This window comes from Bactrocera neohumeralis, chromosome 5 (assembly GCF_024586455.1).
Source record: "Bactrocera neohumeralis isolate Rockhampton chromosome 5, APGP_CSIRO_Bneo_wtdbg2-racon-allhic-juicebox.fasta_v2, whole genome shotgun sequence".
Lineage (NCBI taxonomy): Eukaryota > Metazoa > Arthropoda > Insecta > Diptera > Tephritidae > Bactrocera > Bactrocera neohumeralis.
In genome coordinates, this window is record NC_065922.1 from 5123450 (window position 1) to 5238297 (window position 114848).

The 114848-nt window shown below is 35.7% G+C and overlaps 8 protein-coding genes across 17 annotated transcripts; 2 read left to right on the top strand and 6 right to left on the bottom strand.

Moving 5' to 3' along the window:
• Window positions 1–3012: 3012 nt before the first annotated feature.
• Window positions 3013–4456, bottom strand: LOC126759029 (protein THEM6). The gene is made up of 3 exons (XM_050473568.1): window positions 4347–4456; window positions 3665–3804; window positions 3013–3603 (listed from the first exon to the last, which is right to left on the bottom strand). Exons 2-3 carry the CDS (start codon window positions 3798–3800, stop codon window positions 3158–3160), a joined length of 582 nt encoding a protein of 193 aa, XP_050329525.1. The 5' UTR covers window positions 3801–3804; window positions 4347–4456; the 3' UTR covers window positions 3013–3157.
• A 2172-nt stretch (window positions 4457–6628) lies between these two features.
• LOC126760432 (protein THEM6) lies at window positions 6629–13747 on the bottom strand. The gene is made up of 3 exons (XM_050476054.1): window positions 12150–13747; window positions 7398–7612; window positions 6629–7303 (listed from the first exon to the last, which is right to left on the bottom strand). Exons 1-3 carry the CDS (start codon window positions 12298–12300, stop codon window positions 6959–6961), a joined length of 711 nt encoding a protein of 236 aa, XP_050332011.1. The 5' UTR covers window positions 12301–13747; the 3' UTR covers window positions 6629–6958.
• A 521-nt stretch (window positions 13748–14268) lies between these two features.
• Window positions 14269–23389, bottom strand: LOC126760431 (regulatory-associated protein of mTOR-like). Of its 2 annotated transcripts, XM_050476053.1 has the most exons (5): window positions 23039–23389; window positions 22538–22965; window positions 16756–17117; window positions 16323–16511; window positions 14269–16254 (listed from the first exon to the last, which is right to left on the bottom strand). In XM_050476053.1, the coding sequence occupies exons 1-5, from the start codon at window positions 23256–23258 to the stop codon at window positions 16071–16073; spliced, it is 1383 nt and encodes a 460-aa protein (XP_050332010.1). In that variant the 5' UTR covers window positions 23259–23389; the 3' UTR covers window positions 14269–16070. The 2 variants fall into 2 exon arrangements, with proteins under 2 accessions (XP_050332010.1, XP_050332009.1); XM_050476052.1 differs by lacking the exons at window positions 14269–16254; window positions 16323–16511; window positions 22538–22965; window positions 23039–23389 and adding exons at window positions 17329–19755; window positions 19941–22501 and having other exon boundaries at window positions 17024–17117.
• Window positions 23390–24397: 1008 nt separating this feature from the next.
• On the top strand, window positions 24398–60156 carry LOC126760705 (neprilysin-1). Of its 5 annotated transcripts, none has more exons than XM_050476540.1 (10): window positions 24398–24733; window positions 37975–38835; window positions 50483–50536; window positions 56773–56900; window positions 57042–57159; window positions 57226–58229; window positions 58372–58534; window positions 58592–58711; window positions 58884–59080; window positions 59152–60156. In XM_050476540.1, exons 2-10 carry the CDS (start codon window positions 38217–38219, stop codon window positions 59422–59424), a joined length of 2676 nt encoding a protein of 891 aa, XP_050332497.1. In that variant the 5' UTR covers window positions 24398–24733; window positions 37975–38216; the 3' UTR covers window positions 59425–60156. The 5 variants fall into 5 exon arrangements, with proteins under 5 accessions (XP_050332497.1, XP_050332498.1, XP_050332502.1 ...); XM_050476541.1 differs by having other exon boundaries at window positions 24398–24609; XM_050476545.1 differs by having other exon boundaries at window positions 24402–24508.
• LOC126760706 (sialin) lies at window positions 59639–63476 on the bottom strand. The gene is made up of 2 exons (XM_050476546.1): window positions 62705–63476; window positions 59639–62590 (listed from the first exon to the last, which is right to left on the bottom strand). The coding sequence occupies exons 1-2, from the start codon at window positions 62928–62930 to the stop codon at window positions 61116–61118; spliced, it is 1701 nt and encodes a 566-aa protein (XP_050332503.1). The 5' UTR covers window positions 62931–63476; the 3' UTR covers window positions 59639–61115.
• A 103-nt stretch (window positions 63477–63579) lies between these two features.
• LOC126760707 (uncharacterized) lies at window positions 63580–64697 on the bottom strand. Its single transcript, XM_050476547.1, has 2 exons — window positions 64599–64697; window positions 63580–64511 (listed from the first exon to the last, which is right to left on the bottom strand). Exon 2 carries the CDS (start codon window positions 64487–64489, stop codon window positions 63734–63736), a length of 756 nt encoding a protein of 251 aa, XP_050332504.1. The 5' UTR covers window positions 64490–64511; window positions 64599–64697; the 3' UTR covers window positions 63580–63733.
• A 304-nt stretch (window positions 64698–65001) lies between these two features.
• On the top strand, window positions 65002–70418 carry LOC126758521 (uncharacterized). Its single transcript, XM_050472812.1, has 4 exons — window positions 65002–65449; window positions 66260–66406; window positions 68670–68739; window positions 68824–70418. The coding sequence occupies exons 1-4, from the start codon at window positions 65402–65404 to the stop codon at window positions 69036–69038; spliced, it is 480 nt and encodes a 159-aa protein (XP_050328769.1). The 5' UTR covers window positions 65002–65401; the 3' UTR covers window positions 69039–70418.
• A 1532-nt stretch (window positions 70419–71950) lies between these two features.
• Window positions 71951–90346, bottom strand: LOC126758526 (uncharacterized). 5 transcript variants are annotated; one of them, XM_050472822.1, is made up of 6 exons: window positions 90236–90346; window positions 78765–79182; window positions 77892–78008; window positions 72837–73093; window positions 72485–72644; window positions 71951–72368 (listed from the first exon to the last, which is right to left on the bottom strand). In XM_050472822.1, the coding sequence occupies exons 2-6, from the start codon at window positions 78962–78964 to the stop codon at window positions 72206–72208; spliced, it is 897 nt and encodes a 298-aa protein (XP_050328779.1). In that variant the 5' UTR covers window positions 78965–79182; window positions 90236–90346; the 3' UTR covers window positions 71951–72205. The 5 variants fall into 5 exon arrangements, with proteins under 5 accessions (XP_050328779.1, XP_050328778.1, XP_050328777.1 ...); XM_050472821.1 differs by having other exon boundaries at window positions 90227–90346; XM_050472820.1 differs by having other exon boundaries at window positions 90221–90346.
• Between the last annotated feature and the right edge of the window lie 24502 nt (window positions 90347–114848).

Below are 114848 nucleotides of genomic sequence, written 5' to 3' on the forward strand. Positions count from 1 at the left end.
CTCAACAACAACTGAATATATTAAAAGTTCTTTGATAGCGTCAAAAGTCAACTGCGGCCAGCGTGCACGGTCGACCAGATAAATAGATACTCGTTTCGCGAGATACTCCACTCGCCGCAGCCGCTATACGCCTAGGTGTGCATTATGCCCACCGTGAGCCCGCCAAAGGGGGACGCGCATCACTGCTGCTGGCGCTGTTGTTATAGTCGCCACTGCGACTGCTGCGTTACTTCAGTTTTGCTTGCTTGCTTGCTGCTCTCTTTTGCCTCTGATAACGCTGACATTGTGGGTACTTGCATTGGCAGAGCGCTCGCATTGTTGTCTGTAACGTGTTATTTGTTTTTGCACCGCTTAGTTGTTGCTTTTTCTTTTGCTGCTTGATTGACAGTGTTGACGTTGGCGTTGATGACTCGCATCCAAATCAAGCCCCAAATGTTAGCGCGCTAAAATTGCTGGAGCGAACATTTTAAACGTTAGTTGTTTTGTTGTTTTTGGTGTTTATCAGACATGTTTGATCAAACCATCGAACTTGCTTTAAGTAAGCAATATTTTTTCTGTAGCATAAAAGTATAGCTTCAACAACATGACTTTCCAGCAACTGCTAAGGAATTTTCTTTTCAGTGAGAGTGTAACAATTTATCACTTAAATCTTTAAGGTCTCAGAAGAAAAAATCCCTTGCAATATTTTAAACTGGTAAGTCTGCTTAAGCCTGATAACTAATAATCAAAACATTGTTAATAATCCAAACAAAGGAAAGAAAAATAATATATCTCTTAAGGTCTCTATCAGTTACAGATCCGTTGGAGACATATTAAGCCTTATGATAACCTGACTCTTATTAAATGGACCACTCTTCCATATTAACAGTGCATTAGACAACTAATTTCTGCGCAAACAAACTAAATTCCTCCAAATAATTTCACAGAACTTAATAACTGACAATATTGGAATTCCAAAAAAGTGTCCAAAGGTGCTGAGGAAGATTTTTCTGCTTCAAATATTTCTAAAAAAAAAAATATTTTATGCTTATAACCAGTACAGGTAATGGTCGAAGAAATAGACAAAAGTTGTGATTTTTGACAAAAAGTTGACAACTTTTCTTTTTAGTGGAAAATTTTACACTTCACAGTAGCTTCAAAAATCAAAATTATTATCAACAAGTAAGGAAGGGCTAAGTTCGGGCTCGAACATTTTATACTCTTACAACAAGAAATCAAAGCCAGGGAAATACTTTAAGGTGTAAAACCAATCATATAGAGTAAAGTCAGCCGGATGTTCGAAAATCCTGATATTAGTTATATAGGGGCTAGGCCAAGTTTCCACTCAAATTTATCTATTTTAAGCACAAAGATACACTGTTATGAGTAAAACACGCTCTCTTATTTTCATTGGCATAACTCACATATTGGCCGATATATACGGTACAAAGTCACCCGGAAGATCGAAAATCTTTATATTAAGTATATGTGGGCTAAGGGAAGTATTGGACCGGATCCTTCTTGACATACAGATATACCATTATAAAAGAAGGTCTCTTAATTTCAGTTATATATATCACACATTGACCGAAATTTTCGATCAAAAGTCAACTATAGCTACCGGGGTCCAAATTTTCGGTATCTAGGTGTTTGAACAGTTTTCTTTGGACTTAAACAATTTTTGGTCATAAAGTGACAAACACTAAAAACATTGTTCGTGTAATGTTTTATCCCGTTATATTATTATTTTTTTTTTTTTGATTTGTGTACTGGAAACTGAACGAATCAAATGGAACTTAAAATTTTGCTATATGAAAAGTGGGCCTGGTTGTTGTCCGATTTCGTCTATTTTGGTACCCTGACATAAGAACATGAGAAGAATGTAAAGTACTAAATTTTGTCAAATCGGTTGTCCCGAGATATGGGATTTCACCAAAAAGTAGAAAGTCTATTACTTTGACTGAGTCGATTTAAAACAATGTATTTAACCAATCGTTACAATTCTTAAAAAATTTCAGAATAAGTTCCTTCTGCGTCGATGCAGTGCTGACATCGTAATTTCCAAGCATTGAAGGCGTCACGGAAGGCATTCTCCGGAATAGCCTTGAGAGCCGAGGTGCATGCTGCTTGGATCCACTCTGTCGTCTCAAAATGCTTGCCTTTCATCGGCCTTTTCAGACAAGGAAACAAAAAGGATGAAGCGTTGGGATGCCGGCCTTAGTTAGGTAGCTGTTCACAAGAAAGGCGGTGTGAGCCGGGCGTTGTTGTGGTGTTCCGGCACAATGTCATGAAAAACATATTTTGATAAATTTAACATCTGATCAATGAAACGAATACTTAGTCGACGGTCTTAGTTCAAAACTTTGCCTACACGCATCACATTGTCGGTGTTTGTCGAAGTCGCAGGCCTTCCAGCACGGTCTTCAACAGGGACTTCTTCGCGGCCCTCCAAAAAGGCTTGGCACCACCGAAACACACCACTTCTTGCTAAAGCAACATCTGGGTAAGCCTACTTGATCATATCAAACGTCTCTGTTGCAGATTTACCGAGTTTTACGCAGCGGAAGATATAGATGCAAGTTCTCATAAAAGATGCCAGGCTATAATAGACAACAAGCAAGTATTGAATAAGCGGCAGATTTATCAAAAAATGTATGTTCTATAATTAAAACGTCCTTTAGCACATATTTTTAGTTCTTTCCATTTACAAATAGTTCCTGATCTTAGTAATAGTCATGTGTGCTTGCATTTGCAATGCCCTTTTGAATATTCGTCCCTCATTACAGAATAATTGAAGCATTAATGGGCTATTTACATATCGCCAATTACATATTTGTACAAACACTTATAGTATAAAATGCATGCGCATACATAATATATGGTAAATACCTGTAAAGACGCATGCACATTTCCTCATAATTGCTCGAAGTCAAAGGTGTTTGTTAATTCAGCCGTACTTAACAAATTTTGGAACTTAAAAGCTTTATAAGCTCCGACTCTGAACTTTGCATGCCATTAAAAATATAAGGGAAATTGTTTTTATAATTAAAAACTTTATTTCGATATCACTGTCCACATTGTAAGTAATGGATCGTTAAAAAAGGTACAAAAATAAGCCTAAACACCCAAATAGTGAGTTTAAAAAACTAAGAAAGAGAGCACACTCTCCGCCTCACGCTCATTTATCCTTGCGCAGCTTCTGACTCGACAGCTCAATCGAGTCCAACCACAGTTTCAGCTCCGCCGGCATTTCCGGACGTGTTGCCGCTTCAGGGAAGGTCTTCATTATTTCGGTGACGTCACAATTGGTGATGCACTGCTTGGATAACGCCACAGCGCGCACAAAACCATCCGAGAGCGTGACAAATGATTGCTCCAAGTAAATAGCCTTCTCATCCCACCAAATCAGCTTTGTTTGAATCTTGTACGGATGGAAAATGGGTATGGTGCGGCGATAGCGCACACTCGAAGCGCCTTGGACGGCGCCACCTTTGCGCTCGCGCACTTGCTCATAGAGCCCGGTCAGCGCATAGAAGTGGAAACGTGCAAAGTCCAGCTCGCGCAGATAGCGCGCGTTGTTCATGTGCCGTATGAAGATGTCCACATCCTGTGAGGTGCAGAGGCCTATTTTTGCAAGTTTAACAAATATTGAATATGAAATATAAATATGTGTACTTGAACTTACCATAGATGGTTGTGGTATCAGTGACCTTGCGTTTACTCTGGAACAGGCGCCCGGCCAGCACAGTGAAAACGCAGCGAATGAAGTAGTTAACATCCCAGATGATGTAGAGTATGAGCAGTATAACTAGGAAAGACATCTCGCTGAAGAGAGATAAAATAGATGCAGCAATTATGAGCAAGCGAAAACACACAACTACAAACTTAGATGTGTTATGTGTGCACACAACAGTTGGAGTATGTCGCAATACATAACAACAGATAACCGTAAATAATGCACGCCTTAAATGGTGGCCACAACTCTTATGAAACGCAACAAAATTGCTTACTTTTCACATAGTAACTTGAAAAATTAAAAATTGTGTTTATTTTTTAATAAAATCAGCGGAAAATACAACCAAAATATTGTGTATATTCCGGCGCACTTTACTCTCAACATGCTTGCTCTTTGTTGTAATCACCTGTCTGAACTCCCAACTCAGCTGTTTGCATAAACATGCCGATTGCAGCAATACTTAATTAATCGATTTGACATTTGCCCCAAATTTATATTAATATTCGAAATTTATACGAATTCAATTCAAAAAGCTCGAATGAATGGATTGCAACACACGTCTAGTTCGCGTTGAAAAAAAGACATAAACACCTATACCTGCCAGTCTCTAAACTCATGAATACTGAATTACCTGATTTTTATGGTTCGTTGTTTTCTTCTTCACACGTCCGCTTTCCACAACACGCCAAAGCTAAGTGAATCGCTGAAAGTCTATAACAACAGCACTATATAGCACCAAGTAAGTCGAAAAGAAAAGTAAAAGTCCAGAGAGCGTGTAGTGAGTGTGCTCATCAGCTGTGTGCCCAACCGCCGGCTGCCATATGTACAAGTATGTACATATGTTTACTCGTTTTCTCTCATACAATACGAGCCAGTAAAGACTATTTTGTTGTAGCATTTTTGATGCAACCGGTTTCTTCATCAGCCCTTTAACTTTTTGATGAGTATGAATGGCGAGAAAGAGCATTTTTTACCATTCTCTACGTTGATGACTACCCTACTATCAGTATTGCAAATACTTAAAATATAAAAGTAGGCTTCGATCTAACTGAAGAAATGTAGTGAGTGAGTGATTCTCTACACCGTTAGGTTGCTGAAAATATAAGATAATATTACAACTATTTTATCTGTCATAAGCTTATAAATTGGAAAACGTACCAGTATTGAGCTGCCTCCAAAGGACGACAAAAGTTTTAATAAGCGTCTTCATGTTTCAGAGATATACTCAACAGTTGCTGGTTGAACTATTTCTGTTCAAAAATGTCTGTAATATACGAAATATCCTAGTCAGAATCTGGAGAAACCCACGGAATTGTAGGAAAGCAGGCGCTCAATCGATATTCAATCAGTTACATAGAACTATGTGCCATGAAATGAGTAGAGTATATATTTAGATGAGGATTTGTCTATGTACGAGTTTTGTCTTAAGATGCTTTTTCTTTTGCCAATGTTCACCTAAACAGCACTAAGTTTGTATTTGCTAAAATTAAAGATTGCCTAAGATATATTTTTATACTCTTGCAACCAGTTGCTACAGAGGAAATAGTTTTGTTCACCTAGCGATTGTACGTATCGCCTAAAACTAAGCGAGATAGATATAGGGTTATACTTGTATATAAGTTGAAATCCGGTTGACTGTCTGTCTGTCCGTGCGTCCGAGCAAGCTGTAACTTGAAAATTGATATTTCTTCATGAAACAAAAAAAAAAATTACGAGTTCGCAGATGGGCATAATCGGACCACTGCCACGCCCACAAATCGCTATCAGCCGAAAACATATAAAGTGCCATAACTAAGCACTGTTTTTAGATATAAAACTGTTATTTGATACAGGGGATCGCAGTTGCAAGGATCACCTGTAAACAAATAAAGCTACAATAACCAAATTCGCCACACATAAATATTTTTAGAACTTCTACCGACAGTGTGAAAATGGATTTAATCGGAAGATAACCCCGCTCACTCACCATGCAACAAAACTTCTAAAAACGCGATAAATCAATAACTAACCAGAGACAATACATTTTGCCTCTGAGATGGTATGAGTTGGTTTTATGGGAGCCGATGTAAAAATTGGACGATGGGTGTGGTACCACCCACTTTTTGGTGAAATCCATATCTTGGGACTTGACCGAGCGATTTCGACAATGCACGTTGCATTATTTTCATATTCTTATGTTACAATGCGAAAATTTGCGAAATCGGACTATAATCACGCCTACTTTCCATATAGCACAATTTTAAATTCCACTAGATTCTTCCACTTTCCAGAACACAAATAAAGAAGAAATTAATATAACGTGATGAAACTTTGCCCGAATAATGCCTTTAGTGTATGCCACTTAATGGCAAAAATTGTTCTAATCCAACAGAAAATGTTCAAGGCCCTAGGTACCGCATATTCGGAGCCTAGTCCCTATAGTTGACTTTTGATCCGAAATATGGGTCAATGTGTGAGATATATAATTAAAATTCAGGGATAAAATATTTCTGACAATGTTGTGTCTTTACGTTAGAAATAGGTTGAATCGAACAAATACTTCCTTTACTGCCCTATATACTTAATATGAAGATTTTCGAACTTCCGGGTGACTTTGCACCGCATATTTTGGCAATATGTGAGTTATCCCAATGAAAATAAGAGAGCGTGTTTTACTCATAACAGTGTATCTTTGTGCTTAAAATAGATAAATTTTAGTGAAAACTTGGCCTTTCCAATACATAAAAAATATAGTTTTTTAATAATAAGTATCCCATGTTCTTTTTAATACTATTATGAGTATGTAAAAAAAATTGTAGATGATAGGTTAAGGGATTTCAACATGAAAGCGTAACAAACAAACTCACATATTTATAACCTTAGTAAGTAAATAAGGACCCATCCCTTTTATCTTTCAAAATAAAACGCTCAGCATTATGTTCTACAAATTTACTTGTATTATTTTGCATACATTTACACATACAAGTAGTAAAGGTAGATTATATTAGAGATTGGCATACACAGCTACTTCGCTTTAGCGCTTCACATATAATTCGGCTATAAAAAAATAATTAACTAAAACTTAATTAAATATATTTCTTAATGAGCTCAAAAAATAAATAATTCTTTCATCTAGGCATATTCTTGCTATATAATAAGTGCAGTTACATATGTATCTATGTATGTATGTATGGGGTTTTACTCGAGTATTTAGACATTCATAATCATAAGCAAAGAGCTCGGTATTTCGTTCAACCGCAACTATCAGCAATTCGAGCGTAAATTTTTGCTTGACAAATCATTGTACTCAATCCACTTCTGTATCTCTGGCGGCACATCGGGTTTCAACTTGACGCGCGTCTGCCCGTTCTCGGCCACATCCAGATTTGTTGTGGTCACCGCACTATTGTCCAGGCTCACTGTGGAGCTCACCGTGTTGTGCGACGCTTGCAGTTGCATACTTTTGGGTGCCAGCAGGTCATTCATCACCTCCTCCGCGGAGCAATCGACAATGCGTTGCCGGCAAATTGCAATGGCGTGCACAAATTGATCGGAGGGCCGCACGAAACGATGCTCCATGTAAACGGATTGATCGTCCCAGTAGATGATCTGCAAAAAAGAAGTGAGAGGATAAGCAGCGTTACAAAAAAGTTTGAATTTTAGGGTAATATTATTATTTTTTTGCTCTATAGGTTGTACTCACGCGCGATTGTATGTGAAAACGGTGATATGGTCTGATAAATCGCCGATAACGTATGGTGGCTGCCCCCTGAAAAACGGACCCACCCTTCCGTTTTATGGTGCGGTACAAATCTGTGCGCTCGTAGAAATCCACGCGGGCAAAATCCAGTTCGCGCAAATAGCGCGCATTGTTCATGTGATAGAGCAGCCAATCGATGTCGTTGGTGAGGCAGAGACCTACGTAAAAATTAAAAATTATTTTCTGTTAATAAGATAATATCGAATACATGGTGAAAATAAATGCGTCAGTTGACATTTTAGTGGCTCGGTGTTTCGAAAATAGTTATAGACTTTAAAAATTTAGATGTTAAACTTTTTTTATCTTAAATTTTATTTCTCAGAATTTCTTCTAAAGGGGTTTTCAATAACAAGAGTTTTAAATAAAACAAAAACGGTTTGGAATATCAATGAAACTCTTTATTCCTGTAATAGTACATTACCATATACCATACTATATGAAACTCGATTTCTTTCGCATGTCCACCACGGGAACTCAATTTTCGACGATTTTCAATCATAAATCAGCCGATATTGTTGCAATTTGAGGTTCGATATTCGTACGAAGTTCATCAGTCGCTTCTTGGCATAGACCATAGACTTGACGTAGCTCCACAGGAAATAATCTAAAGGTGCCAAATCGCACGACCGAGGCAGCCAATTGACTGGGCCATTTCGTGAGATAATACGTTCACCAAACTTGGTTCGATTGTGACATTCGCTGTGTGGGTTGTAGCGCCGTCCTGTTGAAACCACATGTTGTCCAAGTCCATATCATTCAATTCGAGCCAACAATAATCGGTTATCATTGAGCGGTAGCGATTCCCCTTCACAGTAACGTGGCAGTCATGATCATCACGGAAGAAGTACGGCACAATGACGCGGACGGCCCATAAGCCGCGCCAAACCGTAATTTTATCGAAGTAGATGTGGATTGTTGCCTGACCAATAACGCATATTTTGCTTATTAACGAAGCCAGAAATGAGCCTCATTGCTGAAGATGATTTTTAGATGAAATTTTCAAGTTGTTGCTCAGTCCAATTCACGAACATACGACGATTCTGATGGTCAAGCGGCTTCAGGTTTTGCGTCAACTTGATCTTATAAGAATGTAGGTCAAGATCTTTTCACAAAATTCGCCACAACGACGTAACAGAGATGCCCAAAGCTTGAGAACCAATATTCTCGACACTACGCGTACTTCTTTGTCTACTTTTGTAGCGTCCTTATTGAAAACCCCGTTATTTTATTAAAAACAATAAAAAACGTTGACTTCGGTAGCACCAAAGGTGAAATATCAGATATTGTAGCGTTGTCTTAGAAAGTCATATTTGCCAAATTTTATAAGGATACCTTGTCAAATAAAAAAGTTTTCCAACCAAGGCATTCCATCGACCAGTTTATATAGCAGCTATATGCTATAGTAGTCTGATATAAAAAATTTCTTCATATATTATAGCGTTGTCTCCGAAATTAATATATGCAAAATTTGGTAAAGATATCTCATCAAATACAAAAGATTTTCACACAAACTTGATTCCGATTGTTCAGTTTGTGTGGCAGCAATATGCTATAGTGATCGGATCTAAACAATTTCTTCGGACATCGCATTTTTGCCTTAGACAATACAAATTTTTGGAGAGAAATGCACATGTGCAAGATTTCAGATCGGTTTCTCAACAATTATTATATTAAGTGAATCCCTAATATTACGTATACGCATAGTAGTCTCGAACAAATCATCATTTCAGCAAGTGAAGAGTTACGTATACGCAGTGTAAGCACCAAGTCCCTACAGACATTTTTGCACAATTTCTATGCCTTCCTAGCTCTTAAAAGTAACAGTCGTGCATACAAATGTATTGTACTTGAATACTAATGCAACGCGATTGGTGTCAATAATAACATTTATTCATAAATTTACATTCCTTCAACGGCATTACCTTGAACTTGGCTAAACTAATCACTTAAATGAGTAATAGGATGCCTCATTCGCAGGGTTACGACTCGCGCGGTGCGCTGCTCGCCACCAAAGCTTATTGCGATAATAAATGTCAACGTCGAAGTGGCTGAGAAATATTCACTCCAAGGCACACAGACACACACACGCACAAAGCATACATAGATTAATGTAGATATGGTTTTGATGGAGAAATGGCGAACACTTTCGTTTATTACACAAACATAGAAAATGAAAAGTGAAACCTCCGAAAGTATAGAATGTTTTTGCTATTGCTTAGCAAACGCAAATGGAAGTCGAGTAGAGAATAGCGCCATGCAAGAAACGCATACGAATGTGATATTCTCACCCTGCTGAAAAGTTTTTTAGAAATATGTATTTACCAAATATAATGGCTGTTGATACTCACTAGAAGATTCATTAATCTTTATACTCAGTTATTTTCTAATGTAATATTAAACACTAGAATATTTATTATTTGCAATTTTATAGATATTATAGACCAGTAACAGTCATGCATAATATTTCCAAATTAAAATTTGCCTATAGGCCCCTTTGAGAATGCAAACAATGGCAAATAATGCTCGTAATGGCGCTTACGTAAGCGCAAGTGCACGTGTCAATCACATGTGGCAACCGCAGCTGAAATACCGAAAGTGTCTAGTATACATTCTTTAACGGCACTTTGCAACAAATGTGCCTAGTGCATAGCTTCCATCAGAACATTTTCATTTCCATGTTTTCTACGCTAATTCCACTAGTTTTGAGAACAAAAATGTATCGTTAAATATGTATGTTTGTTCCGTTGTTTAAGCGCAAATAAGTCAAGAATTTCAACGGCAACAATGAAAGTATCTTATAACAAGTTCTAGGGTGTTCGAGGTCAGATTTATGGCATATCTTCAGTTATTCTAACTTTTAAATAATACGCTTTTGTAATACTTTATACTTATATATTCAAAGCAAAATTTTCGTACTCCAAACGAAGAATCAGAAGATTTCCGACCAATTCAGGTCTCCATGATACTAATATACTTCTTTAAACTTCAGTTCTGGTCCACAGGTTTTATAATAATTTTCAACTTTTCAATTGAATTCTTTATTGGCGTAGACCGCGCTTACGTGATCAGTCATTCTTCCTTTTCACTGTTTGGCGCCACTTGAGAGATTCCAAGTGTAGCCAGGTCCTTCTCTGCCTAGTCTTTCCTACATAGTGGGTACTGCATCGAATACTCTCAGAGCTGGAGTGTTTTCATCCTTTCGGACGACATGACTTAGCCGCCGTTGTACATCTCATACTGCTCATCGCTCCATCGACTGCGGTATTCATAAATCATCATAAATCTACGGCAGAAGCTTTATAAGAATAGACTGACTTAGAGTTTGGTCTTTGTTCGTCCAGAAAGGAATTTACTTCTCAATTGCCTACTCAGTCAGGAATAGCAACTGCTGGCAAGAGTTATTCTGCGTTGGATTTCGAGGCGGACATTGTTTTTGGTGTTAATTAATGCTGATTCCAAGTTAGGTGAAATTTTCTACGGCTTCGAGAAGTTATGACTGTCAACAGTGACGTGGAAGCCAAGTCGCGAGTGCGACGGCTGTTTGTTTGATAACAGGAGACCCATTTGCTTCGCTTCCTTATCCAGTCTAACAGAACTAACAGCGTACGCCACAGCTGTACACTTTTATAAAAGATTGTACCTGCACGATTAAACCCTACAGCTCGAATTATTTCCTCCAAGAGTAGGTTGAAGTAGTCGCACGACAAGGAGTCGCCTTGTATAAAAACTCGTTTGGTATCGATCAGTTCGGAAAGGTCCTACCCGATCTTGACTAACCTTTTGGTATTGCTCAACGCCAGTTACACAGGATACCAAATTCAGACATAGCAGCATAAAGGCTGCTCCCTTTCTTATTGTCAAAAGCTGCTTTGAAATCGACGAAGTGGTGGTGTGTGTCGATCCTTTTGGGATAGAGTTATGTGTAGAAGTTCGCGCTAGTGAGAAAGGTTCTCTGAGCGCCATTCACTTGGGCCATACATATGGCTCAAGCAGCTCACGACTTCCAGTCTTAGACCAAGTTTAGAATAAACTCACTATCGTGCAGTACGTGGATCCTTGTACGAGAACTATGATAGTAAGGTCGGTCTTCCTACATTTTTTCCGGCAGCAGAAGCGAACCTCGCTTTTTCTTCTTTCGTCCGGTTGGCATTGCAGTTTAGTCTGTCATTGACTTTGACCGCCGCTTTATATATAGCTTTCGCGTTCAACTCCTCCTTGCTGGGTTTTGTCCTGGGTCTGGTCTTCAATGCCGAACCAGCACCCTTAGCGCCCCCACCAGGTACCAAATTACATTCTACTCCCCCAGTCTCGTAAGCAAGACCAAGTTATATAGGGATATATACCTCTGCTTTAGCTAGACGCCGCCTGCCTTCATCGCCCAGACCTGATCTAAGAAGTAAACCAGTTGCCAAGCCGAAACGGTGATGGCAGCGATGTCCATTGCCCAGTCTGCACCCCCGTGGAGGAGATTTTCCGGTGTAAAAATCTCGGACCAAAACTTAGTCAACACCTAGTCGTAATATATAACTATACTATCTTATGTTCTGCTCCTCTTTTCGGTATATACTTGCAAATTAAGTAAATGAACGGCTTCCCAAATTCTTTTTATAATAAATATTCGGCTGACCACGAACATAGCCCTAACTTGCTTGACATTTTTACAATAAATATTTGGTGTTTTTCAGCAAAACTCACCGCCAACTGTGGTCGTCTCCAAAATATGGCACTTTCGCTTGACGAAGCGCGCCAGAATCACACAAAGGCACATTCGCAGGAAGTAATGAAGTTCGAAGAGGGCATAGAGCACCAGCCCAGTAATCAGCAAGCAACACCACCAAGGCAGCATAATCGGAAGCGTATAAGTTTACCACCAATATATAACTATATATATGTATATGCACTTATATATGAGTGGATGTGTGTGTGTGTTTAAATAAGCCGAACTTGCGTGCTAAAACCGGCACCGGAACCAACTCGAAGGAGCAACAAATTTTATTTGATCGGCTGCCTTTCCATGTGCTAGCGTGACAAGCGAGCAGTTGCACTACAGCATTTTATGTTGTTATTGTTGTTACTTTTAATTGCGGTTGGCTTATGTATAATTAGCTGCACTAATATGGATTCGAAACTGTAATTACTCTATGCATTGCAGTGGCTTCGTTGCACAATCAAAAAGGATTCACGGCTCCACCAAAGGGTGACTCTGACGGTGTAGGTTTAATTTAGTTTTTTTTTTTTTTGTTTTTTGTTTTTTCGAGTGTGTTTTGTACTTTGTGTAAGTTTTGCCGTATAATTTCAATTAATTAAAATAATTATTTGCTAAAATATTTTCTTTTATAATTTCGTTTGTTTTTGCTTTTTGGCATTTGGTGGGAGATTAACAAGTGTAAGTTCAATTTACCGTTAGTGAAATCTACATTTTAATTATTTTTTTTCACTACTGTTGTGCCACTTTACCAGGACTTTGAATTTTCCACTTTCTTATTCTTTAGACTTCAAAATATCATTTGATTGTTTTTGTTTTTTTATTCTCTTTACTGTCAATTTGTTTGCCTTTTCTTTCGCGCTTATCAAAAGTGGGTCATGATCCTTTTCATTTCAGTGTCATCTTGACGCTTAGTGGAAGCGGAAGAGCGCACACTTACAACACACGCTTATGTAAACATAACTGTATATATGTAAGTAAGTGTAAGCACACTTAGTCACTCAGTTTACTACAATTGCTCTATATTACTTGTTTCTGCTAGTTGCCACTGCCACTTCCTCGAAGCCTTATTCACACCCGACAGGTCAGGTGATGTTGCAAGCAATGTTATGCATATGTGTGTGAAATTGTTAGTGTAGAAGTTGTACGAATTCAAATTTAATAATTGTTGCCGTTTTTGTGCATCACACTGCCATAGTTCTTGCTTTATTTTGTGTACACAATGAAATTCTTCTACTCACATACCTACGTATGTATGCATTTTTGTGTGTATACACTTTTAAGGAGTGCTAATAATTGATATATTGACCGAAAAACTTTGTATACAATAATTTGCGGAAGTGCTTGCTCGCTTTTGCATATTTCTTATTTGCAGAAAGTTTCTCACTTTACACGCCTAAAAGCACACAACGAAATGTGACAAACAAAAAACTTTCGTCGACGTCAATTTCACCACCACTAAATACCAATTTGGGGGTCTGCATATGCATAATAAGTACTAAGTATTTAATTCTAGAAATTCTCTACGATTTTCACTTATTTCTGAAGCGCAGCATTTCGTGGCAACAACTAAATAACTACTAAGCAATTTGAGGCCGAAAAAATGTTGGGCCCTCAGGATTATTATTGTGAAAATTTTGACATTTTCTCTGCTCTTTGTAAGCGTCTGCGCATTAGTGAGACGAAAGAGCGTGCAACACGTGGGAGACTTGTACTGTAGCAACAATAACAATAACAAAATACAAACGTTTTTTTTATTGTGAAAGGAAAAGGCGGAACTAACCGAGAAAGCTGATAATAAAAGATGTTGTGATTTCTTAGCCGAGTGGAGACGCAGTGAACGACAAAAGTGCTGAATGACTAACCTACCACAAGGCTGCGTATACAAACATGTATATAGTTTGTAGATATGTTCGCACTACATTACGTCGCTTCTAAAACATCATCAGAGGTGGCTCAGCATGCGACTAAAGATTTCATCAATTTTTGATAAAGCATTTTTGGCGCTTGGCCACATGAGTTGCGAGCCTAGAGTTGTGCTTAAGAAGCCTCCATAACCTCATTTCCTTCATTTTTCATGTTTTATCTAACAGAAATATAAACACCTGCTTCCATATTTGTTTCTTAATTTATTTTTCAAAAATGTTAGTTAAGTAGTTTATACATTGCAAGTAATTACCACAAGTAAATAATATTTATCTTATTAATATTTATGTGTGTATATGTATTTATAAATCAATAAAAGGCGCACTTTACACGGAATTTAAATTATTACAGGTTTATTATTGAACACTTTATTTATGCTTTAGGCGGTAAGCTTAGAGGGGCGTTTGATGGGCAGGCAAATTTACAAGGGAATTGCAAACAATAATCGTCTGTTAACAGTTATAAAATATTTGTATAACTCTGACGGCGGAAACTAATTCTTTATAATGTAACGGTTTGTGTATATTATGCTTTTGTTCGATTTGTTCCAGTTTAACTGAAAATCAACAGTAAGATCGATGAAAATAGGTAAAAGAAAAAATTATAACCAACAAAATTTATTTTGACTCTCACTCGACCGCAACAAATACTCAATAACATTTAATGCGAGTTAAGTGGATTCCTCAGCAATGCATTTCAAGTAAATTTGCAATTATTTTTTTTTCAATTGCTTTTGCACAACGTTCACTCACTAACTGTTGTCCTTATGGTTTCTGTATGCGTTAAGTTATGAGTATGTTGGCTTAGTCAGCAATTTTATGTCATTTTTTATGATTATATTTTGCTTCTTTAAATCAGGCGATTGTTGCTTAAATGCGCACTTCACGCATATAATTTCAAATTTCTGTTAAACGAAAATGCGCCTTACTACTTTTGGCTGACAATAGGCATTTTATCAATTAATATATATTGTTCATAAATATTAAATTTAGAGTTATATTTCACGTCCCATATTTTATGCTATTTGCGCAAATTATGTCTAATTGTTATATAAAAATTTACAACTCCAATTGTAAGCTTTTCACTGTATGCAATTTTGAGGTTATATTTTCAATTTGGCTGCTTTTTTATTAAGTTACCACACACTTGCAACTAAGGGACTTCTTGCACTAATCTTGAGAAGCATGAATTACAGTTATCAAGAAATATATTAAATCACTGTTATTCAACACTGTTGCGATTAGTTTTGCTAAATTTCGGTTGCTATATATACTGGCTAATTTTTATAAAAAAAATTATACGAAGAAACTCTTGTGATATGTATAAGAAACAAAAACTCGATGTGGCTTTGTGTGTTCAAGAATATATAACGCACTTTAATTTACAAATTATCAAATATTAATTAAACAAATGTTTCACTTTGCGGTAACTTAAACATAAAGTTACAATAAAGCTGCTGTTGTCGTTTTTTCTTGCATAAGATAATCACTACAATCACTATTTAACTTAATTGCACTCCATAAATGTACGTGTGTAAGTGTACATTAGCCGTCGTATATTTACATATGAGCCGAAATATTTATGCATTTGTATATGTTAGCTTAATATTAAATTTTTTTTGTTTCGTTATACATGTGTTTCTTACTTTTTTTTATATAAACCATTCCTATATAACTATGTAAATATGTTTGTAAACTTATTTGTGTGTATATGCATTTCAGCGTCGTTATCAATTTATTATGTGTATGTGTATAAGCTAAATTAGTTGCGTCGCTGTTTTAGTTCCTTATTCATTTGTGTTTTTGCACATTTGTTAATCCAAGACATTTGACAGTTTCCAAGCACACAACACAAATTACAGTTAATTCACAATTCGTAGCCGATTACTCAAGGACAACAACTTAATTTAATTACTGGTATATTAAGGAGTATACGTAGATAACCTCTGTCATTGGAGTTTCTTTATATTCATTATAATAAACTGCTTAGTTCTCGTCATGCTGATGAATATGACAAAGCTCATCAAAATCACAACTTGACACATGTTGTTCATATTGTTCTTTTAGCGTTTTTAAGCTGCAGAGATCTTGATCTTGTGGACAGCCGGGCAAGCGAATCGGACGTTCTTGATGCAACGTTAATACCATGGGACCATTTTCATTATTACACCTAAGAAGCGGGCGGATTATCATTGGGTGTCAGACAAATATTAAATTTTAATGTTTCGATTCACTTACTCATACAGCACAAAAGCTAAATTCGTGGCGAATGCGTCGATCAGGCTAGTACGCCAGGCGCGTTCACGCCCAAAATCACGATATGTCAAAGGCTCGGCATCTTTATAGAGACCAAGATGAGCTAAAACCTTCAACAAAGTGCCAGAGTGAGTAAAGTAAAATGTAGCATTCGATTTGTTGGAATTTGGACTAAAAAGAACAAAAAATTAATTATTTAAATATAAATTCTGAGGACAGAAATTTATTAAAGTGACTACAAAAGGAATTTTTAGCAAATTTAGTTAGAAAATGTTTATAACTAACTTATAAACTAATAAAAGAGTCGAAAGTTTTGAGAATGTATTCGAAATAAAGAAAATATAATGCATTATTTATTAATTTCGTAATATTTTCCCTCGCCTTACACTACATTACTCCTACTACGAGTACTCACTCAATATGTTCAAACATATTTTTAATCGCTGCACAGGCCATGCGATGGGTGATTTCATAACCATAGCCGTCATTCCAAAAATACTCTAGATCTTCGAAAAATTCGAAAGCTTTAATTGTGTCCCGATTGAATAGACTACACCACACAGAAGGTTCTTGACCCCGATACCAAGCTGTCTCAAAACCGCATATCGTATACATGAGCTTTGCGTCTTCGGCCGTAATATTTTGAATTTGTGTGCGACGACGAATGTAGTTAACGGCATCAATTATTTCGGGTTCGTGCAGGAAACGCTCTGAATTGTCAAATGTCTTTGGATTTTTATCAACATCGATTTTCCATTTGTTGCAAAGTTTATAAAACTGCAAGGAAACAAAGAGATTAGAGTAAAAACTAACAAAAAAAAAAAAAAGCAACATAATCAAATAACTAAGAAAGGTATCCATGCATACATACACCAAACTAGTACAACATCATCATAATAAAACATTTTGTTATGAAACTTTTATTTTCACAAGTCTGTTCAAAACCACTGTCAAATTGACAGATCATCATTTCTCCCGATTCATGTACCTGCAGCAGGTTCGTAAACGACGACTGTGTTGTCGACACAACCCACCGCCAGCGCGGCCTTGTGCGAGTGGAACGACAAGCAGGTCGGATAGCCTATTTTCGTGCCCATAAAGCCCTCATTGCCGCGCAATGTGTTGAGCGCTCGCCCGTTCTCCTGATGCAGCGCAATGCCCTGGGCACTGCCGCACGCCAAGAGGTCTGCTGACGGATGACTAGCAATCACGGCCACATCAACGTTCGCCTCCCAGCTCTGCACTGCAGCTGCTTGCCGCAAATCGAAGACACGCATTCGACCTTGTGAACAACCGGTGACCAGCATTGGTTGATTCTCCTTCATGCAAGCAGATAATATGGCACCGGTGTGCTCGCGAAAGACACAAATCCGCGACTCTTGCGGCGACTGACGTTTATCGAACAGGCGCACACTCCCATCAGCACAACCCGCCACCACAATGCTGCTGTTTAGATTATATGAGAATGGCGCCAGCACTTGTACACTCGTCTCACTGCCGATCGGTATGTCACAGTACTTCAGCTCACGTTCAACGTCCCAAATCCGTAGGTAACGCGAAATTCCACCACCCACCACCAAGTGCTGTCGACATTGCTGCCAAGCAGTGACTATGCCCGTGCGCATCATATCACGACGGTGCTTCAGGGAGGACGAACCAGAGCCACTGCCACTGCCGCTGCCGCCACTTCCATAGGAACTAGTGTAGGCGGCGTTCATTGCGGGTATGCCCTCGAAGGCAGTGATTAGCTGCGACTCTGGATGATCGTCTGTGCCGGGTTGCCAAACTCGCACCACACCGTCCTCGTGACCGACCAGTATCAAACCGATGTCCTGGGCATTCAAGAATTCAATGGCACTAACGCGAGATGTTAAGCTTTGCTGTTGTTGTTGTAAATATTGCTGCTGATGATGCTGCAAGTGTGCAGATGGCGACGAGGACGCTCCACCGGATTCACCCACATGGTTACGCGTCGCCGCACTGCTGCCCGCCTGTGGTATATAGGATCGCACCGAATTCCGAGCCCAATCGTAAACGAGCACCTTTTCTTTATAGGCTACAGCTAGTTGCGGCTCGTATGGCAGTAATTTAACAATGGCAGGCGTGTGCTGGGTCTTCAGCATGCATATTTGGGTATCAATGCGGCTTCCGCGTATGTGTTGCTCTTTCGCTTGCCGACGTATCAGCTCGTTACGATGAAAACGAAAGTGGCGAGAGCGTAACTCAGGCGAATTCGTGTCGGCGGGGAACACCTGCTGTCCTTCTGTACCTTCTGCGGAGGCATAGCGATTCTTTCCAGGTCGCATGAAGTACGAATTGGCCCATGATATGAACTCAGTTTGCAGAATTGGCTTAAGCACGAATTTCGGTTCGTAGTTGTTTTCGCTCGTGCTACTATGTGCTGAACGTGAACCCTCGCCGCTACCACTGCCGCCTACTGCATTGATACTTAAGCCAGCCACTCCACCGACGGCATTGCCAACGCCCAACATGCCCGTACTGCGACTACCATTTAGTTGTGCGCAACTGTCCGTTTCATCGCCCATCGAGGTCGTCCGCATCTTGCGTTCGCCACTGTTTATTACATTGGCAGGTAGCAACTTTGAATTGCGGAACTTGTTTGCCCAGTTGCTGATATTTGGGTGTCCCACTTGTGTACCGCCGCCGCATACTGGCGGTGACTCTCCACTCAAAAAATTGCCACGCGTTGACGGACTCGGTGGCAAACTGACACTTGAATTGCACTTGTCACTTGTAGCTTCTTTGGCGGTAATCAAATCAACCGACTTGTCACGAACGTAAGCAATGATTTTCTGCGCCGTTTCCGCCACCTCCGGAAAAGGATCATGACCTAGATTGTAAATACCTTGCCACAGACGCAAAAATATCGACTGAAATGGTATGGCACTGGAGACCATGTTTGATATGGAACTGGAGCTAGCGCCTCGACGCATAGACACATGGCGTTCCAAACTGTGCGTCGAGTGGTGTACAATCGATGGGCTGGGTGTATTTGTCATGCCATGACTTATGCTGGCGCTGCGCTCACTACCGCTCACGGATGTGGTTAGTGCCAAAGCGGGATTCGAACTACTCATTTGCTCTTGCATGTAAACAGTGACGAACTGCGACTCAAATAACAGCACCATCCATTGTAGAGCTGCCGCCAACTCTAAGCGCACCAAAGGTGACATATCTTCACCCACTGTATCCAGGAGAGTAATGGCGATTATGCGATCAATATTATTGGCGTGCTCCTCTCGATCCGTGACTGAACTAATGAAAGTGCCCAGCGCAAAGACAGCAGCCGCACGTACTTCCGGTATGGGATCCTTAAGTAGCGGATACAGTTTTTCGTGCGCCAAGTCGCGCACACCAGACCATCGGGCTTTCTCAAAATTCTGCCAAAGCATTCCTGAGTGTAACAGTAAAAAAAATGGTTGAGAAATTGGTAAGTGTATGTATATTTTATTTGCTACAGCTTTTGATGAGCTTAGTTAAACAGTATGTGACGTAAAATTTTATACATCAAAAGGAAACTCCAAGTCATCAAAATAGAAGCAAATCATTAACAAAACTAAATACATTTCATTGTCGTACCTAAGCATATGGCCAGCCATTGACGTAGCAGCCAACTTTCGTCGTTCAGTTGTTCCAAACAAATAGACACCAATGAACCTTGCAAAGCACTCGTTTTGCCCAGCAAGAAGTCATTAACTATGCAAGCCAACACAAATGCGGAGAGCGTGCGATGTTCCTTGGAAACTGATGTATCTTGTAGTACTGATAGAAAGTATTTATGCTCCTTGACCAAATCCACCTGACAATTTGGGTCGACTGCAAGTATTTTGGCCCATATAAATACCAGTACTGGACGCAACTCTTTCGCGGAGCTTTGTAGTAGTTTAAGTACGTAAGGGAAGATGCCTACACCCAGAGCTAAATTCACCGCCCATGGACCCAGGTCGAGGAAGCGTGCTAGTAGTTCTAGTGCACGTAGACGGTGCACTTGCGACAGCAGAACTTGTAAAACTATGGGTAACTGCTCTGGAGGAGATCTTGATTCGGATTCACGATCGAGCCAAACTTGGAAAGCCGTTAGTTGTTGTTCGAAAAATGGTAATTGACGATATGGTGCACCTTTCTCCAGTATTTCAGGCAATTGCTGTAAAGCGTAATCGACAACTAAATCCCAAGCAGACCACATGTGATGCCGAAAGCAGGGAGGTAATGCTGGATGCGAAACAGGTGTGCAATCATGTGAACGTAAAATTCTTTCAGCAAGTAGAAAGTTGCGAAATAGACTGGCAACTAGCAAGTCTTGCCTAAATAAGCGCTGAAATAGTTCGCGTGGTAGCGTGTTCCAAGCAATGGTGTCGGTTATTGCGGTGAATATCCAATTCAACTCGCCCATCATTGTCCGTCGATCATTTACTTTTCCGGGTATTTTATCGACCTGCTCACTTTGAATGAGCGGTACTAATTCGAATTTCTCCTGCATTGTATACCATTTTAATGCGATATTGATGGGCGTCGTTAGGCAGGAAGTAAAGAGATCTGCAGGAAGATTGGCATTCATCGGCAATATCTCATTGACCGAACAGGCGGCCAAATGTATGCAGTTTTTATAGCTTACAAATGGCGTCAGCAGAGAAGATGCCTGCCCAGATCCAATGCGTTGACTAGATCTCTCTAAGTCTCTTTCATGTTGTTCTGCAAATTGCTGGAACGAATTTATAATTATGCCGGCGTTTGAACAATCGTATACGTAAATTGATGGTGCACCCATCCAGCTTTGTAACTCAAATATGCTTAAAGGTATGTATTGTGTGAACGTTTTATTGAACACCCAAATTTCACCATTTGCCGTGGGCTTTGGCACGCCATGCCCATTGTAATGGAATAGTATGCGCTCACCTTTCGCATTGCGGCGCAATGAAGTGCACAACTTCTTTACATCTTCTGATGTTGGATCATGACATTTCTTATAACGCGCACGAGGCTGCCATCGTTCATATTGCATTTGGAGATTATTACCTATCAGTTCCATAGCTTTTGGTGCTGATACAGAAGACGGGTCAACCCAACACTCCAAGCGTGCACATGGTTGTATTTTAACAACGTCCGGTGGATCAACGCCTATGTTAAGGCAGAGCACTAACACCACACTAGCGGTTTTCATACGTTCTCGTATGCGCCATGCCACCGCTTTGCATTTTATGCCCTCTATTCTCTCTTGATGCCGTTTAGCTTGAAAACAGAGTGGACAATGTTTGTCAGGCACTATAATACCAAAGGAGCCATTTGTCAACTGTTGCAGAATCGGTAACATTTGTGGATTATCAGACATCGACGTTTTCCTGCTGCTAACCATTGAGGTAGAAAGACGTCCATAATTGCGAACACTATCCATTTATATACAAAATTTCGGGATCAGCTTACTCCTTTTGATATACTGCAAATATCAATAACAGTCTGTCAAAAGGTCGATTATAAATGACCCTGACCGACTTTAGGCCGACTTTGCCTGTGACACTTATTTTCCCAATTAGCTGGCTGAACTTCCAAATTTGAGTTGCTTATAAAACTTCTGCACTATGTAAAAATATAGCTGCGTCCAAAAGTTTTTGTCGATCGGTATATAATGCTCAACACTTTGAAGCCGCTTTTTAGATATCTCGGACCCACCTAAGCCCGATATCCCGTAACTGTTCAATACATAGAGCAATACAATTTGTCGATGGAGACTAATAACAAAGCACAATTTTTGTTACATTCGCTTTATAACACATCACTTTTGCGCATTTTGTATGCACTTAACGACTTTAATGCGTTTCTAACTTTTAATTACCACAATTTTTTTACTTTTAATTGAAAACCACGTTAGACTGAAAAATACGCAGCATTCTTTTAATTCCTTACCGCATTTGACGTTTGTATTAAGTTTTATTGGTTATTCTGCTTTAGTTGGCAGTTCGCGTCTTTTGTGTTTGCTTGCCCCTTTCGTCAATAACATTTGAGTTCAGCCGATAGAGTTGCCGTTGTTTATCACAGCATACAAATTTTAACCCTAACACTACTCGAAGAAATATTTCCATACTACTATTAATTAACATGTGGTATAGAATTTAAGACTTTCCAAAATAAAACTTATCACATTCAACAAGATTAGGTGGTAGGAAAATATATTCACTCACCCTTAAAACTGGGTCCTTATGTACAGCCTCTGGGTATTCTATCGGTGCAATGTTTTCTCTTCCAAAAAGGCCAGAGGTAAAACTCTCTGCGCTCTTTAGTGTGCGCTGCGTCTTCGTATATTTAAAATAATATAGGTTAGGATCATACTTGTCAACTAAAAGGCTTGGAAAACGTTTTTGCATTCGTTCTGCCAATTCCTCCAACTCTTGCTCCCCTTCACTGGTAAGATATTTCTCTTCTTCGCTGTTAACATCAAAACGCCAACGACGTAATCGAGCCAATTCTTCAGGGCATAACCTAGTTTGAGGGTTCGTTACAATCTCCTCCTTCAATCGACCTAGCTTTGATTTTGCTCCCTCAATGTGCTCTTTGCTGGGATTGCGCGTACCATGCCTTATCACTGACCAAATGCGAGTTGGTCGACATTCTATTTAAGATGATGAAATTAAATATTAATTCTATTATAGTAGCTTTAAGTTTCCATATTGTATTCATCGTACCACTATACGTGATGGGTTTATCGTCCAAGTTTGCCACAACGCGATAAGGAGTTTTCGTAGATAGGTGAGACTCGATATCTTGTCGTTTTAGTTGTGAACATTGTGGCTCCAATAACAGCTCTACAGAATCCGACGCAACTTGCTCTGTTTTAGCAACAGCGTGTAGCACAAGACACCCAATGTCAATCAACAAAAACAAATGGACTAGGCACTTTATCATTTCTGAAGTATTCCACGTGAATAGTTGCAAAAATTTGTCAATTAAATAAAACAGGAAATTTAGTTAAATTATAAAATAGGAGAGGACACACAAATTATAAAAATTACACACGACAGAAGAAACAAGAAACAGTGAATAAAAAGAAATGTCAAATATGTAAACAAATCTTAACAAATATATACATATGAAAGCAGCACAAGAGACAAACTCCCACAAAATCCAAAACAATGATGTGCTGGCAAATACCGGCTTTAAAAATAATGAGTAATTACGGAGCGAATTCTGGTAAGACTTGACATTTTTAAATGATGTTTTAAAGTTTATATGCAAAATAAATGAAAGTGCACAAATTGTAGTTACTTTTTGATGTTCACAAAAAGTCATAAAATTAGAAAAGTATGTATAATTTATTACAGGCTAATCCAATAATTTTTATTTGACTTAAACAGTTTTCTTAAAACAGTAATGATGTATGGTTGTTGTATATAACTATTGGAAACAGTCCTAAAAATGTAGATACGATTGTCGTCTGTAAAAGAAGTCTTAGGATTCAATTAATATATACATATGTAGTATTTTAAGTTATAATAAGCGGTAATATAGTAGATACATGGTTAAATACAAATCCAATTTAAAAAATATTCGGGATTGACATCGAATTAGGCCAGTGTGTTTTTGTGGGAGTCTACAGTTTCACTGCAAGTGATAGAACTGAAAACTAAAAAATGCCAATTAAAGAGTTATAATAAAATACTTTGATGATTTCATTATTTACCTGTCTATATATTCTAATAACGATAACTTCGACTCCCGACCCCACGAATTCCATATATACATTGATAATTATTTAAATATTTGCATAGATAGCATATGGGCGCTCTAAATATGTACACACGCTCACACAAACACAGAAAGCAAGTGTAATCATCTGGCGCGCAACGACCAACCCCACTATTATCGTTTATAAAGCTTGCATATACTCGTATGTACTTGCCTACATATGTACAGGTGTGTGTATGTCATGGCCAAGTGCGTGGCCAACTCAGAACAGCGACAGCCGCAGCAAAAGCAACAACAGCACGAGCATTAAAAACGGCAGCAGTGATGGCTGTATGCTTTTGAGCCAAATCGAGATGCGCTGCCGTGGAATCAGTCGTTTGCGGGTAATCGAGCGAAATGGTTGAACGATTCGGCTTGGCTTCACGAACGCAACAAAAGCCAATAGCAATAAAAACACACTAAATATACTTGTAAATATTGCTAAAATTATAGTCTATGGAAAGTTGTATGAATTCTTAAACGCAAAAATAGTGAAACGCGAAAACAAAGTAAAACGCATAATCAAAATTAAGTGAGTGCATGTAAAAACCGAAAGCAGAGGCTTGTGTATGCATATTGCTTGAATATGGTTGCGAATTCATAAGCCAACACGAAGGATAACAGCCATATAGTACGAAGTACTGTTATATACATATGTACGTATAATTCGGATTCGGTGGCGAATTGAGCGGCACACTTACATTTATATGCATGTATCAACATGTCTACGAACATATAATATGAAATTGAGTGAAATGTGTATTAGGTGCAAAACAAAAAAAAATAGCAAAGTGAAAAAATAAATAATAAATTTGTATATATGTACATATGTATGTATGAATGAGTGCGCATATGTTTGTACGCCTAAAATGTATCTATTAATACCGCTTCGCGTAAGATTCTGTGTGTGTATGTATGTATATACATTTGGTGGCTGGCTAGCAGCCTATGCATAGAATATGTCTGTATGGCCATAAGTGGTACACAACTGATTAGTAACTGAGAAGCCACCGCCCCCACCACCACCCTCGAAGCGATTTTTATTGACCGCAAAAACTTGTGTTAAATGCACGTTAAATAGAACTGTGAATTGAAAGCCGCAATAGATTAGGGTGCTTGTGCTTTTAAGCCACGTTCAGCGCGCTGGGGCACGTAGCGCGTGCCAACAAAAGCAAACATATGTCGACGATAAATCATGGACAAACAGCTGCGAAAAATGCGCAACAACTCAAACCAGTTTCGCAAATTAGGCAATCGCCTGTTGCGCATTATTGGCCGAGCGGCGTACGCTGTCTGCTGCCGCCGCAAGGGTGTCCCAAGGGACACGACCTACCAAGGCCCATTGACTTGTTGTTGTTGTTGTTGTGCGTTTTATTTACGTTGCTTTGCGCCAAAAACGATTCAGTGAAGTTTCGGGTTCATTGTTGTGATTAAATGTTGTTAATACTCAACACACATATCATAGCATGCAAATAACAGTATATAATCAGGCACATATGCCAGAAGTATGTACGGGTTTGCATAGCTTTGTATATAAATCAACTTTGACAGCTTGACAATGCACAGTGTAATGAATTCTCTGAACTGAGTAATTCTTGCAACAAAAAAGGCTCGCAAAAATATCGAAGAGCATAGCCGTACCATGTTATGTTTATGTTTATGTCAATGTTAAATTAAAGAAGGAAAAATGTTAACTTCATAGGTATCAAAGCTATAATAACACCATATACTTAAATATGTAGGTGCATTTCTTATATCAACAATACATACTACTAGGATCAAATTGAAAGGTGAATTTTGTCCATTTCATCTCCTTCAAAGTAATCCCCTCCCGCTGCAGTACACTTATGCCAACGAATTTTTCAGTCATCATAGCACTTGGAAAAATTCTCCGTCGTTGTGGCCATCAGAGCCTTTTTCGATTCATATTTTATATACTCAATTGAGTCAAAACGGTGTCATGTGAATTTGCTGAATAGCCAGAGTTATACGAAGGTAGTAAATCAGGCGAATGCGCTGGTCGCGGCACAATATTAGTTGAAAATGTGGCGAAATGATCACGAATAACCAATGCGGTATGAGATGGTGCATTATCGCACTTCTTCGTTGATAAATTCAGACATAGTAAGAATAGAAGAATTCACTTTTAGAGCCTCACAAAACGACGCTTAGCTCAAATACTCGTTAATATTTTGCGTGAAATTTAGCATAGATGTCACTAACAGTACTACCAACTTACAGAAAACAAATTTACCAATTCGAAAAAACACGCGAAGTATAAATTAACACATTAGTATCCTGTTTAGGATATAAAAATTTTCCAAGCTTAACTTTCAGCCTTGGAAAGTGACACGTAGGACAGGCCATTTTTATTTCTAGGTTTTGTATGTCCTTTGTCCATGTTCAATTGTTCATCCTTAATTCAATTGTGTACAATAGACGCGTGTATGAGGATAACTTTTATAGTGGTGTGACTTCCTTCTATTCTATTCGTATTTTCATTTGATATCAGCCTAATTATCAAATTTTGGCATTAAAAATTATCAAAATTTGACATTTTTTGGCAAAATTTCGAAATATGTACATATATGTATATGTAAGTACATATGCTTAGCTGTAACATTTAAGCAATTTAGTTCCACAGGTTTGCCATTAAATTAGCCGATGGCAGAAGTTTGTTATAATTGTGTAAAGAACAAAGGAATGGGAATATTTTTTTTACAAAATCATAAATAATCATCATTGGTAAAATGTTTATTAATAATTTCTGCAAACTTGTGTCACGGTTCTATGGTTAGTCCACATTTGCTTCAGCATATTGATTTCACACTCGCACTCATACAAACATATGTATGCCCAGCTCACACACGCCAGTAATAAATTAATTTGTTGCCACCAGGGGGTTAAGAACAGCATCAGACACGGTATAAGCATATAACGGAGCTTAATCTAAAACACATGTTTGTGGGTGTCAGACGGGTGTCCTCACTGCGCCATGTAGCGCCAAGCAGGCAAAGCCATCACCACCAAAAAGCGAAAAAGCGAGCGCCGCAGAGCTTAAATTTAAAAATATTTATTTATGTCACAAAGAAATAGAGAGTAAACGCACTTGCGACGAAAATAGCCGCGGCGTCTACAAACAAAACAAACAAAATAAATCACCATTGACGCGAAAGCTAAGAAAATCTTGTTGAAAAAAATCTGAGAAAATAAAAGAATTAAAGATAAAAATATGTATATAAACAAAGACAAATAAATTATGTACAGATTAAATACATGGCGGCAAAAAGTGACAGTATAACAAATTGTTGATGACGACTTTCCTCATTTTATTGCAAATACATTTGTTCTTATTTGAATCCACTCAAGCATACCACATTTCGCTTTTAACGGCAGCCTGCAATGATTTGATAACAAAATGCAAAGCCTATAATTTGGCATTAGTGCGGCGGCTTACAGCAGCAGCGCGGCGTCGCCGCATGCGGCGAATTTGTCGGCAAAAAGTGATGTGCCGTAAGTGACGATTGTTGAATGTTCATGATGCCATGAAAAAGTCACTCATACGCCGTGCAGACTGCTGTGGGCGCGCCGACCAGCCGCAACAATCCCGCCCACAGGTTGTTGCCTTATCGGCCGAGCCTTAGCACTAACACAAGCGCAACGAAATACATGCTTACTGGCTCTCAAGCGCAAAAGTATATGTATGCTATATATAAGAGGCTGTACCCTTAGGCAGTCAAGTGTCGGTGGCAGCGGCTACATGAAGTAACGTTTGTAAACACTGCCTTAAGGCTTGTATATATGTACATTTATATTATTATAAAGTATATACGTTCATAATGTGCCGCTATAAAAATATAAAAGGCAATAATGCAAGAGTGGAAATAATAATAAAATACGCTGTCGTCAACTACAATGTTTAAATATACACATACAACTTTTTTACATAGGTACATATGTATGTATGTGAATATAGACATTTCAGTAGATAGAATTTGTGCGGTTTCGCATTTTCACACCCATTATTTTCGTATTGGCTTCTACAAGTACTTACGGTTAAGTCTTTGCAGTAAATCAAATTTACGATGCGGCTTTGCAATATCCATCACCAGTCGTGCTGCGTATTTGTTTGTAAGCATATGCAACATGCTAAAGTGTTTAAGTCGACTTAAGTCATTGAAGACTATTTTAGCGATTCCGACACAGTTATTCGAAATTTGACATTTTGCTTCAACTTAAACGGTACTTTTAAACTGTAAACCTCAAATATCGGTGCAAAAGTGTTCAAAGAAAAGCTTTCGTAGTTTTGCTTGATATCAAATAACTGTCGTAGTCGAAGTCGACTTAAGCTATTTTAACTAATAGCCACAGTTGTATCGTTATCAGTTATCGATACACTTTTTTATTGTAATCAAAATTGTTATATACATATGTACATATACTTGCACCTGGTGGGAGTGATCACTTTTTTAAATGTCTGCCAATCAGTTCTATAAATTAATCCCTAAAGCATGCGTATACACGAGACAGAATCGATAAGATTTTTCTATCGGCAGTCAGCATGTAGTCAAAAATATACATATATATAGTGCATATGTCGGTATATATTTATATATGTAAGTATGTATGTATGTATATAAAAGTCGTGAGTAATAGACGGCATTTGTATATAAACATGTTCCCGCCGTCAAAATAAATGCGCGGACATACGTAAATATTCGCCAGAAGTGCGATAAAATATTGTACAGATTCTATATTCAAGACTCAAGAATGTGTATTTAGACATTACGTTATAAACTATGTAGTATATTAGAATAAACAATAAGTCTATCTAGCATTGGCAACAAACTTGCTGCATTAAGTCAAACGTAATTAAATGTTGGTATTTTTGTTTCCAAAATTTTTATGGAATTACTCGGAGTACAAACAGTACACATCTTCTTGTCATTCAGAATGTTTATATAAGTACTACCGAAAACAAGACATATTCTTAACACACACAGTCGAAATTCACACAATTTACGATTAATTTAATAAATATTTTGAAATTTTGCAAATAAATGTACATTTATTACAACAGTATATCCTTTCATTTTCCGACAACACGTTTTCTCTTCGAATATATTGCTAATTCCTTAAATAATTCAGCTACACTCTTCATCAAGCTTATTTTTCTTGGCGCAGGAATGTAGGCAACAGTTTGGAAACAATAAGTTTAAAAAAATTGCCTACAATTAGGCGCCAATAAGTTAAAATCAATTCAAAGGACAATCCACATAATAGGGTTAATAGAGTAGTTTTCATTAAAACGTTTATAAACATTTCGAGAAGTTTGCTACCAAAGCAGCGTTGAAGAATACTTTTGAAACAGTTTCCAAAACCCGATTCACACACTTATTAGTTGCAAATAGAAACGATAGATAGATAGTAGTAGATAGTAGTAGATAAAAATATAATTCCGTTGATCACGTATGATATTCTTCACCAAAGCATCAAATGATGTGGATGGAAAGGTAAAAGTTCTTAATAAGAAAAAACAACATTTGAGCAAGTACTTTGAAATGGAAAATAGGAAAGAGTAATTTAAAGTTAAGTAAATAAACTTTTAAAATAATTATTTCTCTATAGTTAATTAAATTCATACACCAGAATATTTTTTCATTTAGATTGTGACAAAAAACGGAAAACTCTCCATAAGCACTTTGTGGGATGACCTTCAACTGCTGCAGCGAATTATGCTTTATCTCTTCGATCAGTTTGGTTTTCAGAATTTCCAAACTAAGAAAACAACACAGCCAAATCTGGTGAATACAGTGGTTGATCGATAGTATTCCTTGCGTTTTTGGCTTTAAATTCGGTCACAATCGTACTCTTTAACAAGTAAGGAAGGGCTAAGTTCGGGTGTCACCGAACATTTTATACTCTCGCATGATAAAGTGATAATCGAGATTTCATTATCCGTCATTTACATATTTTTCAAATACCGTATTTGTGTAAAGTTTTATTCCGCTATCATCATTGGTTCCTAATGTTTATACTCGTATTATACAAAGAAGGCATCAGATGGAATTCAAAATAGCTTTATATTGGAAGAAGGCGTGGTTGTGAACCGATTTCAGCCATATTTCGTACATGTCATCAGGGTGTTAAGAAAACATTATATACCGAATTTCATTGAAATCGGTCTAGTAGCTCCTGAGATATGCTTCTTGGTCCATAAGTGGGCGGCGCCACGCCCATTTTCAATTTTTAAAAAAAGCCTGGGGCAGCTTCCTTCTGCCACTTCTTCCGTAAAATTTAGTGTTTCTGACGTTTTTTGTTAGTCGGTTAACGCACTTTTAGTGATTTTGAACATAACCTTTGTATGGGAGGTGGGCGTGGTTATTATCCGATTTCTTCCATTTTTGAACTGTATATGGAAATACCTGAAGAAAACGACTCTGTAGAGTTTGGTTGACATAGCTATAATAGTTTCCGAGATATGTACAAAAAACTTAGTAGGGGGCGGGGCCACGCCCACTTTTCCAAAAAATTACTTCCAAATATGTCCCTCCCTAATGCGATCCTTTGTGCCAAATTTCACTTTAATATCTTTATTTATGGCTTAGTTATGACACTTTATAGGTTTTCGGTTTCCGCCATTTTGTGGGCGTGGCAGTGGCCCGATTTTGCCCATCTTCGAACTTAACCTTCTTATGGAGCCAAGGAATACGTGTACCAAGTTTCATCATGATATCTCAATTTTTACTCAAGTTACAGCTTGCACGGACGGACGGACAGACGGACGGACAGACAGACATCCGGATTTCGACTCTACTCGTCGCCCTGATCACTTTGGTATATATAACCCTATATCTGACTCTTTTAGTTTTAGGACTTACAAACAACCGTTATGTGAACAAAACTATAATACTCTCGTTAGCAACATTGTTGCGAGAGTATAAAAAAAAAATTGAGCTTTATCGGGACGAGTCGAGCAACCTTCATCTTTTTAATATTTTCATCAGTTGAATAGGATAAAGGTCGTCCAGAATGAGGCATGTTTTCAACGATATCTCTACCGTCTTAGTTGATGGATCGTGCTCATATTTGGCATAGCAACCAAGGACAGTTCTATCAACTTAGCAAAATACATTTTTTTGAAATATCATTTACCCGTGAATTTTATTACAATTTCCTCACAGAGTAAATTCCTCCTCTTCTATTTCGAAACATTAACAAGCTTTTGGTGCTCGCGTACTATTGCTGATATTCTTTTTAGTTTGCTGATTTTACAACCCAAATTTATTTACTTTATGCATAATTCAAGGTTGATCTCTAAAATAAGATAGCAAATAACTCCAAATTCATACACAACACTTAATAAACAACTCACCAAAGGAACTAATGCACAACAAATATAAATGTGTCTAAATATGAAACACTTGTAAATACATGGACTTAGATGAAACCACACTTTAAGCACTTGAACGTCAGCACAAAAACTCAAGCAGAATTGAATAATCGAAAACTGGCTTTGTTCTGAGTTTGTCTCAACAATTCATTAAACACTTGCTACATATAATTCAAGTTAAAGTTGAAAGTGATGTGATGGTGTAGAAGATAGCTGTACGTATGTATCTATAAGTTTGTAGTTTAAATATGGGGTAGTCGAAAAAGTCTGTTCGTATTGTGTCAATAGATGTCGGTGCAGTCGTATATCTCCAGTGCTATCAATCACATTGCCATTCCATATAGTGTTGGAAAAGTGAGACTTTAAGCTTCATTTAACCAAAAAAGAATTAAATTCGAGGAAGTTGAAAAAAGTTACAACTGTTCAAAAATGAGTGAAAATAATAAAGATATTCGCTGAATTTAGAAATTTTTAATTAAAAATGGGAAGAATGCCAAGCACGCCAGCAATAAAATGTGTGAAGTTTACGAAGACGGTGCTGTATTAGTTCCTGTAGCACAACAATGGTTCGCTTGCTTCCGTTCTGGAAATTTCGATGTGAAAGATGCACCTCGCTCTGGTGACCTATCGTTGAAAAAGTCGATTGACTAGGACCGTCACATAAGCAGCCATGACATCGCTAAAGAGCTTAACATTCATCATCAAATGGTTCTGAACCATTTAAAAAGTCTGACTACAAAAAAAGATGGATGTTTGGGTACCACATGAATTATCTGTGAAAAATTCAATGAACGCTATTAACATCTGCGATTCTTTGCTGAAACGAAATGAAATCGAACCATTTCTGAAGCGAATGGTAACAGGAGACGAAAAGTAGACCAAATACGAAAATAATGTGTGAAAAAAATCATGGTCCAAGCGTGATGAAGCTCCACAAATGGTCGCAAAGCCAGGATTGACGCCTCGAAAGCTTATGCTGGGTGTTTGGTGGGATTGGAAAGGAATCATCTACTATGAGCTGCTCCAGCCTAGTCGAACGAAAAGAAAAGGCTAGAACTGATCAACAGAAAAGGCTTCGTCTTCCATCAGGACAACGCCAGACCACACACATATTTGATGACTCGGCAAAAACTGGGAGAGCTTGGCTAGGAAGTTGTGATGCATCCAGCATATAGTCCTGACCTGGCACCTTCAGACCATCATTTGTTTTGGTCAATGCAGAACTCCCTTAATGGAGTAAAGTTGGCTTCAAGAGAAGCCTGTGAAAATTATGAGTCGCAGTTCTTCACCGAGAAACCAGAAAAGTTTTACACTGATGAAATAATGTCTCTAGCGGAAAATTGGCAAAAAGTGATCGACCAAAATGGTACATTTTTGGTTCAATAAAGTTAATTATAAATATAAAAAAATAAGTTAAAGTTTGATTAGAAATACGAAGAGACTTTTTCGATGACCCCATATATAATCTTAATAATGTCCTATTATGACTTCTTGTTTCTAAGCCAAATCTATAAATTATTCGAACATTTTTACATTACTCTGGGTCATCTCCGCATTATTGTGGAAGCAAAGATTATACAGAATTAATCATTTTGTAGAAAGCAACTAATACTTCACTTTCAAACATAGACCAAGAAGGCTCAACATTGTTTCGTCTCTGGCTATGTAAATATTGCCTGTTGATATTTATAAAAACGCCAAACCAATGTTATATTCAAATGCGTTTCTTTTCAGTTGAATAAATAAATGAAATAATAAAAAAAGTTCGATATTCTCAAATAAAAAAAATTAAAACTTTAATTAAAGCGAATTTGTTGCTTTAGCTTCGTATAATTTGCCAATTACATGTGCATATTATTAATTGGCTACAAATAGTATCAGCCGCAAAGCATGCGCAAACAAACTCTTTATTACAACTCGATTACAGCACTATGCACAGAGGCACCACACTGGACCCCCCCTCTTCTGTCCAGCACATAAATGAGCAAGGATAACATAATGGCTTACTCGGCTTGCTGAGACTTCGTTCCGCCCCGCACTGCTGTCACTGACAGTTCGACTTGTTTACTTTTTCTTCTACACAGTGTGCGCTGTGTTTATCCAAGCATACATACATACCCACATACATCCATACACATGTAAATATGTTTGTGTGAACATTATCACTGTGCTGTTACTGTCGCTGCTGCTTCTTCTGCCACTTTGCTGTTTTTATGCTCCTACTGCTCCTACTGCTGCGGCGAGTGCGGTGCTGTGCAGTTTTAATGGCTCCATATGGCTTACACGCGACTCAGAAAAGCTCTCAGCACTTTTAATTTAAAAGCTAAGGATGTGCCATGCCAGCACTCAGTCGCAACGCAGCGCCACGCGAGTGCAGTACACCGAAAGTGAAGCAAAGCAAAGCAAAGGAGAACACCAAACTCAAGCAGTCTTTCATTTTGGTGACTAGCAGCGGCATCGAGTTGCAACAGTATTGCAGTTTTCAAGTGAATGAGTGCAGTGGTGATTTTGTGTGAGTGGAGCTAGCTCTCTTAATTAGCAACTTAGTAGCCAACGAAGTTGCTTAACAATTGCAGCGCATAATTTCTACGAATACAAACGGATTCGCGAGTCAATAGCCGCTACCGTAAAGCAAGCCGCAAACCTAGAAGTTCGCTAATTAAGGGGAAAATGAAATTTGAAGAAAACAGTGTTTCTAAATTCTAAACTCATTAAGTCCACAAAGCGTTAATGAAGAACTAGTAAATAAACAACTAATTAACATACAAAACGCTGCGGCTACAGAAAGCGGCAACAACCAAAATTTCAAAAACAAACAAATGCTATGTAACAACAAAAACGATAACAAAAACATAGCAATTGTATAATTTCGCAAATATTAATGAAGATTTATTTATTGCGCCCGCGGCTGGCTGCTGCTGCAGTAACTTTGCTTGTGTGTCCGGCAGTAATTTATGGAGCGATCGCTCCTCCATCTCGTTTCGCGTTATTCAATGAAGCCACTGCTGCTTGAATATGGATTTTTTGTTTTTACTTTCAAGCGTGCTGCTAATTGGTGGCTCTTCCGACCAGATTTACTGAAGCGGCTGATATGAAGTAACTAAAAACAAAAAGAACATGTGTGCCGGCAGCTAAGCGAAACAGCGAGTTCCAGCCGGTATTTTATATGTACGAGTATTTTGCAACTGGAAACAAGTTCTGAAATGCACACGCACACACGCGCCCACCAAATGAGCAAATGAACACAAAAACTCTTTGTGGCTTCTTTTGGCTTTTTTTAAATTTGTGACAACATATTGTTTGCATTTTGTATTTTTTGCAATTTTCGAAAATCTACTTTATATCGCTTAACGTGTTTGGCTTCTAGTATTTCAGTGGGTTTTTAAGCAATACGATTCTAATTTTGTGCCGACAAGTCGACCCTGATCGCTGCTTAAAAATCGAGCATAAAATGTTATCTTACTGTCAGTTTAACTATTAAAAGTGGAGCTTTTGAGTTGCTTTATGCATTTTTTAACCGCAAACAAATATTTTTGAGTCATAAGTGATATTTTTCAACGAAATTTTTTATTTCTTTCAATTGCTTGGTTGAAATGTTATTATGAATTGTACTAAGCTTTGCGTCAATCATCTTATGATTCATATTGGTTCGTTCAACAGTTCATATGAGCTCTGCTAGCGCTTCTTTCGTTCCGAAAATTTTACCAAAATGGATTATATAATATTTCTTTTCACTTTAATATCTTGTAAGATATTCTAATTTACTTGTTGCGATGTGTATTGCATAGAATTGCTTTAGTTTTGCTCACATCAGAGCTCAGAGAAAGAATGAAAATAACTGACGTCACAATAGCACTTTTTACCAAAAGCAATTTGTTGCCGTCACCTAGCACAAACTTACAACAATGTGTTCAATCGACATAAACTTGCAGAGCACTAAAATGGATGTGTCAACGACAGGGAAATTCATTGGAATAAGTTGAGTAAAAGGGAAGTGAATTATGTAGTAAAAAGAATAAGAAAGAGAAGATATATGGCGAGGGAATAAATAGTGAATTCCTTTATTGAGTTCCATACTTTTTTCGTGCTTGCTTGGATAAAGTGAACTACAAAATCAGTGCATTAAAATGTAAAAAATGTTCGAAACTTGGTTATACACACACATGTTAGATATGACTTCAATATCGTAATTAAGAGTCATGCCAGCAATATATATTTATTAATTGGATTTTATAAAAATATTCAACTAATCACGAATATATGTAGGTTTGAAATCAATTTATAAATTATGATTTATGATTATGTTTTTTTTTTTTTGAAATTTCAATGTCTCAAGCACCAACTTTTTACTTGTTGTACAATTATGGCCCACTGTTCTTAAAATTTGTTAATTGGGTAAAAAATAGTAAGACTTTTAGACTAAAATTTTGTAGACTGGTATGACTGTCGTTGATAATTGTGTCAAATGTCATATTAAAAATAATAATTAGTTTTTAGTATAAGCTTGTCTTTCTGAAGCACATATGTATAGTGCATTCGGCGATGAGTGAAATTATTCAACAAAGAAGAGCGGAATCAAATTTCTGGTGCCGAAACGTTTAGAATGTTGGAAAAGGCCTTCAGTGATAATTCTTTGTCGCGAGCAAGTGTTTTTGACTGGTAAAAATTTTTCACAGAGGGTCGAGAACGCGGCTAGCACGGACAACAACATCAACTGATGATCAAGACGTCAATAAAATTATTGAATTGGTGCTAGAAATCGACGATTGACAGTCTGAGATCTTACTGGCATCGTTGGAATATCGGAATGATCAGTAAAAACCATTTTAAAAGATTATTTAGGCCTAAGAAAAGTGAAAACACGATTGGTTCCAAAATTGCTTAATTTTTTCGAAAAACTGTCACTTTAACGTCTGTAAAACAACTACAAGGATGACAAGAAACGTATTATTACTGGCGATGAGTCTTGGATCTATGCTTACGCCCCTGAAATAGACGATCAATCGTTCGAATAATGTGGGAAAGGTGAGCTGACGCCGAAAAAACCACGTCAAAGCAAGTCAAAAGCCGAGGCTATGTTGACTCGACTATCGAGGTGTGGCGACTCCGAATTCCTTCCGACCGGCGAAACTGTCAAGAAGGAATACTCTTTGAGTGTTTTGCGTCGCTTACGCCAAGCTATTCGTGAAAAGAGGCCGGAATTATGGGCCGACAACTCTGGGTTTTTGCACCACGATAATGCATCCTCGCATACTGCATTAAACCTTAGCGAGTTTTTCGCCAAATTTTTAACCAACTCTAGCCAAACCTAGCTATTCGGCAAACTCAAACGACTGCTCGTTTTGAGACAATTGAAGAACGTAAGTCGCCACGCGCATTGAAGGTCATTTCGGGAATGAACCGAAACAACTGTTTCGAGGATTGGAAAAATATGTTGGCACAAGTGTATTGGGGCTAATGGAGGATTACTTTGAGTGGGACGACATAGATTTTGAATAATAAATTAAGATTTTTAAAATTATGAACAAAGTCTTACTAATTTTTGCTCATAAAAATGAAACGCTATTTCGTTATATACCTACAGAACGTCCGAACTACAGCACGGAAAGACGTGAAAATTGACACAGTTATTCGTTTATTATTTGGATCTCAAAATATTTTATTGCAAAATTATATTCGATGAAATAAATTTCAATTCAAGAAATAGTTATTCAAATTACGTTGTTGAAAAAATTTTAAAAATGGAAAAAAATATCTCTACAGTTATGATTGTTTGTCGAAAAGTTCAAAAATGTTACAAAACAAAAAAGCGTTAATTAATTGATCATCGCGGTATGGTATTAGCACTCCTACTATGTATTTAGTTATCATTGTTGATAATCTTCGATATTTATTCAAGGGATTAAATTCCTACATAGCCGCGGGAAAAGTAGTAAATTCATAAAAAACTTTAATGACTATTCTCGAAAATAATTTATTCAAAAAATCTTAAAAAAAGCAAGCGTATTATTGAGGTACTCGTATAATGAACTTTAAAATTAAAAAAAAATATTTTTATTACATGATTTGGAGTTTTTTGAATTCATAAAACAGAGTTAAAAAACACTGATTGGCTACAATCAAAATTCTTTTGTTATTTACTTAAGAAACATTAATCATAATATTATAAGACTTGGGGGTTAAAGTTGACAGCTTTCAAAGAAGCACAGTCAGCATGTGAAACGATCAATCAATCCATGTGTGCACATGTATTTGTCAATATGGTAATTTGCAAGCAAATTATAATAATTAATTACAACCTCAAAGTATTAATTACAAAAACAATCGTTCGTAATTCGAAATCATAAACATTAAAAACACGCAAACTCATCAAAACATTTACTTTCGTGTATGTCTTATGGTACATAGGTGTAGAAGTGAACAATTTAAGGCATAAACCCGAAAATATATTGTGTTTAATCATATCTGAGTTATGTCAAAAAGAGTAAATATATTTATTTGTAGAAGCGAGTGAACTAAAAAAGCGCAGTTGTAATAAATCACCCGTTCGATAAATCAAAAATAACAGCGCTCTCCTGATACCGAACAGTGATTAAGATAATTAGCAACAAATGAGCGCAGCTGTGAAAGTTCCAAATAATTAGAACCAAAACAAATCTCGCTTTGGAGTGAAATATTGTGCAAGAGACGCCGTAGGATAACTTTAGCCAACCGGCTCTGGCAGAACACAGCTACAAGACGCCGCAATGCCAGACACAAATAAATTACTGAATAACGGTTATCTGCGCACACCGCACATCTTCGGCCTAAGCACCGGCAGCAGCATGGATGACAGCGGTGCCACGGCGGCCAACTCGCCACTGTTGGAGGACAGCAGCGGCGTCGCCACAACAGCACTGTCGGACGACAAACTATTGAGCCTGCAGCAGAATAGTCGAAACCTGAACAACAGTGCCGCGAACAACGGACCGCACGTCAAATTGCCCATGGTCGTCTACTTAGGTAGTGACAGCGGTGGCGGTCGCGACGTTGGTGGTACAAATATGGGCGCAAGTTTAGGCGGCGGCATCGGCAGTGGCGCAGCACGCACAGCGCTACAGCGCAACGTACCCTCGCCCTATCAGAGCACCACAGCACCGATGCATCTCAGCCACCGCAACCATCCCCACCAGCACAGCGACTGGTTGACCAAGGAGCCAACGCAGCGGCGGCGTTTGCTTATTTTGGCTGCGGCCTTCACGGTGCTTGGCGCTGCGATCGGCGCCTTGGCGATCTACTTTGCGAGCAGTAATCGTTGTCATTCGTTGCCCATGGCAGGCACGGCGGTGAGCGTCAGTAGCAGTAGTAAGGACACGGAACCTAAAGGTAAGTGGCGTTGAGGGGCGGCTTTTGAAGATAATGCTAATCATAACAAATAAATTCATGTTGTTTATGTTTATAAATGTATAAAAACTATTTGCGTTTGCACCTGCATACACATACGTTAAATGTATGCGCACTTGTTGGGGTCTCATGTGCTTATAAATGTTGCGTATACGCCATGTATCCGCCATAGTCTTACTTTAATGTATCGAGTGTACGATATTTTTGATTAAAGCAGGAATTGCACGACCACGGGTGTCATCTAAGACACAAAAATCGAGAATTTATAACATGATAATGGATTTATAACATTTAAGCGTAGATAATACTGCAACGCGCGAAGTGAATTTTTCTTGGGAAAAATCGATTTTACTTCTGCTAGAGATGCTTGTAGTTTTTGACGGTTTTTAGTCAATAGATAACAAAGAGTTTAAGTTTTAGTGGAACTAAATATCATATCTATGTTTTATATAACCTAATTTAAAGAAATTTATGCATATTATGTAGTTCCAATTACAAATATCTGCTATTGCGCGGAATACGAATGACAATATTAGTGCAGTAGCTTCCCCTTTGCAGTTCGGTAACCAGTTTTAAGATCTTTTTTTTTTTATATTTTCGTGTACTTTTTAAAAAGAGCAATAAAGAAAAATTCAAGAATCATAGTTCAATAACCCTTATCATATAAAATTTTAATAATTAATAAAAGCTGACAGTGAACTAAACACACACGCTTATTCCTATCAAGCTATTAAGATAAGTTATCTGCAACAAAGGGGTAAACCAAATTTATCTTGTTTGTGGACTATCTCATCGGTCGACATTTCAGCCATTCTCATCAATCAATATGTGTAATCAGTGGGCTTGGACATAGATATAGACGAATCGCAAATCTATGATATACATTGTGTTTATATGTCACCAATAAATGACGGAACATTGCCTCGGTCCTCGATCATAAACCACATGTATATGTATATACTATACAGTATATATATATATACATATACTTACATATAAGTACCCAAATTAAATGTAGAATAATCAAAGTATATCAAAGCAAAGATTAATAAGCTTTTAGGTCCATATATATGTACTTATGTGTGTTTATCTACGCACATATGTTCCTATTTGTATATAACAAATGCGTAAAATGTATATGACAGACATCAAACCGATAATAAACAGCCAATTTATGGCGAACGGCATTTGCGTGTTGGATATAAACAAATTCGGCGGCTGTTAGATAATATAAACATAATTTATATATTATATAGACTTAAGTAAGTATGTATACGTATAATGCTCCTCCCGCTTCGCTTAGACCTTTAAATTTTTGAGAGTCAACTTTTTATCTTCTTCAAATTTACTAAATATTATTATTAAACGCATTACATTGAACATTATCGTAAGAATTTATTGATTTTATATAATGCACTTTTTATGTAATCATTAAAGGATTTTTTATATACAGGTGGCAACTCTTAACTTAAAAATATTCTAACTTCAAAGAAGGATCCTCTTAATTTCAATAAAGATCTAAGTCAAAATTTCATTACTTTCGTGAGTAGTTCCGTCTGATCTCGGTAGATGGCAACCCTTGTATTTTTACCGTAAATAGGATACACAAAGTTTGCCAAGAAGTTTGCAACATCCAGAAGGAAAATAGCTACAAAAATATAAACAAATAGCATAACAAGCTCAGTCGATTTAGATATATCCGTCTGTCCATTTGTCTTTCTGTATATATCCAAACTAGTCCCTTAGTTTTCGAGAGGGGAATCTAAAGTTTTATGGACACAGAGATACTCATTTGTCGGAACCGCTAATATCGAATCACTAAAACATATATGTAGCTATTAGGTCAGTTTGATAAAAACTGAGTTAATGTAAGGAAAATTTATTTTAAAATTATTTTATTATTTAACAATAAATAATAATAACAATGTAATTTATTAACAAACTCTTTTCACAACATTGTGCCGATTGAACCACTATATTATATAGCTGACATACAAATTGATCAATCAAGGTCAATATAAATATTTTCATAACAGATCTTTTTTCCTTCTTAAGTAACCCTATTTCAACTAAAAAAAACTGTTATTAACAAACAACGTAACTTGAAAGTTCTTCGCCGCCGTGTTTGAATAGCTCGGACGGCAGTCTATCGGCCCCACCGCTTTGTTGTTCTTCAGACGGGTAATTGCTATTCGAACTTCTTCATGGTCGGGCAATGGAACGTCTGCTCTATCGTCATCTTTTGAGGAATTGGACTTGACGTCTCCTGGTGTTATGCTTTTACTGCCGTTCAGCAGGCTGGAGAAGTGTTCCCTCCATAATTTTGGTATGCTCTGGGCATCAGTCACTAGATCACCTCTGCTCCGGTCTTGAAACCTTCTGTTAGTCGCCGCATTTTTCGTAGAATTTCCAAGCATTACCCCTGTCGGCCAATTTGTCAAGCTCTTCATACTCACGCATTTTGGCCTCTCTCTTTTTCTGTTTGCAAATGCGTCTCGCTTCCCTCTTCAGTTCTCGGTATCTAACCCATCCCACACGTGTTGCGGTCGGTCATAACGATTTCTTTCCACTGCGACATTTCTTGTTTTTTCTTTCAAATTTCAAAAAATTAAGTATCTAAGGCACTTGACCGGTTTAACTGATTAAAATATGTGACGATCAAAATTGTCTAGTTATATTTTTCGAAAACATTGCATTGAACAGTTTTCCGCTTTACAGCAAATGTTTTCAACTGGTCAATATCATCTAGATACATACTAAGGTCACCTTTAACTGATATTGTCACTATTTTGTTACTCTTCACACTTGAAAACATTCAAATTGCACTTCATTCATACACACATATATACCAATAAACACAGATGACAGTCGGAGAAGTAACTGGGTCAGTGCTCAATAAAATCGAAAAACATTTCAATTTGTTGTAATTGCATTCCTTTCCTTTCCATTTCATTCTATTCCATTCCATTCAACTCAATTCTATTATATGCTACAAAATCGGTTTATCACCAAACCTCAAATATACCAGCATACATACACACAGCCCCAGATATGCATAGGCAAACTGCAAGCAACTAAGCAAGCAAGCAAGGGACCGTCAGCCAGGCGACGCCTAAACATATAGACATTTGCGGTAGCCAGTGAAGCGTATACTTAATATCCGCACCTTCTTCCATTGTTATAGCCGCTTCTCATTTCGTTGGCGCTTGTGCTTAGCTGACAAGGGCTGATGACGACACATGCAACAGGCGTCGCACGCGCCCAACAGGTAGGCAAACAGCCAAGCTGTGAGCGCGTAGCAAACAAACAGTTCGCAATGGAAACACTGCCATTTTCCATTTTATAAATATGCATACATACATATATATATACATATATATGTATACATGTGTGTGTGTTTATTTTCTGACGAATATTGCTTCAAGAGAGTTCATATCGCTTAATCAATTTTAACGGAAGCGAATATATAACAGCTTTTGTACAGCCAAGAACTTTTTATAAGTAATAACTTTTATCAGAGAAGAAAGCAATAACCGAGAGGAAAGAAATTTAAAATTGTCAAAAAGATAATTAGCACCACTGAAATCAATAATTGCCTTTACTTCAAACAAATCGCTGCGCTTTTTATTTTTTCACCCATACAGTCCAGTTACCTTGACTTGACGTCTTTGGTGGTCACTTACCCTTATTAACATCACTACTTCTCTTCTCTCTTAAGACCATTGTCCCCTCATAAAGTTTGGAAGTGACAAGAGGAGAGAGTGGTGTTTCTTACTCTCTCAAAAACGGAAATTAGCAAAGTTTCTCGCGCACAGCAATTTACATAAGAAAACAATCGTAAGAACCTTTGAGTTCTTGGATTCTTTAAGTGCATTGTTCGTCACCAAGCCTTTTCTCGAGCGAATCTAAAAAAGTAAAATAACTTTTTGATCAAAGCAGCGCTGGGTACAATAAAGAGTGAACGTGACTGGCTAAGTTTGCCGGAAAATCGAGTGAAATTCCATTTCCTTTACATCTGCCTTAATGTCTTTTGCAGAGCGCTGCGAAGTAGAGACTTGCATGCAGGTGCATTTGTATGCATGTATTTAGTTCTACGTGTCAAGTGAAAGCGCTGATAATTTTATGGTAATTTTAAAGAACTAACCGTCAGCAACAACTATGACTTACAATTAATAATAATATTTGGTAGTCGAAAAAGTCTTTTCGTATTTTGTCAGAAAATGTCGTTGCAGTCGTATATCTCCAGTGCTACCCTTCACATTTTGTCATACCATATCGTATTGAAAAGGTGAGATTTTAAGTTTCATTTAACCAAAACTTAAATTCGGAGAAGTTGAAAACAAGTTACAACTGTTCAAAAATTATAGAAAATAATGAAGAAATTTGCTACTTTTTCGACTACCAACATATAAAACAAAACTTTTATGGGCAACTTTTGTTGTGGAATCCTTGGTTCACTCCTCTGGCAACATTTTGTTCCCTGATTTGTCATCTATTACATTTTTTATTACCTCAGAGATTATCGCCAATATATTTTCAACCATGGAAGGAAAATTTCAAGCTCCTTTAACATTTAATTTTATTGTTTCAGACGTTTTAACCAAGTAAATTGGTGGGGAATGATAATTGGAGATTTATATTTTTTTACCTCAACGGGGAGCTAGAAGAATACGTATATAACTAGAGGAAGACTCAAGTGGCCCAAGTGAATATCATTGACGTCACAGAACTGCGCCACTGTATTATTAATCGATTGTTTGTTGCACACTCTTTACACATTCAAAACTATTTTTTCAGACTAAAAAATTTATTTTTCAGACTAAAAAATTGATTTTTCAAACCGTTTTCTATAAACGTTCCGCAAAGTCATCAGCAAATCACTTATGCAATTGACCGTTTTCACTGTTACGCAGCAGTTGCTCGAATTCCATATGTTTACTCGTAATTAGATATACACTCAGCTAACGCTCGAGCAATTTGAACAGAGTTAATTTGATTTTAATGTACGGAACGCTCGTCGCTACCACTCAATCTGCTATCACGGCGCTCGTCATCGACACGCCAAAGCCAATCACGCGCACACATAAGCATTTACATACATAAGCTACTCATGTGTGTGTGTATGTGCGGGTGCTTATAACCAATATTCCACTTTCATATCCGGTAAGCGTTTGAGCTGAAGTGTGCCGATCAGTTTTTAATGCATATGTATATGCTATATGTATACATATATATACATATGTACACATAAGCCGTCATATGGGAGTGCGTACTTATATGTGTGCTTGGAGGAGCGTTTGTTGTCCATTAGTGCAGCGCATTGATAAATTGTTGGTGTGGTAAGGGCATGCTTTTATCGATTTTCAATGAGCAACATCGTTTAAAGCGATACTCTCGAGAGGAGTAAACATCCATATATAACGGTTTGCATGACAGGTCGTATGTGTACAACAATTCAATTAACTCACCTTCGATGAGTTATACCTTCAGTTTGCTTGTATCCCCCACCACCGCTTTACATGTATGTGTGTGTTTGTGTTTTTATACTCTAGCAACATGTTGCTACAGCATAATAGTTTTGTTCAGCTAACGGTTGTTTATATAACCTAAAATTAATGGAGATAGTTATAGGATTGTGTAAATATAAATGATCAGAATAACGAGACGATTCGAAATCCGAGTGAATGTCTGTCCATACGTCCGTCTGTCCATCCGTGTAAGCGATAACTTGAGTAAAAATGTCTATGAAACTTGGTACACTAGGTACTTGGTTTTTGGCAAAAAACAATTATGAGTTCGTAGATGGACGTAGTTGGACCACTGCCATGACCACAAAAAGTCATTAATCGAAGACCTATAAACCTATAAAATGCCAAAACTAAATTAAGATACCAAAATGTTATTTGGTACAAGGGATTGCAGTAGCAAGGAACTCCTGTGGGTTAAAAATGTAAAAAAGTTGCGTGGCCTTGACCTCTAATACATTTAATGTTCGTATCTCCTAAACCACTAAAGCACCCTTACCTAAACCAGCCCCCTTCCCCTATAACGGTTTTCTTAAAAACTTGCAAAAACGCGATAAAACAATATTACATAAATTATCATTATAATATAAAATATAAACCTTTGAGATATGGCATCTCGAGTCTAAATTTTTTCAAAATCGAACCAAACTATTCGAGCCCCCACATGCCGAATTTGTAAATCCCAGACTGACTTTTTGGCGAAAGTATCGGCCTATCTCAAGGAACTTGTATACAAATATGATATCCCCGTGTGTCAAAAGGGTTAAATCGGGTCAATACTTCTATTAGCATCCACATACCTAATACATATAAATGATGACTTATGCTACATACAAGGTGCGTTCCAAAGTAAACGAGACTTTTTGAATCTAGCGCCCCCTGGTGGCGCCATCTATATGTCGATTGGTGCGTTAGAATCTGCTATCGATTGTCCAGTGAGAATTTCATGACATTTCATCCATTAGAAATGAAGTTATTGCTGTTTAAGTGTCAGTATGTTTGTGTTATCGGTGCGAAAATGAGCTTCGAACAAAGTGCCAACATTAAATTTTGTTTTAAAATTGGTAAAACTTTTACCGAAACGTTTCAATTGATGAAACAAGTTTATGGCGATGATTGCCTATCTCGTAGCAGAGTGCACGAGTGGTTTCAATATTTTTAAAGTGGTCGTGAAGACATAAATGACGATAAACATGTGAGCCAATCAAAATCCGTCATCACCGGAAATTCCATCGAAACTGTGCGTGAATTCATCAAAAATCAGCCGAAATCATTATTGAAATTCATGGAAATGGAATTGAACATCTCCAAAACATCGATTTATCGCATTTTGACCGAAAATTTGGGCTTACGAAAGGTGTGTGCACGGTTTGCTCCGCACAAATTGACTGACGATCAAAAATTTATTCGACGCTTGTGACCGATTGTTTGACCAAAAATCACATTTTAACCATTAACCACTCCCCGTATTCACCTGATATGGCACCGTGCGACTTCTTCCTTTTCGGAAAAATGCATTTGCCCATGAAAGGAAAGCGTTGTGCAGACGTAGAGGCCATTCAAAAGGCTTGCACCGGCATACTGGCGGCTATACCGACCAACGAGCTAAAATACTCGTTCGACATGCTTTCAGACCATTCAAAATGCCGTATTGAAGCAGAAGGACTCTATTTTGAATAAAATAAATTGATTTTGCCGAAAAAAACATTTTTTCTGTTTTTTGTTTTAAAAGTCTTGTTTACTTTGGAACGCACCTTGTATGTATGTATATCGGCTAATGAGGGAGTTATTTTAATGAAATTGAGAGAGCGTATTTTCCTAATAACGTAAAGTTTTAAGTTATATTCAGATTCGTAAAGGACCAAATAAAGTTGATTTAATGAGTATTCCTCATTTTGTGATGCAATTATCGCCTCAACTATTGAAACTTGCCCTAGACCTACATATATAACTAAATAACATTTTGACCTGAAGGTTTTTCGCCGGCTTTGATTCTTACAAGTTGTGAGTGTATAAAATGTTCGGATACACTCGAATTTAGCTCTTTCTTACTTATTTAAATGTAACATTGTTATATAATACTTACAGTGACTGACACTGCTTCATATTACAAGCGTGTGTGACAGACTGCGGGTGACAGACCGACAATTTGCGAGGGCGGTTTTGTAAGTTCATACATTTCAAAGGCATTATTATTTGTTCGACTTGGATTTCCCTTTCCTGTATTTCTTCTTATTTTCAACTGTTATTTGACAACCCCGTCTTTATATTAACTACTTATACTGCAAACTTTCTAAAATCTTTGGTTTTAAGTAAAGAAGTCCGCATTGTTGTCCGCATTCTTAGTCTCTCCCATGAAAATTATCAAGAACTCTTATGAATCGTAATGAAATAGCATCAACCACAACCTAAAATGTTCAGGTTTCATGAAAAATCGTAATAGTCGTCACTAACATAACCTTATATGCGGAAATTGGAATGAACACGCTCATTTCAGAACCTTTAACTTCAAGCACGTCACTCGCTTATCAAACTACCCTTTTATACATACATATATACGATTTTGACATGCCTGTCCGACTCCATGGCGTCAAGCTGTGACTTGCCATATCTCTGTGTGTTATGAGCTTGCAGCTGATGTCCTCGCCGCCAACTGGTTGTTTTTGCTCATGTAGAGAGTATTAAAATCTCGTTTATATCCATTGGCGTCACTTGCCACATCGTCCGATCACATAATGGTGCACGTGTACGAGTGCGGGAATATAATTGCATTCGCTTGTCATTTACTCTGCCAGAAGCCTGCGTAGAGCACATTATGCCATAATATTTAAATCCTCGAGGATAGATTGGCCAGATTGCGTACATTTACTTCACTTTAACCACGGCGGGGATTATTCCGTTAGGAGTGTTCGGTCAACAAATAATTTGTATAAATTATCATAAAAGCTTGAAAAATTGCTCTCAGTATAAAAAGTAAGGTGCATGGAGAGAACGCAAATGTACTTTTATTAAGAGAGAGTTGCAAGTTAGGACCACAAAATTATAGAAAATTTTTTTAATCAGAACAAAAAACACTGATATAGTGAAAATAATATACATATATGCAGCTTAGAAAATATATGAACACTTTTAATTGAATCGCTTCGGAAAAATTCGGAGAGGTTAATAATCGTTACTACTCTTTTTATACCCTGAACACTGCATATTAAGTTTCTCGCAACACCCAGAAGGAAAAGTAGGAGATCCTATAATATATATGTACATATACATATATATTTATAAATGATCAGCTTGATGAGTTGAGTCGATTTAGGCATGTCCGTTAGTCTATCCGTCTGTATATATACGATATAATCCCTCATTTTTTGAGAAATCGATCTGTAATTTTACAACCGTCCTTTTTTCACCAAAAAACTGCTCGTTTGTCGGAACAGCCGATATCCAGTGGCGTAACTAGGGGGGGCGAAGGGGGCCGTCACCCCGGGGGCAACGTCTTGGGGGCGACAAAACGATATCCGCTGTTTTTTAATATTCAGAAAAATACTTCAACAAATTTTTTTACAAAATTTATTATAAAAGATAAAGAGTTGTACACTATATAATAATCTGAATAACAATGAAAAATATTAATTTTTACTCGAATACTCTTCAGTCTTTAAATTTGTCTTATATCTGTTGGCTTATATCTTTGTTAAAAATAGTGATAGAACTTAAAGTTGCACTTTTCTAGCTTTGTCTAGCGACGCGTCACTCTCACAGTTACCCTATGCTTTGAATGTAACAAATACTTTTATTTCTCCAAATTTTCAAAAATGGTATTTAAAAACTCCAATTCGGGCAAAAATTCCTGCAAATTGTGTCAAAAGTGTACAAGATATTGGGCGAAAATGGGTTTTTTCTATGGATTTTAATAAGATGTCTGTAAATTTACTATCAATTTCCTCAAAACCCGTATTGTGAGAATTTTGGAACCTCAGAATTTGCGTGGCTTCTAGTTCCTAAATTTTATATACATACTTTATATCGAAGATATTTTGTAAAAATTCACTTTTGTTCGAACCACCTCATGAAACATGTAGGTAGGTAGATAAAGGGGGCGGCAGAACATCCTTGGCCCCGGGCGTCCGAAGTTGTAGCTACGCCACTGCCGATATCGGTCCACTATAGCCTATAATTGCCATGCAAACTGAACAATCGCAATAAAGTTATTCTAAGGACTCCTTTGTATTTGTGAAGAATATTATAATTTATTTTTTTTATTTTCTTGTTTTTTACTTCAATTGCTTGCAAATTTCCTTTCCGAACACAATTTCCGAAATATAACTTTGTCAGTTTGAAAAATTTGACTGCTCCTGCCTGATACAATTATAAGTCATCTGATTTGCCCTGTTATTACGCATTTTTGGAACTTGTACTATCTGATCAAATTTGACCTGGACAAAAATTCTTTGTTATCACCTTCAAAATAATATCATTTTGAGCCAATGCAAGCATGCTACGCTTAATAAAATTTTAGATACATTTCCATCAGCGAATAGCTTCAGTGAACTTATGGGCCCTACCAAATTTGAGGAATTCGGTAGCTGAGCGATGAGTGTCGTTTCATGTTTGGCCAACAAGTCAGTTCAAGAATTTTATGTCCACAAATGCGGTTGTTTACGACAAATTGCTTCGCATAAATGCCTGAAAATGAACAGTATTTCTTATTAACCGCTTGATCATGTGGAACGAATTTGAACCACACCACAGTAATCAAAGAAAACGAAGAGCATCATCTCGATTTTTGAGGTTGACGTCTTTTGATTTCAACTCACTCTTCAAGCACCATTGTTGGATGTGTTCACAAACCCACGCCAGTATGATGCATTGGTTAATGTAGGGTTCTCAGCTGCGTTGCCATGCCTCTCTCTATGTCGTCGTCGTGTTTGCAAAATATTCAAGTTTAATATCCGCCAACCCAATAATATCCAAAACAATCCAATTTTTTGGGGCGAGTCTAGCATTGACACGTATCATATCCAAAACATTAACCGAAATGTGTTGAGTGGATTGATGAGAAATATTGAGATCCTCCGCTAAAAAACTTTTGTACTAACCTTGGGGAAAAAATAGGTATCGATACAGTTTATGCGCGCTGTTAATATATTCGGGTTGAATTTGATCAGATTCTTCTTCTTCTTTACTGGCGTAGAAACCGTTAACGCGGTTATAGCCGAGTTAACAACAGCGCGTCAGTCGTTTCTTTTTTCTCCCAAGTGGCGCCAATTGGAGATTCCAAGCGAAGCCAGGTCCTTCTCCACCTGCTCCTTTCAACGGAGTGAAGGCTTCCTCTTCCTTTGTTTCCCCGGCGGGTACTGCGTCGAACACTTTCAGAACTGGAGTGTTTTCATCCATTCGGACGACATGACCTAGCCAGCGTAGCCGCTGTTTCTTTATTCAGATTGCTTATAGTTTTATTCTTCAATGATATGTCTCCAAGTCCAGATGATATGAAATATTCCCATTTGTGTTACATTTTCCCCAATTATCTGATAATATTACTGGTCCGTTGAAAATCATGTGAAATTATGAGAAAAATAATGGTTCAGTTTGGGCGATGCATCATGCGCTGCGAATGTTCAGTAGGAACCTCACCTTTTCTTGAATGGGCACGTTACTAAACAAAATTGTCGCAATTACAGTGATGGTAATCCACAAGCCATTGTTGAGATCCTGTTACATCCTCAAAAGGTCACTTCATCGTCGTCTCTATGGGTCCATATTTCTTCAAAAATGAAATCGAGCAAGTGTTACAGTCAATGGGTACTATATACATACGTACCATAGAGCCATAATTAATGACTTTTTCGTACTGGAATTGGAGGATGTTGATCTAGAAGACCTTTGGTTCCAACAAAACCAAATGCATTTTATTTCTTCATGAAAACTTAAAAACTTTATTTTAAATCAATATACCCGGCAGTAAAAAATAAACATTTGAAATAATTTTTTTTTTGTAAAATTGCCTTATTAAATAAGTAATTAATTATAGTACAAGCTTCAGCTTAAATGATTAAAAAACATTAACTAGTGAAAAATTAACATATTTCATTATTCTTTTCCAGATGTGAAGTTTCCTCAACGAAATATTTGCTTAACGGAGGATTGTGTACGGACAGGTAAGGCACTAAAAAAGTAATTAATTAATTTTGATTATATGCAAGTATTTTCAAGTATACGCCTAGAAATTAAGAAAATATAATAATGACAACATATGGGGCCTAAGTCTTAAGGCTTATGGCTGCGCTTATAGCATAGATACGCCAAAAATAGTAAACTAAAAATATAGCAGGGACACGCAAAATCATGATACATATGTACACCATTGTCCAAATCTTGACAGGCATATGACATTCTACTAAACTGTTGCCAAGTGCATGTTGCAGACTTCAAAATAGGAAACATAAAAAATAGATGAAAAAAACGTTTGCTATTTACAATAATAAAATTGCCACTTGCAGCACATATGCCTCCACGCCAAATAAAAAAAAAACGGCATTCAACTCAATTCCCACAACGCAACCAGGAATTAGAGTACAACCAGCAACAAAAAAGCAACAATAATGACAAACAAATAATGTTAACGATGACAACGACGACAACCTTTGTTGTCAACAATGTTCATCACCGCCACATTGTTCATTATAACTGGCCCTCCGCTACAGCTGGCCGTACGCCGCGGCGTCAAGCGAATGAATGGATGAAGTAAGAATACGCTCACCAACGACCAACAGTCAACTGACAACTGGTAAATGCTCGTCCAATTCAAAATGCATTTCATATGCTCCAACATGACATTGCCAGCCATTTTGATTTTGATTGGTGGCACAAACATGTAATTTCCTCCTCAGCACAACTCTCCAGCGGGCTATTTGATGATTGCACACACGGACACACATATGCACGTAATTACACACTCATACACATATAGTATGTGCATGTACATATGGATGCGTGTGTGAGAATAGCTTTGAGTGGCTGCTGTTGCCGCTGCCACTGATTCGGCCCATTGTTGTCAATGTTGCCGTTGTTGTTGCTGCTGTCATAGCTGTTGTCAAAAGGTTGTTGGCATGCCGCGTTGTTTCTATTATTGTCGCCTACCTCTGTTGCTGTCATGTTAAAATGTTCCATTTGCTCATAAAAACGCCTGCAATTGTGTGAGTGTGTGTGTGTGTGGGAAATTTTCAAAGTCTTCTTTGCTCCGCTTGTATGCTCACAGATTGCCTAAATTGAAAGCGGCAACATTCATCTTTCTTGTCATGTTCATGTAGCATGTGTAGGCTTGTGACACATACATTTTTTTAATATTGTCAACTTTTGCATAGAGAGCAAAAATCGACTCCAACAACAGTTAAGGAAGACACACGTTTAATAAAATTACTTAGCGAACTTGCAACTTTAAAAATAAAACTTAACTGTGGTACCTGTCGCAAGCGTTTTGCTCTACGATGCGCAAGATAACGGCCAAACGAAATGTAGCAGTCGCAATCTGCCGGTTTCTCATGCTGACAAGTGGGCAATTACACACACATACACACAAAACTAATATAAATACTTCGCCTTTTATAAACAATTATGCACACATGCACACATTTGTTCACATATATGTATGTGTGTGCGTTGCTCATAAACTGCTGCAATTCACGCACACGTACCTTATAATGGTCTACAGCTCCACTGGGCGTATGAGTAACATAAAGAAGCGCTCTGTGTCAGCGCACTCACACTTTGGTGTGTAAATATATACTCATATAATGCTTATATGCATTTGTCTGCATGCATATACAAGGATCTGGTGCACATGCGAACTAACGCAACCCATTTACCCTGACCTCTTTCGATTAAAGACACACCGACACTTGCGTATTTCCTTGTTTTAAAACTTTAGCTCATAACAAATTTCAAAAGGCGGTGAGGGAAGCAAGCAGATGTGCGCTATTTACAAACAAATATGTACTTATGAGTACATATGTACGAGCATAAATATGAATATGCGAAGCAGGAATTGTTGTTTTATGAAAAAACTTACACAAATGCCCTCCATGCAGGGAAAGAAACTGGCCAGCCAAAGGTAGAGGCTGAGAACTAGGCTAATTTCGCCAGTAATTTACAAGTATAGCTCTGAAAGTGCTAAATGTTTCCAAAAGCCTAACAAAGTAATAGCCAAACATCAGGTTTCACTTATTAATGCCGACTAGTGTCGGTCAGAGATTAAACCTTCGTACTACAAGGCATCTAGTTTAAAGTCGGCTTAAAATGTGAGAAACGTCGTAATGTAGCAGTGAATGAATAGAGAGTTATTGTTGAAATTATAATAATCTTTAAGAGGTGGATAGATGCATTAATTTGTGCAATAGAAAAATGGAGATTAAATTAAAATAAATAAAATAAAAATAAAAAGTATATTAAAAAATTATATGATCTTCACTTTTCTACACTTAGCGAACTTTTCACTTTTTATACTCGTACTAGTGTCAAACTATAGGAAAGGTAGCAGAAAGGGTCAATTGAGATCACTAAATTTGTGCGTTTTTATTTCATAGTAAATAGTATGAGCGTGAACCAAAACCTTTTCCTACACGGCCTGTTCATACAAAACTGTTCTCCTACATCTAATATATGCGTAAATAATGCAGCACTTATTACATTAAAAGAACAAATAAAAATGAAAGAAACGCTTTTAAGAAATTTGCTCTGCAATTAATATTGAATTATTGCATTAAAACTTTGCAATATTGTTATTATTATTAGTTTCGTATTCAATTTAATTTATTAAAAGTAGAATACAAAATGAACAGAAGTAGTAGTGAATGCTTGAAGCTGTACTAAAAAGGCGCACAGAGGTCAGGTTAAGAACAAAGCGGCTGTCGTGACAAAAAAGTACCCAGAAATTGCAAATAAAACGCAAAATATTTAATTATTCAATTCAATTTTTATTTTGTCGTCTTCAAAAGTAATCCCCACCAGATGTAATGCATGAATTTTCAAGTCCTGGAAACACTTTTCATAAGGCTTTTTGGGATGGCCTTCAGCTTCTTCAGCGAATTTTGTTTTATCTCTTCGATCCACTGAAAACGATCTCCACGGGGCGGCAATTTCAGTTTGGGGAACAAGAAAAAATCACACGGGCCAAATGTGATGAATACGATGGTTGATCGATGGTATGCATTGCATTTTTGGCTTTAAATTCGGTCCCAATCATGGCTCGATGCGATGATGCATTATAATCGTATAAAATCCATAAATAGTTTTTTCATAATTCTGGCTGTTTTCGGCGGATATTCTCATGCAAACGCCTCAATACTGCCAAATAGAAATCCTTATTGACCAAATTCATGCACCAATCCACGAATATCAAAAAAAAAAAAAACAAGAAAAAAACGTTAACTTCGGCTGCATCGAAGCTAATATACCCTTCACAGGTGCATTTCTTTTAGTAACTACGTGTTCAGTAATCCATGTCAAATTTTTTTTTTTTTTATTGAAATTGAAATGAATTTTTGATGAATCATGCCCAGCTCTTGACCGATGCTACGGCTGCTACTATGCCGGTCTCTTTTGACAAATTTAGCGATTTTATCGCAATTTTCGACGACAGGCCTTCCGGAGCGTGGCGCATCTTCGACCACCTCTACACCAGAATGAAAACGTTGAAACCATCGTTGTGCGGTGGAAATGGAAACTGTATCGGGTTCATAAACTGCACAAATTTTATTGGCGGCTTGAGATGCATTTTTGCTTTTATCGTAGTAGTACTGTAAAATATACCGTATTTTCTCTTTATTTTGCTCCATGTTTGTGACGCTATAACTCACGAATGACTTAAAAGAAACGACAATCAATCAAACACGTGTTGGCGCGTGAAATGAGCTATCCAAAAATGTATAGCATGACCCGATACGACAAATAAAACTAGAACTACGCGCTTTCAGCGCCAACTAGCGAAAATACCGCAAGACTTTTTTGACGACCTATTATATTCTTTGTAAGGTCTCCGACCCTTCCTTCTGGGTGTTACAAACTTCGTGGCAAACTTAATATACCCTGCTCAGGGTATAAGAACAATGAGCATCACTTTGATTTTTGAGCAGCTTTGAAGTGTTTTTTTTTTTTGGTTTCGGCTCGTTTTTTCCGATGATTGTTGACTTATTTGCATATCAAACTCATAAACCCATATCTCACCGCCAGTTATAATTCTATCCTTAATGTGGGATCGGAATTCGCACGATCAAGTGGGATGGACTCTTTCGGAAAAAAATTCGCTTTATCGGGACAAGTCGAGTAAGAACGCGTTTCATTCCCAAAATATCCACGAAAAGCATTCGAACAGACTCGCAGGAGATGTCGGGCTCTCTTACCATCTTTCTAACACTTGCATTTCAAGCACCATATCCTTCCTTTTAATATTTTCATGTCCAGAACAAGGCATGTCTTCAAGGATTCAAGGATTCTTTGTTCGATATTTTTATCCATTGCAAAAATCGCAACACACTACGGAGGGGCACCGACTTAAGCAGCTGCTGTAAACAAACTGGTTGACAGAACGCGCTCATATTTTGCATAGTAATTAAGGACAGTCCTACCAACTTAGCAAAATACACTCGGCGAAAAAAAACCCACGCACTATACAGAGTGCTTTTATATAGTGCAAAACTTGGATTAATATTATTCTAAGTTAAACATTTTTCTTTGAGGATCAACCACTTTTATTTAGTTTATGTTTCAAGCATTTTTATATAAAAAAATTATAGTTTAACACTTGTTATAGGTAAAAATGTAAAAACACACTTATAACAAACCACAGAAGTAAATTTTGTTATGAGCAATAATGTAATTTTTGAACAAGTTATTTACATATTTTATGTTTTATATGATTTTTATTTGGCATTAGAATACATAACGAATCAAAATAACAAATTTTGTATAAAAAAAAATTCTTAGTATTTGTTAGAACACCCCCTCCTCTTAATAACCTCGGATATTTTTTTAAGCATCGATTCAAAAAAGAGTTGAAGATAATTTTTATTGATTTCTTCATTACCAGCCAATAATGTTATAACTTTTCTATCCCTGAATTTTGGGATCGGAATTGCCAGCAGTTCTCGATTGAGATCTGGACTGTATTCGTGAAGACCCTGTTCCATAAAAAGACCTTTTGTTTTGAAACCTGTAAGTGTTTGTAATAAATTATTGAAAAATCTATTTCAATATTTTTAGCGTTATCTATGACAAGGGAACAAGTCTGAGTAAATTTTTTGGGCGTGTTCGGAACTGTTCGTTTCAAAACGCCTTCTCTCAAAATTCCAAAATATCCATCTTTTTAGAAAAAGCCCAACACCAAACTTGGAACAGACACCACAGGGAGATGTCGGGTTTTCCAAGAACGCTCTTTCCTTACCATCTTTCTAACGATTCATCAGAAAAAATAACCATTCCCAATCTGATGTAGTCCGCGTTTTGTGTAACCATATCCTTCCTTTTAATATTTTCAAAATGCTGCATTGATTGTCCAGAACAAGGCATGTCTTCGAGGTTTTCTGTTTTCGGATTCTTTTTGTTCGATATTTTTATCCATTGCAAAAATGCCCATTTCACGAGCTATTTGACCTTTGGATAATTTATTTGATATAAAGCTACGATTTCTGATTTCTTTTTTGTTGACCCCACCATGGTCAACTTTACTTGTTTTCACAACTTATTCAAAAGAAAATACCACAAATTCTGTAATGAACTCGTGCGGACGCTAACGGTTTTAACAATAAAAGTAAAATAATGTAGCCACATGACAAAACAGCCAAATAAGACAAATAGTGAATTTTGAGCAAATAGTGACAGTCCTACCAATTTTCGACTGCAAAGTGTACATGTTTTTTAAACATCATTTGTCCGGGGAATTTAATTACAAGTTCCACGTGCTTTTTTGTCTCAATGAATATACTCTAGGTGTGCGGTACGTAGAAAAAGTAGTGCGAAAATATCGTAGGCACATTCCACCAACTGCACGAAGAGATGAAGTACATGAAAACAACCCGGAAGGTCTTGGACCAAACCCCAACACTTGGAGCAGTTAAAGTTATAGGAGAAGGGCGTTTACCTATTTCGAATTTCGATTTGTTTTTCGAATATGGAGAAACCCACAGCTGACAACTTCTCATAAGAGCTAAAGAAGTGTTTGAGTGAAAACTTTAATGGGAATAGTGCATTGGCTTATCTTTCTGACAATATCGATCGAAAGTAGCCATGATAGTCCTGATTGTCTTTATTGAAAAATACTAACCAAAAACTGTAGCACAATCTGTTTTAATTATACAGTAACTACCGATTTTCTTAAATAAGTTTTTTCGAATAATTTCAGCTGCTTCTTTACTTTCGGCCATGGACACGTCGGCGGACCCTTGTACGAACTTTTTTCAATACGCATGTGGTACGTGGAATAAGATACATATCATACCCGAAGATCGCAGTTCGATAAGCACATTCGAGGTGAGTAAACAGTAAGCGATCACCACATTAAAAAGAAATTTTAATATCCAAAGTAAATAAGTCTTCCAAATTTTCTATTTAGAAAAATCAGATATTCATTTATATATGTATATATGTTCATATTTTCATAAATATGTTCAGGTTTTGTCCGACGAACAGCAAGTGGTGTTGAAGGGCGTACTAGAGGAGTCCATTAAGGTCGACGACAACAAAGCCACCATCAAAGCCAAACAGTTTTATAAGAGTTGTATGGATTTACGTAAGTTGAGGACATTATTTGGCAGATGTATAAATACAAAATCCTCCATTTCTTTCGCATGTTTAGCTCAGATTCGCAAAATTGGCGAGGGTCGCTTAAAGGAGGTGCTCCAGTCGCTTGGCGGTTGGCCAGTGATCACACCGAACTGGCAGCCGCCCAATATGACCATCGAGCAATTAATGGGACTTATACGTGGTAATTATAGTGAACCGGTGCTAGTCGAGCTATACGTGGGCGCCGACGATAAGAACTCTTCCGCTAACATCTTACAAATCGATCAACTACAGCTGGCGCTGCCATCACGCGATTACTACCTGAAACCGAGCAGTGAAAATGATTTGAAGGCCTACCATAAGTATATGACGCAAACCGCAATACTACTGGGTGCTGATCCCGTGACTGCAACGCAAGAGCTAGACGACGTGTTGCAATTTGAAATTAAACTGGTGAACGCTTCACTGCCCGAAGCGGATCGACACGACACGAGCGCCATCTACACGAAACTCACTTTGCCTGAGTTGCAAGCTCAAGTGCCGCAACTGAATTGGACAGTTTTTCTAAAAACCGTACTAGGACCCGATATCGAATTGTTGCCGGATGAGGTGCTGGTCAGTTACGCCATGCCATACCTCGTGGAAATGGGTAAGATTCTAGAGAATGCCGATCGCCGCGTGGTACACAACTACGTCATTTGGCGTTTGGTGATGTCCATAATGGCACACATGATCGACGAATATCAACGCGAACGCATTGAGTTCCGCAAAATATTGCTGGGCGTACAATCGGAGCGCATGCGTTGGTCTCAGTGCGTTGAATGGACAAATAAGAAGCTAGGCTTGGCGGTGGGAGCGCTCTTCATACGGGACAACTTCAATCAGGAGAGTAAAGATACGGCGCTTGAAATGATACACACACTGAGGGAGGCATTCAATGAGTTACTAACGGAAAATCACTGGATGGACGACGAGACGCGGGCGGTGGCTAGAGAGAAGGCGAACGCTATGAACGAACGCATCGGATATCCGGAAATTCTCAACAATGCAACGGAGCTGGAGAAAGAGTACGAAAATGTGAGTTTGTGAGTATACATACATGTGGTAGTGATACAAATGATTTGAAAAAGGTGCAATTTAAGTATCAACCATTATTCTATCATAACCTCAAATTTAACTGCGGTTTTGCCTAATTTTTACGTTTTTTTTTTACCTAAAGCTCACAATCGTGCCCGATAATTTCATGGAGAATGTGCTTAACATACTGAAATGGGATTCGGACAAAAATTTACAGCTGTTGCATCAGCCCGTCGATAAAGAGAAATGGACGACGGAACCGGCTGTGGTAAATGCCTTCTACAACCCGAACAAAAACGATATCGGTAAGCTTGGTTGGAGTTTTATATTGAAGCAAGTCTATTATCGTTTTTATTTTACAGTCTTCCCGGCAGGGATATTTCAACCACTATTTTATAGCAACAATTATCCGAAATCGGTTAACTACGGCGGAATCGGTGTCGTGATCGGACATGAAATAACCCATGGCTTCGACGATAAAGGTATAGAAAATTTTACAAAATAACTTTTTTTATTATTTTAAGTTTCAATAAAAGTTTGAAGCGCAATTTTCAATACTTTGTATGGCGCAAGATCAGTACTGTTCAAATCTTCACATCTTTCTAAACTCAATGTTACCTCAATAGTATTAACACTTTTTATTTTCTCTCACAGGACGACAGTTCGACAAGGACGGCAACATGATGCAATGGTGGAACAATGCCACCATCGAAGCTTTCCGCGAACGCACGCAATGCATCATCGATCAGTACTCCCGTTATAAGATTGAGGAGGTGGGCATGTATGTGAACGGTCGCATGACGCAAGGTGAAAACATAGCGGATAATGGTGGACTTAAGCAGGCTTTTCGGGTAGGCAACACATTTTCCATGATAATTTGCAAAAAACAATAAATATAATGATTTTTATACACCACATAAAGGCCTATAAAAAGTGGGTTAAGCGGCATGGACCCGAACCGGAATTACCAGGTCTAAATCTCACGCACGACCAACTATTCTTCTTGAACTACGCACAAATCTGGTGCGGCTCTATGCGTCCCGAAGACGCCGTCACGAAGATACGCTCTTCGGTGCACTCACCCGGTTTCATACGCGTACTCGCGCCACTCTCGAACTCAAAAGACTTTGCCGAAGCGTACAAATGCAAACTCGGCTCGCCGATGAATCCTGTAGAAAAGTGTAGCGTGTGGTAGAAAGTTCGCTATGTAGTACATATACGTGCTAACAAACTAACTTTATTAAATATATATATATACATACATATATGTATATACATATGTAATTTATATAAGCATAAAAAAGCTATTAAATCAGAATGTATACAATAAATTTGATTGGGTAGCACAGTGTAATAATGCCAAGGCATATAAATATTCAAAGCAGTTTGCTTAAAGAATAGAATTAGTATCTAATGATTTTATTTTTTTATAAATGTTTTAAAGCATTATTGAACTTCGTATATATACGAGGATTAAATAAACAAAGAGAATGTTAATTTGAGTGAGTAAAATTAACATGAATTAGGTAAATATCGTACGTCAGCACACACATACGCACACACACACACACATATAACAAGCTAAGATATAAATATAACAAACCCTCATTTGCGAATTTGTATAACGCAAATACAAACACACATACATTGCTCTAACCATTCATACATACATACATTTGGTATGTGTGCCTACAAGTGTACATACATACAATTAAATACGGCACAATTCAATACAAAAATTAAGATACATATAATTATGAAGTCGTGCACAGCGCAGATAAAAAAAGGAAAAACAACAACAAACCTATACATGTATATGTGTAAAGATAAAAATGCATTCACACACACAAAAACTATGTACTTAGTATATTGATAACAAACACTGAAGAATAAAAAATGAAACAATATCGTAATTTCACAAACGTAACGGCGAGTTGTTTTCTTTGTTTCCGAAAAATTTGCAAATTAGCCTCAGCCACGTGTTGAGCAAGAGTATATGGATGAGAACATGAGCTGGAATTGTTTTAATTTTTTTCTTTTTATGTCAAATCTTTTATACTTAGGGCAAAATGCAACAGGTGGTGCCGTTGTTTTGTAATTTTTTTTCTTTTTATGTGAAATCATTTATAATTGTCAACACTTATGTAAGTACAAAATGCAACAGGTGGTGCCGTTATTTTTGTAAGTAAGCGAAATTTTAGAGTTTTTATAAATGTTTGCAATTTTATACCTGCTTTGCCACTACAAAGTGGTCAAATCACCTTGACAACAGCAAAATGACGGTAAAATTTAATACTTCAAAATTCGTTGCCCAGTTAAGTTGGCAAATTATTCTAATTTACCGATACATAAGTTGTTTCAAATTATTGAATCCAGTTTTATATGTTTTTTTACAAGAGCACAGTTTCACTTTATTAGCAGCATAAATTATTTTTTCGTTTAAAATATAAATAGAATAACTGGAATGATTTATCGTTATCAGCAGTTATAAAGGAACAAATATTCTTACATACTTTCAAAGAAAAAGTAATATAGTTTACAGTGAGTTTTCAATTCCAATTTTTCTCCTTTATGAATGATGGAAACGATTATAACGTAAAATTATACCACAGACTTTATATAAATAATTTCAATACATACAAATTTAGGACTTTAAAATTTGAGCACTCCTACTCAATTGGTAGTTATAGTTTTATGTTTGTGTAATTTTTGGTATTATATTATTATTCATACATATGTATATCTACACAGTTTGTAGAATTCCTTCGTTAAAATGAAAATATTTAATTATCACACATTTGCGTAGGTACTCAAGAAATAATAGCATCCATTCGTGTATCACGGAATTCTTGGCAATTTAACCAAATGCCGATTTGAGACATCAATTTAGGAGTGTATAGTGTGGGCTGTAGTAGGACGTGGATTGCGTGACCAACTCTGTTCAGTGGCGCTAGCGAATATTAAATAGATGAAATTTCCACCGATATTTACAGCTGCCGCCAGCCAGAATACAATGCGCCATCGTGCCAGTGTCTCATGATGATTTATGATTACGCCAATCACATACGGTGCTAAGAAGCCGCATATGTTGGCCGCCGAGTTAGTTAGGCCATACATAGTGCCCGCATAGCGTGGACTTAGCGCAATATGATTCATTTGATTGCCTGCGTATACTGCGCCACCAAAGGAACCAACACCGGCCAACATCACTGTGACCCAAACCCAACTGCAGCCCACATAAGCTGTGGCTAAAAGTCCGATCGATGGTATAATGGACGCTATTGAATTCCATAATTTGTACGAGTTGAGTAGAGAAATATAGCGTTGTTCCAACATCCAATCGGCCAAACCGGAACACAGAATGCCCACAATCCAGCTTGTGAAGTAAGGTATCGCGTTTAACATTGCATTCGATTGGATGTCAAAGTGTAGAATATTACTCATGTAGGTGGGTAGTTCTGTCAATTGTGTATAAAAGGCCCAACTTTGTCCGCATTGTGTTATTAAGATTGCCCATAACGGCAGTGATGTGAAAATGGATCTCCATGGGATCTCGTCGTTCGTTGTCTGTATTGCATCATTTTCGTTTTCGGTCAACAATTCATTATAATTGCGTGGTTGCATTGAGCGAATACTGCGCTCTATGTAATCACGCTCCTTGTAAGATATACGCGGATGTACGCTTGGCTTGTCGTACACGAGATACATCCAAAATAAAAACCATACTATGCCAAGTAAGCCAAATATATAAAATGCTGAGGGCCAACCCCCAAGAAACTCCAAAGAGCAGAGCCACCCTGCTAGTGGCATTGAGATCACTGTACCTATGTTCGAACCAGCATATACAATGGCGGCGAATTTATTCCGTTCCAGTGGCGGAATCCAGTGCGCTAACATTGCATGCATTGCTGGATAGGTGACACCTTCACCCATGCCTTCTAAAACACGAACCAGCACTAGCATTGGTAGACTCCAATATGCAGCGATAGGTGTTAGGAGTGTAAAAATTGCAGTTATCAACACACCATAGCCATAAATCAGTTTTCCACCCATAAGCTCTGCTAATCGACCGCCAGGTACTTGTGTCAGCACATAACCGTAAAAGAACGATCCTAAAACTAGACCCTGAGTGGCCTCATCCCACAAAAAATCTCCCTCCTTCGACGGTGTAGTAGTGTTAGTTGGTGTTGGTACTGGGCACGTATCATCGACGGTGCTAGAATTATCTTGAGGTATTGCTGTTTGATTCACCATAGCCACAATTGCTACAGACAAATTAACACGCATTGCATAGACTACTGCGAAACCCAGGAAACCCATTAAACCGAATATATGTCGAGTTTTAGGAAATTCGCCATCATCTATAATTGAAAAAAAAAGCAAAAAACAGTATAGATTTAACAATAGACACGATTTCAATACGTATTTTGTTCAATATATGTACGTTTTCGTAAATGTGTCTAATGAGTAATAACCTTCAACTCCACCAATGAGAGGCGTATCTACAGAGCTCCCTTCATTTGTGTCGGAAACCTCACTATCTTCATTAGTGTTCGCTGTTCTGCGATTGCTGTCTGGGTCATTATGGAAAGTGTTGTCGTCATCATCATAATCTTCCGCTGCATAATTGCGAACAAATCCAGCACTTACATCAACGTCTACGGCAGTAGCGACGCCACGCGAGTTCTTTGTGCGAAACATATTCAGCTTATCACCCCTCGACTAATTAAAACTTATCAAATTATAATTTAGAAATTAGTAAACATATTACACACAATCAGCTTACGAACGAGACTAAATTCAATGAACACGAATAAAATTTTGTTTAGAATAAAAAAATCAACAGAAAAGAGAAAGGAAAACTAGTTGAATAGCAATAACAGCTGATAATATAGAGTTGCCAACCGCCCATTAATTATTTCGATCTGTATATCGTCACCTAAAATGCAAAATAATGTATCATCAAAAAATTCGAAATTGAGTATTTTATTGTTTACAATTCACTACTTCAAATAAAAAAAATTATATTACATTTGTTCAGCATATTCAGGTTCTACGTTCAAATATAAACAAGTTTTAACTAATATTAAAATCTTTTTTCACTCTTGGGCTATTTTATTTCGTGTTTCATTCACGAAACTGTAAATTTTCGAGAATGTTGTTACGTTATTTTGCATTTTAGGTGACGATATTTACTTTCATAAGTCTATTTTTATGAAGTTAATCAAGTTGGTATAAAATAACCCCAATCTGATTTACTACGTTTTAAAAGAAATTGGAATTGGGAGTTACTATAATGAATCCATGAATAATAGAAGTAGATGTAAATAATTTTGACCACACCAATATCTGATTTCTTTTTTTATGACCATAGAATTATACAAAAATTTATTAATATTTGTGGATCGTTAAAAGTTAGTTACAAAATTACAAAAAACAGCAGCAATTACAAATACCAAATCTAAGGCAACATCAGAGCTTCCATCATATGGCTCGCATATCCTTTAGTTGGTGATAGCGGTTCCAATAGGGAATACTATATTTTTCCTCCCATCCTTTAATATTAGTGTTTCGTAGTGATAATTGTTTTCAACCAATGCACAAGATGCATTACCTGAAGCTGAAGAGGCTTTTTGCAATGGGTCCAAAGATATTTGATGGCAGTCAATAAATATATTATCGCAATCAATCTTTAATGCTATTTCGTAGGCACTTGCATGATGACTTGTCCAAATGGATGCGTTAACGGCTTTTAACGTTTCTTTTCCACACAAGCTAATTGCTTCCTGTACAGTGCGAAAAGTGTGTAACGTGGCAATACCATTGTAACCGGTTCCCAGATGCTCATGGGTCACATCGCAAACAAGCACCGGTGAATTGGCTCCCAACTCGTTGACAGAAATGGTCTCCCAACTGTGTTTGTTTATCAAAGCCAAAACTGTATTTCGTTCTACGTCCTGCGCAGCTTCAGCCGAAATCGCTTTGAGTTGCGGCTGTAAGCGCTCCAAAAATGATTTACGGATCGACTCAGCCACAAGCACCGTAACTATAACTTCAGCAGCTAAAGGGGACTGCAATGATTGTGCTAAATGATAAGCAGCAGCATTTAGATCAGCTTTATCACCAACAATTAAAATTGTTGGTGTGCATTTGCAACCAACGTCAGCCATCTTTCCAGACACTTTTTCACTATGCACAAATGAATCACGATCGTATTCGATATTATTAAGCATATGCTGGGTGATTTTAATATCTGGCATTCCTGAAGTATATTGCAAAAACCTAATAATTTATAAATATTAAAAATTATAGCAAATACCGGAACACACACGGACAAAGAACAAAACTAATTGGAATGAGATATATCACCTGTTAACTATTCTGATAAGACACAATATGCTAAATGACAAATAAACTCCACTGTTTATAATTCATTGTGAATAAATTAATATCCTAATATAAGGTCTGCACGCAACTTGACATTTATGTTATTAATGTACTATACGTAAATACTCGTACAACAAAGGGTGATTATGTTACTGCAAACATCTAAATTCAGAAAATATAAATTGTGTAAAGCATCTTTGAGTAATGTTGCGCAAAGTTTTTTTTTTCATTTATGGCCTAAGAACCGAACACAACAGCAAAACACCTCAAAATACCCAGAAAGCAAACTAATTTAAGAGTAAAATTCTTCCAGTGTATGAAAAATATTTATTATTGTGTGGCAACGCCGCATTTGCTAATGAATTCCGTGATTACGACATTTCTCAACAAGAAATTTCAGAATCTAGTTGGACTTCCTCGCGTAAAGGCTAATTTATTTCATTCTAGTGACATTTCGAGTTTTTCTATTACGTACGTGAATATATAATTTATTAGTGATAGATTCTGCGCATTGTATGTAAAGAGCGCAAATAAACGCCACATTAATAACTTTGCGAGTATACACCTGTAGCTGTTTGAGTGGCAAACAAATTGAACGGTCTCAACGCGCGCGAGAAAAAAGAAAGTGGAGCAATATCCAAATAATTGCAAAAATATAAACAGCTGTTGCTCTTTCGTGACTACTGTGCAAGCAGACAAAAAAGAACCATCATCGAGAGTGTTGCGCTGATTAAAAAGTTTGAGATAAACTAGATCAGAATTCTTTTAACTAACACGCAAGCAGAATGGCTGACATAAACGAATTATTGGGATCATCATTTGTGCGGGTTAAGGTAAGTAATAAGTGTATGTATGTATAAAGTTTCAACAACGAAATTCGCTAATAACGCCCAAATGCGCTCTTCGTAACCACAGCTCCATTTTTTCGCAAGTATTGAGCCGTTACTGCTTACTGATTTTTATTTGTTGTTACAGATACAAAGGATGTAAATTACCTCTTTGAACGTTATTTCTTTGTTGTGATAAGAAGTAACAATGTATAATTGAACTATACTAGAATTATGCATCATCGTATTGTAAATACATACATATACACGTCATCTACATATTTATAGTATATATTGTAGAGGCAATAACATTAGAAAGAGGCGTAACCTTATCAGTAGATGTCCTCTTGTTTGGGTTTATTTTTTAAATTTTGTTCATTTGAGTATGTATTTAAATCATCAACAATTAATTGTGCTTGTCCATAAGCGGTGACTCAATCGCATTCATTCAATGCAATGAATTGAATAACATTGTGGTGCAGACCACAACGACCGTTAAAGGCCCCCTGCATTGCAATCACCTACGATTATTATTTGTGTTGATGCTCTCTTGCGGCTTTGCTTGTGCATGAAATCGCAGCCACAAACATTTAATACATAGTCGTACTAGACATTCAATAGTTTTAAATGCAAATTTCTCAACCCTCACTGCACATGAAGTTTCAATTCACATAGGTATTTGCATGTGTGGAAATACATTCAACTTGCTTGAATTTGAATGGCTTCACCACGGATTTTCCTTCATACGTCGCCTCGGTTTAAATGTAACTGAAGTTTTATCTCTAAAGCTTACTGTATTTCACGTTTATTTTACAGCTGGTCGCTTTCGTGCACTTCTTCTTCATCACAAATGCTATGCTCGGTACCTGGGGCCATGGAGCTTATGAGTTTTACAATTTCCTATTTATGATTGCCATGTTCTGGACAATACATTGCAAGGAATCCATTGAAGCAGCACAAGTGGTAAGTATGAAGTAGTCCGCCTTATATGCATGTATGTATGTAAGTATGCTAGTAAGTTTTCGATTAGGCACCTTATAAAAATCTATATATGTATTATATATGTATATAATATTTCTGTATGCTTACCTAAATATCGTTGTTACTACAAATCACTTCAATATCTGACGCGTCACGCGTGTGAATTAGAACACATTATTTTCAATTTTGTTTCGATAAAGCAAATTATTTCAATTCATAAAAATCGCATCGTTTCAAACTAAAAAAAAATTAGGACTGTTCAATTTCATTACGTTTTATTTAAACTTATAAGGTATTTGCTTTCAACAAAACCAACAATTAGAATTCCTACAATTGTTCTAGTAAAGTCATTAGTCGATAACGTAAGGTTATTTCTCAGTTATTTACTTGCATATGAGTAAAGTAATTCTCAATTACTATTACACTATTCAAACTATTCGCAACGAGGCAACGTATTAGTATGTATGTAAAGCGTAGCATCTCTAGCAGCGCTTCCAATGAAACACAATGATTGAATTACATGCGTAAGTGTATATTTATAGATGTACACAATGTGTAATACATATTTAGGTAGGTTAGTGTTGCGCAGGTGATAACAACTTGGTGTTAATAAAGACTTGTTGTAACGTGAACTTCCAACTTTAAGGTTTTAGCTTCAAGATTTTGTTTAGCTAAGAATTTTTGGAAGACAATATAGACATTTACATATACAATATATGTATATACATAAGAAATGAATTGCTTTACAAGTGTCCAGTTCATATCGTATGTAAATTACGTACATACATATGTATGTGTTTTACATATAAATCGCTTTTGTTCATGCCTTTGCATATTCTCTAATAAAATTACTCGAAAATAGCTTTAATTAATGAAATAGCGAAGTATTATTCCGCTCTGGGTTACTATTGTTATCGATTTTTGTTTGTGTGGGAAATTCAGTTGATTTATGTGAAGTATTAAAGGTGCTAGAGAAATATTCAAATGGTCAACCTTTCTTCCTTCTTAAACCCCCTAGCTATTGTGATATCGCATTCTTTGGCCGTCGACTGGCTTGTGAAATGCTAATAAATTCGAAAGAAAATCGCTAACATTGCGTGTTGCACACTTTGCTTTTGGTAACCGACGCTAAAAATCCTTAGACTACTTGTACCTAGTGCGAGGAAACTACTTGTCCCTAGTAGTGTAAAGGAAGAAATTTTGCAGGGCGACCAACAAAAGTGACTTTCGTTTTCTTAAATTAATGAAGCCAGTCAAACACGCTATCGTATACAAATATATGTACATATATATATAATGTGACTGTATTTATTGCCGCCCCTCTTGAACGCACTGCTCGTTACCACTACCACTTTTGAATTTGAATATAACCAAAGTGACGAGCAAGCGTGTTTGTGGAGCATAAAATTTCACACGTAAGCACAATGACGTGGTGCTACATATGTATGTATGTATGTACGTACGGACATAAACGTAGATGTAGGTGTATCGCTTACAATATTAGCTATGACGACAACGTCACCGGCGTTTTGCACTTACACCGTAGCGTCTAAGACATGCTCATTCCAATTATAGTTTAAGTGCGGGTAATTATATATTGAAATCAATTTATATTTTATTTTTCCCGCTTATATACTTAAAATTTAAATATTCCGTTTTCTTGCTTAATTTGTAGCCAAACTGGAACGCATTTGTAGCGCTGGTTTAAACACCATGCCATGCCAAGCAAACATTAGACTCTTAATATTTGTTTAACAATAGTATTATCACATATTATCATAGTGCGCCTTCCTCTCTTTTGGATTCCACATTTTTATCTTTTGTGGTTAATCTGTTTTGTTTGTGAATAATTTGAGTCTGCCCCAAAAAACATAAATAAATATCACAGCGGTAAAAGTGAAATACTTTCTTATGTTCATAAAGTATAAAAATATATATAAATATAATAGAGTTAGTAACTAAAAGTTCTAAATTTTACTTTTGAGCTTCTAGATAGCTACCTCTGTATTGCTTGCTGCGTCTCAATAAGTACATATTTGTGGTCTATTATAAGTTAATTTTTTTGTATCGAAATAATTTTTATATATAACTTTTGATTGATGATAGCAATAATAACGAAAAGTTATTTGTATTTATCGGCACAATTCATTATAAGATTAGATTGTAGTTGGTTGCACAGTTTACAAAACTTACTTCGACAAACATTCAAAGTTTTATTGCAATTTTCACTTCCCTTTGCTTGCAGGCACTCGTCATCAATGTTTCAAGCATATTCTTCGATTTAATAAACATTATAGTCTACTTCGATTTCATGAGTAAGTTTACAAACCAATATACATATACATACATATGTGACCAACCTTTTGCAACATAAACTTAAACATCTTCTAAACTTCCAGATGGTTGGGCAGTCGCTTTCTCTATCATCAATTTAGTACTACGACCAATAACTGTCATATTACTGTATCGTGAGTTCAATTCCCGCGGCGGCAGCTTACAAACCGGTTCTGTCTTCCCCACCACACAACAGCGCACCTATCAGGACATCGATCGGCCAACACAGCCAACGCCCACAAACTCGCAGCCTGGTCCAAATGTCGCTAGTATTTTCTAAACGAATTGTTGCGTTGGAGGGTCGCTGATACATTTCAGAATAAAAGCTGAAAATCTTTGGCATAATTCAGTTAATTTGCTATTTACTATATGAAAAGTGGAAGCAGCGAAAAAGTTTGTGTAAAATTGTAAAATCTGAATACTTCCATGTAACAAAAATTCTAACATTTCCTTATACATGTGAGTGCATGCATGTTTGTATGTAGTGGTATATATGTTATGGTCGGTTATAGAAATTTTTACCTTAAAAGGGCTCGAATCCATATGACATTGAATTGAAATGGTTTGTGGAATTGAGAATATGTAAAAATACTGTTGCATAATATTTTCGTTGAACAAAAACCACTTGTGTAACCTTTTTATATTGTATACCAACAAAAACAAATCGTAAAAAATAGTAAAATAATCATTATTTAGTTTATATGTATAAGTCATGCTGTTTTACATCAAATATTAATATACAATATATGCTTTAACTGTTGCAACAAAATTATATTTCCTTAACAGCACTAAGTTAAGTTTAGCCAGTGTTATTTCCTGTAAAATTAGAAAATTAGTGCAACTAGTTTTGTTGTAATATGTATATCGAATTTTATGTATATAAAGGAGTTTTAGCAACACATAACAGAAAAGAAAATTGCATATTTTTAGGCGCACAATTATTTAGCGAGTGTTTCTGAGCCAGAGCCATCTTGCAGTCTCACTAAATTTTAACTCTTCATGTTATTACATGCACGTTTTGCGGTATTTAGATAATGTGTTAATTTCATAAACTTATTCTACTTTAATTCCTTATATCAACATCCATAAAATGCTCCACAACAATCAACTATTAACACCTATTTTAAGGTATACCCATCGTTAAAGGCGGAATTGGAAATTGATGAGTAAACAACGGTCTCGTGTTGTTGATAGCAATGTAAACTTGTACCTACTTACACATAAACAATCAATAAGCATAGTAAACATTTATTAGGGGGCTGAAGAAGTTGCGAAGTGTTCAAGCAATACTAACACCTACGAGAGTAATTATAGTGCTTTAACGGATTCATAAGCTAATTTGTCCAAAAATATTTATGGAGTCTATAATGAAAGCTAGATACGAACCATTGACCTGTAAATGTAAATTGAAGAACTAAAAATGAGGGAAAAGGATTGTAGGCGAGTTAGTCCAAAGCTAGCTAAGCTTTAGCTAATTTACAAAAATATATTTTATATTTACATACATACATATACACATGTACATACATATGTGCGTACCATTTATGAATTGTAATGGTATGAAACGCGTTGAGGCAGTTGAAATTTTTACTTATTTATCTTTAATACTAATTTGTGCAATAAAACACTAAAATGATAATAAAGAAATTAAAATTAAAAATTTGAAGTGTTTTTAATGGCCGAAAGGGCGAAAGTTAATGCGTAACGGGGACTTAAAGTCAAATGGAAAGCAAATTACAGTTTTTTGCCTTAAATAATTTATTTTGTTTCGAAATTTTATTATTAGTATGTACAAGCTATAACTGTATTTGGGCTAGCGGAACAAATTTTTTCAAATATTTAACCGTTAAGAAAACAAGAATGGTTGATCAATACAAAGAAATAATAAAAGAATAAAATGAAACACTTTTACGTTAGGTGCCCGCAGAACGTCCGAACCACAGCACGGAAAGACGTGAAAATTGTCACAGGTATTCCTTTAGTCCTTCAGAAGATAATCAAAAAAAAAAAAAAAAAACAAACAAACCGTTCATTTTGCAATAGATGTGACTATATATTTTTAACTTAAGAGAGAGCACTCGTCAACAACTCGGCATAAGGGAACTGTGGGACGTCATTTCAAGCTCCTTACGCACAGCTGCAACCGAAACCATTCGTTTTCGGAAAATGCAAAAGAACAGCTGGTACTACGAGGAGTGCTGTGTCGCAGCGGAGAGAAACAGACTGGCTACCTCGCAACGTTACGATCGACCACAACACTTGTGGGATGGAAAAGATACCGAGAGTTGAAGAGGGAACAGAGACGCATTTGGAGACAGAAAAAGAGAGAGACCGAAATGCGTGAGTATGAAAAGCTTGACAAGCTGGCCGACAAGGGTAATGTTGAAAAATTCTACGAAAAAATGCGACGAATAACAAAAGTTTTCAATACCGGAGCATACACTTGTCGAGCCTAAGGAGGTGATCTGGAAACCGATGCCCAGAGCAAACTAAAAATATAGAGATAACACTTCTCCTGCTGAATGGCAGTGAAAGCATAACGCCAGGAGAAAGCGAACCCGATTCCCCAATCGTTGACGATGGAGCAGAAGTTCGGAAGTTCAATATCTATTACCCATCTGAAGAACAAGAAAGCGACGGGATCCCATGGATTGCCGGCCGAGCTATTCAAACACGGCGGCGAAGAACTGATAAGGAGCATGCATCAGCTTCTTTGTAAAATATGGTCGGACGAAAACATGCCCAACGATTGGATTTTAAGTGTGCTCTGCCTAATCCAAAAAAGGGATAAGTCTCCTAAACATCGCATATAAGGTTCTATCGGCTCAGCTCGTCAGGCTCATCAATTAGATATACTATATTTTATACGATGTCCGGCGTTTCATCCTGAGAGTTACAAATATCGTCGCAAACTTAATGTATCTTCTTCACGGTATAAAAAAAGACTAATACAGTTGGAGAGTGTAGCCTTATAGAATATAACTAGTTGTAAGCAGTTCGGCAAGAGCTCGGGCGACTCACGTGGTGCGAGGGCGTACAATCAAGCTCGTATTTTGGCCCAGCAATACCTCTTTTTTAGCTAGTCAGTTCCTATTTTACAAGCCCAATTTAAATCGACTCTCAAAGGATCGATTTTTGATAGTGGAGATTTTCACTTTTTGTCGAAGGAACTCATTAAAACTTATGTATACATGCATGTTTTTGTTTATAAATAAATAACCATCTCTTTATTTTATGTGAAAAAGTATAAAATAAATAAAAATTTGTATTTCCGCTTTATGCTAGTCCTTAAGTGCTACCGCAAATCATACATAACAACAAATTAAGTTTTGTACAAAAATAATATAAAAATATTTTACAAAAGTTTGGCTATTCTTGCTTTGCACGTTTTTATAATTTTATTTATTATAAATAAAAGATTCCAAAGACTGACACTCAGCTCCTACTTTAGAATCCCTCTTTGGCCGCTCGAAAGCGATATTTGTCATTGCTGCCTGCCAAGCAGGGCACTTGCACCAGATTGAAGTAGATTGAGCCCATCAGTTGCGCCGCCGACGTGTTGGCACTTTTGAGACATGAGTAAAGCATATCGTCGCATATGCAGTGAGATCTGTAGGAATAATAACGATTTAGTATATATGTATGTATATATATAGAAAAAGATATATAGCATATGCTTATGAAGGTAGATATATTTACATAGGAATTTCATTTACATAAACTCACTTTGTATACAAGGAGTCATTCATCAGCTCGTATTTGTTTTGATAGGCACGTATCTTCACCGGGCACAGATCGTGAAGGCGACAGCATCGATCCATATCCATTTCAGTGCCCAAATCACTGTAGGTTTCCGCAATGTCGCCGGTGCCGCACCACTTTGTGCCTGTGGAATAATAAATTTTATTTTACTCATTGTACTCACTACGATCGGCACTCGCTTGAAATATTCAAAGTCTAGTAACAATTATGGAGATCGCGTACGCGTACGTCATACTTGGGTAGTATTTGATATGGCATGCATTAACCTCCATTAGTTGTTGTTATTGTTGTGTGTGTATGTGCTTTAATTACTTACCGGGTATGATGCCGCTCAATAATGAAAATGGACTTTTCGGAAATATATTTGCCGCCAAATTTGAAGCACCATTATTCGTGGGACTGTCATTGCTCGCACTGACATCTATGGACTTGCCGCGATTGCGCGAAGCATATGTCAGCTTGTCGACTCGCTCACACTGGTTCATGAGTTTTAGCATTTCCTCGAATGTTATTCGCAGCGGCCGATTGTATTTGGAAAGTCCTTCGAGTAAAGTTTTCCCATCGCTTTCATTGCTAGTTGGGGAGAATGACAAACGGTACAAGATTATTTACGTCAATTTTCATATATATGTATTTATTATTGAAATATATTGAGGGTTATAGAAAAAGTCATATTAGTTCAATATAAGGCAGATTGATCCAGTCACTCGCCTGCAGTATACTCGTATGCTGCAAATTCTTGTATGTAGAATCCCTGCACACCGCATTTAAAGCCAACGGGTCCCTAGTAACCCCGCAGTCAAATAAACTATTTGTAATCGAATTTACAACTATTATGAATCGCTAACTAGTCAGCCGACTGTCTTACGAGGTAATTGTTCTAACATTTGTAGTAGTACAAACTAGAACTTTCAGCATTTCCAGTATCAGTTCATAAAGCAAAATCTCTGGGCCAATAAAAGCCTCGTCAGTAAACAGTTATACTCGTATAATTGTCATAAGGTTGATATTTTTCTGTTTTGTTAGGTTTCTGACAGAAATTTTAGTTGTATAGGGTGATCGATTTCGAGGCTTCCTACATTTTTAAAGACTTCAAATTTAATGGCACTTATTTTTTGAAGTTTCTCTTTTAAATGTTGGCCGCAGACGATGATTCCACCGACCCACATACCACACCAAAACGTTGTTTTTTCTGAATGAAATGACAGCTCTTGAAATGAGCCTTACTGCTGAACTAAATTTGATTCGAAAACGTCGGATCTTCTTGGAACTTTTCATGAGTCCAAAGCGAAGCGATATCGCTTGGAAAGGTCGAGCGGCTTCTTGCACAAGCTATAATTTGTACGCTTTCAATTAAAGATCTCGACGTAAAATGCGTCAAGTCGGTCTATACGTCAGTCCGACGTCGAGACGTTTCTTTACTTAGAGACATTCTGCTAACATATCTTAATTCTGTATTTTTTCTATTAAAAAAAACATTTGGGCAGAAAAAATTTTTTAGCAAAATAAATCATAGTTTTTGTGGTTATATTCTAGAAAGTTAAGGTCAACGAGGTACATATTTGATTTTAATTAATAATAATTAATATAAATTATTGGTCGTCACGCGATTTTATTCGCTCGTTAAAGGTTTTGTGTAGTTGAGAACAAAAAGAAATGATCTCGGATTTCGATAAACTGTGTATTTAACTTAGAAAAACGGATTGCACTAAAGCATAATATCCTTCACGAATGCAAAAGATTCCGTACAAGAACTATACTATACAATATTTATATGTATATTTATATTATTACTATGTATGTATATTAACTCGATCTGCACAATGACTTCGGAGTTTGCATCATTACCTTCGGCAATAAACCACGACTATTTCGAGAAACAATCGATTTTCCGATCGTTCAGTTCTTATTTCCAATATGCTATAGTTCTCCGTATCGGCCGTTTCGACAAATGAGCAGCTTCTTGGTGAGAGAAGGACGGGTGAAATTTTTCAGATCGATTTCGATCGATCGATAGTTCGTATATACATACGACGGTCAAGGCTAAATCAACTCAGCTCGCCCCGCTGCTCATTTATATTTATATCGGGTGATTTTTTAAGAGCTTGATAACTTTTTTTAAAAAAACGCATAAAATTTGCAAAATCTCATCGGTTCTTTATTTGAAACGTTAGATTGGTTCATGACATTTACTTACATTTACTTTTTGAAGATAATTTCGCTGCTTAGGTGGTCCATTCGGAAAGTCCAATTTTCATTTATATTTATACTTTATAAAGTCTCAGACTTTTCCTTTTAGAGTGACAAACGTCGTGGCAAATTTAATATACCCTGTTCAGAGTAAAAAAATCAAAAAGTAAATGGTGAACCAATCTAACGTTTGGCGATGTGCTGCGTTTTTTTTAAAAAAAAAGTTATCAAGCTCTTAAAAAATCACCCGATACTTTATAAAGTCTCAGACTTTTCCTTTTAGAGTTACAAACATCGTGGCAAACTTAATATACCCTGTTCAGAGTAAAAAATCGGGTGGGGCTGTGCTGGGGCACACGGCCGTTGGTTTTAACGTGAAACGTCTATGTTAGCGAATCGCTTTTAAAGTAAAAGATTGAAATGAAAACAAGATTGACGCTGTTTTAAGTATTTTAATAAAAAAGAACAGGTACATATTAGAAACATAAATTACTTATTATTACGATTAATATTCGACAACAATTTTATTTAACATAGGTCAACATTAATATTTCTGGTGAATGTACAGTCTATAGTGGTATTGCCTAATGTTGTCGGTGATGTTTGTACGTAGTTGAGGCCGAATGCATTCCTCATGAACTCAACGAGATTGCTGTTCTGTTGTGGATCGCAATTGAAATCGCCGCATAGAACGATTGGAGTCTCCAAGTCTGGCCGAGAGTTCGGTATTAATTTTGTTAAGTTTGCTGAATATGGCAGGAGTGATTGATAAAGACATAGCTTAACAGCTTCAGCCAACGCCTTAGGATGTATATATACGGCACCGAGGATAAACCGCGTATGATCTTCGACTTTAACGTCCACCAGGCATATGTCACCAACATTATGTTTTCTCAAGACTGAATGACTTGTTAGCATTTACGATGATTTTGCTACAGTTCGTTGAGCTTTGTAGGTTTCTGTAGATTGCAGAACCTCCGCCTGCAGAAACTCGCACCGACAATTCAGTTGAGGTAGATGGACAATCTGTACGATGTTCAAGTGCGGTGTTATTACTTGCTCTTAGTTCGAAGCCATTGATTATCACAGTGTTCGCGCAATTCATCTAAGTCTCGCTAATTACCATATAATCGGAGTTCATCAATATGTATATTATCGCTTTCAATATCTCCTGCATGGGCAACCAAACTTTGTGCATTGAAAGCAGACACGAACAAAATTAATTGCCGTCGTCGATGTAGGAGTCACCCTGCTCTTCATTGCATTCGGCTAGGACGTCTCGCTTACAGAAGTCTCTTGCTTGCATTGACAACGTGGGAAGGCGATGATTGACCATCCGATCGTACTCGTCGCGAATATCTTTCACCTTTGTCGCGGTGCTGCCTCGCCCGTGATACAATTTAAAATCGTCTTTATCGTTGTTGAGATACAGACCGTCAATCGATGTAACTCTACTCAGCGCAACGTACACAAGCTGTTGTGACTTATCGTAGTTGAAAACGACACCGTCGAATATGCCACCTTGCGATTTATGAATGGTGATCGCGCTTGCGGACACAACCGGGAATTGGTTACGTCTACACTTGATATTCCCACCTAGCGGTTGCATTGCTTCACTTCTACTGATATGGACATCTCTCAATTCCGTGACAGATCCAATAGATATATCGATCGTCTGTTCATTCGTTACGTCCATAAGTATAGGTATTCCAGTGGTAGAGGTAGTTGCGAGGTCGGCGGCAGCAGCTTTGCGACGTTCCCGAAACCGTCTCGCTCGCTCGGAGCCGGACATTGGGGTACTTATGTGTGGCCAATAGCTCCCTCTTTGTAACGATAGCCGTAATTTATATTTCTGGCTGGCTCTTGCACGAGCTGAGGCCGACATAGCAAAAGTTTATATATTTATAATCACTTTCTGGTTATTTTAAATATAAATACTGTCCAATTTGCACTTATTTTTGTATAAATAAATCGGTTTAAATAAACTTGACAAACACACGAAAGAATCACCGCGCTATAAAGTCGGAGTCACGAGTTACACTGAATAGAAAGAAGCGAGAGCGCCGGTTTCGCGTAGTTAACGCAGTATGCCTCTCCCGCCGCCCCTCTCGACCCCGACACGAACACAATGTCATAACAGCGAGCTGACTATATAAGCGAAATATACACACCACATTTTTGTTTCTAAGACTAATAGTTTTTTAATTATTAAGGTACGTTGATATAGACCTTTTCGTTACGGTCCACTTTTTAAACCTGGTACCCGTATGTTTCGGCGCGATTTTAAAGACGTTTCACGTCAAAATTATACCATATGCAAGTATAAAGTAGTTTTTAAAATAAGAAAAGAAAATATATTCCGCTTACTGGAATAAGAATTGCACCATTTTAAATAATGGAATGAGTAGTATGTAATTTCGTATAATCTCTTCGCCTCGCCCATAAAATATTTTCAGGGGTTACATGGGTTTACGGGTTTAAAAAAGAGTCTAATGTTTTTACTGTCTTATTAAATTCTACAATACCTCTGGAATATTGTCCTAAATTTTCAAGTATACAGCCTTGAGAACTTGTGCGGTCGATGCAAGCTAGGCTAAGTGCGCTCTCTTTAAACGCTTTTTTCTCGAAATTGTTTTTGAAGTCAGTTGATAAGATTTCTCGAGAGCTACTCAATCGATCTTCATGAAATTTTACACAGGTCTTTGATACAATTCTTACTTTTCAATGAAATTTTTATTTTTTTGCAAAAATGTCTGCCAAAAATCCAATTTTCAGCTTTTTTTCCTTGGTCCAAGTTCCAAGTAAAGGTTTGAACCAAAACACGTATTTTGTCAATTTAGATGATGAAGTAAATAGGAGCAAAACATATTGGACTATCGCTGTAATCCACACTTAGCTCATTCTATTAGGTTAAAAAGATTGTCTGCTGAGTTTGCTTTGAAAAGATTCTCTAAAGGTTTGAATAATCACCGAGTAATCATCGAATCATATTTTATAAATTTTACTTATAAATTAATTGGCTTATGCACAGATTATTTTTTCATCGGTATTTTAACTAATATACGAGTACTTTGTGATATTGCAAGAACATACATACCTACAAAAATTAAAAAAATTATAAAAAATATATATGAATTAAAAAAAAAAAATTATATATGTACATATGTATATTAAAACTCACTAAATTTCAATCAGTTCACAACTCAACAACAGCTTCTCTGGTCCCAACTCGGTCACGGCAATGGTAGAGTCATGATAGTAGATCATTATTAACGAGTCATTTGTAAGCCGCTTTCCACTAAAAATAAATAATGTAAAAATAAGTAAATACGCGATAGAGGCATTTAATAAATATAAACATTAAACAAAGAAATAATTAAATGTTTTTGCGAACTCTTATCTGTGTAGGAATAATAATAGTTATTGGAAGAAAATGAAAATTCTCTTTACATATATAAATTACTTGGCATTACAATAAGCTAAACTGCGATTTAGTTGAAACTATTTATAAATTATTCTAAAGATTAATCACTACGAAAGAGTATATGAATTGAAGAAGGTTTCATTCCAAATTTTGAAGAAACATTTACTTTGGAAAATTTATAATTTATCGGGAATTTTGAAAAATATGTTTTGCCAGTCTTCGTGACCAGTATGAAGTTAGTTCCATGATGTTTTGAACAATCGCGTGTCTGTATAAATATGCTTTATAGTTTAACAATTTAATTTGTCTCCACAACACATCGAGTGATATTTGAGCTTTCAGTCACCAAATAATGACATGCAATTTGATACAATGGTATAACCTGTATGTTAATGGGCGGTAAGTGCAGCAAAGACCACAGCAGGGATAGAGAGCATGTGACATTAGCAAATGGCACACTTAAAATGCAACGCCCACTTATAATTTCGCTTTGTAATATGGGTTATTATACACCTTTTATTAGGTGAGAACATTTAACTTGTTATCTTTACCGTTCCATCTAATTGTCTAAATTGTTAATTGTCGATTACTACATGGGGCAATTTTCACTTGTTCAATACAAACACTCACCTGTATGTTTTCATCTGACGCAAATTGCGACTCTCGAAGTACTGCTGCGTGAACGAGGCGAATGAGGGAAAGCCTTGGAAGCTCTGTGGCAGGCTGAAGTTGATTGTCGGCTTCGTGGCGACATTTCCGATAAGTCCACAGATCGCACACAACAGGACACAAGACAACTGCAAATTGGTTTTCACGGCAAATTTCAACATTTTTCCGAATTAAAACGATTTTTTTTTTTTTTTTTAGAAAAAAGTAATAATCACTTTATGAAGGTACAGCGGTACTTTGGACACGTTGTTGCGTTTCACAGTCGTTACAATGGAATAAGCATTGCATTCAAATTGTTTAACACATTTCTACTCAGTTTTAGTTCAAACTCGCACTTAGGCATTCGCTTGTTCGTTTGTATGTTTGTATATTATTATTTCTGAAATTAAAACAATCGCCGAGTTAGTTGCGTGCACTCTGGTTGATAACGTCTGTGAATTATAACGAATTAACGTTTCAATGTAAATTGGTTAGTGAAAAACCATTACAACATTATTTCATTGAATAGAGCCTCACTTGGAAATATTGTGCAATACTGGTGCCAGTTATGACACTGAAGCCTTTCGCTGAAGGACAGGCATGAAAGATTTCGTATTATATCTTTAAGCGCATGTACACACATACACGCGCACATGCGCACTTATATCGTCCTATTTGTGGAAGAAGGCTCGCGTGAATATAAAAAAATAATCGCTCGGGTGTATATGCGACCATGAATACTTTATGGTGTGGCATTTGGCAGGTGACAGATGTTCTAGATTCCTTACTCGCACATACATACATACATACATAACTTACAATATAATATATGTCTACTCTCACTAGGCCATTTTTACGCGCCTGCCTATTTCCCCTTTTGCTCGAAAGCAAAACAATTGTTTAACTACACGGTGGAAACTAAGTCGAGCCTCAACTATTACAGTATTCCCCCTTTAATTGCACCTCGATCATTGCAAATTTATGGTACAATAAATCGAGGAATCTTATAACCGATATTCGTTGGTGGATTATACATACATATATATGTAGTATAACTAGCTCTGCATGTTATAACTAATTGTTTTGAAAACTTAAAATTTTTCTGATTAAACTAATTGGATTGTTACTGTTTTTATTTCCTTAAAATTCTTCATATGAAAGACACACAAAAACTATAATTTTCAAATATTATTTTTTTTCTTTTTAAACTATCGAAGTATGTAGTGTGCCATTCTAGCGTATTTTTAAACACATTTATTGCTACACAATGTGAAAATATGTATATATGTATGTGGTACATTCATATTCAAGGCAACTAATTATGCAATTTTAGCTTGGAGCACCATTCAAGTCAATGCTGTTTAGAAATCTGAAACAAAGAGGAAGCGAGAAATATCGATAGATCGAGCAAGCTACAGTAAAAAGTAATAAAAACAAAAACAAAAGCAATCATAATAAATGTTATAACCGCAAGCAAAAGTAAAATGCGAAAAGCGAGCGTCAAAATTGATCAAACGAAGTAGCGTAAAAATGTGCGCTCCATAAGAAATAATATACATAAATCTACAAGTATATACATATATATACATATATTTTATATTTAAGTAATATATAAATTCTGCTCCGACAAGTACTTATATCAGCATGAGCTGGATCATATTTCAAAAATATAACAGAGGATGCAGCCGGAAGCTATTAATTTGTGTCCTGATAACTGTGTTGTTGGTGCGAACTTTGTAATAACGGCCAATCAATTTCTAAATTGCATGTGTATACCTTTCTGATTCGAAAAGGTTGCTCATGAAAATGCATAAGTGCTCTGGGTATAAAGTTATAAGCTGCTTATAGACCTGGGTTCTCTATACTGAAAAACATTAAAAATAAAGTATTTCTATTAGTAGTGGACCTTAAGCAGATTATCTTATTTATCATAAGATGTATTAACTGTTCTGAGTCAGCTTAAGGGCTACGCGGCCAACTGTTGTTAAAGGAAATACTCTATACAAGTACGTTTATAAGGGGCCATGTCCATTTGTAAATTTAAAAAATTCAAATTTTTGTTTTAAATACATATATCGTAGATATCTTTGAATATATTATCCAAAAATTTGGAGTTGATTCGGAGTTATGTTTGTATTTGTAATAATTTTTAACTTATTGTAACCTGCTCCCAAAACTTTAACCCGTTTTTCTCGAAACACTGTTTTCAGAGTTAGTGAGGAAAAATTCTACGAAATGGCTGAACCGATTGACTTCAATTTTTGAATTTTATTGGAAGGAATAAGATTTTGAATATTTTTTTCGCGGCCATTTTGTCAAAAGTCTAAATTTTGACCAGTTCTTAGATAATTACGTGTATTCATTTATAGAAAAAAAAAATTTTTTGTGTTTTGGATTTGGGATAAATTTAAGCAAAACAAGTAAGGAAGGGCTAATTTCGAGTGCAACCGATCATTTTATAGTCTTGCAACTTAAAAGAGTAAATGGGAATATATTAAGGTGAAAAATGCCATCCAAAGGATCGGAGTCCAAGCAACTGACCAACAACATATTCGGCATGATTTGTTAGAAAAACCAAATTAGGTGAAGTATACATACAATCACCGATCATATGGAACAAAGCCACCTGGAAATTCGAAAATCTGTATATTAGGTATATGGGGGCTCAGGGAACCAACCCATTTTTGATAAAGGAATTGTTATTGTCAGGCAATAATTCTGTCTGAATTTCAATTGCATATCTCAGACATTGAACGATATTTTCGGGCAAAAGTCAACAGTCCACATATTCGCTACCTAGGGGCTTGGATTTGAACAATTTTCGGGCATAAGAAGGCATACTTTATAGGAATTATTAGTTAAATTTTTTTTTTTTAAGTTTAACTAATTTTTTATTTATGTACTTTGTGTAATATGGGAAGTAGGCGTGGTTGAGGTATACGTTTATTAGGTTTATTTAGTCGCAATTTGTCGGTCGAGTCCCGAGATATGGAATTTCACCAAAAAGTGGGTAGTGCCACGCCCATCGTCCAATTTTCACACCAGCTCCCTCAAAGCCCTCTCATACCATTTTGGAGGAAAAATTTAATATCTTTGGCGTAATTATTCATTGATTTATTGCGCTTTTTGTGGTTTTGCACAGTACCGTTATATGGTGAGTGCCCAGGGTTATCTTCCGATTTCAACCATATTTACTCTGTTTTGAGGAATTCTTATAATATTTACGCTGAGAAAATTTAGTTGTTCCAGCTTTAGTAGTTTAGGAGATACGTACATTAAACTTATAATAGAGCGGGGCCACGACCACTTTTTCAAAACTTTGCCCCTTACTACTGCAATCCCCTGCGCAAAATTACAATTTTATATCTTAATTTAGGGCATCGTGATGGCACTTTATAGGGTTTAAGTTATTGGCGTTTTGTGGGCGTGCCAGTGGTCCGATTACGCCCAGCTAAGCACTCGTAATTTTTTTCGCACTAAGAAACCCTCAAGATATCTCAATTTGTACTCAAGTTACAGCTTGCACGGACAGACAGACAGTCACTTACCCTGATTTCAACTTAAAAATCTTCATCACTTAGAACAACTTTTTTCGGAGGTCCGACTGGAGATCAGTTACGGGATGAATGGAATCCAAAATTTTTAAATGAATCGCTGATTATTAAAGTAAATTAAATTCTGAAAATGTACATTTTTTATGTGTTTAATAAAGAAAAAGTCTCTTCAAAAAAGTTTCACAAAAAGAACGCATTTTTTCTAACTTTCAAGTGGATATAAGCACTTAAGACTCCCTTCATTTATCGAATAACATCAAAGTCAATGATCTAATAGGTATATAGTAAGTCCCAATTGTTTATACCTATACTTTACAATACTACTGGCTTCCACGTTTCCAGTTACAACTTTACTGGTCGTGAGTTCAAACGCTCCAAAGATTATAGCTATTTTTACAAGAAAAAGTTTTTTCGGCTAGCGATAGCCCCTCGGTAGCTTTGCTCAAAGCTTGTTGAACATACATATAAATATTTAAGTATATCATGGAAAAGCTTCTAATATAAACCATGCCGTCGGAGGAGGTGGCTCAAAACTATAAGGATCTGCTATTTGACAAGTAAATTGTAATTAAAATGTGTACCCACTTATTGTATTAATTTCTAAGATCTGACGGTGAATCCAAACAGCCAAAGAAATCAAAAAATGTCAGTTTTCTCTAACAACACTTAACATTTCGTACTTTAGTTGAGGAAAAAACAAGTTGGATTTATAGTTAACAGATCACAGTTCGCCCAAAAACAGGCCGCAGTGGCACACGAACTCGTTGGCGCTTATCACTGACCGCCGCCATAAATCAGAGAAAAAGTACACAAATGTGAAAACTTTCAGTGAGTCTACGTTTTTCGCCCAGTCACTGTGGAGCTGCTCCATTGCTCTTAATACATATGTACATATGTAAATATATAAAGACATATGCTCGTCTGCTTGTACTTCTGTATGTTTATTTGTTTATTTTGTTTGTTTAGCTTCGTTTATGCACACGTCTTTCTTCTACACAGATTTTTCAATTTTAAGCCTTTCATGCTTTTAAGTTGTATTTCAGTTTTCGTGTTTGTTGTGCATTTGTTACGTACACTGTGAGGTGAGGCGTTTTTTTGGCGTTTATTTCATTTATTCAAACGCTTTTCACGTTGGCCCCACACTAATCAACAGCTATCTACGCATAACGCGTCAACGCCGAGCCCAAAACGTCCAAAGTGAAAGTGTAACTTGGCCCATGCGCACTGGCCATGCCGAGCGCTGTCACCGCGATAATGCGCGCTTAGCGTTGATACCAGCGACCGTCACAATCATTTGGCACTCGCGCAATGCCGCGGTTTCGCAAGTTGTGCGAATTGCAAATTGGTGAGTCCCAAATAGACACGCTTTGCACACACCCGTTAACACAATCAAATGTTTCTTTTTTATTTTTTGGTTTGCCTAAATGTACTCGCATTTGCGCATGCGCTGTCCGCTTTTCGGCACCAGCAAAAGTGTCACATTAAAGCTATAATTGCAGCATCACAATCTGAATGAAACTTGTGTGTTAATTGCTCCAAGCGCGTTCAACGAGAAAAGCCCCAAAAATTGTTGTGTGTGTATGAGTTAAGCTGTTGAGTAGCCGCCGCCGTCGCAGCCGTCGGGGTCATTTGTGTAGTGTTAAGAGGCGGACGTTAGATTTCACAGTCTGTCGGCTGCATTCAACCAAATACTCTTTGAAAACTTTATGAAAGTAATTGTTATGAAAGTTTTACTGCGCTTACTAATGAGTGTTTACATAACATTTGTGTATGCACGTACTTTTGGAGGGTTTATAATTATGTAAATGAGTAGTGGGATGATATAGTACTCTGGTAACAGCCGTTAGTAGTCGAATCACATACAACTTTTCTCGCTTTGCTTGACAATTCATACTTCGACAACGAACCGAAGAAAGCAAATGGTATGTCAGAAAGCATGATTTGCTTTCCGTGCTTCTTTCTAATAAAAATGGCAATTGTTACTTTGCAAAGCGTAAAAAGAATGCTTTGCTTTACATCGATGAACAAACTCATCCAAAAGCATACATACATCGAGCTTATCTGTCAAAGCAAAGCAAAAGTTTTACAGAGTTTGTCCATAAAGTAATAGGACTGAGTCGATTTAAAAAATTTATTGAACCAATTGTCGATGCAGCGCTGCTCGCGCGATTTCCAAGCATTGAAGGCGTTACGGAAGGCATTCTCCGTAATAGCCTTGAGAACCGAGGTGCATGCCGCTTGGATCCCCTCTGTCGTCTCAAAATGCTTGCCTTCCATCAGCCTTTGCAGACAAGGAAACAAAAATATCCGGGGGGCCACATCTGGGCTGTAGGGCGGCTGCGGAAGAGTTGGAATGTCGGCCGTGGCTAGGTAGCTGAACACAAGAAAGGCGGTGTTAGCCGTGGCGTTGTATTGGTGCAACTTCCAATCGGATTGCGCATGTTCAAGTCACAATGTCATGAACCACAGATTTTGATAAATTTAACATCTAGGCAATTAAACGAATACTTAGTCGACAGTCTGAGCTTAAAACTTTGCGCACACGAGTCACATTGTCGGTGTTTGTCGAAGTCGCAGGCCTTCCAGCACGGTCTTCAACAGGGACCTCTTCCCGGCCCTCCAAAAAGGCCTGGTGCTACCGAAACACACCGCTTCTAGCTAAAGCCACATCTTGGTAAGACTGCTTGATCATATCAAATGTCTCTGTTGCAGATTTACCGAGTTTCACATAGAATTTAATTGCGTACCTTTGCTCTAACGAACGGTGAATTTTCGGCTTGCACCACTCACAGAACACGTCGCGCGAAAATGTTTGTCCTGACTCTCCAGGTGCTTGAAAACAACCGACCAGCCACTTGTTCGTTAGCTTGGAATGCCATCTACCGAATCCTGTCGGTACGGGCACGCTCCAAAGTACAGTCGCGGCGGAAGAAAATCAGTCCTTTTACTTTTCGGACATACCGGATATATCTTGGTCGGTATGTTTTGTGTTATATCATAGTCATAGAGTGACATGTTACTCATAAGTTTCTAAAGAAGACCAAAGAGGTGAAATTTAGAACAACAGACCATCTGTACCGGAGAATTTTCTGTTTCCCATTGTTCTTAAGAAAGCATATAGAAATTTATTAAATAGTTCATAAAATACTACACCGATAGTTGCTTTGCTTTTTTTCCCGCTTATTGGAAGATAAGCCATTCATAAAATTGTCAACATTTGGATAAATAGATAAGCCTTTGATATAACCCAAAAGGTGAAATCTCTTCATTTTTACCTCAAAGGAATAAGAAATGTTCAAGCATGGTGGTTGTGGTAGTCGAAAAAGTCGTTTCGTATTTTGTCAATAGATGTCGGTGCAGTCGTATATCTCCAGTGCAACCAACCACATTGTGTCATACCATATAGTGCTGGAAAGTTGAGATTTTAAGCTTCATTTAACCAAAAAACAATTAAATTAAGGGAAATTGAAAAAAAGTTACAGCTGTTCAAAAATTATTGAAAATAATGAATAAATCCGCTTTATTTTGAAATTTTTGCATTAAAAAAGGAAGAATGCCACGGAAGTCACCAATGAAATTTATGAAGGTTACGGAGGCGATGCTGTATCAGTTCGTGTAGCTCAACAATGGTTCGCTCGGCTTCGTTCTGGAAATTTGAAAATTTCAATTTACACTAATGGAATAATGTCTCTAGCGGAAAAATGGCAAAAAGTGGTCGACCAAAATGGTACATATTTCTTTAATTATTTATTATTATAAATAAAAAAAAAAGTTGAAGTTTGATTAGAAATACGAAAAGACTTTTTTTTCGAATACCCTATATTATAGAGAGGTATATGGTATATTTAGTAATTGTCATTTCCTATTCATGTAAATAAAGCATTGGCTGCACCTTTGGGTGTGTCACTATCATTAAGAATCTACAAGAGCCTACATATTTAAGTGTATCGTTGACATAATGTAAATGAAACGTTTTGTTCGTTTTATAATGCAACAAACATATCAAATGATGTGGCATCTACAATGTGTGTAAAAAATACTTAATCGATTTTTATACCCTGAACAGGGTATATTAAGTTTGTCACGAAGTGTTTAACACCCAGAAGGAAGCGTCGGAGACCCTATAAAGTATATATATAAATGATCAGTATGTTGAGCTGAGTCGATTTAGCCATGTCCGTCTGTCTGTCTGTCCGTCTGTCCGTCCGTCTGCCTGTATATATACGAACTAGTCCCTCAGTTTTTAAGATATCGTTTTGAAATTTTGCAAACGTCATTTTCTCTTCAAGAAGCTGCTCATTTGTCGGAACGGCCGATATCGGACCACTATAACATATAGCTGCCATATAAACTGAACGATCGGAATTAAGTTCTTGTATGGAAAACTTTCACATTTGACAATGTATCTTCACCAAATTTAGTAAAGATTATTTTCTAAGGCAACAATGTAATCTCCGAAGAAATTGGTCAGATCGGTTAACTATAGCATATAGCTACCATACAAACTGAACGATCGGAATCAAGTTCTTGTATGGAAAACTTTCACATTTGACAAGATATATTTACGAAATTTGGTATAAATTATTTTCTAAGGCACCAATGTAATCTGTGAAGGGTATATTAGCTTCGGTGCAGCCGAAGTTAACGTTTTTTCTTGTTTTTTTAATTTTCTTCAAGGGGTTAGGTTAGAGTAAAAATTAAAAAAATAAATTGTTTTGGTTTTGAATTCATTTTTGGGCCCAAAAACATTAAGCAATTAGTAGAATAGTGAAAATATTAAGCTGTCTAAAAATCAGACATTGATCAGCTGATTACTATGAATTCGTTATGAAAAATCGCTTGGGGAAGATGCAAAAAAAAACAACGATCTACTACTACCTTGAATTTGAGTGCGATTCCAAAAAATGTTTGACCACGCGTTAGACATTGGTGGAAGTGTGGGCCGTATTCTTGTAGTTTTTCATCAAACATAAATTTCTTATTGCGGCAACACAACTCTTTGCTGCAACAAATTGTCACAGAAACGTTGATTGCGTGATGATCAGCAATCAAAAGAGAAAGCCTTTGACGATCTTTGGTTTCAGCATTTGCACCTTTTTATTTATTTTTAGAAAATTAACATTCAAATGAGCCGTAGTACACATACATGCAAATTAATATTTAATATAAACAAAATTAGTTGAAAGAACACTGTTTATGACCGATTTTATTATATTTTCATGAGTTTACTATATTATATGAGTCATATGCATGTAAGTATATATAACGATTTGTGAAACAAACATTAATTAAGCTTTCAAATTTCACTCGACCCTTTTAACTTCAATTAGACACAGACCCCAGGCATCTAACTAGTCCTAACAAAAGCAATTGTATGTACAAGTATGTATGAATTATATTTTTAAACAAAAGTCTTGCTATTCGTCGGTCCACGAGGATCGCTGCATTTGCTGCAATAGAAGACAAGCTATCCGATCTGCTGGCAGACAGACAGGTGTAATTGAAAATCTAGCCAACGACTGAAGCCAAGTGCCCAGCGGCATATTAACAACAGCATAAAGAGCATATTTTTTAATTAAATGTGTTTCCATGTTATTTTTTCTTATTTCCACTTCATTTTTGCTCGCATTGGAATTAATATGCGATACGCGTTTTAAAGCGAAACCAAGCAGCAACCGATTTTGTAAAAAAGCCAACGAAGTCCAACTTTGGCTTGAGTCGAACGACCGTTGGGGCTACAATGAAGGACAGCTTTATCAGCTTTGAAGCGTAAAAAAGCATGAAAATGAACAATTACTGAACTTATGACCCAAAGTACGCAAGTCTACAGGTGTCTAACGATGTGAAGTACCCAACTTATTTTTATGTTAAAAAGATAAAATTAATTAAATTATTGCACAGCGGGAGTGCAGGTTGCAAGCGGCTGATTTTCTTTGTTAGATTTCATTGCCAACTTTCACAGTCGCTAATTGTCGATTTAATTTGCTCTAAATTTTTTTCCCGCTAATCAAAGAGTTGCTTTGTTGAAAGAAGTCGAAGGTAAGGCGCAGCCGCAGCATGCAACCACAGCAAAACGAGCAAATAAAATACATACAAATATATATGAGTGTGTGTGAATGTTGATTGCAGTATTTGTGTAATGTTTTGGATCGCTTTAAGCTCGAGTTGTCATGCAACTTTTGCAAATTTAAAGAAACAACTGATACTCTTTATTGTTGGCGCTGTTAATGCGGTGCTGATGGTGCTCCACTGTCTGCAGTTTCGCAAACTCAGCTCGAAAATCGGTCAATGCAGCGAGAGCATTCGTGCGCTTACATCAAAACAAAGCGTCGCATAGACATATGGGCGTAGAAATAGTGACACTTTGGAAATTGTATACACTTTGAATACGATACAAGCGAAACGGCGAAGTACTAATATATAAAGGGTGTCTCAGAATTAACCCAATATTGGAATTAACTGGAAAACACAGTTTTTAGTCTTTCGGTTGTAATTTTTTATTTGAATCATAATGTACGTAGAATTAGGTTATTTATCGACGAACACTGCTTTCCATGCACATGCGCATTCCTTTATCGAATGTGGCTGAATTTCACTGATACAATGTTGAATATTCTCCTTTAGCTATGGCATGTGGCACCATACTCTTGACATCACATATTGGCCTCATCAATATCATTAAATTATGTAGCAATATCGAGCATCAGTAACAGTCACTGCTTGACCAACCTCATTTGCAAAAAAGCATGCTTCAATTCTCCAGCCCAAAAACGTTGAAGATTCATTTGTTTTCCGATCACATGTGGGTTCTCAGAACCCCAAAAGCGGCTATTTGGCGTTTAACAAACCAATCAAGGTGAAAATGTGCTACATAACATAGAATGGTTTTGCACGAAAAATCAGCATCCAAGTTTTCATTATTTTTAAAATATTGTTTAATAATTAAGAGGCTACATGGGTGTACGGGTTTCAGAAAATCTATTCTTTTTCCCAAAAAATCAACAATAAATAGTATTATAGTTAAATTTTATTGTAAATCGACAGGATCTCATAATTAAATTTAAAAGCCTTCTAGAGTGGATCATAGAATTTGAAATAAAAATGTTACAAAAAATTGGCTGTGCAAATCAGATTTTTTCATGATAAAACCTCAAAACAAGTCGAATTTTTTAGACAAACTTATAAAAAACATAAAATTTGAACGCTATTAGCCAACAAAATTCATATATGGAATTCTCAAAAGACGTCTTGCGCTTGGTCACTGTATAACTAACTCAAGTAACTTTTTTTCTCCATTGATAAAAGAAACAAAAATAAAAGACTTTGATCTAGATGGTTCCACATTAATGCCCGTAATCGCATACAAATATGTACAGCTGAATGTACAAGTGGGTAGATGCGTTGTGAAAGACGCCGGTTTATGTTGTAAGTCAACAACTGGCTGCTGCAGTAAGAAATCGCACTAAAAACATATTCACGCCAAACTACTTATAGGTACTACAAAATCTTTTACAACAACAAAAAATTAATCTATATACAAATAACATCGTTTAGCAACTGCAGTGCATGTTCAACGCAATTTCAGCTAGCCGTAAGCACTAAACAGCATCATGACAATTCAATGAGATCACGCACAGTCAATTAGATGTCAATATTACACGCCACAGACGCACCTCTACGACTTACAAAAATAAACACAAAACGCACTGATTAAATAGCACGCGCATGCGCAACCACTATGACAGGTTAAACGAAAAAAGAAAACCACAACAACACAAATTTGATAAGAGCAATGCAAATAGCTTTTTATGCTGATTTTTATCTTTTTCCGAGTTTACGCTATGCAATAATCGTTATAGGTCACGTTGTATGTGTTATACGTACACCAACCGTCTTAACCTTCGCTAACACGCTGAAGTAGAATAAATTTCACTAACGCGTCTCGTATTGTTTAACCGTTTGCCGTTGGTCGAAACGTTTGCTAAAAGTCGCGCTACTGCACGCAGCCATGCAGTGTTAACAACTGATTTGAACCCGGCCCAAAGCGCTTGGCCGAAGTTGTTGGCGCCCATTCGCGCGCTATAGACACTTCATCACTCTCACTGACGGCTGAAAACGCTCTCTCGTCGCATAGGCACATATGTGTATGTGTGTGTGCGCCTGTGTGCTTTTGAATGCACATTCGATGTTGGCCAACGTTCGCATGTTATTGTGGTTGACCAAGTCTTACCGATTTTATACTTGTATTTTTTGCACCAACAATAACTGATTAGCATGCAGACATACATACACACATAAATGTAATTATGCACATTGTTGCGACTTTTGAAATGGAGTTGTCATTGAATTTGAAATCAATGAAGCATAAAATTGACGTGGGATGGTTTTGTGTTCATGATAATGGTATCTGTGGACTGTTTCTATGACGTTCGGTGTGTGTATCAGATATAATATATTTGTATATACGATGCTTTAACAACAACAGTATTATTGCGGTCTATTGCATACAATTCATGGATTTACAATACCTCCTAATGAACAGAAAAAGTGTAAAAAAATTTAAACTTTAACCCCTCAGCCAAGCTCCTTCCATCTCATTATCAAATAATATTGTATAACTATTTTAAAAACCACACAGGACCGCACATGGACTGTCAAAATGAGTAACTGGTGTTCGGAGCATACATACCTTAAGTTATGGGAAATTTGCGTGGCAATGAATTAAGAGAACATGATCAACCCAAACCACGACTTCGATAATCCGTGGTGGTGTTTCTTGAAACTGTGTATACGAGTATATACTGGTAAGTATATCGTGGATTGTTGTTGATAATAGAACAGGGGTACTCACGACATAACTCTCTTGACTCCGTTTGGCTCCGAACAACATATTTTATATTACAACAAACACAGCATTTGTAAGAATAGCAACTGACCTGAGAAGCTCACCTAAAGCTAACATTACCTCGCGTTCACTCATCTTTGGCAAATATTGGTTTTGTTATATTTTTGAGTCGACATATTTTTTATCATTCCAAGAACTATCATTTTTTGTCGCGAGGATCCCGAATTATAAAAAGTGTGCGCAAAAATTTTTTACTTCGAGTTTGTGGATAACTTCTCTAAGACTTTTCTAAAGTTTTTACTTTTTTTATATAACAAATAACATATGAAATATGTGGCAACCATAACCAAAATTTTTTCAAAAACAATCCCTTCTGAACCCATTCAGTTTATTGACTATATTTTCAAAATTGCTTATATTATCAATTTTGCTCACTTAACATTTTAAAAAGGTGGCGAACCACCTATTTTCAACCGTAAGATTTCTAAAAAATTTATTTCTATTATTACAAAAGTAATTGAAATTCCTTCCCTTTATATGATATCTCCATAGGACCAATTTTTATTTCAATAAATTTCGTCACAAATAATTCTCTTTGGTTTTCACATGATTTTTTATTTCTTCCCTTCTCTGGGAATGCTGTCCTCGTACTTTTCTGCTAGGGTGGTCTGCACCCAGTCAGTTGTGAAACGCGTGTATAAACACCGGGCTTATTAGGACGCGCACAGTCAACACCGCACGACACGATCCCCACAAGTTCGTCGTCCACAATCAGCGGATCTCCCGAGTCCATTTGGCATCGATGCCACCCTCAGCATAGCCAGCACATTCTTATAAAGCAATCAACTCTTTCAAAAGCTTGAATGCCCAAAAACTATATTTTAGAGGTGCCCGTTATTTCTCGGAATTCAAAAATATGAATCGTTTCTATATGTTTAGTTTATTATACCCTGAATAGGGTATATTAAGTTTGGCACGAAGTTTGTAACACCCAGAAGGAAGCGTCGGAGACCCTATAAAGTGTAAATGATCAGAATGTTGAGCTGAGTTGATTTAGCCATGTCCGTCTGTCTGTCTGTCCGTCCGTCTGTATATATACGAACTAGTCCCTCAGTTTTTAAGATATCGTTTTGAAATTTTGTAAACGTCATTTTCTCTTCAAGAAGCTGCTCATTTGTCGGAACTGCCAATATCGGACCACTATAACATATAGCTGACATACAAACTGAACAATCGGAATCAAGGGCTTGTATGGAAAATTTTCGCATTTGACGTGGTATCTTCACGAAATTTGACATGGATTACTGCTTAAGGTAATAATATAATCTCGGAAAAAATTGTTCAGATCGGATTACTATAGCATATAGCTTCCATATAAGCTGAACACATAGTTACTAAAAGAAATGCACCTGTGAAGGGCATATCAGCTTCGGTGCAGCCGAAGTTAACGTTTTTTCTTGTTTAAAGTTCAAATGTCATGACTCATTAATATCTAAGGAAAATGTTTTGCAAAACAAAAAGTCTTATTGATAATGAGCTAATGGCGGTAAGTAAGTTTACGTCAATTTATAACAGTTCAATGTACTAAATTAATAATTGATTATAACTTGTTAAGGTCTTGAAGGCTTTACATTTGCATTTCAACTATTCTACAAAGTCGTTAACGCATATTAAGTATGAGAAAAGCCGACAAGACAATTAATGAACATATGTGGGTATTAGCTCTGTGATTCACACAATTTACAATGAATGTTAAATTCTTAAATAGTTATTACTTTATGATTCGATTAATTCACAATAAAATGTGGTAGCTATTCACTAGAACTTGAGCTCATTTCAGTAAGATTATAGCATCTGACCATAGAAACATTCAGCCCACTAGGAACTATTATACATATGTATACCATGCATCATATAACGGTGAAACATTTATTCTGAACAAAGTTGTTAATAAAACATAAGCGGAGATAAAAAGAAAACACTGAACAGAAAATATTGAAGAAAAATAAATAGCTCACCTCTGGTTACTCTGTTCTTCCAAAATATTAATATTAACCAATTTTCGCTAGCTCCCAATTGATGATCATATTGATCTAAGGGAAAATATCCATTGATTTCATTGATGTAGTCATGATATGTTCAGCTCGTTATTCTAGCCTTCCTATCGTTCACTGCCAGATCCATTTGCTTCTCTTCCTTATCCATTCGGGAGATACCAAATTCAGATAAAGCGGCATAATGGCAGCTAATTTTCGTGCTGTCAAAAGCAGCTTTGAAATCGACTAAGAGGTGATGTGTGTCGATCCACTTTTCGGGGGTCTTTCCCAAGATTTGACGCATCGTGAGGTATTTATTGTAATAAAATAAACCAAAAGAATTGAAAATGGTGTCACATTGAAAATATTATATACATATATCCAATCCATCAATAGAAGTTGTACGTTGCGCTCAATGCTCCATTCTCCTACATATGTAAGTATCTACACATGGCATGTATACTCGTACATATGTAAATATACTTATGTACCATAAGGTAGTATTTCTCTTTAATGATCTCAGCGGTACTTAAAACTTTGTTTTGGTGCTTTTAATGTTTGCTCGTTATTTTCATTAATGAAAAGTGACAGTGAAACATAATAAAACTTCCTACGAAAGTGTGTGTGCTCCAGCCACCCAACGGCAATGGTCAACAAGCAACGCTTACTGCTCAGCGCCAGTGACGACCGTTAAACGGGAGCGGATGAGTGATAAAATCACATGAGTAGTGAAAATGGTAAAACAAGACCAACAACAAATAAATTAAAAATAAATGGCCAAAAGCAGAAGGTGAAAAAGAAAAGTTTTGTCAGGAAAAGAGAAATTATTCTTGACAAGCAGGAAAGGGCTTTTATTTTTGGGAGGAGAAATTTATGTATATAACTTAAAGGGAGATAACTTTTGCATTTTCTGCTAATATATATGTAATTTAAATAAAAAACGGTTTTCAGTAACTATCTACAATTTATTTCAAAAAATATTTTATATATATGTATAACCTTAGCAAACTAGGCAAAAATTGAATAACAACTCTGATTTAAAAATTATTAAATAGTAGCATTTCTTTATTACATATACTTATTTTATACATCATAAATACACATACAATCATGATGATGATAATAATCTGTCAAACTGCTAATAACAAACTTCACACCTGTCGAATTAACATTCCCATTGTATAACGCTATTTCTCCAAATATGAACATTTACGTTAATGCCAATAATACTTTAAATCATTTTAATCAACAGATAGTAATTGATAATGGAGCAAGAATTACTGTCTTTGACACGATTTCATCTTTTAATATTTAATAAACGGTTTTTAATTGAGTATGAAAGACCAGAAAATACATATATTTAATTGGTATTTTAAAAGAAAATGTGAATCCAAAAGTAGTTACAGGAATATTTTACACACCCGAAGTGTTATATGCAATAAAAAACATTTTGAAGCAGACATTTATCACAGTAAAATTTATATATATCTAATTTACCTAATGATATAAGCAATTAAGAAGATCGAGGAGCTATAATTGAGCAAACACGTAATAGAGCGGATAGAAATTATAGGGAAAATTTGGTACAAATTAGCAGCAATATTATTGGCTTTTAATGATAGAACAGTTCAAAGAGTATGCAAAAAATTTTAGCATATAATAAAAAAAAACAATGTTTTGTTTCGAAGGTAACTTTATTAATATAATAAAGGTTTACAAAGAGCAAAATAAATATGAAAGACATCCGTAATAACTAGTCTATTACAAAGTAATAAGCTAATATGAGAGAATTCGTTGTTATTGTAATTAAAGAACTTTAACTAAAATGCAATGACAAGAATGAGTTTGGTCAATGACGTGAGAGAACAACTAAGCTTAATATATAGCAATAGTATGTGAATATATGTAATAGTAATAAATATGAAAGACATCAGAAACTAATTCCAATAGAGGAAGCACCAATACCAGAAAAAGAGTGAGAACAACTCCATATAGATATTTTTTTCGTACAAAAGCTTAAATTTCTTACATGTATAGATTCATATTAAAAATTTCGAATAGTAAAATATATAGAGGATAAATCAAATTTAAAAGTTTTGGAACAGTTACAAACATTGCCAGATGTTAAAAGTATAGTTATAGGCTTAAGTACGAAACAGTTCAAGCCGTTAATTGAGGGGATAAATGTACAAATTTATTATTGTACACCATGTCACAGTACAAGTAATGGCCAAATAGAAAGAGTTCATTCAACACTGATTGAAAATTCTAGATGTTTAAAGCAAGAGCACAGCCTAATAAGTAATTTAACAATTATGAGAGCAGTTCAACAGTATAATAAAGAATAGATATTCCCTTCTGAAACTAGAAAAAGTAAAGTTAGTTGAAAGATACGACAGAATTACATATTTTATCAATACAACAATTGTAACTGTCACTCAAAAGAGAAAATACTTGAAATGGCTAAAATTTTTATTGAAATCAGATATATGTACTCATCAATATAAATTGAGAAAAACTATTAATTAATTATATAATCAGGGACAGGTCTTAAAATATATGGTGTCATGGACAAAATTAATCTTATTTGATATGAACAATCATTACTGGAAATTGTTTCAGAATATTAACGCAGTTAGCCCAGAATTAAATAAATTAGCAAAAGAAAGGTTGACAAAAAAACTGTTGGGAAATTTAATGTATATTGAGACTAATCAAAAATATGATAGAAGTGATCGTAATGATACGAAAAACCTTATAGAGATATCGTTTCAGATGACAATAGTTTAAAAAATAAAACTTTTCAAAAATGGGTAAGTTCAAAATTGTAATTGTCTCAAAACGAAAATATTTGATTTTAAAGATTCCTAATTATCAATCAATATAAATACAAAAATTGAATATAAATTGACTTAAATATACAAGAAAATGAAATTTTATGTCGAAATAATGTCACACATAAAAAGACTTCTCTCAAAGTAGTAAAATTAAAATGAATTCTAGATATAAGTATAATAAGCAATCAAAAGTAATAGAAATGGATACATAACATTTATGTAATCAATGCAAAAATAAAACCATTTATTAACTCTAAAAACAATATTATTAAATGTATATTACAAAAATTGTAATGTTGAAATTGATAAAATATAGATATTGTTCAAATAATCACACAACATACAAACATTTCAAATATCATATGACAACATAAGTATTAACTCTAAAAATCATAAAGCAAATGTATATTATGAATAAGCGAACATAAAATATGAATTTGAAATATCACACAACATACAAACTGTTTAAATATCATTGAACATGCATACTTATCAGCAAAGCCGAAATACAATTAAAAATAAATATCTATTTTCAAACGTACATGTGGGATTGCAACCATGACCTACGTCCGCATGCAACCCTAAACATGCACCCTAAATGAACGGCCTCAACGAATAGCAATGAACGCCGACAGCGACAGTAAAAAATACAGAGACTTGATTTTGAAACTCCATACTATACGGACGCATTGGTCATTAAACTAATTTTGTACTGAGTATTTAAACCTATGTTTCCCAACCGGTGTATTAAATAAATCATTTTATATAGTAATCCAAAATAAAGCGTTTCATTTTAAAACAATCCCCCACATACATACATACATACATATGTATGTACATATGTAGATAAACATAGTCATGCATTTACATGCAATGCACATCCAATAAAAATAAAAATGCATGGGGACACAAGTCATAAATTTACACTTGAAAACAACCCCATGTCAAGCAGCAATAAACAATATGCTGCAATACATAAAAAGATACACACATACACATATATTTAGTTATTTAAGATAGTTTTAAAATTTGCATATAAGCAAGGAAAATACCAAATAAAAACCAGAATGAATAAATTTTCAGCTCATAAATGTAAGTCTTTATTTTTCCCCCACCAGCGGTAAGAAGTTAAAGATACTTATTTGAGTTTATAACACCAACGTTGAAATAGACAAGTTAATACCACCAGTGATATGTAATATGAACATAAGTATCTATTATTTGTCATAAATATGTAACATGATACTTACGACCCATATGGTCCGTCCTAAGTGGATTGGATATGTAGTTTTTAGGATGTAAGGATGTAATGACACATTGTACTTTGCCAATATGGTCCACCTTAAGTGGTCCCAAGATGTAATTCATAGATTGTTAGATGGACATTTCCACTTATAACATATGGTCGTCTATCTTAAGTGGGTTGTTTTACAAATTTAAAAATTAAATTAGAATGAAATATTTCTCACTTGAATGAGGTCTTTGTTTTCCTCCCACCAGTGGTAAGGATCTAAAGAATCTTATTTAAGTTTTTAACATTTGATCATACAAATCAAACAGTTTGATCTAAAAGTCAAACAATTGTAGATATACTTCTTAGAATGTAAGACTAATATTTGTATCTAGGCTTAAGCAAAATATTGTATTTAAGAAGACAAAATAAAGAAAACGGGCCAGTTGCCCACGAAATCTTGGCGTAGTTATTAATTGGCGATCCTACACGGAGCAACAAAAAACTCCTGTTGACCCAAAAAACATTTAAAAAACGCAAAGAAGTATCGCGAACTCGCGAGAAAAGAAAAACCAAATCCGAAATATAAATTTACAATCGAATGTGCAGTATTATATCACAATTGAAGGAAAAGTGAAATTACTTTAGCTTATCTTAGCTAAACAACCAGTGCAACAAAATTAAAAGTTAAGCGGCGAGCGATCTGTTCAAATTACTTGAACAATAATATACACTCCACTATCAGTTGACTGCATACAAAAATGCAGCAAACGAAAGAAAAATATGTGATAAGAATGTTGTGTCGAGTGTAGGATAAACACGACTATGTTATTGAACACGACTACATATGTTACTGAACACGACGAAGAGAAAAATACAACTATGGACTGGACTCAACAAAGCGTTAACGCTTGCGTTGAGTTTTAAAAAAAAACGATTCATTCGAGAACGGACAGCCAAACGAACAACAACCCATTTGTATATTCTGACATAAATTTTAAATAATTTGTAATATCTAAAATTTATAGAAATTGCACAAAACTCAAAAAGAAAAACAAAAAATTAATTGGCGTCACACACAACTTGCCATGGGAGAATCGTAAAACTTCTGTTGGACCAAAATGCAATATTAAGATTGGGCGTTAACCGTTTAAGGGGACAAAAAATTTTCGTGTTACCATCGAAAAATAAATCGAGTATCCTCAACTGAGGAGAAAAGAAAAAACAAACAGAAATTGAGTGCTGTCTATTGAACACGAACTGACTGTAGCAGAGCAACAACTATACACATACGGATAAATTGATGTCTTCAAGAACGACATATATATATATATATATAATATTAAATTAAATCTTTAAAAAATTTTAAATGAAGGCTCGACCAGGCAAATAATAAAATATTTTTAAAACCGCGATTCATACAGCAAGGGGGACCCTCCGGTTTATAATATAAACTCAATTCTGCGAATCTGAACTCCAGAGTATCTTTTCCCAGAAAAGATTCAATACAGACAGTCAACAAAATATATGCCATTTAAATATTTTTAATAGGAAGTTTTTACAATAAGTTTATGCAAAAAGAATTTTAACTATTATATATTTTTGTGAGTATTACTATACATGCTATTTTATGAAACTCACAAATATATTAAAAACAAAACCGAAAAATAAATTTAAAGGATAAAAAATATAATTATTTGGGAGCAGAGACTCCTGAAGCGCCTGCCGAAGATTTTACGGGCAATATTTTATTAAAAAAAAAAATATTTTGGACAAAAAGGTCCTAAAACGCCAGCTGAAGATTTATACCAGCAAAGTAAAAAGAATAATTATAAAAAAATATTATGGAACGAAAATGTTCTCCAACGCCAGCCGAAGTTCATACCGGCAAAATAAAACAAAAAATAATGGAAAAAATATATAAAATAAATATAAATACATATACATATCAAAATATTAAAATACAAATTTTATATTACCTGGGACAATGCATATAAACGCATTTGCTGATAAAATATACGTGTACTTTTAGATAAGACCAACGCACTTATTATGTGTTATACGTTGGTCTGATAATTAATTTAAAAACATAGGCTAAGAATTTTGTATAAAAGGAGCTGCTCAACAAAAATTAAATTAAATTTGAAATACAATCTCAACAGAAAAAATTCTTTTTATTTATATATTTTACTTCCCCCACCAGTGGTAAAGGGTAAAAGAAAACATAAAAAGAAATATTTCAAGTAAAATAGCATTGCCTAACTGTCGGTATGTACCAGAGAACTGCAACGAGTAATAAATTTTTGTGTATACTTAAGTACTGATCCGTTACTCTGTCTGATTCTGTCAGTTCAGTTCATGTACACGAAGCGAACTGTTTGTCTTCAAATCAGCGATAGAGAACAACTTTGTATCACTAGCGATCGGCTTATACCTGATTTGTTTATGACCATTCGTATCAGCAGAAAATACCCAAAGTGATGCAAACTCATGCTTCAATGATTGAAATGATCGACAGCGTTCGGGTTGTATATCATCCCCTAAACACTGATTTTCTCTAGTGCACTTCTGTTCTATTTCAACTACATATGTATGTTTGTATACACATGTATGTATGAATGTATATATGTTATATGTAAAATGGAAATTCCATTGAGTACATACATACATACAACAAATGTATGTATATATGTATGTATATACATATGTACGTATTCGATGCAATTTCCATTGTTTGCTTCGAAAATTTGTAACACGCGAACATTTTCAAAGCTGATACATTTTTTGCCACACATGATTCAAATCAGTATCATATGATACGATTGCAACCGAAGCCAAGCCATACGTTTACACGATCGTGATTGCCGAAGAACAGATTGTTCGTGTTGCATCAGGTCAGTTGACGCTGGCAGATACACGAATTGATTAACAATGTTGTATATGCTGAACTGAATTGATTTGATTGTGTTTTTGGCACGAAAAAACTGTTTGTTCTGATTTTATCATACTCGTTGCAGCTCTCTGGTATGTACAGTAGATTAGTATTAAGATATGTGTATGAGTTATAGACAGTTACACATGTATTTGGTTATACGTACATGTTTACATATACGAGTACATTGTTTACAACTTAAGTGCAGCTAAGACAACATAAATATTTATGTATAGTTATAAGTACAAGTTGTAGATAGTCACACATGTGTACAAATACTTTTCATTATCAGTAAAAATAAGAACAATAAGAATGTAAATACAAATAGTCCCAAAACCATTAATATTTCCATTCCTTTGTTAGAAGTAGATATGTACACATAAGATTTGAAAAACAACTGACCTGCGCGCAGTTATGTGTACACTATCATCCCAACCAGACACCACACAACAAAATACTATAAATTGGACAAAATAAAAGATTAAAGAAAAACAAGTAAACATTACAAAAAATATAAGATAACAAGTAGAGATAAAGAACATAATGCAAATGTATACAAACATGTTTTGGTCCTTATGTTTGACTATAATGATAACCCAAACATTATCGGGTAAACCCCACAGTCATGTTTGTTTGCATTCAATAGAAAATAAGATTACATTTTACAAATATTGTATTTCATAAGAAAATAAACAAAACAAAGAAATAGATTAAGAAAATTGTAAGCACTTTAGTAGTTATATAAGCAGAACATAACTTGAAACATCAGAGAATAAAATATAATGTCATAGAAACAACATCATTGGCATTTTTATTCCTCCGCTCGAACAAACCTAAAACTCGTCAGTATTAGCATAAGTATAAATAGAAGTAGTTTGAAAAGGAATAATGAGAATAAAATTGACAACTGAGCAAAAAGCACCACGCGTTATCCTATATATTTAATTTATGCACTCTGCATGTGATGCATACAAGTTAATACCACCAGTTCATATTACATGAACATATTGTATTTCTGTTATAAATATGTAACCCATATGTTACTTTCCTAATACTGTCCGCCTTAGGTGGTCCCAAAATATAATTCATAGATTGTAAGATGAATCTTTCCACTTGTAACATATGTCATATCTCAAGTGGATTGTAGATATACTTCCTAGAATGTAAGATAAATATTTGTATCTAGACTTAAGCAAAATACTGTATATAAGAAAACATAATAAAGAAAACGAGGCAGTTGCCCGTGGTTGCCCAAAAACAAACGACATAATTAATTTACATGAATTAGGATAAGAAAATCTATAAATAAAGGAGCCCTGGGGAACCAGAGCTGAGTACTGTTTTAATCTTCAACCCTTCGCATCGCATTTATTTTACAAGTGGATTGGATGTGTAGTTTTTAGAATGAATAAATTCTCACTCAAGCAAAGATGTTTCATTTTCCCCCACCAGTGGTAAGGAATGACAAATACTTTTTTGAGGTCAATGTTCGATGATACAAATCAAACATTTTTGGTTCTTCGAGCCGGATAAAGAGCTCAGCCAAATTAAAAAGTCCTGTATTTACAAAACAGGCAATATACAAAGAAACCCTGTACAAAATACAGGCAGTCAACATGTCGTTATATTAAATAAGATAAGATAAAAAATATCATATACATATGTGCATATCCAAATAGAGTCCACTAATTTTAAATAATCATTTCTTTCCCTCGGCAATATGTTCAAATATCCTAACATGCTTACTTATTTAATATCAGCAAAGTCGAATATAAGTATCTATTTTTAAATATATTGAACATACAGGGTGGCTGATGAAAGCCGCTACCAAAAAAAATTAAATAACTTTTTTTCTATTTAATGAATCTGGTTAATTTTTTTTTATTTTGCAGATTGACTTTTACATTTAACAAAAATGGATAACTGGGACACTGAAACAAGAATTTGGATTGTCCGCCGCTATCACGCACTGGAGTCCGTAGTTTCGGTTCAAAGAGAGTATAGGCGCACGTTTGGCGGCAATCCTCCGAGCAGACACAACATAATAAAAAAAAAAAATAAGAGAAGAAAAAGTTTAATAAAAGTAGCCGTGATTACAAAAAAAAACGAAGCTACAAAGATCCATGTAGTAAGTTAGTCTTAAGGGCATTAATAAAGAGGGCACATTTCGGTGCAGCTCAAAAATATATCTTTTGACTCATTTTTACTTCTGGTAGTTTTTCGATTGAATGGGAAAAGCGTAAGTATAAAAGAGAAAAACTGACGACTTTCAAGCTTATCGAAATATTAATATGTTAATATATATCGCAATTTTTCACGAAGAATAATTACAAACAGAAGCTGGGAAATGCGCAATAGTTTGGTTAATTTTGGCGTTTCAACAAGTAAGCTCTTATTTGATAAATATTTTAATTACGAATAATTATTTTAACTATGCCTATATATAGAAATCAAGGCGAATGTTTTTAACTAAAACTTTCTGTTCAAATATCATTGAACATGCATACTTATCAGCAAAGCCGAAATACAATTAAAAATAAATATCTATTTGCAAACGTACATACATACATATGTATGTATTGACATAAACATAGCCATGCATTTACATGCAATGCGCATCCAATAAAAATAAAAATGCATAGGGACACATGTCATAAATTTAGAGAAGAGATAAGATTATCACACACACACACATATGTATCAAAACAACCCCATGTCAAGCGGCAATAAACAATATGCTGCAATACATACAAGCATACACACATACACATACATTTAGTTATTTAAGATAGTTTTAAATTTTGTATATAAGCTAGGAAAATACTAAACCAGAATGAATAAATTCTCACTCAATGAAGGTCGTTTTATTTCCCCCCACCAGAGGTAAGGAATGAGTAAATCTTTTTTGAGTTCTAAACATATTTGGTCCTTCGAGCCGGACCAAGCCCTGTTATTAATATGCAGGCAAAATTAAATTGTAAAACGGGTGTAGATTCCCGCATATTATCAACATAAAATAAAAATAATTGTAAGAATACGAAAAGTGTTGCGGAAAAACTCTCAAAAAGGGAATAAACAGGAAGAAAATTCCTGAAGCCCAAGCGGATTTTTCCGAAAAGGTGTTGTGCACGTCCAACACTTTTCCAAGAAAGCTTTCAAGTAAAACAAAAATTGAAGAAGTTGAAGCTAAACACCAAGATTTAGATCGAAAAACTTCCATATTCATGAGGACAATTGAAAACCTCAGAAGAAAGATGGAAGATCTAAGCATGGAATTAATGATCGACAATGATCAAATAAAAGGCTTCAACCTTTTATTCAGTGACATCCAAAATCTAAACAGCAAATTAGATTTTAATGTAGAAATTGAAATCTTATTCGAAGAAATTTATGACGAATACTACGAAGAGCTTAAAAATTAAAAAAAAAAGGTTACAAAAAGAAGAGCGTAAATTTTCTTATCGCCCAAACTTTGAAGAAAGAAAAGTAATAAAAATTCCAACATTTTATGGTGATATTAAGGAATGGGCCAATTTTTACAACGTGTTTCAAGTTATGGTACATGACAACGAGCAGATGCCGAACACAGAAAAAATGCTGCGTCTTCGTCAATGCTTAAAAGGCGAAGCTGTACGAGTAATACAGCATTTTCAAATTTCGTCGAAAAATTATGAAGCTGCAGGGAGTCTACTTAAGAAAAAGTATGACAATCAGCCAATTCTGTTCATCATATCCAAATTACCTACAACTGCGACGAAACTAACTAATGCAGTGCAAAATATTGAAGACGAAAAACTAATAACAGTACAATCACTCCCTCTATCTTCTGTTGAGGAAAAAACAACAGAATAATAAAGATAGATAAAATGAAATTGAAGAAGAATTATTTGCAGAATTACATGAACCTTCAATAACTGAAGAAAAACCAACTGAATTGGTAACTTGGCACTTATCTCTTCCGGCAGGCTCACATTTTCAAGAAATGTGGGAAAGTGCAGTCCAGGATAAATCGATTGAATATGTTCAGATTTCTGAACAGTTCTTAACGGCTACAATTATAAATGAGATATTTTTGTAAATCTTGTGTAGAAACGGATATCATATTTCAAATATTTATATGTAGTATCGCTAACACATAAAAATACAGTCATAAATATAAACATGTACGTATGTACAAATATCCATTGCAATGCTACATGGTATGTGGTTGTTTTCAAGTGCACATGCACATTTGTATTCAATTGCCTAAATGAATATCTTAGGTTAATATGTTATCTTAAGTAAATATCTTTGTTTGTTAATTGTTGAGAGCATACTTACGTATTGCATATAAATGCATACGTGCCTCATATAAATGTATGTATCTCTATGCGTTTGTTTATGTATTGCTTTGTACTGCCTCAACACTGGCGAAGATAAGCCTGTTCAATATATTTGAACAGGCATATTGATTAGAGACTGCAATATTTAATGCACTCAATGTAAAGGAACGGAAATGATCCTAAACTATTAAAAGATAAGAAATAGTGTGTATGCCGTTGAGAACACTTATGTTTAAGATATGTGTACATACTTCGGTATGTACAATAGATTAGTATTAAGATTGGTGTATGTACTCTGCATGTGGTGCATACACAAATTAGGATAAGAAATTTTATAAATAAAGGAGCTCTGGGGAACCAGAGCTGAGTACATATTTACATTCCGAACCAAACGCGTCTTATTTTAAACATTGGTGACCCCGTAGTTTTTGAAACACGCGAGTGCAGAAACAGTGATAGTTAAAAAAAAAAAAAAAAAATATTTTATTTGAAAAAAAAAGTCGGTTTTAAGAAAAAAAAATATTTTCAAAAAGTGTTTAATAAAAATATATATATATATATATATATAATATATTTTTAATTATATATATTATATAATAATAAAAAAAAGAAGTGAGTGTTGTGTTCATTGGCGGCACGTATTTTTCCGGCAATAATCCACATTCAAGGTAAGAACATTTTGATTTTTTTTTAATTCATTTGTATATGTTATTTATTACTACATTATTATTTTTTATTTTTGGGAAAATGGAGAACCAAATAAAATTAGCAGAAGAACTGCAAAAACTTCATTTTAAGTCCATGAGTATGGATATAAATGAAGATTTAGAAGATTTGGAAAATTTCCTAGACAGTTTGGACAAAAAATGGGCAGAGTTTCAACGAAACCATTTAGAATTGTCCAAAGATCCCAAAAATAAAAAAGATAATTATTTTAAAAATGACGTAGAAGGTTCGGTAGGCACGCTTTATTTGACAGCGCACGCCAAGTTAAGCGAATTGATCGCTATTATTAAAGAAAATAGTGCTCCCAGGAAAATGGAATGCCTTCCAAATCCTGGTTTAGTTCGGAGGCTTCAATTCTTATTAACAGAATTAGAAAAAAATATTGAAGACTGCGAAATAAACGAAATATGCTCTCTAGACAGCATAGAGAGACTTATAGAAAAAACTCGTGATACTGTACTTGAATTTATTAGCCAGCACGAAAATGAAGAGTTAACATGTAAATTCTATGATTTAAGAAATTAATTTTACGTTGCCTCAAGTTGACATTCCCCCATTTTTTCAGCAGATTACGCTCAGTGGCAAACATTTAAAGAATTGTTTGAGCAACTCGTGGTCTCTCAAAATGTTTCATACACGTATAAAATGTGTATTTTAAAAACTAAATTAAGAGGATCGGCTGCAAGTTGTATTGCAAATTTGCCTTCAACCTCAACAAATTTTTCAGTTGCCTGGAACCTTCTTAATGAAAAATTTACGAATAAAAGGTTACTCGCAAATACCTATTTTAAACAAATTTTAGATGCACCAGTAGTGACTGAGACTGCTTTTAGTGTACGAAAATTTCAAGAAAAAATTTCTGAAAGTACACAAGCATTGGAAAGCCTCAGTTTGTCTGCAGATAATTTACTACAAGCTTTATTAAATTATACGCTTGTGCAAAAATTAGACAACAATTTAAGGCTTAGGTATGAAAATTCCCTTAAAAATCCTAAGGAAATACCTACCTTAAATTCACTACAGATGTTTCTGAACCATGAAAGGAATGCACTAGAAGCGGCACAAGTTTCAAAAACATCAACAAAATTTCAAAATGCAGAATTTAAATGCATAACGGGTTGTAATAATTCACACAATATATTTTATTGTTATAAATTTAAAGCTCTTTCTACCCAGGTCAAATGGAATGCAGTAATTAAAAACAAATTATGCACCAAATGTCTTAAAACAGGGCACAATATAAAAGATTGTAAAGGCGAAAGTTGCTTAACTTGTAAAGGAAACCATCATTTATGGCTACACAAAGATAAAACTTCTAAAGCCAAAAGCACAATCATTAAAAATACGAAAAATGATAGATTAAAAAGTAATTGCGAATATGTTTTGCTAACCACAGCAATTGTTGGTATAAAAGGTCATGATGGAAGAGTAATAAAGGCACGTGCTTTATTAGATAGTGGGTCTCAAGTTCACCTTATAACCAAAGAACTAAAAAATAAATTAAAACTTCTTTCCAGGAGAGAATCTATGACTATTGAAGGAGTTGGTTAAATCAAGACAAATACAAATGAAAGAGTTAATCTTCATTTAAAGTCATTAATAGATCCTTTCGAAACAAATTTAGACACCATTGTAGTACAAAAGACATTGTGTCTAATGTGCCCACAGAATACATAAAAGTTAAAAAAAATTCCAGAGAATATAAAACTGGCCGACCCTTCATTTGGTGTTCCGGGTAAAATTGACTTACTTTTAGGTGTGGACATATTCTTTGATTTATTAAAAGAAGAGAAAATATCTATTGAAAATGTTAATTACAAACTGCAGAACAGTGTATTTGGGTGATTGCTATACGGATAACATAAGCTCCAAATTAGCTCACGGTGGTGTTGTAACATATTTACATGAAAAACTAGATAATCAACCAAAAAAGTTTTGGGAAATAGAATCCCTTGAAAAGAAATATGTTAATCAAACTAAAGAAGAAACATATTGTGGGAAGCGTTTTAATAATAATTTTAAAATTTCTGTAGATGGTAAATTTACTGTAGCTCTTCCATTCAAAAAGGAAAATATAAACTTAGCAGATTCTTCTTCATAAGGATTAATTTATCAAGAGTTAACGACATAGCCTCGCTCCGGGGCACACACACACACTCACATACATCTTCTCTGTTAATATACATCCTAAACAGGGACGAACTATGTAAACCGATAGAACTTGTTTTGACATGCACTATCAGTCGAACAATAGAAATGAACTACATATTATTACAATACCAACCAAGCATGCATTATCTAGAAATGCATTCTGTAAGATCTTATATTAAACTCAGCCTTAAGGCTATAAATAAAGAGTACACATTTCGGTGCAGCTCAAAATATATTCATTTGACTCATTTTTACTTAATGTAAAAATTAACTCAAGAGAGAAAACTTAAAAAAATGGACCAAAAAAAGAAATAAATGCCAAGTTCCTTTCGAAAATATTAAAATTGGTACATTTGTACTTTTTAAAGAAGAAAATATTCTACCATTGCAGTGGAAGAGAGGACGAATTGAAACGTGATTTTAAGCCAAGATGGCAAATGTAGGAAATGTACACTTAAAGATAAGCAATGGCACATCGTAAAAAGCGATGCACAATGTTTATCCTTTTCCTATTGAAAAAAATAAGAGAAGATTCGATTGAGATGAGTGATAATATACCAAGATGGTCGACTCGCACAAAAAATAAAAACTTTCACATTATTAAGCTTACTTGTAGTTTTACCATCGGTAAAATGCTGAAATGTATGTAAGTTATTTGAAAAATAGTTCTAGAGTATTTTTGGAAAATATTATTACAGATGTTCATAAAGATATGAACATGAAAGTTTTGTAACCTTAAGATAGAATTATATATACAAAATTATATTTTTGACACAACTACATTAATACATAAAAATATACATGTAAACAATAAATTAAATAAAAAGTATATACAGTCCACTAAATGTCAAGTGCAATGGTAAGCAACAAAATTGTAATATGAGACTTGCTCATAAAAATGTGAAAATCATTGCACATAAAAGAAAACTCATAAATTAGAGTATACATAATACTAATATTAAAATACAAAATATACATACTCGAAATATTAATGCACACAAGCAACAGATAAGAAAGTATCAAGCGTGTGTACGTATGTGTATAAGTGCGTTAGATGCACTAATTTAAAAATCAATAAAAATATAATACATATTTACACATGTGTATGCACACTAAGCATACACACATATACATATATACATGGTTAAGAAATTAGAATTAAGAAATGTATTGAGGGAAGAAATTTTAATAAAGAAAACCAGAGGCAAAAGTGAACTCTCACAGTACAGACTTAAGCAAAGACTGTCTTAATCTGTACAACAGATCAAAACAAAGTGCGTTTGGAAATATTCCACAATCTTATATTTAGGTTCAAAGTCGATTTTCTTGTAACATGTTTATACATACATTTCGAATTTAATAAAATCAACCCGTAGTTGCATTCGTGTACTTCACTAAACGTTCAAAATTCAATCATGACTGCAGCCTAAAGGAATGTACTTATTATTTTGACCATATGTGTATGTATGAATTTAGCAATCGATATCGCAATTGCGTGAAAACGTAAACTTCAAATATTCAAGCTAATTATTTTTTAAATCTGTACATAAACAGTTATCACATTACAAATAAATATTTATGTGCGAGTTGCTCACGAGTATCTGGCGTACTCATAATTGGCGATTCTGCCAGGAGAAGAATTAAAATTCTCTGTTGGACCATAATAAAAAAACATTAACTATATAGGGGCAAAACAATATCTGTTAGCATAGAATTATCGTATAAGTATCGCAAATAGTCAGCGGGTTAGCGACGCAGAAAATAACCTAAACAAATATGAAAGTCCCGTATCCTAATTGCAGCAGACAGAATGCGAGAAATGTGGCAGTACCAAATGCAACTTTGCAAAAATTATAGATATGGCAACTCGAAAACTGGATAAGCTGTCAGCTTGACGGACTACCATCTTTCTTTCTTCTTGGCGCATCATCACGACTACACGCACGTCCTACCATTTATGTCTATAAACCCATTGTATCAGTTTTAACATTTAAATAAATCAAGTTTTATTGTGGGCATCAGCAAGTAAGCAAACATTCTCATAGGTATAAATATGTAGCTGTGAGATTGTAAAATGTAGTCAGTAAAAATAAAAAACAGACAACACCAAACTAAGTGGACTGCCCAAAAAATATATTGTATAATATTTTACTCACAACAAACTAACTGTTTGTTAACTAGAGCGAAAAAAAATAAAAACATATGTACCAATAAACATAAAGGAAACAAAAACCTACATGGGAAATAATTCTTCTAGTATTAAATACGAAAAGTTTTTTTACAATAACAATAAATTTCATGAAACTCACAAGTGCTCATATATGTATAAAAATAAAACGGAAAATAAAGATTATAGATGTTCAGATTTCTGAAAAGTTCTTCACCGCTACAATTGCAAATAAGATATTTTTGTAAATCTGTATAGAAACAGATATCATTTTTCAAATATTTGTGTGGCTAACACATACAAATACATAAGAATAAATAAATAAAATATGTATGAACAAATACATTTCAAACATCACCGTAATAAATATTCATTTCGGTATGTTACAAGTATAATATCTCAGATTACTTTGAAGGGGACAAAAAGATATTCATGAATAAATGTATTTTTGAAAAAACACAAAATTCGCTCTACTTTTTGAACACACCTCGTATTGATTAGAGATTGTAGTATTTAATGTATGCAATGTAAAGGATCGCAAATGATCCTAAAATAATAATACTTAGATAACAAATAGTTGTGTGTACCCTTGAGAACACTTATGTTTAAGATATGTGTACATACTGTCGGTATGTACAGTAGATTAGTATTAAGATATGTGTAAATAATCAGAATGGTGCAATGAACTACTGATAAGAAAATCTAAATAAAGGAGCTCTGGACAACCAGAGCTGAAATTTTTCCGAAATCGTTGTTTTTAATCAAGATCCATGTAATAAGTTATTCTTAAGAGTATTAATAAAGAGGACACATTTCGGTGCAGCTCAAAAATACATATATCTGTTCAAATATCATTGAATATGCTTATTTATATGCAAAGCCGAAATTCTACTAAATATAAATATCTATTTATATATTAATAAACATACATATATATGTATGTATTGACATAAACATAATATGCAAGTTAATACCACCAGTTCATATTCAAGAACATATTGTATTGCTGTTATAAATATGTAACCCATATGGTACTTTCCTAATACTGTCCGCCTTAGGTGGTCCAAAAATGTAACTCATAGATTGTAAGATGAATCTTCCCACTTGTAACATATGTCCTATCTCAAGTGGATTGTAGATATACTTCCTAGAATGTAAGATTAATATTTGTATCTGCTTAAGCAAAAGTATTATTAAGAAAATGTAATTTATGAACACGGGAGTTGCTCATATAGTACATACAGAACTAAACAGAGTTTTTAATTTACATACATATACATATACATATTTAATTAGATAAGATAGTTCTTAAAATTATATATAAATACGTGAAAATACCAAATAAAATTAGAATGAAATACTTCTCACTCAATGAAGGTCATTTTATTTCCCCGCACCAGAAGTAAGGAATAAATAATCTTTTTTGAGTTCAAAAGTTTGATCTTACAAATCAAACAGTTTGATTTTATAATTCAAACAGTGTTAATAACCAAACAAAAACTGAAATAAAGTGTGTGAGAACAAGCGACGAAGTGACAATCGCAAGATAATAAAAACAAGAAATTAAAAAAAAAAAAATTAATTAATAGATTTAAAAATTTATACTTAAAATAATTAATTAAAATATAATTAATCAATAAAATACAAAATTACAAAAACAAAAAGGGTGACTTAAATCACAAAAATAAATATAATTTCAAAAATATTTAGAACACAGAGTTCTTTAAACAAAATAAACAGTGCCAGTGAAAACTTCGCTCCAAAAGCAATAAAGCAGCGACCAAACATAAAGGAAAAGGTGTTCAAAAATGAACATGTGTGCCATACCAGAGGACATTCAGTACGCATCAATATATTTCGTTTTATTATACTTAAGAATATTCAAAATATTAGATAAGATATGAAACAGTATAATTCTCACTATTTTAAAAACACATACAGTCCATTAAAATTAAATAATTACTTTTTCCCTCGGCAATATGTTCAAAAATATTAAACAGGCTTATCTTCGCCAATGCCGAGCCAATACAATACATACATAAATAAACACATAAATATACATGCATATACATATATGCAACACATAAACATACATGAGGCACGTATGCAAGTTAATACCACCAGTTCACATTACATGAACATATTCTTTATCTGTCATAAATATGTAACATGACACTTACGACCCATATGGTCCGTATTAAGTATCCGTAAGAAACATTATGTGTACTTTGCTAACCTTAGGTGGTCCAAAAATGTAACTCATAGATTGTAAGATGAATCTTCCCACTTGTAACATATGTCCTACATATGTCCTATCTCAAGTGGATTGTAGATATACTTCCTAGAATGTAAGATTAATATTTGTATCTAGGCTTAAGCAAAATATTGTATTTAAGAAAATGTAATAAAGAAAACGGCGCGGTTGACCACAGGCAGTTGCTCACGGGCAGTTGCCCGTAGTTGCCCACGAAAACTAAACGGAGTTTTTAATTGGCGATCCTGCCAGGAGATGAAATAATCTCTGGCGGACCAAAATGTAACAATAAATTTCGGCGGTAACCATTTAAGGGGACAAAAAATCCCCGTGTTACCGTTTGAAAAACAATCAAGTATCCTCAATTGAGGAGAAAAGTAAAAAAAAAGTTCAAAAAACGCAAACAAGTATCGCGAAGTCGACTCAAAGCGTACGGTGGTATTAACTTGCATTTAAATGCAATACGCATGCACTCAAGATATGTAATATAAACATATTTACTACTTAGGTTTGGGCAATTGATTACAAATGCACTTGTGCACTTGAAAACATCCCAAACCATACAACATAAATTATATGTCAGCACACACACACACACATGTATTAAATTGTATACTGGAAACAACCCTATGTGGTGTGCTGTAACATACATACACATACATATATTTAATTAGATAAGATAGTTTTAAAATTTGTATATAAGCAAGAAAAATACTAAATAAAAATCAGATTTGAAAGACAATCTCAACTGAAAAGATTCCTTTTATTTACATATTTTACTTCCCCCCACCAGTGGTAAGGGGTAAAAGAAAACTTAAAAGGAAAAATTTCAAATAAAGGAGCCGTTAGCTGTCACTTATTGCCCCCCACCCGAGGTAAGGAATGAAAATTCTTTGTTGAGTCTAAACATTTGGTCCTTCGAGCCGGACTTATAGCTCAGCCAAATACAAAAAAGTCCTGTATTTACAAAACAGGCGATATACAAAAAAGCCCTGTTCAAAATACAGGCAAATTAAAACAAAAATAATTGTAAGACAGGTGTATATTCCCGCATATTAGAACATAAAAGAAACAGAATGAAAGATTTCTCACTTAATATAAGACGTTTCATTTCCCCCCACCAGAGGTAAGGAATGATAAATCTTTATTGAGTTTTTACAAAAGGCAACTAGTTTCCAAAACAACAGCAGCAGTAAAGGCAACAATAGCATAAAGTTAGTTGTAAGTAAATCCTATATTTATTAATTAAATGGGAAATAATCCCACTAATATTAAGTATGAAAAATTGTTTCACTGTGAGTATTGCAAAACCAATAATCATGACACTCACAAGTGCCCTTATTTAAGAAAAAAGAAAACAAAATAAATTCTCATACAGCTATTAAATATATATAAATAAAAAAGAAATGTAACCATATTTTTGTGAGTATTGCTATATATACTATTTCATGAATCTCACAAATACATATATAAAAAACCGAAAAATAAGGATTACAGAAAGAAGGCGATTGTTCAATATCAAGAAATAAAGAATTTTTAAAGCGAACAAAATAATTTTGCAATTTTCAAAATGGCAGTCAATAATTTTACTGTAGACGATATAGCTAGATTAATAGCTACACAAACCACAAATTTAATAACTGAGATAGCTCAGTTGAGTAACAGAATTAAAACTCTAACAAATGCGGCACACATAAAAATACAGTCATAAATATAAACATGTACGTATGTACAAATATCCATTGCAATGCTACATGGTATGTGGTCGTTTTCAAGTGCACATGCACACTTGTATTCAATTGCCTAAATGCATATCTTAGGTCAATATGTTATTATAAGTAAATATCTTTGTTTGTTAATTGTTGAGAGCATACTTACGTATTGCATATAAATGCATACGTGCCTCATATAAATGTATGTATCTCTATGCGTTTGTTTATATAGAAAAACTTATGTATGCCGTTGGGAACACTTATGTTTAAGATATGTGTACATACTTCGGTATGTACAATAGATTAGTATTAAGATTGGTGTATGTACTCTGCATGTGGTGCATACACAAATTAGGATAAGAAATTTTATAAATAAAGGAGCTCTGGGCAACCAGAGCTGAGTACATTTTTAAATCCGAACCAAACGCGTCTTATTTTTATCATTGGTGACCCCGTAGTCTTTAAAAACACGCGAGTGCAGAAACAGTGATTGTTCAGATTTCTGAACAGTTCTTAACGGCTACAATTGTAAATGAGATATTTTTGTAAATCTGTGTAGAAACAGATATCATATTTCAAATATTTATATGCATTATCGCTAAAATATAAAAACATAGTCCTAAATATAAATATGTATGTACAAATACCCATTGCAATGCTACATGGTATGGGGTTGTTTTCAAGTGCACATGCACATTTGTATTCAATTGCCTAAAGGCATATCTTTGGTCAATATGTTATCGTAAGTAAATATCTTTGTTTGTTAATTGTTGAGTGCATACGTATTGCATATAAATGTATGTATGTATCTCTATGCGTTTGTTTATGTATTTACTTTGTACTGCCTCAACACTGGCGAAGATAAGCCTGCTAAACTATTAAAGGATAAGAAAAACGTATGTATGCCGTTAGGAACATTTATGCTTAAGATATATGTACATACTTTCGTATGTACAGTAGATTAGTATTAAGATATGTGTATGCACTCTGCATGTGGTGCATACATGAATTAGGATAAGGAATTTTATAAATAAAGGAGCTCTGGGCAACCAGAGCTGAGTACAATTTTTATAACCGAACCCTTCGCGTTATTATTTAACAAGTATAAATAGAAGTAGTTTGAAAAAGAATAATCAGAATAAAATTGACAACTGAGCGAAAAGCACCACGCGTTATCCTATATATTTAATTCATGCCTGTCGTATGAGGCACTATGCCTGACATTCACATGTCTGGTTTATTGAATGTCGGCATGGTCAGAGATGTCAGAAAAGTGTTATATTGAGATACTATCATATT

Excerpts from the sequence above, each read along its gene's own strand:
- LOC126759029 (XM_050473568.1), bottom strand. The coding sequence starts at position 3,800 with ATGTCTTTCCTAGTTATACTGCTCATACTCTACATCATCTGGGATGTT. Across the intron at positions 3,604-3,664 it reads TGATACCACAACCATCTATG|GCCTCTGCACCTCACAGGAT; the intron begins GTAAGTTCAAGT and ends TTGCAAAAATAG.
- LOC126760432 (XM_050476054.1), bottom strand. The coding sequence starts at position 12,300 with ATGCTGCCTTGGTGGTGTTGCTTGCTGATTACTGGGCTGGTGCTCTAT. Across the intron at positions 7,613-12,149 it reads GGAGACGACCACAGTTGGCG|GTCTCTGCCTCACCAACGAC; the intron begins GTGAGTTTTGCT and ends ATTTTTACGTAG. Across the intron at positions 7,304-7,397 it reads GTTTTCACATACAATCGCGC|ATCATCTACTGGGACGATCA; the intron begins GTGAGTACAACC and ends TCTTTTTTGCAG.
- LOC126760431 (XM_050476052.1), bottom strand. The coding sequence starts at position 21,753 with ATGGATAGTGTTCGCAATTATGGACGTCTTTCTACCTCAATGGTTAGC. Across the intron at positions 19,756-19,940 it reads ATGGCTGGCCATATGCTTAG|GAATGCTTTGGCAGAATTTT; the intron begins GTACGACAATGA and ends TGTTACACTCAG.
- LOC126760705 (XM_050476540.1), top strand. The coding sequence starts at position 38,217 with ATGCCAGACACAAATAAATTACTGAATAACGGTTATCTGCGCACACCG. Across the intron at positions 57,160-57,225 it reads TAAGAGTTGTATGGATTTAC|CTCAGATTCGCAAAATTGGC; the intron begins GTAAGTTGAGGA and ends TCGCATGTTTAG. Across the intron at positions 58,535-58,591 it reads CCCGAACAAAAACGATATCG|TCTTCCCGGCAGGGATATTT; the intron begins GTAAGCTTGGTT and ends TTTATTTTACAG.
- LOC126760706 (XM_050476546.1), bottom strand. The coding sequence starts at position 62,930 with ATGTTTCGCACAAAGAACTCGCGTGGCGTCGCTACTGCCGTAGACGTT. Across the intron at positions 62,591-62,704 it reads TCTCATTGGTGGAGTTGAAG|ATGATGGCGAATTTCCTAAA; the intron begins GTTATTACTCAT and ends TTTCAATTATAG.
- LOC126760707 (XM_050476547.1), bottom strand. The coding sequence starts at position 64,489 with ATGCCAGATATTAAAATCACCCAGCATATGCTTAATAATATCGAATAC.
- LOC126758521 (XM_050472812.1), top strand. The coding sequence starts at position 65,402 with ATGGCTGACATAAACGAATTATTGGGATCATCATTTGTGCGGGTTAAG. Across the intron at positions 66,407-68,669 it reads CCATTGAAGCAGCACAAGTG|GCACTCGTCATCAATGTTTC; the intron begins GTAAGTATGAAG and ends CTTTGCTTGCAG. Across the intron at positions 68,740-68,823 it reads AGTCTACTTCGATTTCATGA|ATGGTTGGGCAGTCGCTTTC; the intron begins GTAAGTTTACAA and ends CTAAACTTCCAG.
- LOC126758526 (XM_050472822.1), bottom strand. The coding sequence starts at position 78,964 with ATGTTGAAATTTGCCGTGAAAACCAATTTGCAGTTGTCTTGTGTCCTG. Across the intron at positions 73,094-77,891 it reads TGTGAACTGATTGAAATTTA|CAATGAAAGCGATGGGAAAA; the intron begins GTGAGTTTTAAT and ends CTCCCCAACTAG. Across the intron at positions 72,369-72,484 it reads AATGACTCCTTGTATACAAA|ATCTCACTGCATATGCGACG; the intron begins GTGAGTTTATGT and ends TTATTCCTACAG.